Here is a 138,873-nt window from a genome sequence, read left to right as displayed (position 1 = left end):
GTTTTAGCCCGGGTTCAGATCGGCGAGTGATTGCTACGTGTGCCGATAATACGTCAACATTGCGCAAACATCGTCTTTGTCCATCGATCTCAACGTCGGAATAAAAACAATGGCGACGCGTTTAATTTAAAAATATAATGAACAAAAATACATGTCTAATAATAGGCTGAACTCTATAAGTGGGACAGTTTGGTCTATGGATTGGCTGAAGCCGAATACAACACCCATATCATTGAGTGAGATTTGCGTTAAAGCATGCCATGGTTAAACCTACCAGACCCCACACTACAAAAATATATGCGCGTAAATAAGTAACACCGCTAAACAATTTGATCGACACCCTGCTGTTTTGTTAATGACATTCAGCTTGTCTGAGAAAAGTTTGGCGTTGTTTCGGGCACGGTTACGGGTTATACCGGTTCACCCTAGTTGCGCTTATTTGTTCAACGTGAATTAAAAGCTCTTGTAATCTGTTTCTTCTTTGCTCATTTTTCATCGTGGCAAACTGGCAAGGACCCAAACATCACTGACGTGGGTGACGTACACACATATTTCTGAACAATGGAAAATGCTAATCTATTATGTGTTTTTCTTTGTTTTGTTTTTTGTCGTTGTTGCGGGGAGGGCCGAAATTATCACTGTGTCTTTTCATTATAATGACAGAACAAACTCTGGACTTCGGCAAACGTGCGATCTGGTGTATATACAGCGCATCAATGCATTTTTGTGAAGTAAATTAATAAAACCGGTAATATTGAGCATTAACAAATTCTAACATTGTGCTTAGTCCGCCCAACCCACTGTGGCAGTGTTCTCAGTCCCAGTCAGCAATAATTCTCGTGCTTGGTATCCGCTGTTGGAATCAAAGACAAATACGTCTTTAATAATTTGCAATTTATGCAATTGCCGTCACAAGCACCATGGATGTTAAGTATATGTTTGAGTTATTTCAATTCAATCTAGTGATTTTTATCTATTTCGTTGAATACCACGTGGCCTACATATATCATTCTCGCAATTTTCTAGATTTGTTTTCACACATTTTTATTACGGCCTGTAGCCATGGTTATAGCCAGAAGAAGAAGAAAAAGTGTCTGTCTAAATTCTTTACTGAAATGCAAGATAGTACTCTGTAGCAATAGTCTATTTTTTTGAAAATCGAAAATTTCAATCAAAAGTTGACAGTTTGTAGAGATTTAGCCTGTCAAATCAAATTTCGCACCTGTCTATAACGGTAGGTTGACAGGTGTCTGCCTAAAAGCCTGTCTGTAGTAGCTAGAACTTGTGCCCATTTGGTCAACTAACAACTAACCAACACGTTATACAATTATTAACAATAGACAAATGTTGCAAGATATTCGGCGTTTCAGAAAACTGCACAGAGACAATTTTGAAAACAAACATTTTACTAGGAAAAATTATCATCATGAAAAATGGTGAAGTTTGTTACAATTTTCATCTCATTTAAGGTAGTACGGTACTCGTTTGATTTTTTTTACATGTGCGCATATTTTAGCGCATATATCAGTGACAATATTCCGTTTCAAAATGTGTCTACAAACAAAAGTACAATTAATCGTTTTAGCATTAGTCAATAGTGTCACGGTGTAAGGCCTGCTTATTGTGTGTGAACTTGTTTGGTTCAGTGTCAATATGTTGCTGTTGTTATTCTTGCCATAGAAAACAATGGTGAAATGTCCAGATACATACAAAATATCATGCCACAGTATTTTCACTACTTTTTGAACATTCATTTACTCAGAATCTAGAACGATGACCCTGTGATTGTAATCTATTTTCTCCATCATTGTAACATGATTTATCAGTATGTAAAAAATAAACACAAAGTTTTCACCTTTGTGTAGCGTTATACCTTAACCCCCTGGAGGCTTCATCCAGTGATGTCATAGACGGTGTCATAATGGGTAATGATAGTAGAAGACTTGTTGACCTGTCTTGGGGTCTTTTAACATGTAATGAATGACATACTTACAACTCAAAGACCATACTTTTTACGTTTTTAAATGTGTTACTAGTATATAGCATGACAGTTACTATTGACATATTTTTATTCTATAATTCTTATATTTTAATTTTTTTTTAAATATTTATTTATACATTTTATTCTTATTCATTTACTATTACTTACTTACACTTTTACAATCCAAACACTGAATTTCACTGGCGTCTATTTTGAAACCAGGGCGAACAGAGCAATGACTTCATGTACTACATGCTTATTTATCGGTTAGAATTCAATAACTGCGCGGCGCTTCATACGTCACACACTAACCGTCACATGATCATGGATTATTAACCTTAAAAGGTCTAGGAATGAATCACTGTTACATGCGTGTTTTACTCTCCCCTTTATTACAACGTTCAACTACACCCCTCGGTGGCACCTCGGCCTCTTCCCCAACTCGCACAGTCATGATGAAATCTGCGATTTTACAAGTACGCATATTTAATATTGTGTTATGTAGCAAATCATCAATTATAGATGTTCTAGTCGTTCAATCACAGACCTTAGAAAGAAAGGGTCTATAATTTAATAGCATTTCCTAGACACAGAGCGACAGAATCCAAATTCAGGGCATATTTTTTTTTGTCAAGGTGCAAAACATAATACAAGCCCAATAAAAAAAGTGTAGTCTGTTTTATCGTGTTCAACTATTTCACAGCTCTCGTGAATTGGGGGTGTTAATGCCTTTACTAGATTTCAAGTTCATGAACACGTCTCTAAAACAGTGAACTTTTTTGCAATGATAGTCTGGGATTTCCGCAATCTCCCACGCAGTGTTATATTACTTTCGGGCCGCAAGGATTTCTGGGAAGGAGCTTGGGATCCAAAATGACAGTTTGCGCGCCAATGATTGACTGGCATGCGGCAGTCACTCACATTTGACGTCATTTTTGCTATTTTTATCGAATCTGAAGTCGCTATTTACGGCGGGATACAACTTGTGTTGACGTCACGTTATACCAATAAACGTGAGCCTACGCATGATGTGGTTGCAGTCGGACGGAGTGCAACCTTAAAAGAAATCGACGCAATTTATCATAGAACAGATAATTATGCATATATTCAATAAGGGTGAAAATTGCATTCCAATCACTTACTAGTAACCACTGCTGGAGTGATATTATATGGTGTATAGGGGTTTCCTTGACAAGAGTCCCACGTTTGTTTTTAAGGGGTTGACCATTTGAAAATCTGAGATAGATTAGAGGCGATCTGCAGAGAGAAAATTATTCATGAAAACTATATATTTATAATATATCTCTGTCTCTAGCCTGACATGTAGGCGTGAGTGGCGCCCTCGTCGGCCCAACGGCATCAGACCCAACTGTGTTGGGTTTGGAGCACCGCGGAGGGTGCAACTCACGCGACCTTGTCAGGCTACTATGTCCCTTGCATATAAAGTTGCCGTTCCTGTTTCTTATACTGCCCTCAGCGGCATTTTTTAGTATACACAGGTACGCCACAGTAGTGAAGTGGCTAGAGGTCTGAACCGAGATAAAAAAAAATACGAGCCGGGAATTCAAATTTACCAATCACTCCTTGAAACAAATTTTCGAGAAAAACCCACCTCTTAAAATAGTTTAAACACAGCTTTGATTCCTGAAAAATTCAAAAAAGAACCCTTGAAAATATCAAAACATTTTAAAACATAATTTAAAGACCCCTTGGGTTCCCCGTATACCCGTTGGTAGGTTTCTCCTAAAGCCCCACCCATTCCGGGAACATGACAGAATTCCAGTCCGTTTCAGTGAAAAGAGTATTTGTGTCTCATGATAAACACGGTCGCACAGAGGGAACTAATAAGGAACACTATGCATTTTGCTCTAGTTCGGATGTCTAATGAATACCAATATCTCAGCAGTACCGCGCAGACAGAAACGTCGCGTATTCTTAATATTTTGAGGAATTGATTTAAGAAAATACCATTATTAATTAATTGTTAACTAATATAAATAGGATGTTGTTATAATACCTAACTACCTTACTATACTATTTAAAAGACAGGAATGATTGATATTTTAAAAACATTTTTACTTCCTATGAGAAGTAGTGGCAGAAACAATATTTCTAGTGCCGGGTTGGGCATGTTTAAATATTTGTTTAAAACAGAATTTTCTGTCACGTTAGTAAAAACAAGTATGAAGTATAGAACATGCTAGACATCCTAAACTTGACAATGATCGTATTTTAATCAGATTTAATTTGCATAATATATTTATATGTGCACATGTACTAGTCGTTTTGCCCTTACATGTAGTAGTTTGTTTTGAATATGTTATATTCCCTCTAATTCAAACCTTTCTTACTGACTAATAGAAATCCATTCTTCGGGTCTGAATGAAAAGATGGTAAACAAAGGGTGTAATATCCCCCCCCCCCCCGCAATTTCTAGTTGCCGGCCCCTTACTTTTGGGACACGTGCACGCGTCTGTATTCAAAATGTTTTTCTATTGAAACGCCACAGACGCCGTGCCTCGAATTAGATGTGGGACCCACGCGATGTTTACAGCACATGTAAACAACACCACACGGGAGCACGACGCTCGACGACTGCCAGTGCCGCATTTTAATATCAGCACATTTTGTGTGTGTTTTTTTCAACATTTTGTTGCATTTCCTTTTTCTTTTTCTTTTTACCTCATAGTTGGATTGTAGTTTTCACAAATACATTCACAGATAGATGCAATGTACATCCAACAATGACGTATTTCGAACTTTAATAGTTACACAAAAAGCAGAACATGACTTGATGACGTCAATGGTGAACTTTGACACAATTCAAAATAAATGCAACAAATGTGGCTAAGCTTGATTGAACAAGTTTGTCTTTGTCAAAACGCAGTTCCTCGCCTGAAATTGTAGATGTTTGCCTGGGATACTTTGTATCCGGTACAAAACTGCTGATCAATTCCAGACTTAAAAGATGTAATAAGGATGCTGAGAAGTGTTGGTTATCACTGCATGTTCATGAACAAATATGACGTAATCCCAAACTACAAATTTTCTTTTGCAGCGTGGCAGACGATGATATTCGTTCGATGAAAAACGAAAAGTACTATTACAGTGTGTACGACTTTTATTGTACGTACCAAAAACAAATCAGTGAAAACGTGTAATTGAAAATGAGCACATATTGCTTGAACTGTGATCGTTCGTTTATGGCAAAAATGTAGATGTGAACGGCATTGTTTACATCTCATTGTGACGTCACGAACGCGCTTCGTCGCTAGATGGTGCTATTTCCGGATGTATATTACACGTGCTTGTTATCATGCCAGATTAACCACGCATGCTTCTTTCGATCGAAGAATCAGGTCATTTTTTTACATGAACCGTCCCACCCTATATTGATTCCGGAACTCTTGCCCCACGTTTGATAAATAAGTTTTAAGTTAATCATATACTCGTGAACATCTGTCACAACAAATTAAAATCATAGACCCGAAATCATCTGCGGAGGTGACATTCTGAAATTCTACATTCTTGAACGCGCCACAGCCCTCGCGCCACGCGCGGCTAAATTTCGTGGAAACAAACAAGTATTTTACACGCGTTCTACATGTCGCGTGAGACTCGCATCGAACACGACGCGTCGCGGAGACCACAGTGCCCTTCAACGACATTTCCTTCCCATACATAGTTCTTATGACCTTTTAAAATGAACTACATATAAACAAATATGTTATAAATGTTTGTTAGGCAAAACTATATCTATATTTATCCGAGGCTGAAATCCTATTCGTCTCGACTAATGCGACGCTTTTATAATTATCAAAAAAAGTCTTCTCGAGATTCAAAGAAAAAAATCTTTGGGTTACAATATATCTCAAAAACGCGTTAAAACACTAACAAGTGGACAGGATATATACAGTATATATATCAATGCGTGGGCGTGGTGTTTACTTACCGACCGGCCCGGACGTAGATAAAATATTCTATATAGATAATATAATAATAAGATAATAATAAAGTTGAGAAATTGTAATTTAATAAATATACAGTATTGTAGCCACAGGTACCATCAGATGGCGAGACAACCCAAAGCATGCTAAAAAGACGACGGGAATACATTTTGGTATTTTTAGCATTTATTAATTATGGTTCTAATTTTATCTTGATAGGAACACAAAAGTTGGGTAAAACAAACACGCTGTTTTAATAGCAAGCATATGAGTTGGATAAAACATTGTAAAACGTAAATGCGCACGCCCAGGATAAATCATACCATTTTAAAACACTATACACAAAAATATACAAAGTTATCAACATTGCGTCTCCATAGATGAATGAATGTTTCAATGCATCAACAAAAGGATGATAATGAAGGAATTGATTTAACTGAGTTGTAATTATAACAGAATATGTACATGCGTTGATTATAATTACTTATTACCGAATAATTAATAGAAAGCAATTAAAATCTATACATAGGCGTCAAGACAACCGTACTTATAATTAATTTATATACCCAACTGTTTTAATTTAAAACCAGTCTCATTGGAATCCAAATGAGACGACGACTAGGTAGGCGCCTCCCTCCACTGCACGAAGCGCTCTGGCGTTAATACAACTGTTTATGACGATTCAAGAATTGTTTTTTAATTTAAAAAGCTGCTGGGACAGATGGTCCCGTCTGGTTATATTGAATAAATATCAAGGACTATGATCACCTACTACCATTTATATATGATTTGTGATTAGGTCGACACTTCACCTCTACTCCATGATCTACTATTAATCCGACATCAAATCAGTGACGAATTACCATTTGAGTTTATATAACATAGCTTTGTAGACTCCAGCGTATACAGAAAAGTTTAAAGGGGCACCTTCCAGTTAAGATTAATTTTACAACAAATTTACTTTCTGGATTAAAATAACAATGGATAACAAAAGATAGATTAACATTGTAAACAACATAAACAATAGTGTCCCATGATTCTTTGGTGCAATCCAAGGGATTGAGCGGTTCCCCTTTAACGATACTGGGAGAATGAAACAGAAAAATCATAGGGAAATGGAATAAAAAAACAACGTAAATTTAGCCTGATATTTAAAAAAAGGCTACATGAAATATCAAATTGAAAAGTTGAGGTGTTCATGACGGTTGATAATATAAGCATGTTAAACTCTGCAAATGTGTGTGAATATAGAGTATGTGCAATCCTTATTGTTTTATAGAAAAAATGAAAATTCTTTGCAGTCAGTGAAGGAGCAAAATTATTAGATGTTAGAATATTTTGCTTACACTGGCTAAAATAATTAATATGAAAATTAGCTACCAAATATGCATGGGGGTCGTCACGGTATTTTACCTTTCAGTAAAACTAGAGATACACTGTCCCCCCCCCCCACATAGTCGAAGCCAACAAAAATAAATAATATAATATTTGTAGTTTTATTTCATTGACGGTGGACGATATTTAAAGCGGGAGGGTGGTCACCTGCGCACGCGCGGGAATTGAGTCCCAAGCGACAATAACACTAAAACGCAAAGGCTCGTGGGTGGAAGCTTGTTTGTAAACAATGACATGTTATGGCTATCTGACGCATGCGCAGGTGACGACTCCCCCGCTTTAAGAAGCAGGTACGCCTGGCGACGAGCTATGGCAGATGCGTCAGTTACGTGTAAATAGTTCATTTTTTGGTTGTTATCATTAATGTTATTATTATAATTATTATTTGTTACCTAATTATTACCTAATAAGAAAATTTGGATAAAATGAAATAACAGAACAGCGTTGCGGAAATGGAAATCACATAGCGTAAACGATATACTCTGGGGTTCGAAAAATGAGCAGGACTTGGAATCATAAAAAAAAATAACTCATGTATATGTAGATTTCAACAATGATATGACTTTTGACCACAGGGGCTTTCATGATAAAGCATTCATAATTATTCTGCTAATAATAACAATAATTGTTAATAGCTTTTATACTGAACTGTTTAACGGGAGTAATGTTCTATATTTAGTGCATTAGTGTATAGGAATTGGCCGGATGGGCCCAATCTGTTATTATAAATAGTTTCCGACTGTCTCACTGACTGGTTTTATAAGAATGTTCATTGGCTTGATGACGCAGTCGGCGATGAAATGTACGTCGCATTGAAGCCATATTGGACATACCGCTGCGAAGACTATGGCGCTTCATATATGAAATGTATAGAATATATTGGGTGTTCCATTCCTAGACCCCCCCCCCTCATGTATAATCACCTAGGCATCAACAGCTTTTAAACAAAGGAAATGCCTCATGGTGAACAGCAGACTAGTACATATCTAATGCATGTATCTGTATGCTGCAGTGCATATTTGCAAACTATTACATTTTTGAAACGTCTCTTTTTTTGTTTCATGTTAATATTTGCTTAGGAAATTCCCGTGAATCACGGATTTTTTTCTCAGAAGTAACCGATTCTAGCTTTTCGATCTGACTGTGTTTTTGATTTTTTAGCTGTTATATTACATTCTTTGGAATTGTGTATCGGAATTTGTGTGATCCCCCTACTTCTGGAGATTAAGCCGCCACAATTTTCAGGCTCAATTTTACTTACGTGTCCATGATCGTGTGGCCATACTCAAAATCAGAGCCCCCTATGTGACCTTTCTTACGCAATTTGAGGCGCATTGATGGCGTAATTTGTGATTCGTCAGAAGGTTAGTTGAAAATCAGTTTCTGTACAAATGCAATAAAACGTTCCTTAGTACGTATTTTCCCGCAGATGAACAGCTAATCTATTCTCAAATATAAACCATTTATATCTTACTGTATATTTACAAGTATAAGATTTTACGAGGACTTATTTCGTGAAAAAGCTGGGGACTGTCTACAAGAAAGCAACGAAACAGAAAAATGTAATTATTCATAAACTTGAACGAGATGGCGTACCCCGTAACTAATTGTGAAATCGCTTCCAAGTGTTTAAAAATTAAATCCGTTGTCTTTACTTCATCATGTAGCATTAGGTTGAGAAAATGTACGATGGAATGTTTACCTACAAGTGGATTATTGAAAAAGAACCAGACATTAAAACGCGGCAGTCGTCGCGCTGCGCATGTGCGACATTTGTGTTGATAAACATTGATTTACCCACAATCCAATGCGCTCTTCTTATGAAAATCACGAGTATGAGGTTTTACCTGGGCGCGACATGCACTAATTACCGTCGGTGACTCGTTCGATATCTTTCAACTACCTAAAAATACCTAATTAAAGCTTCGTAACGTCTCAGTTTATACTTGTGGATCTGCGCACCAGTCAAAGTCGCCATCTTTGTTTATACGAGACCCATATATCTAACATATGCGTGGCGCGACGACTACTGCCCTTTAAGCTCCAAATGGACTCGCACAGTATATTTCGGAAGATCCGTAATTACAGGCTACACAAGAATATTAAAAAAATAAAATAATTCGCTATACTCTCCATAGTTTTGCATTTTATGTGTCTTGAATTATGACTGAGAGAAGCTGAATGAAATTACAAACTATGTAGTGTGTTTGACACCTCATGTATGAACTATACCTTATAATAGTATATAACAACTCAAAATAATATTTTACATCACATATTTTTAGCTAAAATATGATGATAAGAAATTAAACATTACTTACTGGATCTTAATATTATTATAATTTTACGGATTGAAAAGAACATGATTGGTCAGAGCAAACGACATAATTTTGCCAATATTGAAAATGGAAATTAATTTTATCCTGTCGATATGAACTATTGTTAGTTGTCTTCGTCCTCTGTGCCAAAAGAACTCTAGTAGGCGAATTCAAATACCTCACTGAGCCGTGTTATAGGGTGATTATAAATTTTAAAGTGGGGGAAATATACGATCAAACCATTGCATGGATAGAAAAATGAAACACGAACGGTGTGAATGGATAGATGCAAATTATTAGATTGGATGAGAGCGAGATTGGAACATAATAAATCTATTTCTAATGCGAATGTTTATTGATTTTTTATTTGTTCCACTATTTTTCAAGGTATATGATGTGGTCGGAGAGACCGCTTTCGAAACAACGACATCACGGGGCAATCTATTGGGCACGTTCTTTTATATCAAAGAAAAAAAGTGTTTAAAGATGTTATTTTTTGTTTCAGTTTATTACTCATCTGTTTTGAAGTGTCCATGTTCACAATATTGGGTTTTGTTCTACAGTTTCACAAAAGGTTCGAATTTCAGTAAATACATTTACTGACAGCTGCAGATAAGTCGAAGACTTGATTAGTTAAAAACACGCATGATTGTAAATATTCTTTATGCTAAATATACATTTTTTGAAACGTTATACAGTAGCTTATTATTGTGCATATTTATTAATAAATATTTACTTGATTATGTGATTTTTATTGTATGTTACGATTGCAGTGCAAAGCGCTTGGTCGCGAAAAGTGTAATTTGATATATTTTGCTCATACACACTTTCCAAAATGTTTTTGGGTGCTAATACTCCGCGAAAGTGTAATGATAATAATGTGTGTAATCATATTATCAGTGGAAACATATTTTTTGTCTCTGATACAAGCACTTTCTAAAATTTAGATTGTGTTTCGTGTGAAAGTAATTTTCAAAGCCAGTGTCTAGTGAAATCACTTGATATTTCACACTTCTCAATATGTGTTTTGACGCAATCAAAAATATTGATTATGAGTGTTTTTCACTATTATACAAATTTATAAAAACATTAAACGTTTTAACCCAAGAAAGTAAAACGCTTTTAAATTTTTAAACAGTAGTGTTGTAATCAGTCATCGGCGAAGACCTCTCCCATCCAGATTATAGTATGTAAATATTAAATTGAACTATTTTTATAATCAAAATACACTTTGATTTTATTCTCGAGATTATATTACTAGTTTTGTTAAATTATTCACATACGACTTCGACTATAATTTGTACAGTATTCGATATTGTTTTATACCGACCTGTACCGTTACTTTATAGTTCATTACAATATCATCTAATTTTCATCATATATATTCGAGCATATTATATTTTATACTTTCCTGTACAATTCGTTAATTTTATCGCTATTTTGTATCACTTATATTCGACAATGATTTATACTTACCTACATATGACCTATTATTGTATTTAAACAGTGACTGTTAACTGATTTTTGTTATCAGTCGATAATAAAAGATTCAAATGTAATACAACTCGTTTGCAATTTTAAGGAAAACACTTCAATGCGTTTAATTATAAAGCACTTAAAGTCACGGTGATTTTAAAGTGAGGACACACATGTGTCATATTTTAAAATACTTGGATGTACAGTGTACAAATGCTTTCTTGGCAATGTTGACATTTGTTGTGAAGATGCAACGGGAGGGTTTCTATTACATTTATTTATTTATTTATTTATTTATTTATTTATTTATTTATTTATTTATTTATTTATTTATTTATTTATTTATTTATTTATTTATTTATTTATTTATTTATTTATTTATTTATTTATTTATTTATTTATTTATTTATTTATTTATTTATTTATTTATTTATTTATTTATTTATTTATTTATTTATTTATTTATTTATTTATTTATTTATTTATTTATTTATTTATTTATTTATTTATTTATTTATTTATTTATTTATTTATTTATTTATTTATTTATTTATTTATTTATTTATTTATTTATTTATTTATTTATTTATTTATTTATTTATTTATTTATTTATTTATTTATTTATTTATTTATTTATTTATTTATTTATTTATTTATTTATTTATTTATTTATTTATTTATTTATTTATTTATTTATTTATTTATTTATTTATTTATTTATTTATTTATTTAATAGTAATACTATTGTTAATTTCAAGAAACAGATTTGAGCAAATGTTGTATTTAATATATATTGGTTGAGTCAATTCAGAAAAATCCCGCTGACATATTTCCTGTTTTTGTAACAAGAAAGATAGAAACAATGAATAATACATATTACAACCTACCTACGCGTGTATGCCTGTTTATCATACTCGTAATAGCTGTTACAAAGATTTAACCTTTCCTTCACTCCTTGTGTAATCAAGGTCATATTTTTTATCATCAGTGAATAAAACCGGTATGGAATAAAAATGAACTAACCATTTTTCATTACATCTCCGCATTTCAATTTGTCTATATATCGGCTTCATGAGTTACCAAACGCATTTTCTCCAAGGACGATATGGTCATTAAATGTAATGCGTTTACATTGTTTTCTTGTCATTGGCAGCATTAAGATAACAAATTGTAAAGCAAAAGATCATTAAAATTGCATTTCCACTTTGAATGATTTGTAGAAAACCTCTCACCGACCCCTGTATTAAGCATCTTAGGGGCTTTGAATCCGAATCTGAATCCTGAAGTAGAATTTACAAGTAAACTGAAATACTTGCAAATGACCTCAAGTTCCTTACAAAACTGATAATTATGTTTTCATTTTGGTGATTAAACACCACGACCATCAGTGTAGACTAGCTTAATGGAAGGTGCAACTTTAAAGGGCGGCAGTCGTCGTGTCGCGTCCTGTTCGATGTGGGACTCATAGCGACGTATACAACGCGTGTAAACTACGTTGTTTGTTTACATGAAGCACGCGCTGCGCAGCGACCACCACTCTTTATGCTGGTGTTGATTTCCTTACTCTTGGGCGTACACCATATGCTTCAAGATATGACAACAAATGTACGTCACATCCTACGCGTTGTAAAGGACACGTCTGAAACGTATAGTTTGTAAACACACAATTCAAATGCACCGCATGGCGATTCCAACGCTGTTTTTAAGAACTTGTGACAAATGATAATAGTTGTTGGCTCGTTGAACAACATCTACGACGTATCGACAACAACAAGGGACTGCCAAAGGCGACGTCGGATTAGTTCAGTTAGTTTCTTATAACACGGAAACACTGCATCGTACTTCTGCTTTAAAAGGAAAACATTTTTTTTTTTGGCTTCAAGCCAACGCTCTGAAATAAACATCTCGTAAAATGATGATTTAATAGTATGTTTGCTGGGAATCAATAACGTGATCTCACATTCACTTCCTGGTTCCCAAGGATAAACCGGTTTATTATAGTCGCACGTTCGAATGTAAATAACATTGATGAAGGCAGTATTTTTACTGCTTAGTTATCTTTTTCAGCACGACCAATCGATATGTAAAAACGTTCGATGCAAGCATTTCGTATATTTTTGGGGTAGATGTATGACACCCCTCTGTGATAGAGAGAATGTGTATATAGAGAAGTTAAAACGCCACAATCGTGTCACCACGCCGTCTTTGATGGGCCCCACACGACGTGTCTGGGCGTGTAAAGTATTATATTGTTTATGTATAATTTAACAAAAATCAATATACATTAAGTATACGTTGAAGGCACGCTTATACTTATAAAACTATGTAACCATCCTTCGTGTCGTCGATGATTGGATTCACTCAATGGGTACAATACAATCTTGCATACATTATAGCGTCACGTGACGCCTAGGTTCAGTCGACGTCATTTTGCACTGGCTCATAAGATATGCAACTGACGTTTGAGTTTATAAATAATGTATGAAATACATGTCTTAACTGACTTCAGTGTAATAGGACGCCTCTACTTAGAACATTTGATGGATATTTCAATGATAACATGTGTGTACGTTGCCGTGCCAATAGTATGTTAATGATTATGACTGTGAGATGCCGTATTCAGACTGTGAAATAGTTTATTTATTTATTTGTTTATTTTTATTTATTTTTATTTATTTTTATTTATTGAAATTTTACTAATTTACTTGATTATTTTGTTATTATTGTTTTATATATTTTGTTACGTATTTGTGATTCTGTATTTTTTAGCGATTATAAAAACTCTTATCAAAACTGACAGAAAATAAATTAAAATAAAATAAAGTAAAAGAAAATATATAATAAAAATAAATAATTAAATGCAAATTTAAAAAAAGCCCAAACTAGGATCTTATTTTAATCAGAATGTGGGATAGGGTATTCAGAATGGAATAGTGTATTCAGACTATGAGGTATTTTTTAGACAGTGGGATAGTATATTCAGACAGTCAGATAGTGTATTTAGATTACGAGGTAGTGTATTCAGACAGTGAGATATATATAAGATAATATTTGGTAATCGTAGTCCTAAATAACTATTAAAAATAGCTAGACGTTTCGAGCAATGGCTAGCTATTTTTAATAGTTATTTTGGACTACGATTACCAAATATTATCTTCTATATATCATATTTATCAGTCCGAGCAGCGTTTATTAATTTTCAGACAGTCAGATAGTGTATTCAGACTGGGATAGTGTATTCAGACTATGAGGTATTTTTTAGACAGTAGGATAGTATATTCAGAAAATGAGATATTGTATTCAGACTGGGATATTATATTCAGACTGTATTCAGACAGTAAGGGTGGTATTATCAGACAGACAGACAGTCAGTCAGATAGTGTATTTAGATTACGAGGTAGTGTATTCAGACAGTGATATAGTGTATGCAGACTATGAGATAGTGTATTTAGACCGTCAGATAGTGTTTTCAGACCATCAGATAGTGTATTCAGACTATGAGATAGTGGATTCAGACAGTAAGATAGTGTAATCAGACTGGGATATTATATTCAGACTGGTATTATCAGAAAGACAGACAGTCAGTCAGATAGTGTATTTAGATTACGAGGTAGTGTATTCAGACAGTGAGATAGTGTATTCACACTGTGAGATAGTGTATTCAGACAGTCAGATAGAGTATTCACACTGTGTGATAGTGTATTTAGATTACGATATAGTGTATTCAGACCATGAGGTATTTTTTTGGCCAGTAGGATAGTATGCTCAGACAGTGAGATAGTGTATTCAGACAATGAGATAGTGCATTCAGACTGGGATATTATATTCAGGCTGTATTCAGACAGTAAGTGTGGTGTTATCAGACAGACAGACAGACAGTCAGTCAGTCAGATAGTGCATTTAGATTACGAGATAGTGTATTCAGACAGTGAGATAGTGTATTCAGACTATGAGATAGTGTATTCAGACTGTGATAAAGTGTATTTAGATAGACACACAGACAGACAGACAAACAAACAGACAGTCAAATGATGTATCCAGACTGCGAGATAGTGTATTTAGGAAGTGAGATAGTGTATTTAGGAAGTGAGATAGTGTATTTAGGAAGTGAGATAGTGTATTAAACAATTGTTTACGTGTATTTCGACTATGACCATTCTCTAAGCATGTGTTGTCAAATTGCTCAATATATTGTATATTTTTTTAGTTTTTGTAATAATGCATATAGCGTTGCTCAATTATGACACTTTAGTGGTATAATTTTAGTTTGATGCAGCCATTTACAGTCCTACTACACCGTCTATGATGCAGCATCCCTGCTTACATTATCTTTATGACTTTGCATAACTATTCAGTATCAAGGCATTACGTTGTTGACTTAAACCCGAGTACAAGGACTCATCCGGGAAATAAAGTCCGACCCAAGGTAAAATATTCTCGGCCAATCAGAATGTTCCATTGCATTACTTTATTACTTTCTATGTAATGTATTTTTCGCATCTGTCGCGTTTTCTGGAATTAATTCTCCTCGTTCTCATGAATTGTCATATGAATTTTATATACCTTTACTCTCATAAGACTGTTATGTAGTTCCCCTGATCTTTCAAAAAATGTAACAGTGACTAAGTTTTACTGCGCCAAGAACAAACCACATGGGATGAATTCGAACGCACAGCTCTCATAACGGTCTACCTGACAGAAATGCTGTACATTGACCTATCAGGAACACGATGGCGGTTATTGGCTTTATGGGTTATATTGTAGATTTTACAAGTTATATCATACATATTCATAAGTTGATCATAATGTAGATGTTTTGTATAGGGTACTGCCACAATTTCAGCATGTACATTTTATGAGGGGGGGGGGTGAGTGGAGGGGGGGGGGGCTTAAGAAACTCTTTCCTGTTATATGAGAATACTGTAATGATGACGAATTTGGAGAGGTCAACGTACTTGTACATGGTACTGCATTCACACATTGCGTAAAGTGCGCAGATTTTTATAGCATATGCCATATGAAAATAGGGGTGTGGTTTTATTTCCCATTAAGAATTTCGTGCAGATTTGTCGACAGATCTCACTAAAAGACTTCAAAATATTAGAAATTTTCTTCAATATATGTCTATAGTTGGTTCGAGACGGTTTTACCCAAATAAAGACCACGAAATTCGTAATAGATGAACGGTCACGTACCTATTTTCAAATGGAATATGTATGTGTGCGTGGGCGTTGAAGTTCGTCAATTTCTGATAAAATTTGCATACTAAGAATCATAATGATCAATTTATGAATATTCAAATTGTAACTCCAAAATTCATATAGTCCAAAGGCCAATGAACGGAATCGTGTTCCATATACCTCAATAGGCAGCGTCTCTGTCGCATATCTAAAACTTCGTCAGTGTTTCATATTTGATGCCTCGTGATTGATCGAGAAGCACCAGTTTCCGGGTTTTCATGTCAAATGACATGGTTCCTCGCTACGCATTATCAAGCAGAACCAAACAAGCAGTGTTACTCAATTCACACACGTCACAGCTGTAAACACAAACTTTCACCTACACTCTGTATATGATCAAATCATTCACGGGGCTTCATTTTCGCTGCCAGCAAAATGCGTTATATTAAAGAGGGGGAGTCGTCGCCTGCGCATGCGTCAGATGGCCATAGCGTGTCGTAGTTTACAAACAAGCGTCTACCCATGAGCCTTTGCGTTTTTAGCGTGTGTTGTCATCGTCAGTTGGGACTCAATTCCCGCGAGTGCGCAGGTGACGACCCTCCCGCTTTAAAACCTACTCTAATTCTATAATATAATGTATTAATACCTCAATAAATCAATGCATTTGAACCCTATCTAAAATCACTGCAGCATCAAGTTCATTGAAAAATATTTCCCTTATATTACACACATAGACACACACACTGTATTTGGTTGTGATTCATGTTTTTGCAGGTATGTTTGTTTGTTCGTTGATTATATTTATACCTTTCTAATTATACACATGTAAATAATTATGTTTACATTTAGTGAACTAGTTTCCATATAAGGTTAACGACTCTACCCAAGTTGTATTTCTGGTTGTGCAACCCAACTGAAGCTATTGACCGGGGATATTGACCGCTAGTACCTCACAATTTTAACTTGATAGGTTATATTGACCATGGACATTTATTAGTATGTATGTATGTATACATGCGAGGCTCTTCTCAAATTACAAGAAATTTGCACCACGATGGCACAATATCATGTTGATGACAGTCTGATTTAGAATTCCCCTAAAAAGTGATATTTTCTCGCGAAATATAATGTCCATATTTGGATTTGTAAGGCAGGGGAGGACCAGCATATTTAGTAGGCGTGTGAATGAAAATAAGAACTCGAGGTATATGCAGGTTGCAGCATTGGACAGATTATGTTATTAGTATACCACATACCCGCAATTTAAACCTAGTAGTAAATCCGACATATATTTAATACTACACAGGCGAGGTCGTGGTGTAACATATATATGTGTCCGAAAGGTTTAGCATTGTAAACGACTGTGAAACCAAAAAACAGTATATTTTATTAGTGATATGTCGAAAGCATGTTTTTCTGTTTTTTTGTTTTTATTTTCACTTTTCTTTTCCACGGAACAATATTATATGTAATAAAGTATACAATTTATCATTATTTACAAATATTTATTTTGTACAGCAACTATTTATATATCATACTACGCTGTGCACATGTGCCGTACTGTACTGCTTACCACTCTCCACAAGTGCTCTTCATAAGCAAACCTTTTGTCTCACCTGTAGATTCAATGCTACATCTGAATTTATTCAATATTTTAATGGAGGATGTGCAGAATGGCGGGATACACGCGTTGGGGAGCTCCAGAACTGTCACTCCGGCCTGCCAACTTATGCATACTACATTTCACGTTTCTTTTGTATTCTGTGTCTGTTCCCACCCATTGTTTCATATCCAGACGGTAGTTTTAATAAAATAAGTACAGGCAAATTACGAACAATCGAACTCAAAATGGCCGACAGAATGATAGAAAATGATTGAAAAATGGAAACGGGTTCTTTCATTCCCCATTGCTCATGATGACAGTTAAAGCGAGAGGGTCGTCACCTGCGCACGCATGGGAGTCCCAACCGACGATAACAACACGTGCTTGAAACAAAAAGGCTCATTGGTGGACGCTTGTTTGTAAACAATGACACGATATGGCCATCTGACGCATGCGCGAATGACGACACCCCCGCTTTAATTTATGTACAGGCAATTTACAGATATGAACACACAAGACGCGACCATGGCAAAGCGCCTGACCACTGTAAGCAGACGCTACCCCCCCCCCCTCTTCTGGCTAGCTTGTAATGAACGCGAACGCACGTTGACTGGATGAGCCAAATCTATGACGTCACATATACAACCACACATATATATAAAGCCAATATTCACGGCGAATTAAACCCATCAGTCAAGATGGCACTCGTTCACGCCATTGCTGCTAAAAGTGGCAGCAATGACGCAATCCTTGGGTACGTAATCTAATATATGTGATTATTTCAATATTCAATGTAAAACGTAAATCTGATCACATTTGGTACTTTGCAAAATGAATATCACTTAACAAGAATAATATTTTTTTCCAGTAACGGTTTATAACTTAGACCCCATGCCCTCGAAATATGTCAACACTGCTTTTCGCAATACGTCAAGTTATTTCTGTCATTACCCGCGAATAACCTCTAAAAAATATTTCAATTGTAGCAGATGGTTATACGTATAGAACAGTTGTTAATATTATGTTACTAAATAACACACTATCAACACGTTGGATTTGCTGAAAAACGGATTTTAGGGTTGTTTTTATTTTATTTTATTCACACCGATGACCAATTGCGTGGATGCATTACGTATGTGTAATCACCGCCCATTAAAAACGAAAGGTGCTTTTTGTCTATTGGAAACATTAACTTCCTACAAAGGTCCAAGATCCGAAATGTCTGTTTCACTTTTAAATTACATATTTGCAATCAAATCAATGTGATATCACAAGATTCCATTTCAATAACCCTGTCATCGTATGTATGTTATCATACCCATTTACACATTTTCTTCTTGAATTGACTTCAGGAACTAGGTACATGCATAGAAAACATACTGAGAATGACGTATTACCCGCTTACACTGCGATGATTGAGGGTATCACATTTCATAGGCACCAGTGTGAAAACACACACAGTAATTAATACAAGCACACTTGCTGTAAGGAAGACGTAGGCGTTTGCTGGTGCCCTGTCTTGATTGGCATGTACGTGTTCAGACATAGACTCTTATTCTTATTGCGGATGTGTATGTAATCCGCACACGCAGCACTGCCCAACGTATTTACTATTATACACAATGCTAGCCTCAGAATGACCTGATGCATTTCCAATTGACTAAACATGCAATCTGTATCAGCATAATCCGTTGTGTATACTATTTTATGGTTCAACTAAAGGACACTACAATACACTTCAATTACACGTCTGGATATAAGACAGAATTGTCCCCGATCCGTGTGCAGAAATTTATTCTGCGTGGTTTTTGTAACAAACAAAATTTACATGTTCATCTAGTCACTGTGCTGTGTACGGGAGGGGGGGGGGTTAAACCGTGGGCACCCAACCCTGAAAATGAAGCGCAAATTTTACTCCTAAACAGATTTATTATACCCTAAAAATTGTTCACGTCAACAAAAACAGTTAGTTAGATATTTGAATGCGACTTTTTGTACCCCTAAGCGCCTAACCTGCCAGTCTAAAATGCTTACTTCAATTTAAACGTTTTTCCAAGGTTGTGTAACCGACGTTCAGTTGAGTGGTCCCCAGGTCACTGTTCGTACACATTCTCTACACGCTATTTCAAGCTGTCGTTTTGGGGCAGTGGGTTATAAAGTAATGGGGGTAGCATCTGCTTACATTTACTGTAGTTATGACTTCGAATCCTGTGTTCCATGTTTCTATGTTTGTAGCGCCAGTAATTTAGTTTTTCTAAGCAGATCCAATTTTGAAGATTAATGCTTGGTCAAATGAGCGAGCCTTGTTAACACACCCGCCAAGCAGGGTCATTACTGCACTAGATACTTTTGCTTTTTGGCAAATGATAACCCCCTTCCCCATAGCTTACGACTCCATTTCTGAACTGAATGCCTGCGACCATTAACAGTTTAAACATATTTTCTAACCAGGGCCGAAATACAGCTATGCCTCACCCAATACCAATATAGGAGAAAGTTTTCCAGTCATGTCAGAATGTAAATGTCACTAATACCAACAATAACATTGGGCGTGGGCTATTACTTTCTAGCTTAATACCATTATTACTGCACAAAACTATTGTCATGACCAAACACAGAAACATCGAATACTACTCATAAAATTATAGCCAATTGATTCATATAAATCCTGGCCTCCACTGATTGATGATGTAAATTCCGGGGAAGATATAAGTTCAAACTATGACATTTTATTGAACAACAGTTTATTAGCAACAGAGTTCAGCATTCACGGAATTATACAGAGCCATTTGAATTTCATAAATAACACAGCTGCAATTTTGATGACTAATATCTTTGATGCTTTCAGAGGCAATGTAACTAATTTCCCCAGCTGGAACTATTTAAATATGATAACCAATGATATATGGCGAGTGCCTAATATGCAGCATGATGTACTCACTCTTCTCAAAGCACCTGGCATCACGTGTTCCATGTATTCCTCTAGGTCTATATATATATATATATATATGCTTCGAACTGGCGAGAAAACGCCATAATAATCACGTCCAGCATGACTTCCCACAGTCACCGGGCATCACCCAACGAGGATTCTTCATATTACCCAAGCTTATTCCACACTAGAACACGGCCAATTGATTTCACAGTGCATAATGAGTGGCTGTGGGTAGGGTTGTGAGGTAGTAAGAAGACGTCTACATGAATACGGACTAGTTACCATACATTAATGAAGTAACAATTTAGCAAGTTTTTGGTATCTTTTCTGCAGCCCTCTCATGGGTTCAGTTACATTACATTCCCTATTTTTGTATAGAAGGTCTATTTTTATGAGGATTCTAATGGTAGTTAAAAGCCTGTCGGTAGTAAATGATCTAAGTGTCACAGCTGATGTACATTAATGAAGTAATACTGTGCATTTAGCAAGTTTCAGGAAGTCTTTTCTGAAGTCTTCTCATACAGCAGAGTAACCATGCATCTACACAGCTCGTCGATCTGGGAATTGTTATAGTTGCAAGATGTATAATAAGGTGAAATAATGGTCATTTTTGGTAGCCTTGTTGAGACCTCCTAACGTTTTTAAAAGGGCATGACAAATCCTAGTAATACAGCTAAAACAAGTACATACCAAGAGAAAAAAACGAGTATGGTCTTAATTATAATATATGTCAAACAAAACAAGAATCAGGTCACCATTCTTCTATTTGTACAGTCAAAGATTTCCGCCATACCAAGGATGTAGGTGGAAGTCGCATGTTTGTGCAGCCTCTTATTTTTTTCACCTTGGAGAGGTGATTGGTCCACTTGTGACTGTGTCAGAAGTAAACCTGAATTTCAGATTGTTACTGAATATCTCCTGCTCCAAGACGAGGCGAGTAAAACGTCTTGACCAGTCAGTGAGAGATGCAGCATGTTATACTATAAAACTAATGATAGTGACCAAGTAGGGTGTTACAAGTCTAGGCATATGTAGAGTGCTATAAAATGTTAAACCTATTGTAAAGTACTGAATCACATCATCTTCAGATAAGTTTCTACACTGGATAATGTTCAAGATGGTGTTGATAGATATGATATGATGTTGCCCACCATTTGATTCATTTCATTCATCTTTGAAATAAAAAAACATTAAAGCGCGGTAGTCGTCGCGCCACACATGCGCGAGATATATGGGTCTCATATAAACAAAGATGGCGACTTTTACTGTTGCGAAGATCAGCGAGTACAAACTGAGACGATTCCAAGCTTTAATTAGGTAATTTTAGGTGATTGGAAGGTATTGAAGGAGTCACCGCCGGTAGTCAGTGCAAGTCGCGCCCAGGTCAAACCTCATACTTGTGATTTCCACTTGAAGAGCACATTGGATTGTGGGAAAAGCAATGTTTATCAACACAAATGTCGCACATGCACAGCGCGACGACTATCGCGCTTTAAATTCTCAGAAAAAATATTGCAACTAGGCTGCTGGACAACATAACATAATAAATTATAAAGAGTTCTGTAAAAAAATATAAATTGTTATATATACCACTGGGCTGGGAATATCCAGTGGTGTTTGTGTGTGTGTGCATTGTTCACTTTTGTGGTCAGGATATCGGGAGTGGAATTCTTCGAGTCGGGGAAACTCACTTAGCAGGGGAGGAAGCCAAAATACATTCCACATCATTTGTGGGTTCCTGCTAACACACAAATGATACAGTCCATACTTATTTCAATTTGACTTACTAAATTAGAATTATACTTGTTTGGAGATGGAAAAACTGGGAAAGTGTCAACAGCTCTTTTTTGTGAAGAAATGTCTGTCTGCTGATATAAGGCGAGACACCTCTCTGACTGCCAAGGGGAAACACCTGCCTGACTGCCAAGAGCCTACACCCCAAGTTTTGTGATTTCCCCATAGTGATTTTAGTAGGGACAAGCTAGCTTGGTGAGATTATATACTAAAAAACCTTCAAGCAACATCAAATCTTGGTGTTTCCTGTCTCTGTGCATAGATTGGTAGGCGTAGTTTGGTGGTGATGCAGTTAAGTTGGTCGACTCCTGGTGTAAGCTTCCACAGCAACACAAACAGGTGCAGACAGGTCATGGAGCACAAACACACAACTTCCCCTTAAGTTGGTTCAACAAAACGTGAAGCACAAAGCAGATTGTATAGACTCTAGCACCTGCACCATAATATGAACACCTGGTGTAGTCCAATCTACCAATCAGTGGCCTCCATACAGAGTTTCATTTCAATCAGATCTCATGTCGCATGCACCTACTTGTTGGTATCATCCAATGAGTGGTCTCAAATGACTCACCATGCCAGAATATGTTACGTATATTAAACACATTCTTGACAATTCACACAAGCTTTTTCTGGGGCCCTTGGATACTTACAGAGGTTTGGGGAATTAGTGGTACCTCTGCACTACCACTGATCTCTTTTTCTGTTCTGGGCCCATTACTGCCTAAGAAATACCATCTGCAAGCTCATACTAAATGCAAGTTGCAGAAATGTGATGGTAATGGCAAGCATAGTCAGGATAGTGTACTGTTTGAGATCTTAGACATTTTTCACTGGCCAATCCTGAGCCAGCTTTTTCCACAAGTTAAGGGTGCAAAAGCTTTAAGTGATGATCCACAAAAAATGCATGAAGGGTTTAGTTGAACCACTATCGCTTAACATACACATACCATGTGGCACTATGGACAAATCAGATCACTGAAAGAAGACTGTCTCATTGACAATAAACCTTAACACGTGTCTGGGCGCATTGGTATGATAGTGGAGCCATGTGGTGTAATCATTTGATAATCCTGTATAGTGGATACGAGTCTGGCCACACAATATCTGTCACACTTGATATGAAAAACAGGTTGAAATGGAAGCCAAAAACTGAACTCTAATGCATGGGATTCTGTTTTGTCTTGTATGGTGTCATGCAACAGCTTTGAAAAAAGTACTTTACAGTTTGGTTGGCGAGCAATGAGGAAACACAAGGAGTCATACATTTTGCTCTGGCTGGTCACAGCAAAGTGTGCTGTGCCATTGGATCAGAAGCCAATCCATTTAAAACCCACTACATGTATATGGGTGGTGTAATTGAGGCTATGACAGAGAAGAAAATGTGTCATCTATAAGGTTGGAACATACCAGATCTATAATTAAACAAATTTTATTCATATTTATATTGTGACGTTAAATGCGGGGGGGGGGGCCTTTATGGGGCTACATCGTATTCGGGATCGAGGAGCTTGTCTTTAATACCGGTCTAATAGTCTTTGTCTTTGGTAGCGTGCTTATCTTATAAGTCTCCTCCCTCTCAGCTCATCCGCTGTCACAGGGTGGGGATCGTTTGGTGAATGTATATCATCAAAACTGAGACTGTGCAGAGAAAGAAATATACCAGTAACGATTATAACAAATCAACACAATGTCTCAACTTAAATACCCTAGCTAATTTATGGCCATGCAAATAATAAAATGTACATAACGAAATGATTGGTTATCTTGAAATAGCCTACAAATCAGTGTACAGAGGATGCCAATTTTGGTAGTGGAATAAACCACCCTTAATCCAAGCTCTACCAATTTAAAGTGGGAGACTCGGGTCAATGATGTCATATCTATTTTCATTGCCAACAACACTGGGCTCAGCACATTCCAAGGTATTTCACAATCACCATGTCACTGTCTGAGACATACCATTATGCCACAGGGAGAGACAGGATGTATCTCAACTTCTGCTGACAACACAATCCAGTGACTGTATCAGCAGTTTTTAAAAATAAACATGTGCAATGGGTTGTTGCAAAGTATCCAAACATGTACAATTTATCACAATATCAATATATATTATGATAGTACTTGAGAGTGCAATGACACAGGAAGAAAACTACATTTTCCCTGATCACCTGTGAACATTGTATGAACTGTATCCAAGATGACGCATTGCAAAAATAGTAATGACATTTTTAAGATATTTTAGTGAATCAAAATAAAATGAATCAAAACTACTACAAAACTGAGCTTGAAAAGAGGCAAATGATTGTGTGCAAAGATATTCAAACCAAAACTATTTCATAAAGACATTTGCATTGAACCATGACTTGAGGTGGGGACTTATTTTAATAAAGCAGCAAGCTGAGGTTTCCTCCAAATAAACTACCACTGATTATAGTTCTCTCTTACTGGGAATGGAATGAGTTGCAGCTGTGGAACACAACTGGCACATTAAGAGATAGCTCTAAATGTGCCTATAGTAAACATCACCATATGCAAATCAATGGTGCCTGCCAACTCAAATATTTACTGGAAGGAATGACTCTTGCAGGCTGGAGCTGGACAGTTAAGAAACAAACAGTTAGAATTTAAAGACACACCCATAAATTGATGTTCACCCAAAAGAAAGTAGTTCGGTTCTGGCCATTAAAGACACACATATTTACACACATAACTAAAAGACACAACAGTCTGATAGGAAACAAATTCAAACCTACAATGTAAACAAAAAGTAGAAGTCTTATCCAGCTGATAACCCAATGGGGTTATATTTGAACTGAGCACACATCTTCACTATGTCGGGTGGCATGTACTTTTAGCTAATTTAGCTAAACGAAACAGGTATTAATTTGTTAAATAATCCATTTGTTATGTAATCATTGCAAGCAATAGTAAATATATCAGTCTGTGACTGATTAATTGAATTATTATGGAATTATAGGGCAACAGAACACCGTTAAATACGTACAACTAATCTCACTGTCCCTAATATGGTAGTTTTAAAGATTCTCCCAGTCAATGGGATATAGATTTGCCACTTCATCTTCTATACCAGGGTAGGTAACACATGTGAAGAGATTGTAAAAAGGGAAGATACAAGCGTGCAGTTCCCACCATACTCTTTAGTTAACAGCTTGTCTTCAAAGACCTCAATGCTACTATTCAGTACAACATTCTCACAGGATTTGACACCTGGCATCACTTGGCTATATGCCTTGGGATTCATATATAATAGTCTCTCGCTGACACATGGGGGCATTTGTCAGTCATTTATTTTGCTTAAGTGAAGATGTAAATTCATTAATGAGGAAGATGAATATATCAATTGTGAAAACGGTTTTCCAGCAAGGCCACTAACACACTCATGGCCAGGCATCTTATACTCAACTAAACACACTTATCCAAGGCACAAATTAACTGACAAATGCTGCATTGACACATTGCTCAACACAGTGGCATTGTTTTAAGGGGTATTTGCACTCAGACCACATTCACTCCAGATATTTGCTGTGTCACATGGAACAGTCTAAAAAGTTTCAAATCAGGAACATTGGCACATTAAACACATTTGTCCAAGACTGTTTGGAGACCATCATGACTTTCAACAAGGGTCATTATTGCTTTGAAGATATTCACCAATATGGCCCATTCACATGACAGGCAGGATAACCTTCTAAACTTGGCTTTCAGACTGGTCCATAACTGTGCTGAACGCATTGATCCAAGACTGTGGACTTTGTTGCACACAAGAGTTTTAGTATATTAATTCCAATCTTAGCCATATACTGCTGCTATAAAATAGCCTTCACGGATAAAGTAGCCCAACTGTGGACACTGAACACAATTACCAAAAATTGTTGTCGTGTCAGGTGCGAGAGCCTTCCAATCAGGGTCATTCGTGTACTGTGTACATTAACCCAAAACCATTGCTGTGTCAGGTAAAAGAGGAAAGCCTTTAAAGTGCCCAACCAGAGCCATTACTGCTAGAAACAATCAAACCAATTTTATGTCTTGCAGGCAATCCTTTGAATACTACCACTGTTTCAATCAGTCAAAGAAACCAATTCAGCTTCAAATCAGGGCCATTGATGTACTGAATACTACTGCATAACTTCTGATCTTCCTTCCAAGTCATTATTGCATCCAATACATTCAACAAATCCTGTCACTGTGTCCGATGGCAGAGCTATCCAGCCTTTCAATCTGACTATTAGGGTTGTACAAACCTGTTTGTTTACCTACCAGAAAATCAGTGGAAATAATAAATTTCATTTATTACTTTTTAGGCTTAATTACAGATTACAACCCCAATTGAAACTACTAGAGAATATACCCGGATCCAAAAGAAACACCCTAGGGTAGCATTCTCTAAGAAAAAGGCCTCGGCTAAGGGGTCACCCCCAGGGTGATCACGCACCCAAGGCCTGTCAGTTCCAATTCTCACAAATGTTCTGCTGCACCACCACGGCCGCTCGGAAGCTTGGAGGGACATGGAAATAATAAATTTCATTTATTACTCGTTAGGTAGAGTAGCACGCTCACCTGTGGTGGGGGAAGCTCAGACAGAAAAGGTAAAAAAACTGAGAGAAATCTAAAACTATTCACTAACAAGGAGCCAATAAAATAGGGCCACAACAATTTTAATACATAAAACAGTGTATTGTTGGGGTTTGGTAGTGCAGACCAAAGCCAGCCGCGTCAAGCAAAAGGAGGCTGGTCTTGGCTGAAGACACCATTGAGTTAACCCTTCCATGCATGGGATCCCTTGGTGGTGTGGGCTGGGTCAACGAAAACTGTCTGACCTGTCACCACTGGTCCCAACCTGTGGGGACCCTCCTCCAGCATTTAGATGTCTCTCAGGTAATAGTTAATCAAGACATTCTGAGATCTCCAGAACCCTGCTCAGAGCAACTGCTTGAATGAGGCAACAGACATCAAAGCCAAAGAGGTGTGCCCTTACCTGGCGACGTTCCAAACGGGTAATTTAAGAAGCCGTAAAATAATATGCTTCCACAGCCGTATTAGCAATCCGAAATGGTGATATTTGAGGGAGGGTGGCATTGCTTGCCCTCCCATAACAGACAAACAAGCATTTCTCACTGCCCCAAAACACCTTGGTGCGATCAAAGTACCAGCTCAAAGCTCGGACAGGACAGGACATAAAATTCGTTTCTGACAATCTTCCAAGCCCACTAAGTTAGTGAGGCATGGGACGACGATCGGTTTGGGATTGATTCTTGGCAAGAAAGCCCATCTGAGTCTTCAAAATAACTAGTGAGTTCATGAAGGAGGCAAAAGGACAGTGCCTCTATTTCTGAACGCTGCCTACTTGACGCCAGAGCCAAAAGAAAAACTGTTTTCATAAAGACATCTCCACCGATCCATAGGCACGAAAGGGGCGTGTCGTAACGCTACTTGAACCAACAAGTCCCAGTCTGGAGGATTTGTTAGCCTTGTGGCGTACGGCCTCTTCGAGCGGAAAGACAGTTGTGCATAATTGAACTCGAGGCCAATTTCAGTCCACCAGACAAAACTGGAAACAAAACCGACCGATATCATCAAGAAGATGATCAATCTCTTTTCCGTTACACCAATCGATGTAGAGTCTCCAACTGGCCGGGCTCATACAAAAATCTAGTGCTGTCCGATTGTGCCGAAAGCGAGGAACTTGGAAAACTCTGCCAAAAAGCCTTACGCTTGCATGTATTTGTCGACAGCCTCCACGCATGAATATGAAACGTGGGCCGTCTGGCTGGGACAACAGATCCGGCAACTCCCATGGGGACTCGACTAGAAGGTCCAGCAACATAGGACCAGACCTTCCTGGCCAATTGAGCACCACCAGTGTCAGAAAGCAGGTGGACTCGAGTCGCAGTTTCTCCAACACTTGGTACCTAGTTGGAAGGGTGGAAATGCGTAAGCATTCCAGACATCCAAGAATACCTGTGGCAAATGCGCTTGTCTCCGGGAGCGGCAGCACACACGTCGGAATTCCGATGATTGGCAAGCAGATCTATCCAGGTCCGTCCCAGCGATGAAGAAAGGCAATCCGCCACTCACTGGGTGATCTTCCACTCAGCATTCTAAAACCGAATATACGTCTCAAGAGGATGTCCGCCATAGCCATAGCTCCACTCAGTTCCAGGCACCAAAGGAGAATCTCCTCCGCTTGCTCCAAAAACATGGGGAAACACGTCCCCTCTCTAACTATACAACACTATTGAGGTTTTGTCTGTTCGAAGCAAGATTCTGTGGTGGTGTGCAACCTGACAAGGAACTGAAGTCATACTGCCAATAAGAGGCATCAGTTCGCGCATAGAAGCCGATCTGTCGACCGGAGTTGGTCGATGAGTTGACCTCCACAACTGAGTTGTACCGAGGCTTAGAGGGGTGACAAGTCTTTGTTCCGTTTCGAACTGCATATCCAGAAAAAAATAGGTTGTGGGATGGTATGGGGTTGGACTTGATAATATTATTAAAAAAGCCCAACTCGTGGAAAAGCGGTTGCGTTAATTGCATGTGCTCCTCTAATACCTCCCTGTCTTGTTTGTGCCTTAACCAGTTGCCGAGGTATGGGTTAAGATAAACCGACGACTGGTGGAGCAGCTGGGTCACCTGTCTAAACACACCTTGGTGAAGACATACAGAAAATGATTGAGTGATTCAAACACGATCAGCCACCTGCGGACTAGGATGCCACCCCCCAAACTCTGGGGAACGAGGAAGATGTGGGAATAGAACCCTTTAAATGGGGTTCTCCACTAGGCGTACCACCCTTCTCTCCAGAAGGCTGGCTACTTCCTGCTGGGTCGTCTCTGCCTTGACCTTGTCCCTCGGTAGAAAACCAGAGGGGGGTGAGGCGTCAGAGGAGGAGGAGACTGGAGAGGGCTTTGATACCTCTGAGACTCTACTGCGAGTGTCCAGGGGTCAGAAACTCTCCTGTGCCAAGCTGGTGTGTGCTGCTGAGACGCGTTCCGACAGGGAGGAGCAATCAGGAGTTGTCCAAACTCCAGCCTCTAACGGAGGAGGATGAAGACGAGGGAGCTAAGCTCGAGGCCTCCAGAAATGGGGAACCTTAAGTCGTACCACCATCCATGTCCAGGCTGCCGGTGGCTCCCGGAAGTGCCAGAACATCCACCACCAGAGCCACGTTCTTGGACCTCTTTTGACACTTCCCGCTACTGGTCTTCTTCTGCCCCTTAGAAGGAGACCACAAGCACTTTAGCCGGCCACCAATGACCCAGCCACGCACCCAAGCCCTCTTCACAGGTGATCAAAGTCATCTCCTGCTAGAGTAGGGTAGGCGCACTGACTCAGTACTGTGCCTTGCTCAACCGAAACCGCTCCTTGCCAAGAGGGCAGTATGGACTTGCAGGATGTCACACATAGCGACTCTGCGCAGCCCAAAACTGGTCCAACTGCTCAAGGATTGTGGTTTGTTGCTTAGCACTCAGGTGGTCAGAGACGCTCTAACCAAGGAGATCCATTCTACAAAGATGATGAGTTTATGTTCTGCCCGCATTGCCAGATGCACTTACAGACTCTGGTGCCAGTCAAATGACCATGCAACATGGCCTTCCCGATCGCGCGTAACCCGCCTTAACAAAGTACCGGGATCAGGGAGGGGAGCCCATGAAGAAGGCTGTGGCACCGCACGAGTAACCGAAATCAGGAACCCATTGGGAGGCAATCCAGGATCAGTCTTCTCGTCCTCGTCTCTCAAAGGGTACCAATCACCCCCTCCACACCAACACTGGAGCACCGCCTCCCAGAGTAACAAGTAGGAGCACTCTGCGCGGCCTGGTAAAGCAAAGGTAACAAAGCCTGCTCTGACCGTGCCTAAGGGGCAGGGAAAAAAATGACAGAGGATGCTTAGGCTGCCCCCTTACAGAGATGCAATGTTAAGTATTGGTCTTGCCGCCTCTTTCTATAACCTTTGACCTCGTAACTAAGACTAATTACTTGGGGCTATGATAGTGGAATCTTCCACTTTTAATTGAGCCAATCACAGTTATGTATTCTATTTTGAAAACATTATGCAAATACTCCAAGCTACCAGATTTTTGGAGGGAGTACCGTTAAAATCCTATTATAAACCGCGGTTTATATTACAATGTATCAAATAAAAAATTGGGATCAACAGCTCAAGTTCGGGGTGCGGTTTATATTAGGGACATATTGCAATCACTAAATGGGCGTGGTCATTTTTTTCCCACATCACTCGCACAAAACAAACAATACACCGTACAATCTTTTGAATATAAGCGTAACTCCAATTTAGATGTCCGGGAAGAGTGATAAGCCTCACGTCACAAAAAAACTGTTCACATGAAAAAAAAATAATACTCCGTATATTTAATGTAATATGCATTTTTTTTTATTTTCTTCGTAACGGAAAGTGTATTCTGACAGGAGTTTCAAATAAAAACAAACATTAATGCATTGCTTTATAGTAGAAAATGATCATGGTACGGCACTAAAATAGTACGGTACCGTGGCTACGGTAACGCAATCCGGCCATACTTCGGCTCACAAGTGAATAACTTACTTGTTTTCGAACTGTTAAAATTATTGATTATTACTCAGTAGTGATTATAACAAAACACGAAAATTAAATTCGTTGAATTGTTATCAAATGCAAAATTCAACTTAGTTTCACCGTAAGCGAATTATTTCGGTCACATGTAAACGATCGATGCGACATCCGCCATGTAGTTTGAATGCACACGAGACATTACTTGACCGGGTAGGTCAAGTCCCTAATTAACCAATCAAAATGCTGGATGGTGCCCACGTGTTCAAATTACCTTAGTTCATTTAAATATGTTAATGACAGGTCACCGACTTCATGGTGAACGAAACCTGGAAGCGATTTACCGATAATGTAGTGCGATCTTTTGGCTTGGATTTCCATGGAAAAACGACGTGACTTTTTTTTTTAAATCAAGAAATTAGTTGTTTCCGAAAGATAAACTGAGCATTGAAAAAGAATTTAACAGTTTTTCTGTGAGAACAGCTCATTGTCGAAAACTTGCGACACGGACGTATTCACAAGGAGTATTGACACAAGTTGTCACAAGACAAAAGCAGTTCCACTGCGTGTTTGACATCCTAAACACTACTGAACAATAAAGAGATGTGCTTATTTTAGGCACATTGTCGAAACAAATGAATAGGATTAGGAACAATGTACCAACTCGTTGAAACAAAGTCGGTCACGGTCTTGTTGAATTGGGGGTGCGGTTAGTAATAGGTACTTTTCATGTTTTCAATTTTTGTTGAGAACTCTTTAACACTGAAACCGAAATCGGGGGTGCGGTTACTATTAGGTATGCGGTTTATAATAGGATTTTAACGGTAGCTCTGGTTTTGACTCCAATGTACTCCGAGTCCTGTTTGCGACTATAACAAAAATGACAACACATATGTTTGGGTCCCAAATTTGCAGCTCTAAGTGGCAAGATGAATGTATCTAATGTGCCGAATTTAGTCGGCAGGATCTTAGTCTCAATGATTAAAGCATAATGCAATCGAAGAAAAGACATGAAAAGTGATTGTGAAAAGCGAGAAAATTCACCACGCCAAAAATAGAAATCAAGGCGAATATAAATTGAGCTGTCGATTCAACAAAAACAGGTAAAAATGGGGTCCATAATAATGGAAAGCCTTCACTGTAATAATGTTGATTGTCGGAGTTGATCACCACTAGATTTCTAGAGAGGCCCAGTCTTTTTGTCCGAAAATATCGTAGCTGGAAAATAACTCAACTTTTGGCCAGTGGAACAAAAAGAGGCCTTTTTCTTAGAGAATGCTACCCTAGGGTGTTTCTTTTGGACCCAGGTATAATCTTTAGTAGATCCATTTGGGGGTGTAATCTGTAATTTATTATTTACTCGGATTTTCTGGTAGGTGATGTAGTAAACTGGTGGACTGAGTAATATCATCAATGACCATTGCTTTATCCAGGTCATAAGTAAACTGTACAGATTCACCAGCAACTGTTGCTGTCTTATAGGAGAGTCGTTTAACAATCCAATCTTGCGAATTGGTGCACTGAACAAAATCACAACCATAGACCATTGTTGTATATGGCAGGATAACCTGAACGTCTTCACAGGCATTCGTTCACTGCACACACACACACACCAACGACCATTGCTGTGTCAGAGAGTAGAGCTTACTTAACTTAATTTATCATCCAGAGCTAGCCACTGGTACAATAAACACATTCCACTACTGCGTCAGGTGGAAGAGCCTTCTAAGATTCCATCTAGCATTATTAAGCTGCACTGAACAGGCTAAGGATTCCTAGATATATATGGCCAAAACTGTGAATAACATTTTAACACATTGACATACTTCCACTTTATATTTTGTAAGTTGTTTTATTGCAATCACAAGCAATATGTTTACAATGATGACAGACAATGACAGTCATTTTAGTCTCGCATAATTTTTCTACAATCTAGAGAGGGTGAAATTGTTAAACTAAAACATTTGGGAGAATAATGTCCTTTTGAATGGGAATTACTACAGACAGCATGGAATTAGTATTTGTAATACTACATCACCACATTGAACCAATTGTATTTATTCAATGTTCCATTTCTCTGTCACCACTTCCACAGTTTTTACAATCCCTTGTCCTAGAACTTGAAAGTCCTCAAGAACTGCATTAACATCAACCTTGAGTTTTGTTTCTTGTTGTCCTGTTTTCGGTACTCTGCATTGCACATTTGTTACCTGGATTTAAACAAAACAAAAATTAATATGTTAAGAATTAAAAAGAATTAGTAACTAGTTTTATTAACATTTCGACTTTTTACCCTTGAAACACCAAAGTCAACTTTTCACAAAATGAATCTGCATGAAAATTTTTCCATAATTTTTCTAATATTTTGATGAATTCCTGAATCAACAGAAATTTATGTTCATTTTGTCTAAAATTAATAATCATAATAGTGAAGTACACTAAAAAATGCAAAGTGTTTTTGCCGGAAATATTTTAATGATCCGGCACGTAATAATCAGTTACACTTTTTGTGTTTTTCACCAAATAATTTATGATGTGTTTTGATGAGTTCTGCATCAAAATTGAAACTGCATATTTGTGTCACTTTTTGTTGGCTTCTTCTGACAAATTTGTCTCAATGTGATGAAATTAAATGAAAACACACCTTGAATGGTTTGGGTTCGAAAGCTGATGACTTCCAGGCAACAGCAATGAAGTCACCACCATATACATCATGGAAAAACATAGCCATATCACCAAAGGAGTCCTGGAACAGAAAAAACATAGTGAAACTATCAATACCTTGACATGTTGAGATACTGTTATTTTGTTTTCTGTGCCTTTAGGTTTGGTTTATACATCATATTCAGTACATCAAAGACAAAAAAATGATATCAGGGTTCTACCAAGCAGACATTGCCAAGTACATTTGAATAGGCAAGTTTAACGTAGCAAAAAAAAAATGGTTACACATTATTAAATATGAAATTCAGAAACATTAAAAGGCGATGGTTATCTGTTACGCATTTTACGCACGTTTGTACGCTGTTATCGAACATGACATACCGCAATGATCATCTCTTTTAACTCGCGTAATAAATTTTATAAAACTAAGTCTCAAAGCTGACAACCAACCAGCAAGACATTGAACAGCCACCAACCTAAATCACGGCAGCAATTTTTATTTGGCATGACATGTTGCAGAGGGTATGTGTATTAGTAGCGCATATGCTAACATACATGACAGAGGTGTGTCTATGGTTGAGCATGTGTGTCTAAGTTGTTCGTTGCTAGTGAGAGGAAACTTTATCTCCAGGTATGATTTTACAGTTTTCTAAGCAAAACTTTGTATACGGTAATATCAGTGGCACTGTATTTCCATGCTATAATGTTAGGTTAGATTTGCTTATAAAATAAATTTTAACATAGAATTGTGTGGATTTTTTGCACCAATCAGTTTGGAGTTTTATAAAATTCAATCAATCAAGTATACAGTCATAATCGGCAACTGATTGTGATATAAATAATATTACGATATCATGGAAATAATGTCTTGTCTCATTAGCAACACACAACATGTTGAACAATAGACATCAAATTATCTCTGGTTAACTAGCCTTGATGACATTGAGGTCATAACTTGCAAGGGCGCCTCATGAAAAGAGTGTACATTATGCAATTTTAAATTCGCCCTGGTCCATAAAACGGCAGCTTGGGTTTAAAAAAAAATAAAATGGGACCAAGAAATCGTCCAGGGCAATTTTCGGCATTTTTTTAATCTTTCCTGATGCCTAAAAGAGAATATAATTTAAGTTTTACCGTAGTCATTGACGCCTATTCAAGAGTATGTTGTTTATTGTGACAAGCATGAATTGATAAGCTTCATTTCGACAATTAGCTGTAAACAATGTTAAATTATTCTTCAAATGCTCAGTTTATCTTTTGAAAACAACTAATTTTTTTATTCAACAAGCAGCCTATCGGCTGAGATAGCTTCGCTGTTAGCAATGCACATTTCAATTAAAAAACTGAAGACATCATTAGAAAATGAACAATATGAATAGTATCAAAGCAATCGGACTTACAGTTTTTAACAAGAAGTCGAAAATATCACTTTTTACCAAAAATTACAAAAATATTCACCAAAATAAATTAATTAGAGAATTGAAGATATCATATCAAAATGAACAAATCTGAGAGAGGTCCACATGTAGTACCTATATATGTAATATCAAAGCAATCAGACTTACAGTTTTCAACAAGAAGTCGAAAATATCACTTTTTACCAAAAATGACAAAAATATTCACCAAAATTAGAGAACTGAAGATATCATCACAAAATGAACAAATCTGAGAAAGGTCTACATGTAGTATCTATATATGTAATATCAAAGCAATTGAACTATTGGTTTTTAACAAGAAGTCGAAAATATCACTTTTTACCAAAAATTACAAAAATATTCACCAAAATTAGAGAATTGAAGATATCATCACAAAATGAACAAATCTGAGAGAGGTCCACATGTAGTACCTATATATGTAATATCAAAGCAATCAGACTTACAGTTTTCAACAAGAAGTCGAAAATATCACTTTTTACCAAAAATGACAAAAATATTCACCAAAATTAGAGAACTGAAGATATCATCACAAAATGAACAAATCTGAGAAAGGTCTACATGTAGTATCTATATATGTAATATCAAAGCAATTGAACTATTGGTTTTTAACAAGAAGTCGAAAATATCACTTTTTACCAAAAATTACAAAAATATTCACCAAAATTAGAGAATTGAAGGTATCATCACAAAATGAACAAATCTGAGAGAGGTCCACATGTAGTACCTATATATGTAATATCAAAGCAATCGAACTTGCAGTTTTTAACAAGAAGTTGAAAATATCACTTTTTACCAAAAATGACAAAAATATTCACCAAAATTAGAGAATTGAAGATATCATCACGAAATGAACAAATCTGAGAGAGGTCCACATTTAGTACCTATATATGTAGTATCAAAGCAATTGGACTTGCGGTTTTTAACAAGAAGTCGAAAATATCACTTTTTACCAAAAATGACAAAAATATTCACCAAAATTAGAGAATTAAAGATATCATTACAAAATGAACAAATCTGAGAGAGGTCCACATGTAGTACCTATATATGTAATATCAAAGCAATTGCACTTGCGGTTTTTAACAAGAAGTCGAAAATATCACTTTTTACCAAAAATGACAAAAATATTCACCAAAATTAGAAAATTGAAGATATCAACATGAAATGAACAAACCTAAGAGAGGTCTACCCAAGGTACATATACACCAAGTATCAAAGCATTCAGGCTTGTAGTTTTCAAGAAGAAGTCGAAAAAGTAAAACATTGACACGGACGACGACGGACAATCACTCATATGATAAGCTCCGCTCGACAAAGTCGACAGCAGAGCTAAAAAAGCTATGGTAATTGGAACATGTTAGTATCATCCATCGTTTTCATTGGTTAATTAGCGATTTGACCTATCAGGTCAAAGAACACCGTCCTAGATCAAAACATGCTGGACTGATCAATACCATCGGGCGTTTAATATGAAACTAAGTTGAAATTTATTTGCATTTCATAACAATTCAACAAATTCATGTTTTGTATGTTATTTTAATCATTACTAGGTAATAATCAACAATTGTGAAACGCAGCATGACCGGATTGCACTACCGTGATCATTTGCTATTGCACTGAAGTTGTGTTCGTTTTTATTTGAAATTTCTTTTATAATTCAAATTTCGTTACTAATAAAATAAAAAAATAATTATATTTGGCAAATATATTATATTTGATTTTTTTTTTGGAGAAAGATGACACTGGGAGACATTGTAATGAAATTTCAAGCGGTTTACTTTAATTCGGCAAGAAAAAAATGTATCAAATTTTAGATTAGCTTCTACAATAATTTCTTTCGTATTGCGTGGTCCAATTGCCGGTGTTGAAAGTCAGCGTAGGTGGATTTTTCAATAACAATAGAAATCCCCAACAAATATTTAATTATCATTTTTTTAAATTTTGAAACCCAGCCATGAAATCGCCCCAGGGTGATTTTATGGATGGGCCAATTTATGGCAGAATCCGATATGACCAAAGATCAGATTGTAGCAGTAAATAATTTGACAAAAAGTGGAAAATGTAATAAAACATTGTTTCCGTCAAAATTGAATACCTGCAGTTCCTGTAGATATTTCTCTGCAGGGTCAAAGTTCACAACCGGGAGTATTTTTCTGTTATCTTCTCCTTTTTGTGATTTTTCAATTACATTTCCTCTGACATAGTCAATTGCGTGATCACATTTAGATAGATACTTGGACTTCAGATGAATAATGACATCATAAACTCCCACTGGTGGTCGGAAAATTTGCTGGAAATAAAAGTATAAAGACATAACATATTGAAAGGTTTGTTAGCTGATTAAAAAACTAGCAGCCTCTCGGCTGAAATAGCTCTGCTGTTATCAATGCACATTTCAATTAAAGAACTGAAGATATCATCAGAAAATGAACAATATGTATAGTATCAAAGCAATCAGACTTGTGGTTTTTAACAAGAAGTTGAAAATATCACTTTTTACCAAAAATATTCATCAAAATTAGAGAATTGAAGATATCATCATGAAATGAACAAATCTGAGAGAGGTCCCCACATGTAGTACCTATATATGTATTATCAAAGCAATCAAACTTGCTTATTTTAACAAGAAGTCAAAAATATCACTTTTTACCAAAAATGACAAAAATATTCATCAAAATTAGAGAATTAAAGATATCATCATGAAATGAACAAATCCGAGAGAGGTCCACATATAGTACCTATATATGTAATATCGAAGTAATCGGACTTGCGGTTTTTTACAAGAAGTCAAAAATATCACTTTTTACCAAAAATATTCACCAAAAATAAAATTTGAGATTTTGACATAAAATGAACAAATCTGAGAAAGAACCATCCAAGGTACTTGCATATCAAATTTGAAAACATTCTGACTAGCAGTTGCGAAGAAAAAGTTGAAATTGTAAAGTTGACTACGTCGGCGACGGACAATCAGTAATATGAGCAGCTCCGCTGTGTCGACTCTGTCCATAGCGGAGCTAAAAACAAAAAAGTGCGAAATTGTAATTTTCTATAATTATGTCTGTCAATTTTGGACCAAACTGAGATAATTTTCTTATTAGCTACAGATTTTATCAAAATTTAAAACAATCAGTCTATCGGCTGAGATAGCTCCACTGATTAGCAATGCGCATTTCAATTAAAGAATTGATGATGATATCATTAGAAATGAACAAATCTGAGAGAGGTCCACCTGAGATACCTATATGTATAATATCAAAGCAATCAGACTTGAGGTTTTTAACAAGAAGTCGAAAATATCACTTTTTACCAAAAATGACAAAAATATTTATCCAAATTGGACAATTAAAGATATCATTACAAAATGAAAAAAATGTGAGAGAGGTCCACATGTAGTACCTAATATACATTGTATATGTAATATAAAAGCAATTGCACTTGCGGTTTTTAACAAGAAGTCAAAAATATCACTTTTTACCAAAAATATTCACCAAAATTAGAGAATTGAAGATATCACCATGAAATGAACAAATCTAAGAGAGGTCTGTCCAAAGTACATATACACCAAGTATCAAATAAAGGCATATATCAGGCATGAAGTTTTCAAGAAGAAGTCGACAAAATCAACAGCAGAGCTAAAATCAAAGAAAGCTCAGAAAGAACTCCTGTGTGCTGAAGGTACCAGATTAGAGGCATGAAGTACAAATAAGGAATACTGTACTTATTAGTATATTAGAAGCACATCCACAGTACGCACATGTGTTTCTAATAGAACAAATGATTAGGGTGGTTCCAAGCAGTTATGGTTTAACAATTATAAATATTTAATGAAATAATAACCATATATGAGGACTTAATATTTTAACAAGGTAGTATATCTTGTCAGACCGCAAAATTATAGCATAAGTTGCATGTCCCCATCTGCAACAAATACATGTAGTACATTGCAGTTAATATGCATATTAAAAAACACACTGAAACTAGAAACAGGTAATTAACATGCATGGATTTCAACCCTGAAGTAATCAGCTCTGTGGATTATCTAAAAGCACCTAATGTACCTAGTTTTATTAAAATGTTATCTATGGAACTCAAGATATCTGTGGAGCATCTAGAAATTGGTGAATTTATGCAAATTAGGTAATTAGTAAGCACAAAATTTAACCCTAAACTGAACATGTATATGGGTTATTCCTAAGTATCTACATATGTATGTACCAAGTTTCATTGAATATGTTGAGTGGTTGAGGCATTGGGGGAAAAAGTTGAATATTGGCTAATTTATATGCAAATTAGGTCATTTATAAATATGGATTTCAACCACAAACTATCCAGGATTGCAAATTATCCAAGAGAATCTATAAATCATGTTTCATGAAAATCTGTACTTGAGAAAAGTTAGAATGCTTAAAATTGGCTAATTATTATGCAATCTAGGTAATTAATATGCACAGTATTTCAACCTAAAACTAATAAGGTCTGCTCATTATCCCAGAGCATCCATGTATCAAGCTTCATTGAAATCTGATAATTTGTACATGCACTATAAACTACAAAGACTCCCATTGTGTGCTTTGCACACAGTAGTCAAACAATATACTGGTACATAGGTTTCATTTTGAAAAGACAAGGAAACAAAACAAACTCAACTTTGAAGTAAACCAATGTAACCAAATTTATATATTCCTGTTACACTGTTCAACAACTATCCCAGAGTGCAGTTTTCTGAAAGTTTTCTGCTTTTGTTTTGTTGCCAGACGATGAAAATGCCATGATGTCCACCAAAGAATAGAGGAAAATTCATATTGTACAAAACTAATGATTGCATTCTCAAAAATGTTCAACCAGGTCACAAAAGTATGTGTTTTTAAAGAGATCTGTGTCCTTTCTGTATTTTTGATCACAAAGCCAGTTAATGTAGTGAGCAAATTTTTTGACACAATAAGCTGCCAAGTAAATAGGTCACTAAATTGATATGGAGGAAAGACTTTCCAAACAACCAAATCTCCAATTATTAACCAATTACAATCATTCATTTATGGAAAGTGCCTTCCATTTTCTGGGATTAAATAACTGATGTCATGTATCAGATTTTGTCCAAGGCAGTGAATACAGTGATTATTGAACACGTTATGTTTGAACATCCCAATTCTTTACAACTGCAGTCTGCTATTTCAAGCAAATCAACTTGAATAGTTGAATGGTGGTCCGCTAATATCTATTCAGCTTACAGGGCCTGTGGACAGAACACGTCAATATGATTTGCTTGGAAAACGGGTGTGTTCAATTCAATCTTTTATTGGATTGAACACAAAACATAACTGAAAGTTCACCAAAACACAAAGTTTACTTAACAACAAGTCATTGAAAATGACATAGTCCCCGTAAAATTTTTGAAAGTTGTCTTTATGCTCGTCATATTAGAGTGGAGGGGTTGTCGCGAGCGTGCCCTTGAAACTGGAGTTCCAGGTTGTTTATTTACATCGAAACACATGTTCCGTGTAGTAGTAATATGGCCAAAAATAAAAACAGCCGTTATTCAGCCATCTTTGATCTGATTATGAAACACACTGATATGTATGATGTATGTGCCAAATACGAATAAAAATGGTACATAAATTGTGGAAATATAGTAGTAAGGCCAATGCACGGACGGACGGAGACCGAATTATAAGTCCCCGTTTTCGGACTTCGTCCGAACGCGAACTAAAAATAGCCTGAAAATCCAGAAACAAATTGTCAGCAGAAATATTCTTATTATACATACGCGAAACTCGTATGCTGGTAATAAGACAATTTGATACTGATACCATTTATGGTCAAATGATGCCCACATTGCGCAGGCGTATTAACGAAAACTGTCTTATTTGAACATGATCCGCAACATGTCACTGACACAGTTTCATAAACTGGCTTCTTATACTCAGAAACGAAGGCTATACATGTAGAAACCTGAATAATCATATTCGAGCTCATTAGAACACAACCCTATGGCAGTGAAATCACTGCAACGCTTACTCTACAAACAACAGGTGTGCAAGAGAAGTTGAGGTGTGAAATTACAATTATTTTGACCTTTATCAGTTTAAAATGACTTGGTAATTAGAAATTACAATGATGGCAACAATTAACAGCTCACATACCACCCCACCTCCAATCGCTGAAGACAATTCACCCCTCATCATTGCAGACGATTAATGCAATTAACTGAAATCAATGGATTTTAAATTGCTAAGGGACCACCCTTTTGATATCCTGAGGGGCAGGAAAATTTTGTGAAAAAAAAAATTCTGTGACAATGCTTGAAAAAAAAATATCCTCTACTATATGCATGTAAAAATTAGAGACAAGGTCTGCTGAAAAAAAAAATAATACCATATCAGATAGGTGGGAAAAGTGAGCTTCATTTTAATCTTCCTGACCCACCCGAAATATCAAATGGTCCGCCCCTAACCAGATTTCTGATCCTTTGACTCAAGTGGTTTCCTGTTTGGAAGGACACAACTATATACTGTTGACCTTTCAACTTTTTATGACCTCTTGCCGGACAAACATTGCTTAGAATGATGACAAGGTATTGAATCAGGGTTATTTACAGTTCACCAGACAGCAGTATCTACTTAATTTTATTACTTCCGATCCAAGGAGATTGGATCGTGACAATCTAAACAAGTACTTCTGACACATGTTTCACCTACAATCCCAGGGAAATCTACCCTAAGATCTTTATCTGTAAATTAAATTAAATTGGTAAATAAAAAACAAAAGTTTCCATGAAATCTATGAAATCCTTTATTTTCACTGAGAATTTTTGCCTTTTCATTGAAGGGATGGTCCAGTGAAAATAAAATCTAGCGAATATACCTTTTCCTATATTCAACATTCAACTCATCAAAAATAAGTGAAAATAAACTTCCTACAAAACAGCCAAAAAATGTTTTCAGTGAAAATTTATTCCAGCTAAAATAAAGCATTATACAGTATAATGAATAAAATAAGTTGCTATTTTTTTCTACATATCTAAATATCAATTTTCACAAGTTTTAAATTTCACTATTTTGGAATATGGAAAGCACAATGTGAAAGCAATCCATCAACAGAATTAAAGATAATAATACTAACTATAAATTAAAAAAACAAAAAAGAATAGGCAAAAATTTGGTTAATTGTACATTTATTGTTTGTGGTCTGTAGAGAATCAAGCATCATTAGAATCTGTTAAGTGGTTCAAGAGATATTGGTAGAACAGCTATAAAATGACTTAATTATGTAAATAAGATAATTAATAAGCACTGATTTCATTGTTGAACTAAAACCACTTGTCTATGTAGTAAATTTCATGCAGCCTACTTGTGCAAAACCTGAAAATAACAAATTCTTGCGAAAAATTTCTATTTTATTACCTTATAATCCTGTTGTTGCTCGTAACAGTCGGACATCTGCTGTTCCAATAACTGGAGTGACTCCCTTGCCAAGAGGATCAAACGTTGTAAAACCTGATAAGAAATTTGTTTTTAATAATAAAATAAAGATTTTGAAATAAACATTACGAGGACACCCCTCCAGGTTTATTGGTTGAATGCCCGCGAATGACCAAATCTAAAAGTCACCGAGTCAACAGGAAGTAAAGGTATGAGGAATGCAGGGCATAAAAGAGTTCTCATTGTATATGGAACTTTATTCATTAAAATTGTTTCAGAAATGAATATAAATGAATTCATTTAGTTTTTAGAGAATTTGAAATTAGAACTTTACTACATTTATGCATTCTTAAACAAGAAGCATGAATTACTGTGGAATACTTTATTTTCGCTGGAATTAATTTTCACTGAAAAGGTTTTTTGGGCGTTTTGCTTGGAATTTATTTTCACTGATTTTTGATGAGTTTAATGTGAATCATAGGAAAAAAAGTATATTCGCTGGATTTTATTTTCACGGAATCATCCCTTCAGTGAAAATAGCGAAAATAAATTCCAAGCGAAAATAAAGTATTCTACAGTATATAATAAAAAACAATCTTCCTGGTTTTAGTGGTGAATGAAATTACATAACATTTGGCAATAATCAGTTTGCAGCTAATTTAAACATGTATTTTTGATATTAAAGTCATGGTTTATCCAAGTTACCAAGATCTATTTTTGGTAATTAAGTTGCAGCTAATCCATACAATGCATGCTCGATAATTCATTGAAAAGCTAATATATCCAGCTATATAATCAGCTACTTCATTAAATCAAGATGTAGCTAATCCAGCTAATATATGTTCATAGATTCAATGATGTAGCTATTCCCCCCAATATATGTTCATAGTTTCAATGAGTAGCTAATCCAGCTAATATATGTTCATAGATTCAATGAGTAGCTAATCCAGCTAATATATGTTCATAGCTTCAATGAGTAGCTAATCCAGCTAATATATGTTCATAGATTCAATGATGTAGCTATTCCCCTAATATATGTTCATAGCTTCAATGAGTAGCTAATCCAGCTAATATATGTTCATAGATTCAATGATGTAGCTATTCCCCCTAATATATGTTCATAGATTCAATGATGTAGCTATTCCCCCTAATATATGTTCATAGCTTCAATGAGTAGCTAATCCAGCTAATATATGTTCATAGCTTCAATGAGTAGCTAATACAGCTAATATATGTTCATAGATTCAATGATGTAGCTGTTCCCCCTAATATATGTTCATAGCTTCAATGAGTAGCTAATCCAGCTAATATATGTTCATAGCTTCAATGAGTAGCTAATCCAGCTAATATATGTTCATAGATTCAATGATGTAGCTATTCCCCCTAATATATGTTCATAGATTCAATGATGTAGCTAATCCAGCTAATATATGTTCATAGCTTCAATGAGTAGCTAATCCAGCTAATATATGTTCATAGATTCAATGATGTAGCTATTCCCCCTAATACATGTTCATAGCTTCAATGAGTAGCTAATCCAGCTAATATATGTTCATAGCTTCAATGAGTAGCTAATCCAGCTAATATATGTTCATAGCTTCAATGAGTAGCTAATCCAGCTAATATATGTTCATAGCTTCAATGATGTAGCTATTCCCCCTAATGTATGTTCATAGCTTCAATGAGTAGCTAATCCAGCTATTATATGTTCATAGCTGCAATGAGTAGCTATCCAGCTAATATATGTTCACTGATTCAATGAGTAGCTAATCCAGCTAATATATGTTCATAGATTCAATGATGTAGCTATTCCCCCTAATATATGTTCATAGTTTCAATGAGTAGGTAATCCAGCTAATATATGTTCATAGCTTCAATGAGTAGCTAATCCAGCTAATATATGTTCATAGCTTCAATGAGTAGCTAATCCAGCTAATATATGTTCATAGCTTCAATGAGTAGCTAATCCAGCTAATATATGTTCATAGATTCAATGATGTAGCTAATCCAGCTAATATATGTTCATATATTCAATGATGTAGCTATTCCCCCTAATATACGAGTCCCATATTGAAAAGGACGCGACACGACGATAACCGCCCTTTAAGTGTTGCTATTTCAAATTGTACACTAGTATAAATTTTACCTGAGTTGAGGGGTCTGGTGTTGTCCACGGCGACGACAATTTATACAGCGGTGTGCTGATAAACATAGCAGGATGCTGGGATCTGTCGCACTTGAACTTCTCAAGAATGTCATCATGATCTCCAGCTAATAAAAACAAAAATACAACAAGCCATGCATGGCACAGTCCCCGTTAGTTATCAAATTTAAGATATATAGTTTTGTTTATAATAATATAGCTGGAATATAACCATGTCAGAAATATGATTTTTTAACATTAAAATGATTGACATTTGTATCTGATCGTTAAACAAGTACTTGTCCATAGATATTGCTCTGGAACAGCATTCAAAATCAGCCATTTTGAATACATGTATATATATAACATGATGTATAACGAATATATAAAATTTGAATAAAATAAGTCAAAGCATTTAAGAAAAATAAAATGACGAGCATGAGAAACCCGTAATGTCTAATGTATGTACCAAGTTTGAACAAAATCCACCCATAAATGCTTGATATTTGATAATTTTTTGGCACAAAAATGACCACCATTCGGCCATTTTGAATAGGATCGTCAAACCAATATATCTGTATAACTATGACATGATGTATAATGAATATGTAAAATTTGAAAATATTATCAGTGAAAACAAGTCGGGGATATGGGTCTAGAAGCCCATTCATTAAAACAAAATGGCCTTCAGACAGCCATTTTGAATCCGATCTGAAAAATAAATGATGTGCATCAGGAACCTGTAATGTCTAATATATGTACCAAGTTTGAATGAAATCCATGATAGTTGATGATTGTTTATCACAATAAAGGCCACCATTTGGCCATTTTGAATAGGATCGTCAAACCAATATATCTGTCTATCTATGACATGATGTATAATGAATATTTAAAATTTGAACATAATCAGTGAAAGCAAGTCAGAGATATGGCAGGAGAACCACCAGTCAGCCATTTTGAATCTTATCTGAAAAACAAAATTATTTGCATCAAGGTCCCATAATGTCTAATGTATATACCAAGTTTGAACAAAATCCAACTGTAAACAGCCGAGAAATGCTTGATTTTGATGATTTTTAGCACAAAAATGGCTGCCATCTTGAATCAGATCGTGAAACAAATTAACGTGCATATGTATAATATCATGTGTGATGTATGTGTGAAGTTTGATTGTGATTGGTCCAGGCATTTCTAAGATACAGGTTTGGACGCACGCACACGGAGGTCAAAACACAAGTCCCCGTTTTCGGACTGCGTCCGAACGGGAACTAAATATACGAATAATAAATATAATTGATTGGCTAGCCAACTCTACTATATAACAACCAGCCAATCGAAAAAATATCTTGTTCCTGTCACTGGTCCAATCTTCTTGAGACTCATGCTAACCTATACTTTTTAACAGCTTTCAGGGAAATATTAATATTTTTAAACACACTAGCTCGTATTCAAAATTGAAAACAGTTAACATTAACCCAAAATTCTTTGACTAGCTAAAGTTTTCAATTATTTAAATTGACATTAATGGTGGGAATCATGTAAAAGTCAAAAACTGTGTGCAGATGAGAATATCTGAAATTCAATATCAGCAGTTACTGCAAGAAATAAAATCATTACAAAATCACACAAGACAAGCAGATGTCATGCTATCATGAAGGTTGTTTGGTACTTAAAAAATGACACATTTTAAAGTATTTTTCCAAAACATCTTCATCTATTTTGAATCAAATGAACACAATATCCTGTCTTACTACAAATCAAACAAAACAAAGACTTTCCTAATTTTCCATCAATTTCAATGTTATTTTTTACCCAAACAGGTAACATGTATTTTTGCTGAAATGATTTTATATCAATAGAAAGTTGACATTTTTGTTAAAAGAAAAAAATGTGAATATTTTTCAGTCAAGGAGGTTTGCGTCGAATTAAAGATTATACATCATGTTCATTACACTTTCATAATTATAAGTTCATACCGCCAGAATACCAAAAATTAAAATACGGGCTTACCAAATATGGAGAAAATAAACAAAATTGTCATTTTTACACTGCTAAAAATTCTCACATGAATATTATGAAAAAGTCATATATAACTATTTATATGCAATCATTTTAAAAAATTTTCCATATAATTTTGTGAATTTTGAGGGTGATTTTCCATTATATACATTAGAAGGTTATATCCCATAATGCATTGCACAAATGTGCAGTGTCATGCTCAGTAGCGCAAAATTTGAATTCAGTTCAACCTGCCTTAAGTGGTTGGCATCAATAGGCAATTCATTAAAATGCAAAATGATAGCCAGTGCAAACCATGGTTCATGGTCATATCTTGCAACATATTATTACAACAAGGGTTTTACTGTGATCAACGCTAAGATGTACTTCAATCTAGTCAAATTACACATGAACCAGACGAACATGAATACTGTTAAATCCTTTATTTTTTGCTCCAAATTTATTTTCGTTAAAGGAATGATTCAGTGGAAATAAAATTCAGCGAATACACTTTTTTTCCTATATTTTACATTCAACTTGTCAAAAAATCAGTGAAAATAAACTCCATACAAAACAGCGAAAATTTATTCTTGCTAAAATAAAGTATTTTACAGTACTCAAAAATCACTTCAAATAAAAAAAACGTACAAGTGCAGTCAGGAGAAAATTGTACAAACCTTTGTAATTGTCACTGATATTAACAATAAGTGGATTATTGATCCAATCGTGGTTGGCAAGGAGATGCAGAAAACGAAGAAATCCAACAACTGGTGATCTGCAAGAAAAAATAATCAGTGAGAGTACTTAAGAGATATAGTCTCTAACATGACCTTAATTTGACCGTGATGATATACGACTATGACGAAAGGTCGAGTACCGTAGCATGGTTGAAATAAAGTAGGTCATACAGTCAGATTTATATTTTGGAATGCATGGGTTTGTATAGAAAAAAACTGCAAGAGGGAGCACTGCAATTCAAAGGCGCCACCAAGTGGAGGAGATGGGGTTCTTCAACCAGAGTTTTTGATAATTCTAAGTTAAAATGGAGCATTCTATGGCTTCCTTGGGGCCAAAATTACTATCAGACAGATCACAGTTAAAGATCCCTGGTCAATCAGAATTTAATAGTTGCCAGAGGATCTGCTCCCCTGGGTAAGAGGCCACATGGCCATGGCATGAGGACGTTGCGCCCCTGTTCCCTTGTTTAAAAAATTATCTGGGCATGGAAAAATATAGTATTCGAAGTGTCAATGACAATATTGATTATTAAACATTTCAGAAAATAAGTTTGTTGCTTGGTGGGAGCATCACAAAATACACCAACATTTTGGTTATTTGAGTATTTGTATATATACCAATAATTCTGTACTTCACTCCATGAGAGAAACAAAGAGACAGAGCCCTCTGGTGATAATATATATAGAATCTTTCTTTTTTTCAAAGAATTTCACTCAAAGTAAGAAAGAGAAATAAAAATAAATTAAAAGTGCTGAATAATTGTTATTCTCACCACTGTATTAGCGAGATACAGATTTTGGCCTCTGGATTCATCAAAATAAAATGGCCACCAGTCAGCCAATTTGAATCCGATATGTAAACCAGAATGATGTTCCATATATAAATTTATATACAAGTTTGAACAAAATCTGTTCATACAAGACTCAGATCCAGAATTACAGAAATGTAAGTATTATGCAAATGATTCAATTATGCATGCAGGAAAATTAAGTCATAACCATATTACAATCTCATATGATTTCAATTGATATTATATCTACAGTCGATAAACTTCTCGATTTCAGCAGAGCCTTGCAATAAGGCATGAATGAGCTTGGCTTTGTTATATGTTATATTATAAGGATGAAGTAGTTGATTAATCAGTTGAAGGATAATTGTGAGCTAGTTGAGTGGTCCACAAAAGAAAATAGTATATCAAGTATCAAAGCAATTGGAGTGTCAAAAATATTTGCTAAAACTAGAGAATTAAAGATATCGTTACAAAATGAACAAGTTTGACAGGGGTCCACCCAAAGTACCTACATACCAAGTATCAAAGCAATTGAGCAGGTACTTTTCAAGAAGAAGTCAACACATTTTTACCGAAAATGACAAAAATATTTGCCAAAAACAAAGAAATGAAGACATCGGCATGAAATGAACAAATCTGACATCTGAGGTCCACCCAAGATACCTACCGGTACATACCAAGTATCAAAGCAATTGAGCTTGTAGTTTTCAAAAAGAAGTTAAAAATAGAATTGTTGACACGTGACGAGAGGAAAGGTGATGACAATTGACAATCATCTACATAAACAGCCGCACTCTGTCATTTTTTATGACAGCAGAGCTGGAAAAACGCCACTAATACACTGGAGGTGACACGTACCCTGGTACTGTGAAAGGGGCAGAGTTCAGAAACAGGTGTGCAACAAGTAATTCTATCGCCTCTTCCTTCAAATACGAGTATAATAGATGCGATGACACCCAGCGTTTGGCGAGTCTCACTGTACCACTGAAGGTCGGATTTGACTGATGAATACTGAAAAGAAGATACAAGAGCAGGTGAGATTTTTTATGTTATTTTTTACAAATTATATAACCGGTATAGTTCAGTACCAAATAGACATAATTAACATACCTATTTGCTTGAGGACTTTGTCAACATTTAAAAAACAATTATGAATAAAATGATGTGGGTTTTATTCTGTGAAATGTGACAAAGTATCCTCCAAACAAGATACATTTCTTACAATTGTTGTTAAAATGTTGATGAGAAAAAGGCTGCTTATGTTAATGGTGTAAGTGACTAGCAGGCTACTTAGGTTAGAGGAAAAAGTTACCAAAAGTCTGTGGGAAGTGGCCAAAGGGCTGCCTCGGTTAGTGTAGGAAGTGGCCAAAAAGCTTCCTAGGTTAGTGGGGGAAGCGACCAACAGGCTGCTTAGGTTAGTGGGGTAAGCGACCAACAGGCTGCTTAGGTTAGTGGGGGAAGCGACCAACAGGCTGCTTAGGCTAGTGGGGGAAGCGACCAACAGGCTGCTTAGGTTAGTGGGGGAAGCGACCAACAGGCTGCTTATGTTAGTGGGGGAAGCGACCAACAGGCTGCTTATGTTAGTGGGGGAAGCGACCAACAGGCTGCTTAGGTTAGTGGTGGAAGCGACCAACAGGCTGCTTAGGTTAGTGGTGGAAGCGACCAACAGGCTGCTTAGGTTAGTGGTGGAAGCGACCAACAGGCTGCTTAGGTTAGTGGGGGAAGCGACCAACAGGCTGCTTAGGTTAGTGGAATAAGTGACCAACAGGCTGCTTAGGTTAGTGGGGGAAGCGACCAACAGGCTGCTTAGGTTAGTGGGGGAAGCGACCAACAGGCTGCTTAGGTTAGTGGGGGAAGCGACCAACAGGCTGCTTAGGTTAGTGGGGGAAGCGACCAACAGGTGTTTCGGTTGGTAATGGAAGTGATTGAAAGACTACTTAGGTCATTGAAGAAAATGAGCAACCGATTGCTAAGGTAAGTGAAGAAAGTGACCAATAGACTGCTTAGGTTTGTTAAATGTGGAAAATATTACAGAAATCAGAATAATGCTAGTAATGAGAAATTTCCACCAGCAATAGAATCAAAGGTTGTCATAGTAACATTACTTACCTATGTAAAGCCGATGTCAATTTAGGAAGAGATATGGTTTCTTTTTCCAACTCTAAAGACTGAGTGGTGTCCCTTAACTGCAACAAACCTTGGGGAGTTGTTTCTTGTTTCAATAATACAACCTCCCTAGGATAAGCAACATGAATGCGGAAAACAAAACCATCCTGTTTGAGAAAAGAAAACAAAATTACCGTTTAGCATAAAAACAAAAGGATCAGATGTGACACATATGTTGAGGGCGTCCTTTATGGTAGAAAGTGAGGCATTTTACATACAAAATAGTTTAATTTCAAAATATCACTCGTATGATCCATTACTATCATCTATTTTAGTATCAATATTAATATATATCTGTGAGAAACATCATTCGCTGTACAAAGCCAACAGTTTTTACGTAAGAAATATCATTATATGCACATACAATTGTTTTCTATGGGGCATGAAGAAAAAAAACTTCCCCCTCCTGGTGGTGAACATTGGTATGTAAAATATACAGCAAACCACTGAAACTGGCAGTTCAAAGGTCATGTGATCAACACCAAATGAAATAGACATGTTTATATATTAAGAATTATACACAATACATCGACCTTAACGGAAATAGTCACTGAGATTGCAGTGAAAGCAAGTATTGTTTTGGCCCTCAAATAGTGTTTCATTCTCTATATGAAACATAAATTTAACATAAAAATAAAAATACCGGTAAACATATCACCCATGAATTGAACAGAATTTTTTTTTTTAAATATTCTATTTTTTGGTTTAAAATTTCAATTAAATACAATCACTGACAGCTTGTTAACATTTGCCCTCAAATATCGGCGGGATATGACAAAATAAAATGTTTTTATGTTTTTAATAATCAATATACTCACCACAAAAGCATCAACAAATTTATCAGTGGCTGCTGTGACGACTTTATATTCTTTGTGTAGCATCTGAGATAACCTTATATGGAATGCTGCTTTGATGCGCTGAATCGCTAATAGATCGTCTGGCCACTTACCACTGCGCTCCATGGTACAAATCACTAGGACATAATTAGGAGATGGTTTATCAGCTTTTAGTCTATCATCAATATCATGTGAAATTGGGTACCGTATTGATTCTATTAGAAGTGCATCTCTAATAGAAGCACATGCAAACTACAAGTTGTATTTATTGAATGCTGGTTCATTTAAATATGGACTTATTTTGCCATTTACGTAAGCACATATGCAACTAATAAATGGAATTCATTACAATACTTCCATGCACACATTATTATTATTAATGAAGACTATTCTATGCAAAATTTCCAAATCCAAAACAGTGATGTGGGAAATTCATTAATGTTAATGACATTTTTTGTATCATCAAGTATTTAATCTGGGGTGATGCTAACAATATATTTTTGCAACCAAAATTTGAAGTGAACACAATTTATGGTAATGCACTTCTGGAAAATTCTCACCAGACACACAAACAGATGGAAGAGACTTGTGAGGTTTTTTGACAGTGGTCATCTTGCAGCAAGTGTCTGAAATTTGTGTGCACAAATAACGTATACTTTGATATACATGACGTGGCACAAAGACCACCCCTTGTTAATTTTCTCACTATTACTAGTGACCAACTAACCCATATCGCATTGATGCAGCTTTTATTGTCTTAGGCACCAATCGTTTTAACATTTTTTTGTTTTTGTTTAAATCTTACCCTTTAACACAGGAACCCATTGGCTGGGTGTATGGGGTAATGGACACTGGATATATCCCTGCAGTCGTAGCCCTCTACTGGCAGGTTTGTGTAGAACATTGGGCGGGAAAACCTGGAAGGATATAAAATCCAAAATATCAACTGTGATTACAGTTTATCTACAATAATAAGTCAAAATAATATTAGGCAAATATAATAAAGGTCCAGTTAGTGTACTGTTTTTTTGACAAAAAGATACATTTTAATTATGCTGAGTATTTGCTGGGTACTAATCTGGTGGTGCTTTTTGAAATCATGGAAATGGGATTTTATTTATCACATGCTTATCTCTACAAACCAAAAAATGTAACACATTCTCATAAAAAGTTATTTTTCATTTGAGTGTCTTCTAGCACTGTATGTGTGCAGGCTTGCATCCGATTTTTTCGAGTGGTTGAATAATAATTCTGAAACTATGAACTTGGCAACAATTTGTTTATTATTGGACTGTAGAAACCAGGAAGTTCCAGAAAACTTGTTTGGCATAGAATGGAAAAATATTGATAGTATACATCTAGTTTCCGTGGTGATAATCTTATTTATAACTCAGACCATTGTGCAAAGAGTACAATTGCAGAGGCTCTACGAAGGCACGCATGAGAGATAGAAATTTATCATCCTTCGGTTAATCCACTACTCAAGGGGGATACGCAAGTTTTGTAACATGTGCTGAGAACACGTTAGCAGATAGGACTAACAGTTGTTATTGTCACTGTCCAATAGGGTGCCAGACTCCATAATAGGGATGCCTGTTAGTGTGCTTATTAGGCGGAATGTACTCTCATTTACAGTTCTAAGTCAGCAGTTGTTTGGAGTATTGAACCCACATCCTCCCTGATGTAAGGCACCACGGCCACCATTCGGTGGAAATATATACATATTGAATATTCACTTACCTGGGCATATCTGAATACAGGTGAAGTTCCCTGTATAGATGCTATACTCAGCGGCAAGTCTTTGAGTCCTCTTAGTTTTTTATTCAATGAATCAAAAGCATGTATGACAGCTAAATTTTCTTCATCTCCCGTTCCTGATAGCTCCTTCCGAGACTTTTTTGCAGGTTTATGCTTTTCATCTTGTGGTTGTCGTAGCAATGAATCAAGATGGCCGCCGAGGTAGGTGATGCAACCTGGGGGTATCCCAGCATGCCTTGCCAAAAAGAAAAGTTCCTCCATTCAATACTGTCTTGTTGGAATTACACTTCTAGTGGGTGTCAACGTTTTAATTTTTGAAATTGAAATAACAAACAAAGCTCCTTTGAATATTATAATTTTGCAGAATAATAGATCCACTGCTTTCTTGGAAACAAAATGGACACCATTCGGACAATCATGGTGTTGACGCCTCTTGTGGTCACGCCCACTCTGGGCAAATCTATATAACAGCAGGGGACGATCGTCATACTTTAGGAGCTAATCAGCCACAGTTAGATGATATTTTACTTTCAAATATACCAGGAAAAATGTTTTTTTAGCAGTTGGCTAATGTTACCCCGACGGATCATTTAGATGTGAAAGTTTGTCATTTTATTCCTGATTTGTAGGGAACTGTTTATCAATGTGTCTCTTTATTTAGTTTCAAGCATTGTTCAAGATGGCTACCCCCCTATAGTAAATATCGGTGGATTAATCGCATTTATGATATTATCGCTTTACGCCAGCTGACTGTGGAAATTTTCAGGCTTACCAGGGAAACTACTTTTACATTATCACACTTCGTAACAAAGTAAATAATTCAGGGAAATCTAGACATGCACCTACCAGGCGACATAAAAGCATTCTATGTCCCCTAATGCAACTTAGACTCGCCCAGAGTGGATGCGGCCATGAGTTAGCGCCAACTGTTTAGTCAAACCCCAAGCAGTTTGCAAATTGGCAGCCCCAATACTTATGAGACTTGCTGTAAACAAATTCATGTGCAAATATCCAATATGACATGTGATATTTGAACTTGATCAGTGTGAGCAGTGTGTGATAAGGCTTGATAGACGGGACACATCCAGAGGTCAAAGCAGTCAAAATTAAAGACTCACAATTTAAGTAGGTGTACAATAATCTGGTTGCAGACAAGTCTTTTATCTGCCATTGTCATGCATGGCCACACGACAGCCTCACAAATACTAGCATCCTGGAATCGACGCAACTCAGCTTTATTACCCCAGAATTGCCTGAAATCAGCAGCCTGTGCAAAAGGAAACGAAATAACAAATATTGGAAACTACAACATATTAATATTCATGCAATAAATTTTAATGGCAATTAACTTTTCTAAAAATAAACTTATTTTTTTTTCAAAATTTTTATTGAGAACTGTAACTATTCAGAAATAATGTCTATTTGGTCCAAAATTAAAGAAGAAATTACAGAAAATACAGTTATGGCCAAAAAAATAAAAAAATATTACTAGTATCTCAATTTTCAAATCAGTTTTAACATTCACGCATAAAATATTTTTTAGTTTATAAATTCAGCTTCATGCAACTACTATACTTTTTAAATCAATTTCGAGAATATTTCAGTTTCACAATGACTAATCTACCTATCAACAGAACAGCACCCTCTATAGTCTGATGTGACTTACTTCTTGTGAGTCTGCCGGGGGTCCCATGTCAAGTACTCTCATGCTGTATTCAGGGTCAAGTAAGAGGCCAAAGGTCAAATGGGTCAAATCTTTCCAATGAGGAGGCTTTTCATTCACAGACCACTTTAAAAAAAAACAGTATTAGTGTATTTGTAAATCTTGGTTGCATCATTGCATGTACCGGTAGTACGTATAATTCACTATATTGACTTTTTGAGTACTGTAAAATACTTTATTTTTGCTGGAATTAATTTTCGCTGAAAAAAATTTGAGTGTTTTGTATGGAATTCATTTCCACTGATTTTTGACGAGTTGAATGTAAAATATAGAAAAAAAGGTATATTCGCTGGATTTTACTTTCACTGAATCATGCCTTCAGCAAAAATATCGAAAATTACCGGTAACTCCAAGCGAAAATAAAGTATTCTACAGTAGCATACACAATTACGCAATAGACAAATTTTAAGTTCCACTATTACCTAGAAACATGCAAGCTCTGGCGTAAATACATTTCAATTTTGTCTACATAGGGGGCGTTGATTTCACCATGTAAACTGTTCAATAATTCATCAGAACGTGGGAATCCAGCGCAAAAATCGTGCGAACTTAAAATCAACCCTTCCATTCTTGCATGAAAACCGACTGATGGTGTTGTAACTTGAAGCTGGTCTATTGTCATTAATAGAGTAAATACCAATAAATTGTCGATAGAAAATTTGGAGGTTTTAGGTAAACACGATATGTTGTTCGATTAGGTCATTAACGCTGCAGGTTTGTTAGAAGTTTATGAATGATATCGATTGTCGACAGCTAACGATTATCCAAAGTTTTACAAATTAATCACTGCATATTTCCAAGAGTTCACATTCAAACGTTTACTTGCAACCACTTGTTATGTGAAACAGGTATTTAGAAGATTATTTTAGCTGTTCATAACAGAACATTGACAAAACTACTGACAATTATTTGTACAAAAATACCATGTGACGCAGAAACTTGCAAATGATCATCAAGGCTTTCCAGGGATAAGACAATCAGCTTTATGTATTTAATATCGAAGAAATCTACGTTACCTCTTTGTGTGGCGGTTGGTGCATACCAAAGAGCTTAATTCGTTTACCCGTTCCTTTCTCCAATATCTCCACAATAGAAGGGAGGACAGCAGTTACAAAGTCGCCACCATGATCAGAAACGGAGTCTTCCACGTCAAATTGCTTGCAGCAGGACTGCAAATGGGACAGCTTACTGACACTGAAACAAAGAAAGCAAATTATTAATAGTCATAGACATCTATAGAGCAGTTATTGTATTTTTTCAACTTCAGAGTTGTACTTCACAAGTTGCACTCACAGATCATTCCTAAAACCTGTAGTATTTGACGCACTAAACTTGCAAAAATTGCAAGAAATATATGTTGAATTTTCCTACAACTTTCAAATGTTCAATTGTTCCAGTTTCACATTTGACTCTGTGTTTGAAATTTAACTGCGAATGCTTTTTGAATAGTGAACATGAATTCATTAAAATTCAGAACAATAATAAATAGTCTCACTGTCTTATCCAACCAAATACGACACCCTAAAAAAGCTTTATGTCATAAAAAAAAAACCTGCCCTAGTTTGAATTTTTTGTATCATTGGAAAAATAATCTTCATTCATTCATAAAACTCCGTAGGACTGGTTGCAAATAAAGTGCATTTAATTATTAAAGCAATCTAAATAGACATTAAACCTGATCACCAGAAATATTCACACCATTATGTCTTGCATTTGTACCAAATCTGAACAAAATGGGTTAATTGTTAAATAATTGTGCATAGCAAGAACTTTGAATTATTAAATGAAAGTATTAAATAAAATTAAATTAGATTAAATTATTAACTGAGTTTCGTTATGTTTACATACAAGTGACAAAGCATACTTGGATTATTTTAATACTACATGTACTATTATTATTATACACAATATATGAAATATATTTATTGTAACAAAGCGTACAACAGATGGAGGTAATATCAGAATCACCTTCAATGGTGCATCTAATGATGGCCTACCCCTAGATCAAATAAGTCACAAAACACCATTACAGGCATTGACGCTGCAGGTCAGCGTCTTCTCTATGCTGATCTAATGCATATCGCGGAAGAAGCGAGGGGAGTTTCGAAGTCAATCGCCTTCAAATATAATTAATCATTTCAGTGATTATTTAAAAAAAATGATAAATGAAACTTTGTAGAAATAAACTGGACTCAAAATTGCGTAAATTTGCAATCAGTTTACGCTGCTAGTGTCTGGTTCGGAAGGCGTTGTACGCGTGATTATATTGTGTTTAAGGACGTTATGTTTCAAGCTAGTTGAAATGTAAAATTACAAACGTCAGAAACAAATTTGATTATCATTATTATGTTGTTTTTAAGATTTAATTATGTATGACATTAATATTTCACTCACTAAACAATATTTCACTAAAATATGTAATTAAACGGCAACTTTGAAAAAAAGTATCAAGTTCCGTGTATAAACACTGGTGTAAAACAGCGCCGGAGAGCTATTTTAGCCAAAATCAGCTAATAAGGCGTCATATGATACAGGTCTGTGCTGGGACAGCGCTTCCTGTGACAACACAACGCCATTACAGGTTTTAGAGATTTCTTCTATAAGGTCTAACATTACACTAGAATTGAAAAGCCAAGTGAAATACTTACTGAAATATATGATCAAACTTTCTAGTGAACGGCACTTTTGTCATAAAAAGTGCTTGGAAGCTATCAACAGCAGAAATGGATTCCATGTATTTTAGTGACAGTTCAGCTTCATGTTTCACCTGTGTGAAGTGAATAACAGGATGTGAGACTAACATCATCAAACTGCTTTATAGAACTGCTTGTAAGCTGCAATTAGATGTATATCACCTTTCAGATAAGTTGGTGCAGCACGTCATACATCTACTACTGTAAAATCTGTATTAAAAGCCGCGGCTTCTATTAAAATGGTGCAATGCAACATAGGAGATGCGGCTTCTATTAGAGCATCTACAAATAGGAGAAATGATGAATTTTTTATTCTAAATTATTCAAAAAGAATGGGTGCGACTTCTATTAGGGATACGGCTTCTCATACAGATTTTACAGTATTCCTATGTTCACCTTCTGTTGAAGAAATATTACGGTAAAAACATTAATATAAATAAAATCTGCTGAATTAAATCCACAAGAACATGTAGAATAACAGAACTCATTGTTTCTATGCTCAACGCCCAATGAAATTGCACCAAACCAGAAAAAAAAATTGAATGCCAGTAACAATAAATGCATTTAAAGTAATAAACTTTGTACAAAGTCATCTTTTGTCACGTCCATTTTGAAACAATTTCGAGCAATGGCAACTATGCAATAAATGATCATGTAAAACAGAGGCAGATATAGAATCACATAGAATCGGAAGATTTGAATAATTTTGTCTATTTTTTTTTTACATAGAACAAATCAGGTAAAATCAAAATCCGGATCTGCCCTCGTGATAACTTGGATTTATGAAATGAATGTACTAATTTCAATATGTTCTGAATACGCTCTATCCCATGGAACAACGTTTACTACAGTTCATCAATATCAACAGGATTTAGATTTTCTGAGAAAATCAATTGTGTTATGTTAATTATTGCTACAGTGTACACAGCACATACAAGAAATGAGTCCAATCTGTACAAAGCTTTTTTTAATAAATTAAATTTTTAAATAAATGACATCATACCTGCAAATATGCAAGTCTAGAAACATCTGCACACAAGTTAACATATCCAGATGTGTCAATGAATATTACGTCATAGTGCTTGTGATAGTCAGCTGTGATTGGTTCATCATCTTCATGTTTGCATAGACTAATACCTCTTCTTGTCCAATCGGAATTAGCTGTAGAGATGGAAAAAGATTACATAAATACAAAGAGAGGCAGCCAAATTTTTCTGCATTTTTTTTCTTTATATTCTTCAATATTTCTGGAAATAAACCCAAATTTTGGAGACAACAGGCAAAGTTTGTGTAAATTTTCAGCTTTTACTCAAAAAATTCAGTCATTTTTGTTTCAATCTTCTTTAGGAAAATGCAGACTATAGTATTTTGTGAATTTGTGATCAAAAGAGGGAACTGGTGGTGAAAAGGTTACGCTTTATTTTCAATAGATAGAAGAAAAGCGACTACCCTTTGCTTAGTACAAAACTATGAAAATAAAAATATCCGTGGAAGGCTTGAACTTTGAGTTGAGATGGCACACATTTTCAAGATTAAATAGATACAATTGCCTCCATGTACAAAGTATAAGCAGTGTGTGATAGCAATTAATTTTGTAAAAGTGTCTTGAGCATTCAACAACAATATCAATGGTCCAAATAAATTTGATTTGCAGTGAGAAGACATTAAAAGTGGTCAGAAACTATTTATTTCTGATAGATGTGAGTGAAAGCAGTAGAAATATGATTTGCACATTGGGATAATAAGAAATGCTCATATTTTAGAGGCATTTCTTGATTGTGTCAAAGGGGGGGGGGGGTCATTATGCAGAAACAAGTTTTTAACGCATGATGTAGACATCAAGTCATGTGACCTAATACCGAACAAACCAATCACTGCACATTAAAAGTAGTATTATAATAAATTCATGTAATGTACTACTGTAGAATACTTTATTTTAGCTGGAATTAATTTTTGCATTTTGGGTGTTTTGTATAGAATTTATTTAAATTAAATGAATTAAATTATAAGGTATAGTTTCTGAATCTTATTCTCACTGAAATATCCCTTCAGCAAAAATAAATTCTGAGCAAAAATAAAGTATTTTACAGTAAACCATATTGATCTTCATGATATCAAATATGCCATTTTGTTGTATGACATATTGATGTGTGTTAATTCATTTATTATCACAAAGTTAATTTTGGTTCAGTGTTGCATTGGATTTAAAAAGATGAAAAACACAAGCTATGTTAGTTATCAAATTTAAGATATATAGTTTTGTTTATAGTAATATAGCTGGAATATAACCATGTCAGGAACATGATTATTTAACATTAAAATGATTGACATTTGTATCTGATCGTCAAACAAGTACTTGTCCATATTGAGAGATATTGCTCTGGAAAAGCATTAATTAAAACAAAATCAGCCATTTTGAATCCATGTACCGGTATATATCTATAACATGATGTATAATGAATATATAAAATTTGAACATAATCAGCCAAAGCATGTCAGAGATATGGGTCTAGAAGCCCAATCATTAAAACAAAATGGCCACCAGTCAGCCATTTTGAATCTGATCTGAAAAATAAAATGATGTGCATCAGGAACCCGTAATGTCTAATGTATGTACCAAGTTTGAACGAAATCCATTCATAAACGCCAGAAATGCTTGATATTTGATGATTTTTTTAGCACAAAAAAACAATATATCTGTATATCTATGGCATGATGTATAATGAATATTTAAAATTTGAACATAATCAGTCAAAGCAAGTCAGGTAATGTCTAATGTATATACCAAGTTTGAACAAAATCCATGAGTAAACAGCCGAAAAATGCTTGATTTTGATGATTTGTTAGCACAAAAATGGCCACCATTCGGCCATTTTGAATAAGATTGTCAAACTAATATATCTGTATATCCATAACATGATGTATAATGAATATTTAAGATTTGAACATAATCAGTCAAAGAAAGTCAGAGATATGGCACGAGAACCACATTCATTAAAACAACATGGCCGCCAGTCGGCCATTTTGAATCTTATCTGAAAAACAAAATTATTCGCATCTAGACCCTATAATGTCTAATGTATATACTAAGTTTGAACAAAATCCATCTGTAAAAACCGGAGAAATGCTTGATTTTGATGATTTTTAGCACAAAAATGGCCGCTATTCGGCCATCTTGAATCAGATCATGAAACAAATTGATGTGCATATGTATAATACCATATATGACGTATGTGTGAAGTTTGATTATGATTGGTCCAGGCATTTCTGAGATACAGGTCCAGACGCATGGAAGCATGGACGCACAAAGGTCAAATCATAAGTCCCCGTTTTCTGACTGCATCCGAACGGGGACTAAAAAGACGATTTTTATTTTGAATATGTCTTACCTACCCAAGAAATATAATGTGTTTCTCAAAACTTGATAACTGCTCATTAGTTTATTCAATCTCTTCAAAGACAATAAATATGAAACCAACATTGACATTATGAAACCTGTAAATCCACCAACTCCCTGGAAAAACAAAACACAGACACAAATATTGAAATATTCAATAGTTTAAAATTTGAGAGTATGTGTAGGATACATGTCTGATGTGTAACATGGTTTACATCCAGAGACTGCCCTTTAAGAGTTTGCTACCATTAAAACTTATCGCCAGATTTTCGTGACTTTTACCAGATGGCTTTATTTTATTCTGTTTCTCACAAAGTTCTGGTAAAAAAATAAGGTCACAAACTACTGTTAATTTTCACTGGGTTTAAATTTCACTGATTTAGCATTTCTGGCATATTCAGTGGGGTTTAAATTCACGTGTTTTCTTATTTTCTATGTGTTCTATGCTAAATTTTACATATTCACTGGGTTTTTATTTAGCGCTTTTTCCAGTCAGCGAAATAAGCAAAATTAAAACCCAGTGAATGATTAACCATTTTTACAGTACTTTATGCACAAAATAAGTGTCAAACAGCAAAATGACTATTTGAGTAATTTACCATTGGTAACATTATTCTGTCACTACTCAACCCACATATGTTGTGCATTCATGGCTGTCCCATATTATTGGCAAGTTCTGACTAATATTATTATTTTTTTTAAATAATGCTTTATCATGAATTCCTATGGAAAAGGTTCTAAAAGATCAATTTTTGATCTAACAAATTAATTCGTACTGGGTAACAACAAAAAGTATATGACTCCTGTCTAAATAAACAATTATGCGGTGCATTTTTATACTGTTCAATTAACGTTTTTCTATTTTCTGGTTCGTCTTACATACATTGCAAGTACTGAATTTTATACGCAGTTCATTCAACAACAATAAACATAAACATTGCTAGCAGTTGGAGCTAGTACTTTTGCATCATACAAAATGTTACTACGACCTAGTACAACACATAATTTAGTGATTTATTTTGAATTTCCTAACTGAAGTGAATCTCTAAAAACTGACCTATCATTATGTGAATACTGTGGAATACTTTATTTTCGCTGGAATTAATTTTCGCTGAAAAGGCTTTTTGGGCGTTTTGTATGGAATTTATTTTCACTGATTTTTGATGAGTTTAATGTGAAATATAGGAAAAAAAGTATATTCGCTGGATTTTATTTTCACGGAATCATTTCTTAAGTGAAAATAGCGAAAATAAATTCCAAGCGAAAATAAAGTATTCTACAGTATTTGCTGTTGTCTGAACCCTCCCTATGCACATGCTTATTATTAAATGATTATTAAAATCATAACTATTTCTGAAATACAGACATGATGATCACCTGGTACAATCATTTTCAAAAAGACATGAACATGCATTTTAATGGAGATTTTAAAAATGTTACCCACAAAACAATCACATTACATTAAAATTGAAAAAAAGTAAAACATAGATCTGTCAAATTTATTCAAAATACTTCAAATTATTCATAAATTTGTTGGCACGTATATACATGTAATTGTGAATTAACATAGTATAAAAGTTACCTTATTTAGTTGTCGCTGATGAAGCCACACTTTTAGCAAGACGATACCTTCCCTCATTCCAGTAAAGTCTTCCATCTCACTGAAAAGATGACGAAGATGCTGCTCCATAAATAGATCTATAGCTATTGAGTTGTTGTAATGAGGTGTTGGTGTATCTATAGAGAATAAAGAATGTCATAAAAAAAAATCTGAAATCAGAATTCTACAGATGCTTAAAGTACTGATTTTTGCTAATTTTAATGTGGATTATTGATGCATTGTATACTGAACAAGAGGAATGCTTCAAACTTGACTGATTTGGACAAACTTTCAAAACCAAAAATTTATCAATACATTGTGTATTTGTTTTAACAAAAATTAATATACTGACTAACTAGCACCAATATAGTAGTTTTGTTAGTCCTAGCAATTCATACACATGTGAATTGGTTTCTATAGCCATGGTCGCTAGAGGCAAAAAATATATCATTTTAAACTGAATATTTATTCAACCATGAAAAAAAATGTTTTATTTGCATTTATTACAAAAACTAAAAATAGTTCTGGTTGGTGGTCACATGACTTACTTGGCTCTCCTTGCCTTCCTGTAAACCAATCGACTCTCACATTGTTCCTATCTGGGTGGCAAATACTGAGTTTACAAAATGATTCCGGTAGACATGTATGCACTCTTATGACATAGGATTTGCCGATTTTTCCTGATGAAAAAAGTAAAGATCAAAAAAATATTTAAATAAATAAATATTTCAGCTATACATGTAATATATCATATTAAGATTATTGAATAAAATTAAAAGCATGGTAAAATGAATATCTAACCAAGTAATATTTTTTAATTCAGTCAGTGATTAACACATCGCCAGCCGAAAGCCTTTACTGATGATACGAATGTTACATATAACGTCAGCAGGCGATGGATTAGGGACAATCGTGAGCATTCAACTTACTAAACAGGAGCGACAAATTAATCACAAATTTTTTGTTCAAAAGCATTAGACAAACTAATAAAATGATTACTTGCCTGATGGTTTAAGTATCAGAATAGGTTTAAAATAATCTCCATTCATGTATGAATATTTAATATTCTCAAGATAATCCACATTTTTTAACTGATGTGCAATGCAGGCGAGATAGAGAGCTCTCTTTCTGTGGTATACAAAATTTAAATAATCTTTTCTCTGAAGGCAAACCTAGAAAAAAGAAAGTTTGGAATTTATTTGTGTTTGTAATTTATGGTTAAATGAATTTTTCGCAAATGAAACGAACACATGATAATATTTTATGCAAATTTATGATGAAAGCAAGCATAGCACTCAACAAAATGTTTGCATCTATGGGTGTAGAATAGAATAGAATAGAATAGAATTCTTTATTAATACCGTAAAGATAATGTGACATTGCTTTTTTGGTTAATGAGTTAATAAAGTTTTTACATAGTTGAGCGGACATAAAACTATCCGTGAATAGTAAGACAATTTACAATATGTAAGAATATGGCATGTTGTTTATTTATGCTGGTAATGTATTCCTTATGTTGTAACACTGTTCGATGTACTTTATGGTTACTTTGATTAGTGAAGTGTTCTTATTACTCATTATTTGTATGAATTTAGTATTGTTTGTCATATCTTGGAATCCATATATACAGGATTTGGCTGTTGATTGAATATAGAATGTCTCTGTTGTTTGCATATAAGGTGCATTCTGTTGTGAAATGTTGTTCATCTTCAATTTTGAAACAATTTAATACATTACCTTGGGTATTTGTAGAACAATATCTACATGCATGTTAGGCTTAGTACATGTCTCAAGAAGGTAACTACCAATAACCTTGACTGCAGCTGGCTTTTCAAAAAAAAACATTCCCTTTCCATTGCACGGTTCCTGAATTATAGGCACCTCTATTCCGTCTGGTAACCATGACTGGTCGGTAAGCTGAAAACATTGTATAGTCATGATGTATAGCATTGAATTTTTTAACAAGTTTGATGTTTTGGATGTGTCCAATTTGCTGTGGTCAGTGTCAGAATCAGTTTGCTATCAAGTTTCAATCAAACACACAACTTCATTCAATGAAGAAAAACAAGCAGCCAGTTGGCTGAGATAGCTCCGCTGTTAGCAATGCATATTTCAATTAAAGAACTGAAGATATTATTAGAAAATGAACAATATGTATAGTATCAAAGCAACCGGACTTGATGTTTTCAACAAGAATTCAAAAATATCACTTTTTATCAAAAATGACAAAAATATTCACTAAAATTAGATAATTGAAGATATCACCACAAAACGAACAAATCTGAAAGAGGTCCACATGTAGTACCTATATATGTGATATCAAAGCAATTGGACTTGCGGTTTTTAACAAGAAATCGAAAAATTCACTTTTTACCAAAAATGACAAAAATATTCACCAAAATTAGAGAATTGAAGATATCATTACAAAATGAACAAATCTAACAGAGGTCCACATGTAGTACCTATATATGTAATATCAAAGCAATTGGACTTGCGGTTTTTAACAAGAAATCGAAAAATTCACTTTTTACCAAAGATGACAAAAATATTCACCAAAATTAGAGAATTGAAGATATCATTACAAAATGAACAAATCTAACAGAGGTCCACATGTAGTACCTATATACAAAAATGTATGTGACATCAAAGCAATTAGACTTGTGGTTTTGAACAAGAAGTCGAAAATATCACCAAAAATTACAAAAATATTCATCAAAATTAGAGAATTGAAGATATCATCATGAAATGAACAAATCTGAGAGAGGTCCACATATAGTACCTAGATATGTATTATCAAAGCAATCAGACTAGCAGTTTTCAAGGAGAAGTCGAAAATATAATTTTCATCAAAATTAGAGAATAAAAGATATCATCACGAAATGAACAAATCTGAGAGAGGTCCACCCAAGGTACCTTCATACTAAGTATCAAAGCATTTGGGCTAGCAGTTTTCAAGAAGAAGTCAAAAATAGCATTTTTGACCAAAAATGACAAAAATATTCGCTATAAATAAGACAATTTAACATTTAACGAAATGAACAAATCTAAGAGAGAACCACACAAGGTACCTTCCTAAAAAGTTTCACAGCTATACAGTTTGTGGTTTTTAAGAAGAATTCAAAAATGTAAAGATGACGTCAGCGACGACGGACGCCGACGGACAATCAGTAATACTGTAAGCTTCGCTCGACTTCGCATGAGTAACCCAATATACATGATTATCATACAAAGTTTGATTGAAATCGCCCTATTCAGCTCTGAGAAACCCTGTGATTTTAGGATATTAAACAAAATGGCCGGCATTTCGACAAATTTAATCAAATCTCAAAACAAAACATGGTGTTGTGTTATCTTGAAGTATAGTAGTTATGTACACACTTTGAAATGAATCAGGCCATATCAGGACAAAATGGCTGCCAGTTAGCCATATTTAATTGAATCATAACGAAAATGCATACATTGTCTGTATGTCAAGTTTGAGCGAGATCAGTCAAAGGATGTCCGAGAAATGGCTCCGGACGGACGCACAGATGCACGAACAGACCCCAAATTAATAGTCCCCGTTTTCGGACTTCGACCCAATTGCATTATTTTATGCTGGTTCATTTAAATACGACTTAATTTAATGACAGACATATGTGATTTACATTAGAGCATGTGCTACTAATAGACAAATTACAGTAGAGAGAGAAGACCTCCTAACATACATCATATTGTTTGCCTGATGGCAGCTTATCAAGTGTTCCATACAAAGAATGCAACACTTTCTCCAGGGAACTGTTTTTCTTGCTCTTCGGCGTAACTTCTGCTATAAGTTCTGATATTTGCATACGAAATAAACTTGATTCGTATAAAGCCGACGTCTCTTTCAGTGTTGTTAGTTCTACATTTGTTGGTGGCTTATACAATTCAGCTTTCGACAATTTAGATCGCTTTGTCGGTGGTACGGTCTCCACATGACCTTTTTCGATCTGGTCGCCATCATCAGAATCCTGCAAACAATTTTGAAAACATGTAAAATAAATAATATAATAATAATACAGTTTTACTACACTGTAATGAAATTACAAATTCATTACAAATTACAAATTGGGTGAAAGTAATAAAAGCTAAGGTAAAAAAGGGAAGTAAATGTGTGTATTACAATAACTAACTTTCAAGTTATCAGTTTTCGACAGAATAGACCATGATATTGATATATCCTACAGGTACATGTGTGCGCTTCACCGACCACAACCACCAGTGTGCCCTCGAAGCTATAGACTATGATATCATTATGATTATTTAATTTTATTTTATTTGTGGAACGCCTTCTGTGACTTCCTGTATTTAGAATAATCCACATCGACTGCTAATGTAGTAAATACATTGTATCTATCTTTCTTCGAGTCGGTGTGCTGTTATGTCTAGACGCATGTTTATTTTGGCCTGTTTAATTAAACATACAAACGCTGTCAGGACCCAATTGTCGAGCTGCGTCGATTTTCGCTGTATTTCGGTATGTACCAAGTTTTATTGAAATGTGATTAGAACCAAAAAATTATAAATTATTATGCTAATTATGGAAATAATAGACTTTAACCCAAAACTAATCAGGTTTGCATATTGACCTAGAGCATCTATGTACCAAGTTTCATCAAATTGAATAATTAGTACTGTAGATATCACTGTGAAAGCTTAAAATTGATTTAATTATGCAAATTAGGTAATTAATATGTATAGATTTTAACCCCAAATTAATCAGGTCTTTCTATTGTCTTAGAGCATTTATGTACCAAATGTTATTGAGATGTGATGATTAGTATTTGAGTATTTGAGATATCAGTTGAAAGTTTAAAATTGGTTAGTTATGCAAATTAGATAATTATTTACCCCAAAACTAAATCAGGTCTCTGCATAGTCCTACAGAATCTATGTCCCAAGTTTCATTGAAATGTGACGATTCATACTTGATATATCAGTGGAAAAACTGATCCAAAACAATGTTCAAAGTTTCATTGGAATGTGATGATTACTACTTGAGATATCAAAATTATTTAATTATGCAAATTAGGTAATTAATATGTACTGATATTACCCTAAAAACTATCAGGTCTGTGTAGTGTCCTATGACATCTATGTACCAAGTTTCATTGAAATATGATGATTAGTACTTAAGATATCAGTGGAAAAGCTGAAAATTGACTTATTATGCAAATTAAATAATTAATATGCAGTTCTGAGCATCTATGTACCAAGTTTCATCAAAATTTAACGACTGGTTCTTTAGATATCAGTGGAGCAGTCATGAAACAGCTAAAAATTAACTAATTATCATGCAAATTAGGTAATTACTATGCATAGATTTTTACCAAAGCCTAATCAAATCTGCGCATTGGCCCAGAGCATCTATGTACCAAGTTTCATCAAAATTTGATTAGTGGTTCTTGGGATAAGGGTGGAACAAAAAAAGTGACATACAAACAGAGTAGCTGCAAAGACTCCCCTTTGTGCTTCGCACACGGGAGTCAAAAATAGCTAATCACCTCTTTCGAAAACCATCAAGCAGTTTTCAACTGAAATCGATGTCAACACATCGCGCTACGACATCACTTTACTTCCGCAATGTAATTTTTATGATCACTATCATTTGGAAAACTTAGGGTTCTACCGGCATTATCATGCGGCATTCTGATTGGTTAATGACGTTCTTGACCCATCGGGTGAAAGAACACATGCTGGTCAAATAACATGTCACAAACATCATGACGGGTCTGTGTTTTTTTTTATTTGTTCTTTCATTACTGTGAATATATATGTTTTTGGAGTAAATAAGATCGTGAACATATTCCTGGTTGAAATGTTTCAAATGCGTTTTATTTAATAGACATTAATATTAGAACAATAATTTATTTGTTTCTGTTTCTAGTCTGCAGCATTCACATTTCGAATATATTTTATTTTTTAAATTCAAAATCTTCTAAATTGTGAAATATAATGTCTTAATTCCAAAAATATTTGCACTGCGACCGAATTAATATTCATTTCTAATTAATATTCATATAGCTCATTAATATTCATGACCGACCAGCACTCCAGTTGGGCTGGCGAGATCCCTGTGTCAATGGATCAATGTTTAATTCAGTGTGGGTTCTTACAAGAAGTTATGCAATATTCTTGAACAACTTTTGTAATTCTTAGAAGTTTTCGAAATTTTTTTTCATTTTTGTATGGTGCTTTAGTGTGTAACCTGTGGAACCTTATTCAAATCAATATCCATTGGGAACTAAAAACCGGATAATTGTGTGTGGAGGTAGAAGTCTACTCAATAATATACCCAAAATTTATTCACTTTTTTAAAATTTATTCACTTTTTTAAAATTTATTCACTTTTTTAAAATTTATTCACTTTGCATTAAATTGTACTCCTGATTAATATATTGATTTTAAAATGTTGAGGGTCACTAGATTAATTTTGAGAAAAAGATGGCTGAAATTTATGGCGGTCATTTTGTTAGTATTATAACGCTTTTACCATTGGATCCAATTATTTGGAAGCATATTTATGAAACAACTACCCCAGGGACAGGGTTCATGTCATATACACATGTACCGGTACACATGAGCGATAGTGAGATGAGAGTTAGTTATTGCTAGTGCATAAAAACTTCGTTTTAAAGGTAATTTTGAGACACTGAAATAAGATTAAAACACCAAAATACCATGATCAGATGTCATACACCATCTGAAACGCTCTATTTGTTGAGTACCGTGGTTAAAAGAAATGGAAACTAGCATACGTCGATTTCGGTGTTGCACGGTTTATTTTTGTGGAGTTTAATTGTAGATACGGTAGGTGAACTGTTTTAATAAAATACATGCTGACTTTGAAATTTACTTTTTCTCGACCTACCTCTGACGTTTCTGATGAAGCCCTATTGTCTTCTTGTACGGGCCTTTTCATATTACTATTTTGCCTGCGTATTTACGATGTATATATTCAATATTTATACACGTGCGAAACATTCAATTCATGGGCGCGGACATCTTGAAAATGCAGAAGAAACCATGCGAGACTTCAACGTGACTTCACGCATTGTTTACTTCCGGGTTGCAGACAGCTGTCCTCACTCGCCGTGCTGATGGCCTGTTCTTTGTTTTGTTTTTGTTTGTTTTTTCGCGCTCAAGACAAGGTTTCTTTTCGACATACAATTCGATAAAGTTGATTTAAATATAATATTCTGAAGGTAAGTCGTATTATTCGTACAGTTCGTCGTCCCCTGCTCAATATAATGCCGATTTTGGATGTAAATGTTATTGACTGAAACCATTCTTTAGCTTAGTTGAAACACAAATTGTACGAGGCCTGTGGATCATTTCCCAAAATCGAGAGACGTTTTCCCCATCATTATGAATTAAAGGTGACCTTTCGTTTTCTAAGATGCAGACTCCCTGCATGTGCATAGCACGGGGTTCCAGACGGGGTCTCGGCAACTTATGAGAACAGTAAGGGGTCGCCCATTTACAAAATGGGGTGGTCTGGGAGATTTTGAGAAAAAAGTGTCTTGGATGAAAGCTTTCCACAAAGACTGCATATTGGGAGAACATGGATAATAAATTATCACCAGACATGTGTGAATAAAATATTTGCAAAATTCCTCAAGCCCCCCCCCCCCTCCGAATTCAAATAGGAATCCTATTCCTACCAACCAACATGATCTCAGAACAGCCAATGTGTCATACATTGTATAACTGCCATTCGAGTTAATAAATATTTAGGTTCATAAATAATCCCAGCACAACAAAGGCATTCATCTCCTTTTTATAAATATTTATAAATTTCTCAATTCAAGATAACACTGGAACATTTTACATTTTCGAGGGACATTGTGATTGTTGCTTGGCTGCTTGGATTCAACTGTAATTGAAATATTTATAAAAATGAAGGCAATGCTTTTGTTGTTGTTACATGGCTTTGTTGACTTCAGTGTAAATATCATACTTTTTTTTAAAATTTTTGTACAATACAAAAGTGTTAGAAACATAGACATTGGTGCCCCATGATTCCATAGTACAATCCCAGGATCATAATGATCATAATAACTCAGTGCATATTTATTGTTATAGTCACAGCTGACACTTATCACAAGAAAATCAATCAATTATATAATAACGATGTAATTGTTGAGTGAAACTTCAGTTTAAATTTGATTTGTAGATAAATGCAGGAGTTTAAAAGTTGTCCAAATTGTTTTAATTTTTTTTTGCAGGTTTTAGGAATGTTTTTATCGAATATCATATGCTGGTACATTACTACACTTACAACAGCCATGGTATGTTGAATGACCTCATCATGACTGAAACAGATTTTGAAAACTGCCTTCAGAACATGTTAGTCGTAAGGCAACCAATTGTCATTCCAAGATGGAACAGTGAACAAGACTGATTTCTTGATTGGTATCGTCACAGAAATCAATTTATAAAGAAATTATGGACTTCATGCAAAACTCTCAAGTCATGGCACACATTCCAGTGACAACACGTTCACAGGTCACTGCTAAGACCCAATCAAATAATTCTAATGAGTTGTCGCAAGTCACGGTGCTACAGCCGACAGCACAGAATGCTACTACTCTGCAACCAAATATGATGTTTTGCCAACAAGCCAATAGCATTGCACCAACCAGTATCTTGCTTCCAAATATGGTAATGTGTCCATCAACGAATCAGATTGTCAGTTCAAATCAACAGGTGCCGAATATGGCAATCCCGTTTATAGTGTCAAATTCCACAAGGCAACTAGCACCACAATCGACTTTTAGTAGCGCTGTCAGTCAACAGACATCGTACGTGGTCATAAACTCTTCTAGTTTACAGTCTGCATCAGCAGTTGCCATGGCAGCTAACAATGTCTCCAGTATTCCTCAGTCAATGAATAATGCAGTAAGCTTAGCCAATCACATTCCACAAAATCAACCGACTAATATAACTGTCAGATTACCAGTGACCAGTCTAGTCAGTGCTGCACAAACTTCAAATACAGTTGTATACTCTTTGACCAATCAGATTTCAAGATCACAAAACCAACATGGCCCTAATATACCCATTTCGGTTCCAGTCGGTAATCCACCCACTACTTGTACACAACAACAACAACTAAATATTGCCGTGCCTTCTTCAGCCAATCAGATTGTGAGTTCAAGGAATCAGTCGGTATCACAATCAGCTATTAACGCGGTCGCTTCTCAAAAAGTGACAAATATATCAGGCTATTCATCGACCAATAACAATGTGGGATCTCGGAATCAACAGCCAAATATGGCAATGTGCTCCACACTTCTCAAATCTCTAAATGAAGATGGTTACCATGGCGATATTGAAGGTGATTCAGCCAGTCCTGACTGGGAAGTTGCATCAGTTTTGTTCCCAGGTATGTGAGTACCCATCCTAACTCATAGTAAACAATGCATCAAGTAAATACTTAATGTTACATCGTCTCTGATAAATAAAGAAGGTTCTTGTAGGAATTATTCATATCAATTTAGATCCTATTATCAGTTGGATTTCATTCTATTTGCAATCAGTGTTCCTCTCATATTTTCTAACTACAACATTTCTCAGAACAGAAGTTGTTAGTTGCTTTAATCGCTGCTTTATGGAAGATATGTGACACTTCCCCTTTTATTTGTTTCACAGACGGGAGATTGAAGTCACCGACGCCATCTTTGAAAAGAGTTTGTAGCAGTACGTCATCTTCCTCTAAATCTTCTTATTCTCCATTAAAAGTGAGTATCATTATGCAAGGATTTTTCTAGAAAACCAATTTAAGAGGGAGCACATCTTTGTTGCCATTGGTAACACTCTATATTTGTTATCTGCTAATCTTAATTTACTGACTGTAGATTGAGGGCGCTGTGCCCTTGTTCCCCTGCCTGGAACCCCTAATTATGATGATGTTATATTTGCATACAGTCTCTTGTTTGTTTTTTGGCATTTTTTCAATGTGATGAAGTTCAAAATAAGGGTTTTTATGTTGATGCAATTTTTGTTTGTCTTGTGTCTCATGCTCCCTTTACATTGTAGGTTATTTTTCACTTTTTTTTTTTTCATATTTTCTGTTTTCTCTGATCAGATCAGTCATGACAAATACAAATTTGTTATTTATTTTTTGGTTAATCTGTGAAAATAAATTTTTGCAAAATCAAACTCTTGAGTTCAGAGATGAGTTATGATTCGTCAGATAGAGCTTTATCTGATATTTTTTCTCCATTATAAATTTTGACAATCAAGTTAGTATTCGTTGTAATAAAACTTTCTTGGTGCAATTATCCTTTAGCAACCAACCACGTTTACAAACAAACAAAGAGGAAACAAACAGACGATAACTCCATGTCTTTTCCAAGGTAAGGACATTATAAGCTCATCCAAAGAGCTTTTTAGCTCCGCTATCAACACAGCAGAGCTGTTCATATTACTGATTGTCCATCGTCGTCAACTTTACAATTTCAACTTCTTCTTCAAAACCGCAAGTCAGAATGTTTTCAAATTTGATATGCAAGTAACTTGGATGGTTCTTGTGCATTTCATGTCAAAATCTCAAATTCTCTATTTTTGGTGAATATTTTTGTAATTTTTAATAAAAAGTGATATTTTCGACTACTTGTTGAAAACCGTAAGTCTGATTGCTTTGCTATTATATATATATAGGTACTACAGGTAAACCTCTCTCAGATTTGTTCATTTGATGATGATATCTTCAAATTTTAATGATTATTTTTTACTTTTTTAGTAAAAAGTGATATTTTCGACTTCTTGTTGAAAACTGTATACATATTGTTCATTTTCTATTGAAATGTGCCTTGCTGATTACTAGCGTTGAATATTATACATATAAAAGTCCTGAGAAGTTCACTTACTCTGACATTTTATTTACAGAGCTCACTCCTCATGAATTAGCAGCACAAGGCGAGTTAACATTCCTCAGTGATCGAATCCTGGCTGGCGTAAATGTCAATATTCAAGACGAAAATGGACATACGCCACTGATGTGGGCATGCGCACAGAACCAAACATCGGTTGTGGAATTTTTATTGGAAAAAGGTGCCGATGCATCTATTGAGAGTGTGGAAAAAGAAACTGCACTGGCGTTTGCATGTAGCCAGGGAAACGTTGAGATTGTGAAGTTATTGCTGCAGTCGGGTGTCGATGTTAATTCGTATGATATGGTAAGGAGAGAAACATGCATCCCATTGTTGACTAGTTCTTCCATTAATTATGTAATGTGATATAAATTATTTGTAAAGATGTTCTTAGACTCGAAGAAATAAACAATGAATCACTGAAAAGCCATGGCAAAGTAATACAGTTGTGCTTGATTTCCTTAATACGCTGAGTGACATTTTATATTTTCATCTGCTCAAGATTTGTCATAATCACTATTAGATAATTGTGCCAACAAATGGGGTTCCTTTTTTGAGCCAAATCGAGAATTCATTGCGGAAAATATAGCATTTTTTTGCACAGCAGTCTGAAAAGCGGGTTCTAGATGTAACCGGTATATTGCATGGTAGTTATTAATATGCTCGTCATTTTAATCTCCTGTGTCTGCAAAGCAAGATAATGAATTTGGTGTTTCTGTCTGTGTGTCTGTGAACCCTGATTTGTGCATCTCATTGATGTATTATAATAATGAGTGATGTTGTTTTACATCAGAACGGAGGTACTCCATTGCTGTATGCTGTGTACAACAACCACCCAAAGTGTGTTCATTTCTTACTGAGATCTGGAGCTGACTTAACGGATGAAACCGAGACAGGATGCTCACCGCTTAATGTAGCAATGCTGTTAGGACATCAGACTGGTAAGTTGGTGATATTTAATTCCTGTTACACATTCATGTACCGTGGTAGTTGTTATTACCCTGCTGCACATGGATTTGCTGGAACGGAGGCTTAAAACTTTGGTTTTGTGCATGTTTGTTCATGCGTGCATCCTCGTTCATACATTGTATCTTGGAAATGAATGAAGTGGTACAAATGTGCTAAAATAATATGTATAAAGTATTGCATATTTCAAAGTATTTATGGTCAAAAAAGGTCTCCCGATTCACTACGTTCAATTACCCACCATAGACTCCGGTCAGTCAAAATGACTATTTTGAACTGTAGGCATTAATCAGCGATTCTGCCGGTGACGGAGAGATAGAATCTAGGTCAGGGGAAGCCCCATGACCCCAAGATTTTCTTTCCTTTACGTCACGAACCACGTGACCAAGCCCATATGGCAGCGCCATAGACGGCTATACAATCACTCTACTTTTTTTTAGTTTTAGTGGCTCTGCTGGATCGCCTGCCTTTTTTCCTGTCCGGGTTTCTAGCTTGGGTTGTTGCCGCTGCACGGCATCCGACATTGTAGCTGGTATTTGTGTGTAGTATTTTTCACAACAAAGAAAGTAAAACCTGACGCCACTACGTAACCACTTGTTGGTTTCGCGGCGACACCTTTTACAACTGTATTTTGTTTTTCCCTCATGCATGTCGTCTTTTATTTACAATGTATTTAGCAATATATAGATGTAATGACAGCACTAGGACTTGCTGCTGTTTTCTTTTTGGTCTCCTCGTGTTTTGAGTCGACTGTGCAGTGGTTATATTCAGAATTTACCAGCATAGAACCCGCATCCGAGATACTTTGTCGTAGCTGCGTGCGGGGTTCGGGGTTCTGAGGCCTGAGATTTTCTTTCAGAGCCATCAAAATCGCTGAGACTGACCGCGTCACAGCAAGGTCGCGCGTCCAGTAAACAAATCGGTTAAAGTGAGTTGCGTGTTTGGCATGAGTGGAAAGTCCGCACTCTCGGCTACCGGTTGTACCGGGACGTCGAGTAGGAGGCCCGATGGTGGAGGTACCGATATTTTTCTCGGTCTCCCCCCACTGATCAGAGGGCATCCTCGTGTTTTTTCAGGTGGTGGTTTACCCGATTTTACCGGCTGCAGCGAGGCTGTGCCCCTGGAGGCTTTCCTCCTATGGGCCCGTTGCGGGTTCCTTTGTGGACCCTTCCTCGCGCAGCGCCGGGTTTGCCTCTGAGTTGAGCACTGTCGAAGAACTGTCGAAGGACTGTCGGGGCAATTGCGTCCCTGGCAGACCGGGTAGATCAGACTCAGTCGGAGCGAGCTGTCTCCACTGTGTTTGCATTCAAACACGTCTTTTCCGGGGAACCCCCGTTCCCACCCGCGGCTCTCCCACTATTTTTGGGTGAGGCCGAGGCTCAGGCTAATTGCACCAGGACTCGGGCAGGGCTTTCAGGGCAGCGCACACGTTGACCTCCCCTACTTTCAGACAGCTAGGGTTTGTCACGCGGTAACGGTACAACGGTAACAAATTTATCCTTGTGTCCGGTCTCTGCTGTGGGTTTTGACTCCCTTCTTACTTAACCACAAGCGTCCCCAGAGGGAACCGACCCTGTCATGAGACACACAGTCGAACACGCTCCCTCTCACATATTTAAAGTAAAATGAAACGCAGTTCGCTCGTGTCGGATACAGCCGGTACTCCGGGTGGTCCCTCAGAGTCTTCCATTCGTAACTCGGTGAGCCACGCTTTTGGGGTGATGCGAAGTATCATTGATCCCAGTGATACGATGTAAATACCCCCACCCTTGATCCTAAGGCGACCACCTATAGTTGCTTCAATGCTTATGGGATCACGGGTGTTGAGATCCAAAGCAACCCCGTCGGCACGTCTCTCCCTGTCCGTCAGAGTGCGGAGTGGGCCGCAGAGCACCCAAAAGGTGTTGATGGGTGGACGTTGGTCAGCCGCAGAGGATGTAACCCTTAAGGCCCCGGGTGGGGAAAACATTAAAACACTTCCCCGCTGGACCAAACGCTACCCGGTCGGTGTGGTTTCTGGATCAGACCCCATAGCGTGGGATGAGACCAAAGCGCCCCCAACCGGATTCCAAGGCTCCTTTCCCAGACCCCGGTACCACATATTTGTCAAACCGTGTTCGGCGAGTGGCCAGGTCACAACTTAGTGACTTCTTCAGGCCTTGGGGAACTCACCTCATGGGGGAAGGGAGCACCCCCCCCCTCACAAATGCCGAACCCATGGCCACATATCCCTGTCGTACACAGATTGCGCCGGTGTAGTCCGGTTTGGAGACAGCGGGTGACCGATCCCTGGATCTTTCCAGGTGGTGACATCCTGTTACAGGATACCGCTGAAATCTCCATTTCCCCCCGTCAGTGTCTCCCCTGTTGGGCACTGCCAGGGGACTCAATCAGACAGGAAGTAGCAGTTTGCTAGGGAAAAGGCGCCATACACAGGGTACATCAGCCGGAACTAAGTCCAGGCTTCTACCCAAATGTGTTTGTAGTACCAAATCTACAAGTGGCGGGCGTCCAGTTCTGGACCTAGGCAGACTGAATCAGTATGTGCACCTCGATCGGTTCCACATGGAGACACCATTCAGGGTTCTTCTCTCCATCCACCGTTTTGACTGGCTAGCCCCACTAGACTGCAAATACCGATGCACCCCGGAACACCAAGCTCCCGACGTATGTAACACTCCTGCTGACTCCAGGAGCCTGGGCCAGAGTCGCTTTGCTAACTCCGTGGACCCACTTTAGTTGTGTACGCCTTTCCTCCCTTCCCGCTAGAAAACTTTGACAGGTGCACACCTGCATATTATCATTGGTCGCACCCAATTGGCCAAGCAAGGCCTAGTTTCCACTTCTGTCGGAAATGCTAGTTGAAACACCAGCAGTGCTTCCGTACTTATCGGACCTGCCGTCCCAACTACCAACAAGCCCAGCAGGTATCACTTACACGCATAGAGGCTCTCAGTCGACCCGCACATACGAAAGCCTTATCTGAGCGGGCTGCCAACGTCCTGATCAGGGCGAACAGGGATTCCACCAACGCGGCCTACATTTCTAGGCTGCGAGCATACACTGATTGGTGTAGCGGAAGGGAGATTGATACATACCATCCCTCTATTGGCCAGGTAGCAGGCTCCTTCGTCCACCTGTTTGACAAAGTGGGTTTGTCCTACGCAGCGATCGTTGGCTACAGGTCGGCCTTGTCCCCCACCACTCAAAACGTATGGGAACAAGACTAGCCGATTGTCCTATTATTAGGAGACTATTTACTGCTTTCCAGACGCCAAGACCCCTTACAAGGGAGCCGCCCAACTGGGACTTGTCGGCTGTGTTGTCTGCTCTAAGCAGAGCACCCTTTGACCTCTCCGATCGGCACCACTCAAATTTTTGATGTGGAAAATAGTCTTCCTACTGGCCATCGCCTCAGGTAGGCGTCGGCCAGAGCTGGGGGCATTGTCTTTCTCAGATGATGTACCACCGTTATGGACAATCAAGTTGTGCTAAAGACACGAATCAGGTTTCTCGCCTAGAACCAAATCCCAGGACACGATCCTCACCCGATCGTCATCCCCCGACTGTCAAATTTTGTCTGCCCGGAGGGTCAGGAGGAATTGCTTCTCTACCCGGTTCGAGCACGGAGTTGCCACAAAACCGTACTAAGAATTTGGAACGGGGTGCCAGGCACATATCTTTGTGTTATGGCCCAGGCAGGCAGGATAGGCCGGCCTCCCCAACTTCCATAACCAGGTGGTTTACTGCGACTGTATTAGAGGTCTATAATACTTTGACTTCCTCAACACAGAGCTGGCAGAGACACCAAGTACAAGCGCATGAGGTCTGTGCGATTGCTAACTCGCTAGTGCTAGCGTCAGCCCCCCCCCCCCCCTCGAGCACACATGGAGGGCAAGCTTCTGGAAAATGCAAAACGTCTTTATCAACTACAATGTACCATCTAAGAGACATTGAATTCATTGAAAAGGGTCTCTCTAGGTTGGGTCTCGTCGTAGCGGGTCAGTCTTGGTTTGCTGACCCAGCCCGAACGACCGCTAGGGTCCCTGCGCATAGGCAATAAGTCAGTCTCTGCATTTTATGCGGACAGATTTCTCTACCATCTCCCTGGAAGCTCCCAGGTCCCGCTTTGTGGTCTAGCTTTCTTGGGCACACCGAACCATGTCACCGTAGCAGCATTTTGGCTTCTTGCTCTGGGGACAGCACAGGCAAGACACCACCCTTTTGTGTGGTCTTAACTAGGGTGGTGAGTGATTTTTCAGTGTTTCATCCCGGACTGGGAAAAGACTTTTCATCATTTTTCTGTTTGCTCGGAAAACCCGCCACCTATCGGCGCCTGACTCTGCCTACAGTTCAAAATAGTCATTTTGACTGACCGGAGTCTACGGTGGGTAATTGAACTATGTGAATAGGCGGGTTCGGAGAACCCTCGCCTAATTTTGGACATTTTTAATCAAAAAAATGCTAAAAATGTGTGCCATGTCATAACTCTGAAACGTTTTGAAAGACTTTTATGAAATTTTTTACAAAATTCTGTCACCCAAAATGGCACAGATGCACATTAACTTGTTTTTTCCTGGTCTGTGCATGTTGAATATGATTTTGGTGTCAAAAAATCAAATTTTATGTATCTAAAATATAAGGTATAATGAAAGTGCTTTTGCATTTTTTATTATCTCAAGACAAATATCATCTGGTAAATTAGACTTGAGATCACAATCTTCAAAAAGTCTTTTCACTTTTAAAGAAAGGACATTTAAGAATAAAATGCTTCTCATCATCAAGAGAATTTATGTTACATCTTTTACATGTTCTGCCATCTAACAAGATTTTTGGTTTGTTCCTCCTCCCTAGTTCAATCTCTAGATTGTGATCACTGAGTCTAAATTTGCTTAACAATTTTCCGAGGTTGAAATTACTTATAGTATGTCCTGTCTTGCTTCTGCCACAGTCACTCAATTAAACACTTTTCTTGCAGTACAACATACAATAGAAAATTACTTACTTCGATTGCTGGACTCGTCACCAGATTCTACTAGATGATAGTTTCCATGGATACTATGTTGGACTCATCACACAATTTTACTAGATGATGGTTTCCACGGATACCCTGTTGGACTAATCACCCACATCCAGTAGATGCTGGTTTCCATGGATAAATATAAACTTCAAAAATATCCAAGATTTTGAACAAATTTTAAGATATTTAATCAAAATATCAGTATTTTTCTATATTTCAAAGTACTTTGCTTACTTTTTTTAAATCACCATGTTTTTAAAATATGTCCAAGCTATAAAATTATAATATTTGGTTTATATATTCAAGATGAAATATAACTATTTGTGGGAAATTTATGTAATTACTTTTATTCTATAAAATGAATATAATGTTCTGGACTGAAGGTTACACATCTTGGTACTTTGCATAAGCCTATAGGTCATACATCCTGGTACTTTGCATATACCGATAGGTCATACATCCTGGTACTTTGCATATACCGATAGGTCATACATCCTGGTACTTTGCATATACCGATAGGTCATACATCCTGGTACTTTGCATATACCTATAGGTCATACATCCTGGTACTTTGCATAAACCTATAGGTCATACATCCTGGTACTTTGCATATACCTATAGGTCATACATCCTGGTACTTTGCATATACCTATAGGTCATACATCCTGGTACTTTGCATAAACCTATAGGTCATACATTCTTATTTTTGATTTTAAAATGGCACACATTTGTTTTCTCATAATTTATTTCGGGATGGGCTTCTGTTATAGCAAATATGATAAGTGTTTTGTTCTCAGACGTACATTTGATATTTAGAGGATTACTATCATTTACACCATTTTAATCTGTGCATAGAAATTTCAGCAATTTTCATTTTTGAACATGAACAATTTTCAGGGAATTTATATTTTTGATATTACCCACTTTATCCATAATAGACCATATTCCAATCGTTCCAAGATCCAGTGTAGTGTTTTGTAGTGGCGTCAAAACATTACATGGGATTCGTAAAATGTAGTTTTTTTGTATTTTTACGCTTAATAATGTGCTATACACATTTAATGTTGGTCAATTTTGATGAAGTAAGGGTATCTCAAAACCATATCCAATCCCAAAAGGTGGGCATTTTGACATCGAACTACAAGGAAAAAAATCAATTGGTTTTCGACGATCTGCATTACGCGAAATCTCATATTGAGCAGAAAATTATCTGTTTACAACCAGAATGGCATGTTGATTGTATTACATGTAGATTTTTTCTGTGTTTTTTTTTAAATAACATTATCTATACTATGCAATTCAGCAGAATAGATTGCTGGATTGCAGTCATAGACGTACTTGAAGCCAGTGAGTGTTGAATGTAGTGGCTCCAGACCCTCTTGGGATGCATTCAACCACAGGTTTTCTATGTACTTTGATTCTGTGTTGCCACGGTAACGCTGATGAACTTGATTTTGTCTGGATGTAGATACATAAATCTTGTAAGTTTTAATATTGAAGAATTACATGTTAGCACTGCCATGATATTAGAATAGACATCGTATTCATCAGAACATGTTTTAGCTGATTTGTTTTAAAATACACAATGTACTAATTTTTTATGAAATTTGTTGAGAATAATTTGATGTTTTAAAATCAGCAAATTTTGCACTTTATATAGTTTATATTTTTGCCAAATACACAAAATGAACCTGTATAACAAATTTGTATAATTTTCAAAAATGTGGGATTTTTTTTCCATTTCATCTAAAATTGACAAAGAAATTATCACAAAATACATAGAAATGTGTAAAATGTTGTGCCAAAATTTTGGCATAAAAAAAGTCATCATGCAGTGATTGTTCGAATTTTACTGAATATGTCGCATAAGACCAATGTCGAACATGGAGCTTAGTGACAGCTACAGTGTTTCTATATTTACACTCCATAGATAATATCTACTAATAGATCTACGTAACCACTTGTATTTTCAGATTTCATCCGGACCACAATTTCATATTTATAAAGCTCATTAAACATAAAATATAACTACTGTGTAGTACTTATCAAATTATTCAGATACCATACAGCACTCAAGTGACTGTTAGACAACTTTTCAACATATAGGTCGAAATAGGTGTACAAAGAATGTGCACTAGATGGTGCAATATCAAGAAAACCAATGCATTTCACATGAGAATCCTTATTCTATATATGCATCATTTAAGGCCAAAAAAAAAAAACTTATGTTGCCCTCAAGTCTGAAAATTGAAAAATTGGGTCGGTCGGTCATTTTTTTTTTTTCATAGACCCTGGGGATCAAACAACGGTCCAGGATCGTAAATTTTTAGAGGAAACACTTTTTACTGCTTAAAATGGTGAGTTTTTAATATTTGGGTCTATTGAAAGAAAAAAAACGCAATCCGATATTTTGCTCAGGCGCTGAGGGCAACAAAACAATTTTTTGTTTGGCCTAATGACAGTGCATAGGGCTAGACCCTCAATCGGATTAGAATTAGAATATTTTGACATCTGTGCATATTATATGTCACAGAGTACTGGTTGGGCTGAAATACAATTTCAAATTGTACCAAATAAACACCCCTGTGAACTGGCTTCTTTGATCTTTCGAAACCCAAGGCAGTTGCTTACTCTTCTGAAAGAAAAACTCTTCACAATGAATTTAACAAAATATTTACTAATTTACATGAGATAGACAAAACAGAAAAATTCAAAACAATTATCAAGGTATCAGATAAACATTAACTGAAAACACTAATCCAATACATTGATAATGCAAACTTGAAAAGAAGCATTTAGTAACTTTCTTTGTTTTTGATACTTTTATAATAATTAATGTGTGTTCATGTTTATTAATTTAACCTTAATACTCAGAGCCCAAAAAGATAGTAATTTATTTACGATGATAATAAAGTGTCATTGTATTGTAATGGATATGCGACATAAGGAACAAGTACACACTACACGCACTTTACCCCACACAGGTAAGGAGTGGGCAGGAAATACCTGCCCATTACAAAGGGTGGTAAATTACGTTACATTATTACAAGGAAAGGCCTAAATCGGAAATGTAAATAATTGTCTAACATAGAAGCTTGCATGCATGCATAAAACTACGAGACAGACACACGTAACAGACAAACGGACGCAAATAATACTGGCGATGTGACACGGCCCTAGTATCTGTCTAATATTCGTAACTTGTAGGAGAGCTGTCTGGGTGGATTCCTTTGCACCACAGAACACATCAGTGGTCAGCTACATAAATTGTAAGGAGCATCCAGTTCAAAACCCAAATCCAGAACGTCATTCACTGGCGAGTTTCCCCACTCGTTAACTGCAGTAGGCCGGTGTTCTGAATTAACCAATAGGGTTATCTTTATAATGCACAGTCCGCGAATCACAATACACGAATGCGTAATTAGTGGTCACGTGAACATTGACATAATTAAACCAGATCGGACATCCACATCATTTGATCACATATGAACGTTCAGATCGGGTTCTATCCAAGTTCTTTTCTCCAGTACTGACAAGAAGAAACATCTTACCACTCTATATTTAACACTTATCTATCGCCCAAAACAACATTGTCTATCTACATTTCCGATTTAGGCTTTTCCTCGTAATAATATAACGTAAATTGTTATCATTTGTTTTTTCTTTATGCTTTTTAATTCTTTACTTTTTTATGTAGTTATTTTTCTTTTACTAATATCTGATTTGTAATCCTTTTCATTCCCTCCGGGGCATTTTGTGTGTTAATAAATAAATATCGTCATAAAATAAACACAAAACACTGCCATCGGGACATGCAACATAAACATGATTTACGTAAAATGCTTGACAGTCGTGACAACATATACAAGGAAAATTAGGTGTTTCCTTTAAATTCGTGACGTATATAATTTTTCATCCTATGTCACTGAGAAATAAATTGGATACCGAGAAATTGCCATGCCTTAGAAATCAAGGTTAAATGAATCCCGTAAAATCATAGACCCTCCAATCCTGTTACATATATATCAATAGAACTCTGGTTCTTTTTCATTTTTATTTTTTCCCCGAACTTATTGAACATCTAATTTTCTATTAACTTTATTCTTACTCTTATCAAATATAACATCTGTGAAAATAAACAAAATTACATAATAATTATTACTTTTTTATTATACCTTTCTACCAAATATTTCAACAGAAAACAATTAATTGTCATACTTTCTTAAAACGAGATCGGTCTTCAAAATTGCCTAGTTAGTCTATCTACCTATACAAAGGAGTTATCTTCTGAATGAGGAAAGTGAACCCACAATCAAATCGAAGATCGAACCAGGATGGCACTCAAGATCAAAACACAGGTAGAAAACAAATGTGCTTCTTTTGTGCATCTTTGAAATCCGAAAGATGAATACCACTTGACCATGATATGCTCATCTTGAAAGGTGGCAATCGTCGCGCCGCGTCCTGTTCGATATGGGACTCATAGCGACGTATACAACGCGTGTAAAATACATTGTTTATTTACATGAAATTCGAACACGCGCTGCGCGACGACCACCGCGCTTTAAATGATAAAAGAAAAACACTAGATGAAGTTCGCACAACAACTTGAAAATTACCAATTTCGCGACCTTTTTGGCAAATGACAAATTTATTTTTCTAACGAGTAAATGAATGTTAACGTAAACATTGTACCTGCTAAATAAAAGACAGCAACACCTCAATTTGTAGATATATTTTATAGTGTTTACTCCGTTTTTTGTTTGTATTTTATTTTATATTGTGCTGTATTCTGTTTTTTCGTATATAGTAAACATTTTGATTCCTCCAGGGGATTTTATGTGTTATCAATAAACTTGGACAGTCTCTGCGCTGGGTTCCCGGTGTGACGTCACGATGTATTAATGAATATGCAAGTAGTTGTGTACTTTCTGAAGCACAGTGGCCTCAGATTCGTGAAGCATCAAATCGGGAAAATCAGGGGAAAAATTATTGGGACAGAAAAATGAACTATAGAGGGCGTTTGGGGGAAACTCGCATCTTTTCCATATGATATAGTCATCTGTGCTAACATAAACTGTAAACCACTCCTGTTTTCAAGCAACGCGTTAGTTTTTCAAATTGTATGCTAGTATTGTTCGACTTTAATTTCACTGCGAAGATTGTTTGGAAGATTTTTTCCAGACTTTTAACTGTTTTTGGCCGTGAGCTTCTAACTGTAGGAACCATATTATTGAGTTTAATTGTAGTTTATAAACTTTAATACAGCAAATACCAAAACTTAAATGTCAGATTTCATTTTAAGGATTTAATTAAGCATTATTCTATTCTCTTCTATTCATAGATATAGTTAAGTGTATCCGATGTCTACTCATTCATTTATTCCAATTTATGTTTTATTTTCCATATCATAGTGGAAAACACGTGCATCTAACATCCTTTCGAAACCAGTTACTTATTGTAACGCTGTCCAAACTCCCAAAACGTGTTCAAATTCATATATCCGTCTATTTCGAAAAGTAGGACCAGGCATTTTTCAGCCACTTTGACTTTGAAACACATCTCCCGGGGTTTCATTCAGAGTACGCCCTCTATGTGTGACCCAATTTCTTTCTGGTCGTGTCTGCACATGCGTAAAAAGCAAATCAAGCAATATGGCCGAATCGAACTGCCATGAATACATCTTGCTGTATAAACATCAAAATATCGTTTTTGTTGTTGTGGACCTTGCTTGTAAAATAATTCGCAATTGAACAGCATCGGTTACGCGAACGTGTTTTGTACTGAATCCGACAATTATCATTGAATTATTGTCACACTGACCTTTTGTTGATTGGAGCGGCGTGACCAGTTTGTCGTATGTGCTTTTTCAAAGATGGCGTCGCTGAACGAGCAGAGTTTTGAACGTAAGCTACAGAATGTCAACACGACCCAAGATAGCATCCAGACGCTCTCACTGTGGTGCATACACCATAAAAGCCAACATAAAAAGATAGTTAATCTGTGGATGAAAGTATTGAAAAAATGTAAGTAACTTTTTATTATTAATTAACTAGTCTTTAATAAAGTACACATTGCTTATAAATGGGACATTTTGTTGCAATTCAAAATAGATGTCACAACCAATATTAATACCAGGTATTATTTACATATCATTTGATATGTCGATTTGTATTTACTGGTTCATAATAATTTTAGCCTCATAAAAATTAAAACAAATTATCAGGGATGAGTGAGTAAATAAAAAATATTCACCTCAAAGAGAGGGAAGGATGAAACAAACCATGGTTCATAATCATACTGTGGTAATACTTTAATTAAATTCATTTCTTGAATACAGTTGTACAGATAGCAAAAAAAATGTCACAATATGGAATTACTAAACATCTCCCGGTTTCTAACCATTTTTAACCACTTACAGGCCGGTATTCCGCGCCTGGGAGGTATCGGTTGGTGTTTAGTACGCTCCTCACAATAAAGTAATAGGATTAAAACTTGCAAGGTTTTGTGCATGTTCAAATCTTGTGTAATTTATAGTGACATTTCTATACAGATTGCATATGATTGTGGTTTGTCCTGGATTTGCAGCGTGTAAAAGATAGGCAACTATAATTATATTTAATCAGCTACTGCTCAATCAAACACTGACATGGGATCCTTCTGTGGGAAAAAAATGAGTGGATGCAATGTTATTATCTTAGTTTTTGGTTCTTTGGTTGCTATACATATAAATACCATGACAAAAAGGGAAGTTGATTGACATTGATGCACTTCAAGTCAGCAGGAATATGCAGTTTTAGGCAGATATTTAACTTTACCTTCACTTTTGTGATGAATATGTTATTTTGTATGGTATCCAGGTTTCTTTTTAAGTTTACAGAGAGAGTATTTTTTTATTGGCACACACAAAATAAAGCAGTTACATGTACACTGTATTCATACTGTGGAATACTTTATTTTCACTGGAATTAATTTTCGCTTAAAAGGCTTTTTGGGCGTTTTGCTTGGAATTTATTTTCACTGATTTTTGATGAGGTTAATGTGAAATATAGAAAAAAAAGTACATTCGCTGGATTTTATTTTCACGGAATTATCCTTTCAGCGAAAAAAGCGAAAATGAATTCCAAGCGAAAATAAAGTATTCTACAGTAATATCCAAGTATCGGTGCATACATTGTAAGATTTTTGTAGGACGCCATACATGTCTATTCAAGTGAGGCAAACAAGCTCACGGCTGGTCATATAATCGACTCCAAATATTATTTTTTAGTTATCGCTGCTATACATATTGCTTGCATTCTATTTTGTATGTCCACTCATTTTTATACAGGATGACCGACCCATGATGGTTTTTGAGTTGGCATTGGTGATCGAATGTAAATATTGAATTATATATAGCCAGAATTATTCTTCTCTTTCTCTTCAGCCAAATCTGCACACAGACTGTGTCTGTTTTATCTCTGCAATGATGTGGTTCAGAATAGCAGAAGAAGGGGAGCGCCTATATTTCTTGAGACCTTCAAGGATGTACTTGAAGAAGCAGCCTCATTGGCAAGGTAAGTTGCAACAATGATTATTTATCTTGTGTGCACAAGTTTCTGATTCATCATCTGTTTCAACCAAGTCCCCAAAAATGTCACAGCGTAATTATCAGGCAATAAACAAAGAACTAAATGTCACGGATGTTTAACAGGAAACTTTCACTTGAAAAACGGCTGACTGGCTAAATAAACAAACAAAACAATGACTGACACATAAGATGATTCTTAAGGGACCGTTAGATATGCCAGAAACACATGGCCAACAACAATTTATCACATTGACCGACAATGTAGAGTGCTTGGTATGACCTTTGTCCTCAGTACACATCATGAAACGTAACAATATAATCATTAAATTAGCAGCTATCAAATTCTATTTTGTTTGTTTATCAAAAACCTTAGTTTCGAAATGAATTTTTTTTTATTCATTTTCCCACCCATTCCTATATGTCAATGCATATATACAACTCAATTAATTAAAAATAATTAATAGGAATTTTAGAAAATTGAATGTGTCACTAAAGACACACAGTCGCTATCACAAGGAAATGCATGTGCTAAACAAATCATGCTGTATAACTCAAAGTTGATTGTAAGTTTGTTTTTACACAAAGCGATTTCATTTATTTGTAAAAATAATTGAAGAACATCAATATAGTACTTGCATTGTTCATTTGCAATTGGTATTCAAATAAATGAAACTAGATGTATTTAATATTTTCTTTTGATTTTTTGGCATTGTTATGGCAATTAGAAATGCTAATCATATGCAAATTAGCAATTGTTCTTTGAGTTTAATTTGTGGAGAATCCTTCACTGTCATACATGTTTAGGCATGATCCTTGCATGGAAAAAAAGGCAAAAGAATTGAGACCTTAATTCCTTTATCAACGCATGGCTCATGGGGAGATGCTTGTTTGTAAACAACATCACACTATGCACAGGTGATGACTCCCTCGCTGTAAACCTATAGTTAATGCTGAATTTAAAATAGTTGCCAGAGAAACTGTTAGTGTTGAATTTATGCGAGTGTAACAGCATAAACACTGCTGTCTGGATCATGATGGCTAACAATAAATTGTTTTTCCTACCAAATTACAGTTGTTTTAAATGCGCGATGTTCGAATTTCATGTAAATAAACCATACAGTGGAACCTCGATTATCCGAACCAAGTGGGCGGGGGCAAATTAGTTCGGATAATTGATTGTCCGGATAATTGATTCGAACCATGAAATAAACACATACGCAGAAAATAAACACAATTTCATTGCTTGCTGTATTTATTTACACACCAATCGTCATCAATACAACACCTTTCTGATCAAACGTGTTCCCGAAAAACCCTGTATGCAAAAAGTACGTACGTCATGAGAGTCCAATCAGTTCATGTATTGCCGAGTAGGATTCTTAAAAAATACATCAAGGCGTTGTTGTTTCAGTTGGCAATTTCTCTGTAGCTTTGCCATTGAACGAAGTTAACTTGATAGGTTCCGCGGTATTTTGAGCTTCGTACCAGTCCATGAAAAGCTGTAACCCAATGACGGCATCGGCAACTGAGATCGGGGGTTCGGCTGGTGCTAAATTCTCCTTTTCTGCGATGTCTTCCTCAATGGCTGTCTCTTGTGTTGTATTTGTCACAATGTCGATTATTTCCTCTTCGGAAAATGTCTCTGAACTGATGTTGTTGTCACTACTGATCTATTCATCGATCTCAGTTGCGTTCAATTCGCCAAGTTCGAGCTCATGGCAACTTTCCACGATGTCTGTGTTGACTAAGTCACCATTAGTAATGACGTCACTGCTACGATCGTTACCAACGTGAAGACTGTTGAACCAACACCCCTTAATGGTCGAAGGTTTTATTTGATCCCAACCGTCGGCGATCATAAACAATGCGTCTTTCACTGTGAAAGTTTTGATGATTTCCTGCAAGTTTTTGTCTTCATTAGCATCATCAACAATGGCATGCAACATGTTACGGCGATAAATTTTCTTCATTGTGGCAATGATACCCTGATCTAGCGGTTGCAGTTTTGACATGGTGTTTGGCAGCAGAAATAAACATTTAATGTTGCTATCCGAAGATTCCACTTGGCTTCCTTTCTGACTGTGTGAACCGGCATTGTCAACAAGCAACATCGCACGCTGAGAAACCCCTACGCTGGCTAAGTGAGACCGCACAGCAGGTACAAACTCTTCTTGAAAAAAGCTGATAGGTCATTCATGCTTTGCTTTGTGATTTGTATTTCATGGGAAATGAGTTCACATCACAATTCTTGAAACAGCGTGGTTTTGCATAGCAACCGATGCACAGAAGTGGCAATTTGTGCGTTCCTGTAGCATTGACACATGGGAAAATTGTGATACGATCTTTCTGAACTTTGTGACCGGAAGCTTGTTTCTCGTCAACCGCAGCAAGTGTTTTGTCTGACAATGCCCTCCAAAACAACCCACTCTCATCGGCGTTGTACAACTGTTCTAGCTCATAGTTTTCTTCTTGCAAAATTACTTGTAATTTTTGACGATATTCATCAACAACAGTGTCATCAACTGACATTTGTTCACCTTGTACGCTGAGTTGTCGGATACGATGTCGGTCATTGAAATGTTGTAACCACCCAGCGGAGATGGTGTGATCGGATAAGACCGTGTCATCATTGGCATGGATACGCTGATAAAGACACATGGCCTTTTGTTGTAACATGGGGCCCCGAAAATGGGAACACCCTCACACGTTGTTATACGAACCATAAAAAGACAGCTTGGTCGAGTTGTTTGTCTTTTGCTGGTTTCATTGACTTTCTTTTCAACACATTAGCAGTGTCACTGTGATCAATAAATTTTTCGATGGTATGTCTTGCTTTCTTTATGTCGGAAAAAGTTGATTTACCGATGTTCAACTCTTGAGCTTTCTCTCCAAGATCTAACCGCTGCAAAATTTCTTTTTTCTGCTCGATGTTCAAAGGCGTACGCTTTCTCTTAAATGATGACATGTTAGCAAATGCTTATGATTATCCCAGGTATGTTCGTTTGTACTGTTCACTAGGGAATCGAGTTCAAATGTGGAGAACACTCTGATTTTGCATGGTTTTTATTCATATCTGATCAATGGGGCGTTTATCGGGGAAATGATCGGCAAAGCTATCGCTCGTCTGCGAGTAACAAAAACGGACGCAAGTGTGAATTTCTCTCATTGTTTTTTTGTCAACACCTCTTACAAATTGTCAACACCTTTAATAAAAGAACTTAACTTTAGTCTCAACAGCTGTTTAGTTGTCAACTATGTGCAAATATGCAATCACATTTGGAATATTTTCTTAAAATTATGAACATTTCGTTGGGACCACGGAAGTTTGTTCGCTATAAGTCTCATATCATCAAACAGGACGTCCTTTAAACAAGGATTTTTGTAACATATTATGCTGAGAATACCAGTAATGTAGGAATTCCTCATAGCATAATTTTCTTATATTAACCAAACTCCTGAAAAATTTGCAAATACAAGCATTCTGAAGATATTTCCATACAACTGTACAATTTGTTATTTGCTTTCTCAGAATTTCCATAAAGATTCCACAACTACTCGGATGCTTCAAATGCAATTTTTGATTTACAAATGTATGTGTTCCTTCAACCAGGGAAGTGTATTTTCAGTATACAAGGCTTAAATGTACATATGTCTCTTTATTGCTTTCAGGGACCCAGCCATCCGACCGAACATTCTGCGCATATTTACTATATGGGAAGAGCGGAGTGTCTTTGATAGTGAATTTGTTGAGAAGTTGCATGCTTCTGTGGGTGAGTCTACTATTCATTATCAGAATTAATAGATTTAATTAATAATTTAAGGTTTTCAATTTTGAAATATCACATGTGGCTCTCTGCTGAGACGTTCCTGGATGACCTAACAGTCAGATTATTTACGTTATTAAATATCTATGATGAACTTGTAACACCTAATACAGGGGTCTTGTCTCAAATTTAGCTCAGGAGATTTTTAGCTCTGCTGTCAATGCAGTCGTCCTCTGTCAGATTTGTTAAATTTGTGTCAAAATATGCAAATTTGGATTTTTAGTGAATATTTTTGTAATTTTTGGTAAAAAATGTTATTTTTGACAACTAGTCTGTCAACCACAATGCCACTTTACTGATTCTTGTTCCATGATAATGAAGACAGGGGAGTTATTTCGACCGTCAGGTCGCTTGTGTCATAATGGCGTTTTGTCACATTTGCCATATTTTGTTTGTAAAACAGTAAATGAAATGATTGACCAAGGATTTTTTTTTAAAAATACTAGCAATTTGCTGAAGTTTGGGTAAAATCTGAATTGCTCATAATGCATTGGATGAACACTAAATTAGTAAAACATACAACTGTCAGTGTCAGTCAGTTGCAATGTGTTGAAACACATCCCACTAAAAAGAAAGTGAATCGATTTTAATTGAGATAACTTAAAAAATAATACATTTTTAGTTGAAATTGATTTGTTCATTACTTAAATTTAAGATTACACCTCTACAGAGATAAACCTTTTGGCCCTTCCAATCTAACATCTAATATAGAAGTAATGGAACTTTCATATTTTGAATACATGGTTTCTTTGAGTTTTCTGTTTTAAAGGGAAAAATAACATTCAACAACATTTGAGTAGTTATTCCTAATAACTGGAATACATGTGAAAGTTGTTTTCATGTGTTTTATCAAAAGCGGTCAAAGTATAGTAATCATTCTTTTAATAACATGCAGGGTTTCCATTATGATTTAGAGTAAGAGAAAAAATTATAAAATTATGGGGAGAAACTGTCATTCTCTAATTGAATTTATTTCAAAGAAGCCGAAAAAGTCGCCTGACAGATTGGCTCGTTATGGACATCTAATTAAAAGCTATGGTATCTGTGTTAATTATGCGTGAATTCTGTCTATGCATTCTCATCGTATGGTTTTAGAGTACGCTAACCATTTCACTTGTTTTATTTTGCAGTGAGTTCAAAGGTCAGAATGCAGAAAGTTAGCACACGATTTTTAGCTGATTTCAGAGTAAGTCTATCTGTCGTGTGTTAGACAATTCGAATATACAGTCTAGTGAGATGCGCGTCATTTGGTTGTCGGTTGTCATGACAACATACGTGTTTGATATGGATCCCATATGACGCATACAACACATATAAAGTATGTTTATTTACACAAAATGTGAGTATTTACTGCACATAGAGCAACACCATGTTTTCTTTCTCCGATATTAATAATTTCTTTATTGTTTGCAGCCGCAGACAGTTACAGAAGGAATTGAGAAGTTTCATCGAATGGAAAGTGAACTTGAACTAAAACAAAAGCAGCTTACAAACTTAAAAGTTGATGTAACAGATACAGAGGCTCTGAGACAGCTGAAAGGTAAGCTGCATATTTATTGAACTTTTTAGCTCCGCTGTCAACTTTATCATATGAGTGATTGTCCGTCGTCCGTGTCAATGTTTTACTTTTTCGACTTCTTCTTGAAAACTACAAGCCTGAATGCTTTGATACTTGGTGTATATGTACCTTGGGTAGACCTCTCTTAGGTTTGTTCATTTCATGTTGATATCTTTAATTCTCTAATTTTGGTGAATATTTTTGTCATTTTTGGTAAAAAGTGATATTTTCGACTTCTTGTTAAAACCCACAAGTTCGATTGCATTTATATTACATATATAGGTACTACATGTGGACCTCTCTCAGATTTGTTGATTTTGTAATGATATCTTTAATTCTCTAATTTTGGTGAATATTTTTGTAATTTTTGGTAAAAAGTGATATTTTTGAATTCTTGTTGAAAACAGCAAGTCCCATTGCTTGATACTATACATATCGTTCATTTTCTAATGATATCTTCTGTTCTTTAATTGAAATGTGCATTGCTAACAGCGGAGCTATCTCAGCCGAGAGGCTGCTTGTTTAATGTACCGGATTTAGACATCAGGGAAAAAGTGAAAGGGCTTAATTTGGTTCTAAAATAGGCATCATGAACTGCTGAAGGTTTACAGTAAAACAAAAAAAACTTGGTATTCCCATTTCATAAAAAAACTATCAGGATTGGTAATATGTATTAGTTTTGATTTTGTTGGTAACGAAAAATATAGTCTGGAAATAGTTAATAGCACATATTATATTTGTATTCCCATCATGCAGTATTTCATAAGCGATTAACCTACTTGTTTCTGAGGTGTTGCAAGCGCCGATTATTACTCAATCGGGATTATATTAATGTGCGAAAAATCAATTTGCAAGTTTATTATGAAATGCGTGTAAAATTCAACTTAGTTTCATTGTAAGCAAATGCTTTCAGCCACACACAAGCGATCGATCGATGAGATACAAAATCTGCCATCTTCGACCTGTTAGGTCCAGTCGATTAATAACAAATCAGAATGCTGGATGGTGCAAGCAAAACATATCCAAAGTAATCGGGAACTTTGGAGATTAAACACATTTTATTTACAGCTCATTGTTGAAACAGATATTCTACATTAAAGAATTATTCGCATTTTAGCGTTCATAATAATGAAATTAGCAAAAGTAATTTTTTATAATTCAACTATTTCTAAAATGAAATAAACATGAGTAATTAAAAATTGAATAGTCCGTGTACTAATTTCGAAAAATCATTCAGAAAAGTGATTTATTTTATACAAGCCTTCTTTTCATGGTGAACGTTTTATTCTTTTTAGATCGTAATGACGGAAAGCGGTTTTCGCAGAATTTTGAAGATGGAGCCATTAAATTAGAAGAATATGTTCGGTCATTGGAAACAGAGATCGCAGAACGTCATAAACTAATAGAAATATTAGAACAGAGTGAAATATTTTATGAAGCCCAATTTAGTGAAGCAAAGATCGTATCAAACGTAAGTTTATTTAATTCTGCCCAAAATTGCAACAAAGTTGATTCTTGTTTTCACAAAATAAGCTTGTTTAATTTTTCCTATAATTTTTTCTCACATAAGAGTCATATTCAAATGGAAATTATCTATATTCGTTCCAAAATTATCTCAGAAATTTTATAAAAATGCATAAAAAATATGCAAAAATGAAGGTGTTTAAAGTTTATTTTTTAAGGTAAATACCATTTTATGATATTTTTTTATCTGAAATATTATTGTTACATATCTGCATGCTTATTTTTGTTTCACGCCCAGGCTTACAAGAATTTTGGTACAAGAGTATCAAATTTGAAAAGAAGATTAGATGAACTGAAGAAATTTCTACCAGATCCAAGCAGTCCTATTCCTTCACCCACAATAGACGCACCTTCACCAGGTAAAGGAACGTTTATAACCATGTTAAGTACAGGGATAAACAAACACCAAAGACACCAAAAAAATTGTTTAGTTTTCACTATTTTTCTCAGTATGTCAATTCACCAAAATTTGAACTTTTGTCACTATGCACAAACTTTAATTTAAATAATTTTTTTTCATGACCTGAAATCATTAGTAAATTATGTCTTGTCATAAAAAAAAATAAAAAACCTTTGGATGCAAAAATTAACCAAAAATTTCACAAAATATTTTTTGTAATATTTTCTATAAAAAACAAAACATCTATCTTATTTCTATTTATTTGGTCCAAAATGAACAATGAAATGTAGAACAATATGTACAAATTTTGGCAATAAAAATTAAGGTGTTCAGAAGGTTAAGCAAATGTGAAAAGTTCTGATTGGAAAAATCATGCTGTTCAGCTGTTGAAATTATGTTGTATGATGTGCATGTTAATCAGCAATCTTTCAATATGCCTGATGTTTATCTGTTTTCTCCTCTCACAAGGTGCTACACCTCCAACTCCACCATATGACCCGAGTCTTGACAATTTTGGTATGGAAGATATGGATATGTCAGACTCGGATGATGATAAGCCTGTCGCAAAAATTATTGGTGAGTTTGATTATTAATTAAAAAACAACAATATAACATGCTATTCAACTTCTGTAAAGTTTATTTTAGCTGGAATTAATTTTTGTAAATGCAGGAAAAAAGGTATATTCTGAGGATATTATTAGTCCCTGTTCAGATGCAGTTCGAAAAATAGGGACTTGACGGATTGACCTCTGTGTGTCTGTTCTTCTGTGTATCCGTGCGTACTTTTGAACCTATATCGTAGACATTCCTGGACCGATTACATTCAAACTTCTCACATACATCATACATAATATGCACATCAATTTGTTCCACGATTTGATTCGAGATGGCCGAATGGCGACCATTTTGTTTTAATGAATGCAGTTCTTGTGCCATATCACTGATATGCTTTGACTGTTTATGTTCAAATTTTATATACTAGTATTCATTATACATCATGACATAGATATACAGATATATTGGTTTTGACTATGATTCAAAATGGCCAAATAGCGGCCATTTTTGTGCTAAAAAATCATCAAAAATCTAGCATTTCTGGCATTTCAGAACCATTTAGCATTTATGGATGGATTTTGTTCAAACTTGGTACATACATTAAACATTATGGGTTACTGATGCACATCATTTTGTTTTAATGAAAACGTTTCTAGAGCCATATCTCTGACAAGCTTTGACAGATTATGTTAAAATTTTCTATATTCATTATACATCATGTTATAGATGTATAGATGTCATAAAAATGGTCGACCGTACTCGTTTGACTATCAGATACAAGATGTCGATCATTTTAATGTTAAAAATCATCATAATAAAGCATCATCTTCTGGACTCGTAGCTGGACACGTAGCTGTGACATGTTTATGTTCCAACTATATTACTATAAACAAAACTATATACCGTACTTCCCCGAGTATAAGCCCAGGGGCCTGAACATGTAAAATTGGTAAAACCTTGGGTTGGCTTATACTCGAGGACCAACTCAAAAAAAGATAATTTTTTGGTGAGTTTAAAATTATAACCATCTTCACAACCACGAAAAATGATCCAAATTACATTTTTCGTTAACAGCGCTGGTCTCGGAGAAATAATACGTCTTTTTGAGAGAAAAAATGCAAAATGAGTCGTCATTGACTTCCACAACACTTTTTACAATGAAGAAACAAACATGTTCATGTTACAATGCGGTTTACATACTGGATGAATTTACAGTGAAAAATGGGCAGGGTCTGTGGGAAAACAGTCGAAGGCAAGATCTTTATCATTATCTTCGTTGTGAAATGTTTGTGATTGTACGCAAACTCCCGATACAAAGCAATTTCCGCCATGGTGTTTTTCATCATCATTTGACTCAAGCAACTTCCTTTGACCTAAAAGTCGCGTCTTTCGTTAACCAATCAAAATGCTGTATCGTTACAGACAAAGTTTTCCGATTATTGACGAAGTAATTTTCTCAAAGCATTGCGGAAGTGAATTACCGCAATGTTAAAATATGATTTTTTTTCCCTAAAAGCTGTTGATTCGCAATTTTCGAAAGTCGTGTCGACGAATAGTTTGCTCGTTCATACCACACCCCATTCACGATAGTCTCAATGGACACGATTATTGGGAAAAGTAAAACGATGTTCAATGACCAGGTTTCATGACTTGACGATCACATTTTGGCGTTTCGAAAACTACTACTTAAAAGAAATATGGATTACTTCAGTATTGCAACATTGGGGTTCATCCTGAGTAAATAACAGGAAAGAAAAGGTGTGAATCTTGTTCTGTACGTTCGCCCATCATGTACCAGTTAAAACACCCTGGGCGTATACTCGGGGATGCCCTCAACTCGTTAAGTGTAAAAAAAACAGGGGTTGGCTTAAACTCAGGAAGGGGCTTATGCTCAGGGAAGTACAGTATATTAAATTTGATAATTAACATAATTTGATGACTGTGCCATGCATGGCTTATTTTCTATGAACCACCCCTTCAAGCGAAAATAAAGTGTTTTACAGTATTTTGTACTCATTGTTTTAATCAGTCGGCTTAATTGTTTATCTGTAGTTATAGAGTAGGGACAGAGAGAGGAGCTACGCTATAATACTTTGGGGTGGGGTAGGGGCACTGAATGGTTTCTGTTTTCATTTCATCTTTGCAATTGACAATCAATAATGTGCTGTTGCAGCTGCAGAACCGATCAAACCCACTGCCAGTGCTGCAAGAACTTTGACCAAACCACGTCCTTCAGCAGCTGACACTAAACCTGTGAGTAAAACTGGATATGGACCAATACCTACAGTTACAGGTAAGTCACTTTGGGTCATTCATCTTAACATCTTTAAGACAATTGTTTGCATATGCATGACAATTCAATAAAATTTGATTTTCATTGCAGCTCCGTTCTGTCAGCGGAGCTGTTCATATAGGTGATTGTCTGTTGTTGTCTACCCGTTGTCCGTCATTAATTGCATTTACGACGACTTCTTGAAAACTACCTGCTCAATTTGTGCATTGCTTGACTTGGCTACTACAATGTCCTTGTATGACAACGGAGCTATTTCAAAAACGAAGAAATTGACAGTTTTGGCAGGAAAAGTTGTAGAGTTTACCGTAGTTGTTCGGGTAAGCACCCAGGGTCTTGAACATGGAAAATTGCCAAAAAATAGGGGTGGGCATATGTCTGGACATCCCCTGCTGAAAAAACGAAAATTCACACAAATTTACCACATGCAGATTGAACTGCAGCAGGGAATGGCAAATGAAAAAAATACATCGGAAATAAATGAACAATATGCAACATTAGATGTATAACAAAAATAATTTATTGCTTATATTGTGACAAATAATAAAAATCAACAGTGAGTTAGGATTTCCCCACCACAAACATGCCCAATACGCGTGAGCTTAAATTAAACTAAAATGTCAGGGGTTAAACTGCATAAAATTATTTCCCGTTTCGACAAATACCGGATTAACAGTCATACACAAACAATAATAATTTACTAATTTACACAGAAAAAATTACGAAAGTTCATAATTGTTTTAAAAAAATTCTCAGATCTGCCTTGCACGTCAAAGTCAAAACCCACAAAGTCCATGTCTGCGTCACTGTCGCCATCCGACAAAATCCCTACAGCTTCATCCTGAAGTTTGTCGATGTCGTCGCACACAATTTAGACTTTAGCTTGGTATGTCTAATCACAATAAAGAGACAATAAAATGGGGTCACGTGCAAACGACTCTGCTCTATCATCTTTGATATTTAAGCATATGCTTTACTGATTGGAATGACATCACTACTAGTGTTTCATCATAGAGGTCAAGTCATTAGCGTGGCATTGCAAAATTGCTGGCCCCAGTTATGGAATTGCAAGCTACTACCAAATATTTTATAAAGCCAAAACAACATCCTTTCAACCACTCTCCCAGCTACGGGTTGCTACAATATTGCAACATTGGTTTCATTGTCGATGACGCTAAAGCCGAACGAGTGCGTCACTTGTTTCGTGGCTCTCGATACTGTAATATTTTCTTGAATCGTTTCTAAGGAAACATAAACCAAATGGCCACAACATATTTCAAAAAGAGAACTGCCATTTCTGCTTTTAATATACATATTGTAGACTTGCTGACTGTTGTGATTCTGATAAAAAAAATCTTGAAACATAAATGTAAATTACATAAACAGTGATTATTTCGTGTTCACCCCTCGTTTTATGCAATTGTCATTTATATTTCAAGGCTTTTTATCAGACTGCAAGGAAGTCAACTGTTAATACAACAAACAAACAAACAAAAAAGACCCTCTGGGGGTATTCCCAGACATGACCTCAATTTCTTTATTGTATCAATATTTGGGGGTAGCAATTGCCTGGCCATGGGCGCTTACCCTGACAACTACAGTAATTACCTGCATTACTGTAAACTGATTTTATTTCACTAGAGACAGTGAAAATCGCAAAATGTCAAAGTGTCAGTAGTGACTTTCACAAAATGCCATAAAATTATACAGTCGATTTAGACTATGTATATACATTAAAATGCCAGACAATGCAATTGATGATGCTCTTTTTTTTTCAGGTGTGACGTTTTCATCGTTTATGTCTGGTGGTCTGCCTTCCACTGTGTTGCCAACATCAGCTGAATCTACACCTGTCCACACCATGTCCACAGTACAGGCGTCTAATATCGTAGCGTACTCGCCTTCATCTAATACCTCAGCGCCATCACCTGTAGGCTCTCCTGTTGATCTTCTGCTCTCACCTAAGCCGAACACGAAGACAAATCCGATCGTACCAGCCGCTGGGTCAAACGTGAACACTGTGGATAGCAAGAACTACAGTTCGTCACTTAGCCTGGGTTCTGGAATGTTAGATTTGGATTCCCGGTTGCAACAGGTCATGCAGAATGCGCCCAGTTTACCACAGTCTCTGTTTCATTCTCCAACACGCTCCGGTCAGAGCCCAAGTATTTCAACTCCGCCTTCTCAGAGAACCATGATCCAAACACAGTCTTGGGGGGATTCACCAATATCAGTGACGAGACACCTGCCAGCACTGTCAAGTCCAGCTACATCAACAAGTGGAGGACTAACACCATCTCAGATCTTAGGACTGGTTCAGGCCAATACACAACAACCTGGCAAAACTGAGCCTGGTAAAACAACACCTTCTGGAACTCCGCTTAGAGATGAGGGAGGAACGCCTGTTCAGGATGAAGACACAAAAGTACCCTCACAGTCGAATCCCATAGATTTTCTCTCACAACTGATCACATCAACAAGAAATGCACAAGGGGGGAATACGAGTTCTAATTTCCTTAGTGGGTTAGCCGCTCTCACAGAAACCATGAAAAGTGCAATGAGAAAACAACAATTGGGGGGCTCAAAATCAAATTGGCCTGAAACTGAGGGTGGTTTTCCTCCACTGGGACTCGATCCAAATAATCCACTGTCTGAATCCATAGCATCTATTGCGACACATAGCCTTACATCTACCGCAGCCTCCATTATGACATCAGCTTCAACACATGTACTGACAACTCCACCGACAAACATACTGACATCACAACCACCACAGACTCTGAAATCACCCGCGTCAATGTATACCCAAGCAGTTCCAACATCATTTCCGCCTCCAGTAGTATCACCTGTTCAATTGTTTTCTCCTACTAGCATGTTTCCTGAACCAATATCGGCAATGCAAACTCCTCTTGGACAGATGCCAGTTGTGGTATCCACTGTTCTTACATCAACGAGTACAGCATCAACTGCAGCATCAATTGACAGCATCACACAAAACCCTGTGGCTTCTGATCACCATTCTGGAATGGAAAATTCACACGATGTTCAAAGCATTATACCGGTGTCATCGATAAACCAATCAGTATCTGCCGCAGTCAGCATGTCTGAAAACATTACAACGAATTACCCCACGACTGCCCAACATGAAAGCTTTGATACACTAGCTGTGTCGGTTTCTCAACCGTCAACAGAGGAACAGCCTGAGCCTCAAATAGAAACAATGGAAAACAGTATCCCTGTAGTTGAGCCAACATCTCCAATACCTGTACTTGGAGGTAGCCGTGGTGGTTTTGCCGCGCCAGCAGAGCAGCCTACAGATGCTGTAGGATTAGAAGCATCGAGTCAGATAAAAATACAAGAGACTTCTCTTGGAGGTGGTGATACAAACTCAACATTGTCAGCTGACACAGAAGGTAACCCGATTCCATCGTATTCTGTTAGCGCAGTCCCAAGTTTAACATCAGTGTATGGCACACCTCAAATGAGCTCTAGTCTTGGCAAGCAGGATTATGGACAGAGTAATCAGATACAACCTGCAAGCTTCAGCGCCCAGAGTTTTACTCCTGTTCAACCGATTGAGCGACTTGACAGGACATACGATAACAGACAATCGATTAATGTTGTGCAGCAAAATGCCCTGGATCCAACAGAATATGCCCGACTGTATGGTAGATCATTTAACCAAAATAGTAACTTTCCTCAGCGTGATTACGACCCGTATAGGCGAGGGGCTGCAATAAGTACGCTGGATCGCAGTAGACAATACTCGGCATCTTGGAGGGGGGATTCCAGGTATGCGAGACATGATCCGTACTACGACTTTGATTATCGGTACCATCCACAGGGAGGTCCTAGAAGGATGCGACCGTACAGATATTAAAGTTAGATTCAGTACCAAAAAAGTTTTATATATTAAGAGACGCATTCATGGTTGTCAACTTTGTTGGTTAACGTACTCTGGATAGTTTAATAGTTTTAAATTTTAATCATGTGTATTTCACAGCGATGTAAATATTTGATAGCGTACTATGTGCAAATTCGCATTGTAGTAAATTCTAGAGTTGTTCTCTCAGTCAAAAATAAACACATTTCCCCTGTATATCTTCTCCATCCTGAAACTTGGAGGTTTAAAACTTTCCTTCAAGTTTTTTTCTTATTTTTCCATAAGCAGAATTGCATTTTATTGTTTCTTTCCACCTTTCAGCAATAGCTTATATTGTGTTTTTTTTGTAAAAAAAAAAAAGTTGCGTGAAGTTTTTGAAAGCTACCAGAGATATGGACATTTTTAGAAATAATCTTGTGTTAACGGCACAGGCTCCGTGCAAGTTTTCGTCTTGCTTGCTGTGACTGGATTTTCATCAATACAAATGTAAGGAACATTATTAAGACATGTACTTTTGATAGAATCTGATGACGATAAGAATGAAAAACTTTTCTAGAGTCCAACCCATGCTTTGTATCAACATTCCATACGCATGTATTAACTCGCACATGTTTTCACCATCCTTCTCTAGTTTCTCAGTTAAGAAAGGATGTCCCAGAATGCATTTGGATCAGTCTCATGACTCCATGTCTATTATTTTATTAATAAATCAGTGTTATCAATTGTTTTCAATTGTAAAGCAACTACAATCTGAGTTTGTTCATCCTCCCCCGCTGTTCTTTGTTATTTCTGTATTGAATTATTATGTTGAGCAATCATGATTTATTTCATTCTAGTTTCTATGTTTTTTTGCGGTAGTTATTAAACATCTGTGTAATACTGCCCTCAACTAAAGAACATTGATATTATTAGACATTTTGTGCACCGATGATGTATGTTGATTATGTAGTTTGGGACAAAGTATACGTGTCGGTTATAATGCCATCACTTGGTTTTATATTGGATCAATACGTGGAAGCACTTAGATGCAATATTATTCCTCTATAAATAATTTAATGTTTCTGTTAGTGTAATGCTGCCCTCTATCAGTCATTGCTCTGTTGACTGCCCTCTCTAGGTGAGTATTTTGTTTATCTGAGTGTTTTTAGTGATGCCCTCTATGGGAGAATATTGTTTAGCTGACCATTTGTATACCGGTAATTCACTTGACGTTTGTTGTCATACTGCCCTTTGCTCTGTATTGTTTACTTTGCTTAATTCAGTCCTTTATGAATGCTGCTGTAATATCCTCCGAGTGGAAAGTACCTGACCTATTGGTATAATGCTGCCCTCTATCAACAAGTAAATACATAAAGCTGCCCTCTATAGCATTTACCAGTTAGTATAATGCTGCCACTATTGGGATTGTTTACCTGATTCACTGTGACCATGTTGCCTCTATCAAGAACTGTATAACCCATTGGTGTAATGCTGTCCTCTATCGACAAGTATTGACATAAAGCTGCTCTTTGTCGGCGAGGATCTCGTACCACCAATTTGCCCATCAGTGCATTGACACGTAGATCGCCGCAAACCTGAATAGCGCCACCTGTGTTGACACATTGCCATCAGTGTTAAAATCGTATGGTTGTTAGCCAATGGGCTGTTTTCGCTGCTTTTTATCTGAAATTTGATGTGTGATGGCGTACGTCGATCACATTTTTTGTGTTTTCGTTGACATCAGTTTTGTAAGAGTCTCAGCTGGCTAATGCGTTTTTTTTTTTTCTGGCCAGGGTTTCATTATATACTTGCAAATTAAAATAATGTTGATCTTTGTAACCCGTTTAACTGGACTTATGGACTACTTTCATAGAAGTCTAAGATACAGCATTTTGCATGCTTGTGCACACGATTACCAGAGATTTTGTACAACATGAAACTTGCACTAGTACCATTGCAGTTGTAAGATTCCGTTTTCCCCGAATGTCATCTGACTGACATGTTTTAATTGACGCCATTACATAGGCAGTCAGCTTGCTTGTACTCTAGTCTACTTCCCGGGAAAATGGTTTAATGCTGCACTCTTTCGGGTTTGAACAGAATTAAATGGCTATTATTACCTAACCTGGTCCTCCCTACTACTCGAATAAAGTATTAATCAAAAAGGCAAATATTTTGTGGGACTGAACCATGCAGGACATGGTATATATATCTATATCGTATATTTCATAGACAGGGGATTACAATTTGGTTGCTTAAACATCTTCATTCTGTAAATCGAATGATGGGATTGAATTGGATGATTATCGACTAACATCTTATTATCGTCTTATGTATACCGGCGACACTGTTATTATATCTGATAGTGTTTCGGGTTTACAGTTGTTACTTGCCAGATTCCAATTTTATTGTTATATGTGGAAAATGTTTGTAAACACCATTAAACTGAAATTATTATCTTCAATAGAGATATTGTTGACTGTGATGACGATAACTTGGATTTTAAATTATTTGGAAATCAAATTGATATTGTAAATTATACATATCTAGGTGTTGTCTTTGCCGAAAATGGTTCATTTAACTTGGCATGCGCAATTTTGGCCAGAAAAACTCCAAAGAAAGCGTACGTGGTCAGGAAAGAAATTGGTAACGAGATTTTTCCAAAATTAGCCGAAAATTAAACCAATTTTTAACTATGGAGCGCCAGTTATAGGAAATCGGTATTGTAAACCAGTTAAAGTGGTGTAAATATATATTAGGTGTGAAGCAAAATACAGCAATGCAGTTATGGGTGAACTCGGACGATACCCACTAACCTAGTATTGGCAGAAATATAATCCTTATTAAATTTTGGAAACGTATTCTGAAAATGTCATCTAATCGACTCGTTTACAAAGCCTATAGAGAGTCTGAAAAATTGGCACAGATAGGAAAGCCATCTTTTGCTTCAGCTATTAAGAAATTATTAATTAAACACAATATGCATACTATTTGGGAGAATAGGTTTATCTCCCAAATTACCGATGAAACAACGTTGTTAGTTGGAAAGAAAGAGAGAGATTGTTATTGCAAAAGTTGGAAAGATGCTTTATTTGACTATGTTCGTAGATCCCCAAACAGTAGAAATAAGTTACGAACGTTTCGTCAATTTAAAACAAATATTTTTTATGAGAATTATTTGGATATCGTTCGTGTTCCCCTGTACAGACAAGCTTTAACTAAACTCCGGTGCTCTAATCATAAGTTACACATTGAGACCGGTAGATATTATGGAACTCCAGTGGAAAATAGAACCTGCCAAATATGTATAGATGCTGTTGAAGATGAAACTCATTTTCTGGTAGTTTGTCCAGCATATAACCATATTCGGAAACCAATTTTTGATCGAATTAACTGCGTTGAACCACAATTTGAGCTCCTTTTGCCTATCGGTAAACTTATATCACAGTCCATCTACTCTATAGAGGGACTGTGCTTATTTATATTTTTTCTCGGGATAACCATGAAATCATCCAAAGTATTTTTTATTTTATTGAGGCGATTAACGTCACGCTTGTAACTTTCTTTTTATATGCATTGTAACCTGTTCCCCCAGGTTAGTGGGGTATATTTCTTTAGAGAAATGGAAATAAAATAATAATATATATCTATATCACTGGTAACAGTTTTGTAGTGGAGTCTTTATACCTAAATGTTAATAGTAAACTAAATTAGTCTGGAAATTATCTTTTTTTCGTGTTTTATTGATCTTTCCACGGCATCAGTTTGGAGGGATGGTCTGTTATATAAACTATTGAAACTAGGGTTATGTGGTAACTTCTTCAATACTGAATATAGTGTCAAATTTTAAAAGGGGTTTACTCCATTTTTTCACTTCTCACAGGCGTGTCAAACAGGGCTGTATTAAATTTTATATTTTCTTTCATGAATGGCGCTATGAATGTTCAGGGAAGACACAAATAAACAGGAGTCAATTTGACAGTACGACCATTTACATTTGCAGAGAAAATGCGTTTCAAAAACGATAATGAATCATAATATGTTTGTAAAAATATGAATCCATTCAGTTCATGTCTAGAATTGTTTACAAAGCAAAACGTTCCCGATTATGAACTACTAGTACATTCATAAGGAAAATTTCTAAACAAAGTAATTCATACTTTTTGACTGTGGTGGCGCAACAGTTGATCAATCTTTCACCGACGTTCTTGACGAATTTTGTGTGTCCACTGCGTCTTCTTTAAAAAACGAAACATTGCATTAGGTTTAAAATTTAAACTAAATACGTTTTTAGTAAAATTATATTTTATAATTTGCTACTTCATATTACGAACTCTGGTATGATAAGGTCAAGAATTATTTCAAAATGGCCGCGCACGTAATTTGTAGTCGGGCGGCATGGTTCACAAGGAAAATACCGATTTCCGCCTCGGTCTTCAAAGGTTTGTAATCACAATTTTTCTCGGTACATATAGGGAAAGGTGCAAAATACCAACAAGAAGCAATGTAACCAGTAACACTGTCAGAAATGCTCTTTGTATAGCCCCGAATACGTCTGGTGTAGTTGCCACCATCCCGACATATCCCAAGTTAATACTGGTAATGAATACACCTCTAGATAGATCCCAAAATAGATAATTTCATGGGAGGGGCAGGGTTAGACTTAGCCCTGAGTACAGTCCTGTAGGTTGGCCTCCTAACGCTGATCATTTGGCCCCCACGGTCGTGAGAAGTCGTATAGAACAGGAAATTTGTATGTGTTTGTATGATGGCCAAAAAGATGTACATCGTATTTTGATGAAGGCCAGATACTAACAAATTGCTTCAGGGGGGGGGGGGCTGAATTTCAAGTTTAATTAGCTTTTTTGGTGACATTCCATTGAATACGAGTTGGGGAGGTCGTTTTTAAACAAGTACGAACATTTCTTATCTTTGTAAACACAGAAATGAAAGATGTATGTATTCAACATGAGAATTATTTTCACCTTTAATTTGTTATTCAGTCTCGGATATGTATGATTTTTCTATTAGAGCAATTATCACTATCACTTTTATTTTGTTTTTTACTCTGTTCCAACAACACCACAATCATCCAATATGCTGCCTGGGTGGTTATAAATTAAGTAATTTCTTACATTATTTCGAGTCAAATAAAATATTCTATTCTATGTATATACCGGTAAGTGCTAATACTGTGTTGTGATCAAATTCACACATAATGTGAAATGTATCAGCTATTAATGTTGAATTCTAATGTTTTTACTGATTTGAATTTACCTTTCCAGTTCAGAATATCCGCACTCTACTGTCTGATGCCTACTACTGCAATGAAACCTGGCAATACAGAAATGTGCTTCCCTGCTCTATAGGTGAGTGTTGGGCAAATCCTTCCTTACTTACTAAGATTTGTAAGTATTGTGATTTAAAGTTTGAATGCAGCTCTAGTGCCATATCTTTGTCATGCTTTGACTGATTATGTTTAAATTTTATTCATTATAACATGTATTCAAAATGGCTGATTTTGTTTTAATTAATGATGTTCCAGAGCAATATCTCTCAATACTCGTTTGACGATCAGACACAAATGTCAATCATTTTAATGTTAAACAATCATCATAATCATATTCCTGACATGTTTATGTTCCAGCTATATTACTATAAACAAAACCATATATCTTAAATTCGATAACTAACGGGGACTGTGCCATGCGTAGCTTGTTTTCCTCACATGTATACTTGAAATATGGTATTTCAAAAAATTACAAATCTCACCATTGCAATATTATTTAAATGCTTAATATTATGTATATTTAGTGTATAATGTGGCATTTAATGTGACAACCTATGCAAATAATACCCATCAAGTGACCAAACAAGTCTGATGTGGTATGGTTTTAGCACAGGTATGATTTCTCCATTGTAATCGTCACTGGGCTGATGTAATGTTTTTCTTTTCAGGTGAGCTGACCCAAAAAATTGAAGGAAAATTCACATCCAAAGAAGCACACAAACATCCAGTAGCATCAGTGGATATTGACACTGTAAGTTTCCTTAATTTATGTAAAATAAATCATAATCATACTGTTGATAACTTTTGGTAATTCATAAGTGATAATGCAGCACTATTTCGTGTGCATAACAAGTGTCCTCACAGACAGCGTGTACAAGGAACTGTAGCACTATTCTGTCCTTGGTTGTCCTTGATACTGTTCTCGGGGCTGACATCTGTGATAGTTGTTGAGACTCCCTTGAACAGTGAAACAAACTACCCCAAAATATGCAACATATATAAACTTTGGTTTCTCAGGATTACTTCCAAGTTGAGTTTGTGCTGTTTAATTGATTTTAGCTGTTTTCACTGGCTCTTTGACCAGTGTTAGTGGTCAATCAGATGGCTGTAAATATAATTTAACTGTTTTTGTACGGAGTTTATTTTCATTGAATTTTGATGACTTGAATGTGAAATATCGGGAAAAAGGGTATATTTGATGGATTTTATCCTCACTTGAATCATCCCTTCAGTTAAAATAATTTCAAAGCGAAAATAAAATATTTTATATTAAATCATTTGTATTTACAGTATATTAATCACATTGAAAACATCGATCAGTTGAATCAAGCCAAAGATTTTTTATACAAGTAAGTTACCATGGTGACATAACACTGTGTGATGGTATTAAAACAATATCACATTGTTGCATATCAAGTGTGTGAAATATTATATATGGGTTCGGGATATTGCTATGCAAAAGCACGAGGTAAGGCAGGGGAGGATGTGTGTGTAAAAGTTTGCTAAAGATTGATATTTTGTGTGTTATTAGTACCGGTATATATATGTGCATGTGGTATTTAATTGGTTCCTGTTCGTTCGTGGGTCATGGGTAATCTCTTAGTTTAAAGGGCAGGGAGCCATAGGTGATTGAAATTAAAGTTTTTAATATTTCTTTTTTTTTTCACACTTGCAAACTTTCTTTGGGCCGGGGTTGGAATGTTGTGTCTGTGTTTGAGGAGTATTACATATACCGGTACAGATTTTATTTGTCATGCAAAAAAGAGTGGAATAATTACATTAGAGTATTGCATATTACTGTAAAATGACTAATTTTCACTAGGTGTAAATTTCGCTGATTTACTATTTCAGGCATATTCATTGGGTTTTAAATTCACGGTTTTATGATTTAGATAATGTGTTCTATGCTAAATTTTACATATTCATTGGGTTTTAATTTAGTGCATTTTCAAGTCAGCAAAATAAGCAAAATTAAAACCCATTAAATAATTAACCCCTTCACAGTATGTCGTGAGCCTGTTCATAATACTTCAATCATGGCAACTAAATCTGGTCGCTTTGAACAACAGACACTTTTTTGCCGATTAATGTTTTTTTGCTTGGTTTCAGGTATAGACGTTCTCCAGTAGCATTTTATTTCAAATCATACACAGCCAATACGTGGGTTAGAGCATGTTTACAGTTAGATGCACTGGATGAAGCCATTACTACAGTACAGGATAAGGTAATGTATATTTTGAGTTGAATGCGTTATATGATTGTGTAAGATGAAGTTAGAATTTGCAATACATTTTTCTGTGATGTTAAGTGGTGAAAGTTGCGCCATTCACAGCCTCCATATGGTTTGTAGTTAATCGTGATTATGGCTTACCCTAGAACACACACATGTACGTGAAATCTGATGACTGGATCTGGTATATGCTAATTTATATAAATTAGATAAATAGTATGCATGGTTTTTAACACTGAACCAAGTTATCCAGAACAAGTTTATTTCCGGCTCTATTCTTCATAAGTGGTGTTGGCTAATTTATACAAATCAGATATTAATTGTTATCTTCGAATTACAATTTTAAATTAATTTTTTTTGTGGCTAACCCCAGAGCAACTATGTACCAAGTTTCATTGAAATCTGAGGAGAAGTACAACTCAAAAATGGCAAACACACAAACAGATAGCAAAAAATAAATTTTAACACAAATTTATACATTTATACAAGATGGTTGCCATTTTACTCCCACAATGCAACATTTCCTGAAATTTGTGACATCTGTTCTACTTAATTTTGATGTAACAAATGGTGGGGCGGAAGGGAGGCGAAAGCTTGCTTCTTACTGGATGATGGGCCTCAATAAAAAAATAAATAAATAAATAAGGTTTTACAAGTGATATACCGTCAATTTTCACTGCTAGAAATGTTTGCAATTTTAAAATTTTATAGAATTCGTGAAGACTAAATTTCGTAAAAGTCCTTGACACCAGAGAAATTTTCACTGCTACAAAATTTCCTGATTATCACCGACTCATGAAATTTGCAGTAATTTTTCTCTTGCCAGATTAAAGCGCTATAGATTGTGAAGTGGATGTTAGATTAGTATGAAATAAAATACTTCCAATTTGAAGCACGGATTGTAATAATGAATATTTTTATTTTTTAGGTTCATTACGGTTTATTTCCTGATAACTACACATTTAATTTACTTCTCGACTCCTATCTTAGAAATGAAGATTATCAAAGTAAGTTTGTGTATGAAAGTTTGAAATGGTGCGACATAATTAATATTCATATACCGGTAGCAGTAGCAGCAGTATTTTTTGTCAAAATATGTCTATATTGAAAGTGACAATAGCTCTGATTTTAAACATCTTTGTTTTGTATGAATATACCCACATAAAGACGATCTCACTGAAATATCGTTTTAGACACAATTGCATGGCCATTGCTTAGGGTACCCAAGGCTAATTTTTATATGAAATGCGATGTGCAAAATAAGGGTTGAGTAGTAGTTTTTTGCTAAAATCAGTCACACGAGGGGAACCATAGAAAATTGTGATGTATGACACACATTTTTATGGGAAATAACACATAAAATCTTGTGAGCGGCCATTAGAGGGAGAGCTTTCAAGATGGCAACATACTTGGCATTTTGCCCAGGATTCCAATAAAGATGTTCTATTTTATTATAATCCTTGAGGATTTCAATAGATGGCGCCTTCTTGAGATCTGAACGCAACCCGTTTCCTACTTACAAGTTATTATTTAATGTACAACATCGATATATAGCGTATATGTTATGTTTTCAGTGTCCACATTGGACGTTACAAATTGACACTAATGGAAAAGGAATGTTAACATTTATCCTTTTAGTATTGACTTACCGTACATGTCTGAAAGTCGTATAACATGGTATCATATTTCATGTACAATGCATTTCCTACACACATATACACATTGCAATGACTGTTGATTTATCCTAGTCCTGAAAAATTATTGCATTTCCTCTGTTAGTAACACATGCATTCACGTAAACGACAGGAATGTCTGTGATCAAAAAGAAGTCAGATTTTAATGATCAGTAAAGTGCAATTTTTGTTGTATGTGTGTATTCCAGATGTAATTCTAATAGAGTAAGATGGTGCATGTATATAAATGATTCCGTCCGGTGGCCAAACAAGTAATCGTTGAATCTTGAACAAATTTGGTACATTGTATGTATACCTGAACTAGTGTTAATGGCATTACTTGATAGGAGTCACTTGATTTTTGTGTGACATATTGCAAATGTAATGATACCAACAGTAAAGATAATGTAGTAGTCGTGATGTAAGACAGTTAATAAAGTATATTAATATTTCAGATGCTGCCAAAGTTGCCATGGAAATGATGACACAGGAAGTTTTATCGCCAACACAGAGACTGTCACAACTATTAGCGCTGTATGCTTGTCATCAGTATATGAAATCTCATGCAACAATGGAGGTAGTAGTCACAACAAGGCTTTCCAATAAATGTTAAACTTTTCAAAATTTAATTTGCGATGACTCATTTTTATGTGATAAAGAATGACAGCAACCTGTTTATAATATACAGGGAAATGAAAGTACTGTAATTACAATCATTTTCACTGGTTTTTAATTTCACTGTTTTGATATTTTTAGCATATTCTTTTGGTTTTCATAGATTTTCTAGTAAAATAATTATTTTTATTGTTATTTTACATGTTTTACATGTACACGTTCATTTATCAGTGAAAATAGCAAAATTTAAGTGAATAATTAGTAAATAAGTTTACAGTACCTACTTCAGTAATCTCAGCATATTTTTGACTAAATAAAAATAAAAGAAGATGAGGTGGTAAGATTTTTTAGATGCCCATAATCATATTTATTTTCATTTTTTTGTTATCTATTTCTTATGTTTGTATCAATGCAAATAAACAATTTAAACTGAAATTTCTATTTTGTTGCAATCTGTTACCATAGTAACAAGTCATTGAATGTGCCTTCATTGAACAATATCAACATTTAATAGCATCAAGAATGAAAAATAAAGAAAAATAATTATTTTTTTATTTTCTAGGATGACATAAACAAACAGCTTGGAATGACTCTAATTGACTGTACCCTGGGTCAGGACAGCACAATAGCTCGGACCGTTTGTCTCATTGGCCATACTATGGTAGGGGATATAGACAAGACTTGTAAAATTATCAAGACCTTTTTAAGTATGAATTCAACATCATGTGTTTTGACTGAAGCAGTAAGTGTTTGTCTTTGTTATCATTCAACCATCGGGGGGGGGGGGGGGGGGGCATTAACCCTATACCAACATAGGGTCATTTTACCATTTTACGTGTTGCTGTTACGTAATAATGACTGACCTGAGATTATACACATGCAACTTTTACTTTGGCTAGTATTTCACAAAAAACTTGACTTGGTATAAAAATAATCATTTTGGCAACTAGTAATTGCCAGGATATGTACAAATGTAGTTGTAAATCGCGGAAAAAAGATCGTGTTTCAACCTTGCTTGTCAGAGATATTGACAGTACACTGATTAGTTATGCTGTGATCACTTTTGTTCAGACTCCTGTAGTCAGTATAGGTGTTTAAATTATACCATCCAAGTTTAATTATGGTTGATTGGTATTTTATCAATCCCTTTTCATTAAAGACATGATGTATTTTGTATTGTCAACACTGATGTGTCAATCCAGGAAGGTTGAAAGTTGCGTGATCGATGTTGAATCAAGTGTTTAATCTACGTATTCTGTAACTCAATACTTGGTACATATAATATAGGGTTGATTTCTTTGATGTAATTGTTGACAGATTGACAGAGTTACAGAAACATTTCTAAAACAACAACAACAAAATGAAAGTGAAGAGGACTCTGTAATAATATATGATGTGGAAGGAGAGATTAAAACAAGAGATTCTTTGCGAGTAAGTCTGTTAGGATTCGCTTAACCATCTCAATTGGACATGAATTATATTGTTGAATGTACCGCTAACATATCTTGGGTGTTGGACATGAACTTGCAACGACACACCAGGCACCATACTTCTCAAGGTGGCAATGATAACTTTCCTGCCACATGGTGTCTATTTTCACAATAGTTTTCTGTTCAAGGCTGGACAAATATCAAGAATTGGTGAACTATAATTTGGCAATCCACACGGTACAAAGTAAAACTAATTGCATTAATTTGAGTCTTGCTCTCCAATCAATCATTCATGGTCAGATTTTACAGTCACCACAGTATTTTGACCATTTTCTCAGTACCTAATTTCACATTAGATAACCGAATTACAAAATGTTCAGCCTAAGATATTCTCAAACAAGGTACAACACAAAACATATCACTCAAATTTGGGGACAGCAGACAGTTTGTATGCTACCCCAGATGACTCGGAGCTTTGACCTCAAAGTATACCCTGAATTTCCAAACTGTAACCTTTCATCTATTCCAATATATCATGCCCACATCATTATGCAATTTTCTACTTTAATCTTTCTCCAAACTTCATTCCTATCACAATTTTAAGTCTTCACTTGATCAGAAAAAAATATTTGTCTTGCATTCATGTTTACAAATTTAGAGCTGCGATATCAAGGTTATGTTGTTCTTCTCATTGAAAAGGGCAGACTGTGACGTTTTTTGGGAGTACTTTATTGTATGCGTCAGAATACATACTTTTGTAATGGTGTTATATGTCACCTGATCACCCAAGTGTATTGATGAGTAAAAAGTAGTGCGGTTGGAGTAACTGAAAAATGGCGGAATAAACAAGAAGTTAAGGTAGAGATGCAGTTTACCTGAAAGGTATTTTAATTAGTTAATTAGGAAACCAAGATGACCTCCCTTGTCCACAAAACTATATATTTTCGGAAAGCTTATTGTATGAATTTTAAAATTTTGTTAGTATTTTTTTGTTATGGACACTGTAGTTTGAAATATGCACAAAAATGTGCTTTTTTGGTCAAAAGTGATATGAAAAAAAAATAGCTTCTAAACCATGCTTCTGTTTCCTGTCAAAATTGGATAACGGGTACATCTGTTTACTATGAAGAAAGTGCCGTCTTGAAAACTGTCTACCAGTTGTAAAAAGAAGCTGAGATAAATGCTAATTTGCATAACAATTCACTCAGTAAAAAGTTTGCTAATGCTCATAATTAAAATGGCTGTAACAGTTCCAAATTTAAATGTATTATCATTTTGTAAAAAGTTAAATATAGTGCATAATATGGAGATCCCGTCATTTCTTTTTTTTACCATGTTTCTTTTTTATTATTTATGTACAGCCTTGCTAAATCTTGCTAAGCATTCAAAAGAGAGAATGTTTGCACCTGTTATCTATATTTTAAAATCGTTTTTTGAGTATGTTCCACTATTCACAATTCTACAAAATTTTAACAGTCTATAGCCTAGACTGTTTAGATAATAAAAAGCAAAAAAAAAAAATGTCACTCCCAAGTGCCCACGAACCTGCATCTCTACCTTAAGTTTGAAAGCTCTCTGGTTTCTTTGATGTTTTGTGTGTTCCTGAGTCAACACATCACACAGACATTAATAATGTTCCCCGGATTACAGATTTTGTGAATACTGTGTTGAACGCAATCTATTTTATAATGAGAACAAATATGATTGTGTTGCTATTTTCCCTTGCTATCACTGTATTAGAACAGAATTTCTGCCTGTGTGGTTTTGCACCAACCCCACTTACAACAAATTTATCTCGCTTATGAGTTCAACAAATGACAACAAATTAAACCAGTAAACTTCTGCTTTTTGTAATAGTAAACAAACAAACAAACAAATATTAGCCATTCCACTAACAGGCACATTGTAGCTACTACACTTACAATAAATGTTTAATCTACGACACTGATTGTCATTCATTCATTCTTCATACTAGTACAAAACAAACAAGTTAACAAATTCACATCCTGCTGGATGCATACTGCCGGTATAAGTCTATTTAATATATTTCTCATGTCAATTTATTTAACAGGAGCTTGTCAGAAAACTATCAGAATTCAGTACTTCAGATGAGAAACTGAATGACATCATAGAACCATATATAACAAGTCAATTAAGTGAGCTTGAGCAAACAGATATTGATTCCTATCCTCAGTTATTGGAAGAATATTACCAAGATGCGAAAAATAGTGTGGAACGACTGAAAAATGCGAGAGAAACAAGGCTAGCCGAGATGAGAGCTAAGGAGAGAAAAATTTGGGAACTGATGATCGGCACACCAGGAAGACCATTAAGACCACCGGTAATGACCGAGAGGGACAAACAGATTATTACTAAACAAGAAAAATATATTTATGTAGATTGAGACACAGTTATTTAAATGTTGTACACTTCATCAAGTTCTCACAAAATTCATTCTACTGCAGAAAAAAGGAGCACTGCAACATGTGCCATTTCTTATTTCAATATTAAAACCATGAAATGCACTACTGGTATTATGCAATTTAAGTTCTATTCTTTTCTCTGCTAAAGCAGTTTCTTCTACATTCATAGACCATCTTGAGTTCAAATTATGTCCAATAAGAACTACAGGTAATATAAAACTGTTGTACAATGAATAATCTGTCATTTTCGAATGTTACCTTTCACTGTGTCAACTTGTCCACCAAATTCAGCAATAATATCTTTGAGTGGATCGTTTGATGCATCAACTTCCTCCAGTATGTCCTACAAATACAAAATGTATGCTTTATTTAGCAGCGAAAAATCCATAGTATTTATACCACCTAGCAATGAATTGCTGATTCTGCTAACCTCGATTAAAGTGAGAAACAAAAGTGTCTATTGATTGGATGCTTGTCAACATGATACTGTGACCCCAGTATAGGTCACATGACTAGGGATAACTTGTATTACCATTCAACTCTGTAAAAAGCAAATTCCCACCAATTTTTAGCTCCGCTGTCGACTTTGTCGAGCGGAGCTTATCATATGAGTGATTGTCCGTCGTCCGTCATCGTCCGTGTCAATGTTTTACTTTTTCGACTTCTTCTTGAAAACTACAAGCCTGAATGCTTTGATACTTGGTGTATATGTACATTGGGTAGACCTCTCTCAGATTTGTTCATTTCATGATGATATCTTCAATTCTCTAATTTGGGTGAATATTTTTGTCATTTTTGGTAAAAAGTGATATTTTCGACTTCTTGTTAAAAACCGCAAGTCCAATTGCTTTGATATTACATATATAGGTACTATATGTGGACTTCTCTCAGATTTGTTCATTTTGTAATGATATCTTCAATTCTCTAATTTTGGTAAATATCTTTGTCATTTTTGGTAAAAAGTGATATTTTCGACTTATTTTTAAAAACCACAATCATTTATAGTGAAAAATGGTATTTTTGTTGAAAACAGCAAGTCCCATTGCATTGATACTATGCATATTGTTCATTTTCTAATGATATCTTCTGTTCTTTAATTGAAATGTGCAGTGCTAACAGCAGAGCCATCTCAGCCGAGAGGCTGCTTGTTATTTATTTATTTACTTATTGACTCTTACACAATCTCCTGAGGGAAAGAAAATGGTCACAAAGTACAAGGAAAAAAATATATATAAAAACAATATACTAAATAACAAATACAATCACTAAATTACTAAATAATACAAAATCTCTAAAATACTAACTACCGGATTCGGCTGATACCCCGCCCATCCTAAACCCCGCCCATGGGCGATGTTTCAAATAGTGGGCGATGTTTTTGTCCACACATTGCCTGACTGAACCAACAAACATTTTTACAGACCCCAATTTTCCCGTCCGACATCTTGTATCGAGCGCGCTATTTCAAATATGACTCTAAAATAATTCACTGTGAAGCCGAAAAGCATTTAAAACTTCAATAAAACCAATGCTGTAAACGAATTATTGTTGCGTATTATTACACTCGAATAAAGTCTACCCTTGAAAAGAATGTTATTTACGAAGTTTAAAATATCCAAGCCTTCCTGGTTCGAGCCTCTTGGTTGTTATCAGTAATGTTTAATCTTTGTCTGTATTGCATTCCAGACAAAATGTCGGTAAACAAGAAATGGGCGAACTAAAATGTCTCCTGCGTTTCACATGCGACATGATTATTAAAAAACACAGAGTTAAGCGATCATGTACGTTCTATAAAGCTAACCTTGTACACATAATCTTGTACTGACGTGTTTTTTCTCCAAAAAAGACGTTCTCTTTCAGTTAACCCCGAGTTAGCTCTTCGCGTTCATGGTATTTGTGAGAGTTGAAAGAACGTCATGTACGTTCTATAAGGCTAACCTTGTACACATAATCTTGTACTGACGTGTTTTTTCTCCGAAAAAGACGTTCTCTTTCAGTTAACCCCCAGTTAGCTCTTCGCGTTCATGGTATTTGTGAGAGTTGAAAGATTTTTTGAACACATAACAAGTAACTATATTGATTTGCGTCAAGCTGGGTGGCCCGAATTTAAATGTCAGTGCGTGAACTCAAACGCGTGGTTATTAGAGTTCAGTCGAAATGTACGTGAATATTGCGATCGAAGTGCGCTGTCCAGAGTTTATTATATTATATTATTGTAAAATTTAACATGACTCATGGTATGGTTTATATTACATGTTCACTTCATTTCGAATAAAAAAATCACCATTGGTGAATCACAAGTATTTAAAATATTTTCTCGACTTTCCGTAGATACCCGACTACTATCATTTTTAATGATTTAAATGCGCCAATGTTTATGTTTGCGTAATTATTACGAATGCAACGCATTATCAAGTCGGTAATATTGAAATATTCACAGACCCAATACCCCGGGTCAGTGCCCTAACATTAGTAAAAATTAACTTGAGTTTGCGTAATTATCATGAAAGCAATACATATATAAATATTCAGAGCTGGTACAATATTGTAAACAAATTTGCGTAATTAGAAAAGCAGTGCACTAAGTAAACGACGTCGATATATTCAAAGCCAGTACAGAGTTGCATACAAGTTGCGTAATTACAGTACCGTCGGATATAATAAAAAATTTACTGGATCGACGCGCGGACCGCAAAAGAAAAAGGTTGCTAAGGTAACGCGCCAGTTCAGCGCGTGACTTGGGGTCAAACTTCGGTCAACACACCCTTGATGCCAGCATCACCGCGCAGCAAGTTTCGCAAAGAAGTACTTCAAGTTCAATTGCGTCCCAAAATTATGTCGCTAATCACTCAGTTGTCGCAGCGTGTGTTGTGACATGTCCATGATGCACCCCGTTTCGACTTTGACTTGCTTTTCCTTCTTAGTGCATGTAAAATTCGACCTCTCACCAATGTATTAAAACACTTTGAATTTATACTTTGCATGATTATATTTGGTCAACGCGAAACATTATTTTTTCTAGACCATTTCTATCAACGCAGGGTTATTTTTTTAGACAAGACGGGCCTCGTAATATCTGCCAAACGGGCGATCTTTTGGTCCACATTTTTCTAAAAAAAATCGAATCCTCCATAAGATCGCCCTGGGCGGGGTATCAGCCGAATCTGGTAATATAAAATTACTAAATTGACAGCAGGCATTAAGATGTCAAGTAAGACCCTGCTTCCTGACTTTGAAGCTTTTACTTATGAACTGTGCTACTGGTATAATAGCGTTTTCGTTCTGTAACAATTCCATGAATTTTTTCTCTGCAGGTTTATTTTCAAATGCTGGGATCATATCCTTAGCTTTATTGAACAGTTTGGTACGCAACTCATTATATTTGTTGCATTCCAGCAGAAAATGCATTTCATCCTCAATTGGACCTTTGTTACACATGTCACAAACCCTGTTGTTTAATGGGTCCTGGCAAAATCTGCATTGACAATATCCGTCAACCAAACAGTTACTCTGACAGTTACTTCATACTATCCCAGAGAGTGCAGCAGTACTGTAGTGATTCTGGAATGGTCAGTTCACCACAAAGCTGGGAGAATGGTTTGAGCTGCACAGAGTACTCGAATATGATTAAATACTGGGGGTGGACAGTTATGTTCTCCGCTTACATCATTTAGCTTTATCAATGGTTATTTGAGATGGTGGTGTTTAATTGCAATTGATGCATGAAGGCAGGTTAATTGTAAGAGTTGCATGTATTTAGAATAATTAAGAGTGTCACAGATTGCTTTCTGACCATTTTTGGTCAATGATTAGTTTTAGGGACTGTTACAGTTAATGTAATTATAATTTGTTTCATAAGAGTACAATATGTTGGAATACGGGATTTATTCATTTGATCATTATTCAGAATGTGTATGCTTAGTGTCTGAGGGAGTTACTTCCTCGGCTCTTGACAGTGATATATTGACATGATTTATTTGTACACTCACGAGATGATAGGGCTAGCGAGATTAACTTGGATTAGTGGACGACTGACATAAGATTTTCTACCAGAACTGGCAGATGCAAAGGTATTCAGTAAAGCGGATCTAAAAGATAGTCTCTTATAGATTGAGTTGTCTGAGATATTTGAACCGATAAAACGATTACCACATACAGATACTGAGTGGAACTGGACTTCAAAATGAAGCTTTTGACAAAATGAAGAAAGCAGTTTTCAAAGCAGCTGTACTCAAATTCTTCAATTCTAATGACCCTACTGAAGGAAAAAGCGACGCATTATCTAAAGGTTTAGTATTTATATTGACTCGGGATGACCAACCACTTGCTGATCTGTTAATCTCTCGTCTGAGTTTATATATGTATTAGTGGCAATTGGGAAAAAATGATACAATGTCACTACCGTTATTACTCAGGGGAAAAAACAGGTTCGTATATCCATAGACCTTAGAATGAGAGGGACAGGCAACTACAGTGTTTCTTTTGTTTTAACCTGGGTTATAATCCTCCAAATAATCTCACAATCTTATTAACGAATAAACAACCATCTGTTTATTTTTACTGTCGGCAGCACTCGTGAAATCGCGCAAAACGCGTGAGTTTCCCTGGGCGACTACTGAAGCGACGGTCATGAATATGCTAATTGTATGTTAATGAGTTTTCCACTTCGTGTCACACGTTTCCAAATAGTTTAGAAAATTCAGATTTTCAACTTTTTTAAAGCCAGTAATCAAATTAAAATACCCAAATTATTTAGTAAACCCAATAATTTGAACAACAGATGTTTTTATTTTGAGAAATCGGGCGAAAATACAGCGATCTAAAACAGACCGGGTCAGCCATTTCCGGTGTAAGCTGCTGACTTTCACGGTTTCAAACAGTTTAGAAAATTCGTAATTTCGACTTTTGTATAGCAAGTTATCAAAATAAAATACCCTAATTACTTCGAAAATGGCATGACTCAAGTAAAAAATGCAACAATTTGAACAATAGATGTTTTATTTTTGAGAAATCGGGCGAAAATAAAGCAATCAAAAAAGATCGGGTCAGCCATTTTCGTTGTCGGATGATTGTCACACGTTTACAAGCAGTTTGGGAAATTCAGAATTTCGGCTTTTGTAACGAAAGTCATCAAATTAAAACACCCTAATTACTTCGAAAATTGTACGACTCAAGTAAAAAATGCAATAATTTGAACAACAGATGTTTTATTTTTGACAAGTCGGGCGAAAATACAGCGATCTAAAACAGACCCGGTCAGCATGAGCCATTTCCGATGTAAGCTGCTGACTTTCACGGTTTCAAACAGTTTAGAAAATTCGTAATTTTGACTTTTGTATAGCAAGTCATCAAAATAAAATACCTTAATTACTTCGAAAATGGCAGGACTCAGGTAAAAACCGCAAAAAATTGGAACAATAGACGTTTTATTTTTGAGAAATGGGGCGAAAATACAGCGATCTAAAAACAATCTGGTCGAGTCTTGTCCGTCCAGACGGCCTTTCAGACAGTTCGGAAATTTCAGAATTACGATTTTAAAATATAGACTAGCAAAACTAAAATACGCGAGTGTCATTGAAAATAGTATGATTTAAGTGAAAATACGACAATGCAAACAACAATTGTTTTTATTTTCCCGAAAACGGGCGAAAATGTGCCAGTCGCAGGATAAGTATTAGTCAACCATTTGTCACCGCACATAAAATCAGCCGAGTAGTTAATTTATATTGATGAAAAAAAAACGAATTCTAACTCTACATATAATAAGTGTCACCTAATAACCAGTACAAAAAAATGGATCTTGTATTGAAATTAAAAATTCAATGTAATGAGCACAAGCACCGAAAGACGTGTTGCAAACTGCGCGGCCGATTGATTGTGAGTGACGGCATACGACTTCCTTAGCTTGATCAATTGTTTATAACTGTAGTAACCCACGTTGCACGCCGGATGTCGTGAAATCCTTTGTTTTATAATCTAGTTGCCTATCCCTCTCTTTCTAAGGTCTATGATATATCTATATATTGAAACGTTTGAACCAATATGGTAACCATATATTTAAAAAAAAAAAACGTTGATGAAACATTGATTCAAATCATGCAAACGTATTCCCCGTTACGTAGACGGATGTTTTTATTTTAATACAATTGTGAAATATCACAAATTTTATCATGTTCTTCCACACGGAATGAGCACTCTCAAGCCCTGCCACGAGATGCACCTTTCTTATGAGCCGCGTTCTCTGACGACGTAGACATTCACTGCGTCGATATTGAACGTGATAAAAAAAATGTTTTATTTCAGAGATTTGTTGTACTATAACGACTGGTCTTACCTTCAGACATTAAACCCAATATCAAAAGGTGTTGTGCTTCTCGTTCACAAAACGTGAGGGAGACTTGCAATTGGCAAATTTTACTGATTCTGAAAACTGACCATTCTTTGGTGACCTGGATTCCCTTATTCACATTTTTATTGAATGTCCAGCGATTTGCGTCCTCTGTCGCTTCATTTCTTGCATTTCAACTTTTTTTTACAACCTGTTCTTTGAAGAAAAAAAATACAAATCCATTGACGTAGCCGAAGGCCACTCCCGCGCAACGCAAGCTGCCTAAATCCGCGTATGGAATTTGACAGGCGATCTTAACCTCTTGCCGTGAGAACCAGTGTGACTGCCGTGCCGACGGGGTTCTAAGTTGTTATAGTGTTGGCATGTAAACTGATCCAGTACAGACACATAAGTTTTATTTATTTTACCCGTGAATAAAAAATATCTATATAACGACTGCACAATTAGACATGCATTTGTTTAGACCATCCTCGTCATTTGACGTCACATGAATGCTTCGTCGCTGGTGAAGGGCGCGACGTGTGATTATTCGCAAATACCTTATACAAACAACGTTACAACAAATGTATGTCTATTTTCTCTTGTGATGTGCATACACTGTCAAGTTACTTCATACTGAGTAACTGACAAGGAATAGTATTTTTTAAATACAAAAAATGACAAGGCATAGTATATAATTATAAAGATGACTTGAATATCTTTTTATGTACGCACAATTTGAATAAATGAATATGTGAAAATATTGCGTTGTGCGGTCAGTTTTTAGTAAACTCACTGAAAGCGATGTATGGGTTTATGCTTAAATGTATCTGTCAACAATCAAAACGAAAACGTGCACGAAAGCTTAGTGTGAACAAAGAAACAAGTAGCCCGGCTAAATTAGGTATTAGTGAGAAATATCAATTACTCATTGAAATATATTTGTACATGTTTTTCTCATTGTTAGAATTATAGAGGTTGTGATATATTTTTATTGTCTAAGTGGATTTACCAGTATTATATCAATACTGCTGTTTTTGGAAATGAAAACGTAAAACTCTCCACAAATGAACAGAACAAATACTGTTAGTCATTGGAGGCTGTTACCGGGGTTGTTATTAAACACACTTACAAAGAGACATACTTCATATGATGTTGAAATACTATTGTAACAAATAGTTGTGCCATTAAAATCATTCATCATCTCTGACAACCATGATTCCACCATGATGGTACACTTAAAATGGCTCCGTTCCGGGTGCGCATATGTCTACCGCTCATTGCGTCGATTTTTATCTGTGGTTTGTTGTTGTTTGACACCAGAGAATCTAGAGTTTATTATACAATGATTCCATCATTGAACAAGGAGATTTACAAAATGGTAGATGATGTTGACCCGTCCGCTGGACAAATATTGGCTTTTCACAGTAATGGTATACGCGTTCAGAGTATCTCAAAAGAGGTAATAGAAACGTTGACAGAAAATAACAAGGTAATTACACAAGATAATTGTAATATTGGAGGATAGAAAGGATATTAATTAATTAGTCAATCAACTAACTAAATACTCGTAACCAACTAACTAACTAGAGTGTTAGGTAGTGTATTTGTTACTTTGTGTGTGTATGTATAATATAACCTCTATTGAAACATATTTGCATGAAAACATGCCACGAAAAGGAATTACTTCGAGCTGTAGTCAGTAAATCTGGTTTGGGTGCGCGGACTATGCATAAATTTAAAGTAATTTGTTGATTATATTCAGGAATGAGAAATATTGTCCATATACTATATAATTTTACTCCCACTGTAGTCTGAATTGTGCAGTAAATAAAAATGTATTTCAAATTCTTTGTAGAGGCGTAGATTCGCTATTATACACCTCCACACAATCTGATTAAAATAAGATCCTGGTTGGCTTAATTCTTTTTTTATAATTACTATACTTATTATTTATTTTAATAATTTTTTGACGTTACAATTATTTTGCTGCAAGAATGGTTTTGTTCGTGAAAGCCACCGGGAGATTAAATTCAAAGTACTGTATACATATATGCACTAGTATTTGAGTACCTCTTGTGTGTTCTACGCTCAAGTCAACTATATCTGCATTTAGCGAATAGAATAATTGGGGAATTTGTGGGGAATATCATTAGGCCAACTACATGAAACTCGCATTTAAATTATAAATGCTCACTAATGTTTACCGTCACTACAAGATAGCAATACTATCGATAATAGCAGATAAAAATGCTAAACATTTTCTCTTGCATGGACTGCAAATATACAAATGATTGTGTCTATCGTGGCATCCGCTTCCAGATGTCTCTTTCCACAGCTAAACTAACATGGAAAATGTTTCACAATGAAGCATGAGTCATGTTAAGATAATTGCTTTAGTGGTCCCTTTTTTTAGCTCCGCTGTCGACAAAGTCGAGCGGAGCTTATAGTATTACAGATTGTCCGTTGGTGTCCGCCGTCGCCATCGTCGCCGCCGCCGTCGTCAACTTTACATTTTCGACTTCTTCTTAAAAACCACAAACTGTATAGCTGTGAAACTTTCTACCTTGGGTGGTTCTCTCTCAGATTTGTTCATTTCGTCTGGATATGGTCAATTGTCTTATTTATAGCGAATATTTTTGTCATTTTTGGTCAAAATGCTATTTTCGATTTCTTCTTGAAAACCGCTAACCCAAATACTTGGATACTTGGTATGTAGGTACCTTGGGTGGACCTCTCTCAGATTTGTTCATTTCGTGATAATATCTTTAGTTCTCTAATGTTGATGAATATTTTTGTAATTTTCGGTAAAAAATATATATTTTCGACTTCTCCTTGAAAACTGCTAGTCTGACTGCTTTGATATTGTACATGTAGGTACATCAGGTGGACCTCATCAATTCTCTAATTTTGATGAATATTTTTGGCATTTTTGGTAAAAAGTGATATTTTCGACTTCTTGTTAAAAACCGCAAGTCCAATTGCTTTGATATTACATATCTAGGTACTACATGTGGACCTCTCTCAGATTTGTTAATTTCGTGATAATATCTTTAATTCTCTAAATTTCATGAATATTTTTGTCATTTTTGGTAAAAAGTGATATTTTCGACTTCTTGTTAAAAACCGCAGGCCCAATTGCTTTGATATTACATATATAGGTACTACAGGTAGACCTCTCTCAGATTTGTTCATTTCGAGATGATTTTCTTCTTCAATTATCTAATTTTGATGAATATATTTGATAAAAAGTTATATTTTCGATTTTTTATTGAAAACAACAAGTCCGATTGCATATTGTTCATTTTCTGATGATATCTTCAGTTCTTTAATTGACATGTGCATTGATAACAGTGGAACTATCTCAGCCGACAGGCTGCTTGTTGTTACATTTTTGTATATTATATAATGATTACAGTCATTTGAAACAAAATACTATTTATTTTCTTATTGTTTCCATAGAAACAGAGTCAGCCGAGTTCTTTACGTCGGTACGTATTACCAGTCCACGCAGATAACAATGGCCCAAACTGGCAATACCACTCGTTCAGGGCAGCCATGGAGTATGCCACTCAAGAAAATCGAACGTTGGTGGAAATGTGGTTCAAGGCTCATTACTCAGACAAACGTGGCAGGAAATTTGTTAATGAGACTTTTGATATTGATAAAATAAATGAATTAGTTGAATTAATCTCAGTTGAAGAGTTTCGTCACGTGTGTAATAGAACTGTGGATTGCATAATTATGACTCCGTTTAGTGTGCCGGAGTCGATGGAAGTCTACATCGAGGATTATGAAAAATGGAGTAAAAGTTTCACTTTGGAGTATGACATTGAACTTCCTGATAGTGATAGTATTCCAAGAACACCAGAAGCACAGAAAGAAAGTCTTGAACTGGCGCATTCTTGTGAATGTCTCGCGTCTTTCGAGCCTTACAGACTCACAAAGCTTGAAACCCCGCCAGAAATTTCCATGATGGTCGACAGGCATCTAATGAGAACTGCGCAAGTCCGTAAACTGGCAGACGACATCTCACGAGTTGTTTTTGACGGCAAACCATTTATAAGTATGCATTGGAGAAACAGAACTGGAGAAGAGTAAGATAAATACCGCTTTCTATATCTCTCATACTAATCTGACCACATAGTTGAATTTGATTGACAATTGGTTACGTGAAAGAGTGTTGTACAGTGTGAAACAAATTGATTAACCCCGAAGATTGGCCATCAGCACGTGTAGTTGAATTCTTAAAAAGTAGAAAGACGCCACATAATTAGGTAGCTGGGACCTCTAAGCCAAAGGTTAAAATAATGACGCGATGTTGCAAACTTGAACTCCATTATTGATGCGACCAAATAAGTGTAAATATAGCGGTCATGAATAAATTACTTGACAGTTTAGTGTTTTTGGTAGTAAGGCAAATACAATTCGTGAATGGGCATAACAAGTTGAGTAAAAATGTAGTGATTATTCTGGACATTAGTTATTATGTACGACCCTTAGATTAATCCACAGATTGGATTATTAGGAGATTATATACCTTTTGGATTTACTTACAGTTGTGAGTCTATCAAACGCTTGAATGTTGGTATACGGGATTTATTCATTTGATCATTATTCAGAATGTGTATGCTTAGTGTCTGAGGGAGTTACTTCCTCGGCTCTTGACAGTGATATATTGACATGATTTATTTGTACACTCACGAGATGATAGGGCTAGCGAGATTAACTTGGATTAGTGGACGACTGACATAATCGCTCTGAGTTGGTCAACGAAAAGTAAGTTTGGGGAAATCAAAGATTTGTTGGGACGATTAAAGAAATGGAGGATACACCATTACAGCAGAGCTCACGTTACTGACAATGTGAAGAAGCGATTGACTGCTACATGGCAGGTAGCAAAACCAGCTACAACAACAAAACAAAAATACTGAGATCACCGTCAGTCCGTGGAAGATAATGAGGATAATAACCACTTCATTGAAGCAGATAAATATATGGTGTGGGTATATGTTTCCTATGCACTGCCAACTGATCGTGTGTTTCACTAGATGAAGGAAACTTTATTTTGGCGTTTTATTCACAATGGGTAATTAACTAAATTTGCAAGTGACCGTTGAGTATGACATGACTTATCAACTGAGTGTTATAAACCCAGATTGTTAATGGCCATTAGTTGGTCATTATTTAGATGTGATGGAACAATTATTTGGTGTATAATAAAAAGTAAAATTCAGTCTGTAATCTACATCTAGCGCTAAGATCAATGATGCATTGTGTGACATTAGTAGAAACAATTACTTTGAAGTTTTAGATGCCTGATGATGAGGATATGGCAATTCAGCCTTATACCCAAATTGATAGTAGGATAACAATACCGACCTGTACTGATATGGCTAACTAACGTCAAGCTGGAGGTGATTCATTACAGCTAGGCACTAAAGTTAGTAAGAAGAAGACATTACTAGAATTAAAATTGGATCCGATAACACTAAAAAGAGGATATTTGCATTCTTATAATAATTACATCAGCCATGGGCTATCCTCGCAATCCTTATGAAAAAGAGACATCGCTCTACAAGGTTTTTACTTGGACTAGGCAAGTTGAATGAGGTAACAACTAGAAACGCATATCCACCACCAAGGTTTGATGCATCTTTTAGCAGTTTGTCTGGTGCTCAATGTTTTTCAATATGGATATGGCATCAAGATTTTTGCAGGTGGAAATTAACCTGGATGTGTTATTAAAGTCAATTTTGCGGCTGTACCAATCGAATGGTCTTCATTCACCCTGTACACTTGAGTGAATGATGGACACTGTGTGATTTACAATCCTGTATTCTATCTATAGTGTTTGGAAGTAACATGTGTCAAGAATTGTTATATTGGAAGAAATATTTCAGTGACTGAGAACAGCAGGACTGAAGTCTAAGTGCACGTAACATTTGCATTTGACAAGTGTCAAAATATATTAGGACATGTGTTATTATATAGTGGAGTGAGTACTGATCTTAGCAACATGAAAGCCATGAAAGAGTGGCGAACACCCGTTCCATTCTGGCATATGCACAGATGCAAGTGGTAAGGGGATTGGAGCTGTACTGTTGCAATTGCAAGACGATTAAACACATTATTGTGCATGACAAGACACTCAGTAAAACTACAGTATTATTTTACTGGCATTAAGTGTTATTTACCAAATATTTCAGACATTACCTATGTGGTCGTCAGTTTGTAGTAAAAATGGACCACGCCACTTTGAAGTGGCTCTTATTGTTTAAATAACCATTTGTTCCGACCATGAGGTGTATATTGTGAAGATTGAACACCGACCTGGCAGACTGAAGTCAAGAAATGTTTGTTGTTCGAAACAAGTATAACATGTTTAGGACATGTGTTGTCTTGTGATCAGTTTAGGTGACAAAATTTATACTGGAGGACATCCACCACAGCCAAGTGTTTAATCAGAATATTTCACAATTAACAATCATCAGAAAACTTAGAATCAATTGATTGTGAAAGACGAAATATTATGTTTATATAAACAAGATGACGGGAAAATATGTGTTACATTTAAGAAAACTTCACAACGCCCAGGAGTTACCAAAAACCATTGGATGAGTTTAAGAAACATTTTGCTAGGTGAGGATAACCGAAGATGAACAGTGGATTGAAACAATACCTAAGAGCCTTATAGCAGTGTAATATTGAACTACCTATGAAGAAAATTACATTGAATGTATTGGGTTCATTCAAGAACACACAGAAGGAACAAGTTAGTATTGCTGATTGACGACTATACTAAACAAATATTTCAAGAGATGATAAATTATTGGACATATGGATTACACGCACCACTGCATTCCACGCCATTAGTGATGAAAACATTGAAAGATTCAACACAACTTCAGTTAAATGAAAACTAGTCACTATGCAAAGAACTCGTGAATTTCTTAATGATGGGACTGCCAGTCATGGTATCAGTCATGTACTGGTCATGGAATTATACAGAGTAACATCATCATTAGTACATTTGGAAACTAGCTGGAAAAGGTGGTTAGGCAGTTTGTCTGGAAAATGAACACAATGACCATGTCATCCAAAAATACTAGGCAAGTTGTTGGTCCCACAGTTGATAATTGCAAAGCTGGTGACAGTCTTATACAAGTTCAAACGAATTTCAAGGTAAAACCATGAATGCTTTTCTTTGACAGACCAAAGGTATATAGAGAACCCATCCCGATGAGCCTCCTACCCCGAAGTATGAAGTTATCAAGGATTCAACACACAATGAAAATCACATGTGATGAGGGAGCTGACCAAGTGAAAATGGGCCTCATTGAAAAATGAAGAGGAGAGATGCCCAAATTGCAAAGTCGAAGGCACGCCACGGAGTTATTGAAACACAATTGGGTTGATAGGGATGACTAAAGAATACAATAAGCTTTTTAAATTATTATATGAAAGCGAAGGACATGAGTGCGTTTTCTACCGCCGCCTGCAAAAATGACTGCATTGTTATCACCGGAACCAGTGTTGGATCTCCTCGAGAAATCGACAAGAATAGCATTCCCTGATGTGGGAGAAGTAGCAAGACATATGAGATAGATAGAAAAATCCCAGTGGACAGAAGGGGCATATAATCAGCAATGTCTCTAAAGCCAATAATTCTGGAGGAACAGCTTGTTCCCAGGGGACAATGGTTATAGAAATTGGCCATGAACAACGTGTTGACTGTTTTGTTGTTGATTGTAGGAAAGACAGTGAGACACGTGCCGTGAACTACTAGTAATTCTTAGGAAATAGCTAGACTACCAATTGTGCGATGAGTGGCGAGAAAGGATATTTCTTTGTATTATGGTTATGATTTTCGATCATTCCACTTTTTTGATTATGCTTGTGTGATTTTTTTGTGCGGCATAATTTTTTTTTATTTTTTTTTATTTTATTGGTGTTTTTTTGTTTTAGTCTTGAATTGATGTTTTACTTCTTTCTGTTATGTTGATGAAGAAGGGACGAAAGAGCTAGGATAGAAAATAAATTGAAAACATTTGAAATTTATGTTATTTCAGTGCAATGTGTTTGAACGGTGAATGATACCAGATCGTGTAGAAAAGCAGTGTTACTGTTACAACTATTACAGTATTACAAATTTTAGCTGAAATATACATTCGTTATCATCAAAGGCATTCGTTTATTCTTTCGTTACTACATTGGATTATCGACTTTTACTTAGAATAATTAGATTGTGCTCATTAGACCTTGTCAATCGTATATTTGGCATGGACTTCTATTATGTTTGGTACTTAATGTTTCCTAACTATTTTCGATTTATATTTAAGCTGTTATTTGCATCACGACTGCAACCAGACAACATACGATCACGTTGAGATTACGGCTAGCCGTCTAGCTACAGAAGTTAAAACGCTGATGTCAGAAAGGAACATATCTTCTCTTTACGTTACACTCCCGACATTTGCTAGAGTAAGTTTGAATAGTAATAACAATAATAAATAAAATATGTTATCAAATATTTTTGGTAATACTCCTATTGGGCAGTCTTTTGTTTTCGACGCGTTTACGTGATCTTGGGATTAGGGTTGATATGGTGTTTGTTGCTAGTTTACCAATTTGACATCGACATTTTCTGACATTAGCTAAAATGTAGAGTGATAATCATGGATATTGGATATCAGATTTACCTGGTTTCAGTTTTAGAATATAGAATGCGTGGATTGTTTCTCATATGTCGATATGCATGTATCAGGTTAGAAGCGGCAACCACTGCAGAGGGAAAAACTTCTCGTTACCCTCTCCATGATACATTTGGTCATTAGACCTAAAGAATACAGAGTTGTGATGAAAATCAAATAAACGACTGACCACAAGAACAGAACAAAAAAAGTGTATTTTAGAAAACCTGTGCATCGTTTTTAACATTTGGAATTCGACACTTTACCCTAATCCCAAGTTCATTGATGCATTATACAATAGAATAAACGAATGGCCACAATGTGGCACGGATTGGCATAGCCTTGTTTTTTAGTGACACCTGTGCACGCGCGGGAACAACGTATGCTAAAAACGCAAAGGCTCAAGGATAGACGCTTGTTTGTAAACAATGACACGCCATGGCCATATGACGCATGCGCAGGTGACGACTCTCCCGCTTTAAAACTGCCTAACGTCGTATATAATTGGTTTATTTAGATATGTATTTATTTCGCAATACGGTTGTCTAATGTGTTCAGAGAACATGTAAGGTGGGGCTAGGAGTAAATTTGCCGGTCAGGTAGATGTAGATGTTTTATTGTAACTGAACTATGACCTAATTGCATGAATATTTACTGGTTGCTATTGCGTATATGCGTGTTGGTAGTGTCGGTCGCCGTGTAAGCGTGGTTTCGATGTGTATTGTCAAAATAAGCGAATACATGCTACAAAAGCACGTTATTATTTAATCAATATAATAAAAAGCATTGAGATAGTAAACTATGGTGAAATTAAAAAAAAAATAATATGTCACACTTCACAGGGAATGATAACAATTTTAAAAGAAGCAAATGTTTCTAACGTTGTCACAAGAGAAGATTTAACTGACACGTCCTTCCCAGTCGAAATACCTGATAAATTAAGGCTGGACAATTATCATACAGCGCTTCTTGAGCAAGAGATATGTATAAGTAAGTATACAATTCATGACGTCATAGGCATTTTCATCGGGGAATATTGACAAATATAAATATTCTTACGTACGCGATTGAGTGGCATTAAAGGGCGGCAGTCGTCGCGCCGCGTCCTGTTCGATATGGGACTCATAGCGACGTATACAACGCGTGTAAAATACATTGTTTATTTACGTGAAATTCCAACACGCGCTGCGCGACGACCACCGCGCTTTAAGTATTTCCGAGTTGTGAAAATACGTGATAAAGTGGGAAGCATGTAAACAATCTCAGTGCGTAGCAACTGGAACATGTGTTTGGTTCTTTAGAAAATAAACGTGCTGTTATAGTAATATATAGTATATACAGTATATGTATGTTATTATTTTGTACATTATTTGGTATAAATTAATTATTACATGTACTAAGTTTTGTTTGTCGTTCGTTCGTTTATTTGTTCGTGTTCCGTTTGTCAGAATGTTGTGAAAATTGGTATATAAACTGCATAAAACATTGAATTTGACTTCAACGGGCTACAGATTATCTGTTTACTGGCGCAATCGCCCACCTCATTCACAATCTTTAAATGGTTGTACTTATTTCATTAATTCCAGTATTAGTGTAGCCTGACATGTAGGCGTGAGTGGCGCCCTCGCCGGCCGAGTGGCATCAGACACCACTGGGTTTTGGAGCAACGCGGAGGGCGCAACTCACGCGACCTTGTCAGGCTATAATTAGCGTAAAAGCAGAAATATGTTGATTGTATTCACAGAGTCAGATGTGTTCTTGTGGCACATGTCAACATTTTCCCGTATGGTACATTATGCGAGAATCGTGCAAGGCACAGAGACTATCAAGCTTAGTGAATTGCTCACATGGCGATACCCGGATGTTGCCTTACGACGGAAGTAGATATTAGGATGGACAGTTCCTAATTCGTGAGGGCGACTATAAGAAGAAGGGCATGTACCGGCAACTGGAATTTATGTTGAAAGAGTGTAAGCTGTAATCCCTTCACGAAAGTACCAGTGTTCTTTTTATGTATATAGTATGTACTATTTATTTGTTAACATTTTTAATTATTTCAATTTGTATATTAACTTATTTATTTTATGTTATTCTGTTGGCATTACTTCAAGTTGAAAACCAGTTTAATAATCTTTTTAGGGGTTACGATAGTTCAAGGAACTATCTTCATGCTCCCACTAGAGCTTTAAACAATATGCATAACATATTTTTATTATTATTATTATTATTATTATTATTATTATTATTATTATTATTATTATTATTATTATTATTATTATTGTTATTATTATTATTATTATTTGTGATATGTAATATTAATTATTGTGACATGGCCATGATTGGTCACTCATATGTGTACATAATTTATAGATGATGAACTTCAGTATAAGAGAGATACTTTCCGAAGCAGTAAACGGTGGTATTGATATTTGTAGTGCTGTTCTAAAAAAAACGCTCAAATGGGTAAAGGGTGTGTTATGCTATGTTTGATCTTAATTATTCTCGACTTTTTAGCAATGGCCACGAATGGTCACGGATTTAATGTATGTACTTTGAATGTTTAATATTTTATTACCCATGAAATGTGACTTAATTAATTATACTGATTAATAATGTGTGTTATTCATGAAAGGCAATTTTATATACTTGTGGGGAGATTCATTTGAATGATTTATCGATCTTTATTCATAACTATATGTTCTTTTCGTATTTCAATTGTTGCATGTGACATGAGAAACAAGCACACCAATAATTTGACAATATTTGTTTCGAACGTCAGAGTAAACACCATATTTGTAATTGGCCAATGAGAACGCCTCCCGCTCTAAAACTTGTTACTTGACGCGATCAGTTGTTTACGAATTTAAAATATCTGTCTGTATGTTATTGACGAATAAACGAGATTGAGTTCTAGTTGAGATGACGTGTCCGTTTCAGTTTTCACCACCGTGACTGAGGAGATCGAACCAACCCTTTCCTCCACAATATTCTTTATTTTTTAATAATACTCACAACGCAGAAAATACCTACTTTAAATTTCTTCAATTCAAAGTTCCGGATATAATCGCAAAAACGCATGTAAATCAATTAATCTAGTATATTTTGGAGGGAGAGGCAATGCGCGGGGCACTCCGTCACGTCGCCCTGACTTGTGAGAGTGGGACAAAATGTAGAATTTTGACACTTCTACTCCCATTTGAAGGCAGAATACAACCGAAAAATAAAAATAGTGCAATTTCCATTAATTTCAAAGAAAATGACAATTCGTGTTAAAAGAATGAAGAGACGCCGTAATGTACAAAATGATACTAGTACATCTATATATTTTGTTTGATGACATTGGGTTAAAACAATCATATATAGGTCTTATAATTACTTGCTGATTGCAAGAAATATTACAAAATTGACGTTATTTTTAGTGTTTTTGACATTATTCATTATCAGTGTCTATACAAACCGCTGAATATGTAATTTGTGCGTATATTACTAAAAAAAAATAGACAGGCAATTAACAAAACTATGAATTCAAGCCCAATAAATACAAATGTGTTAATTTTCATATTTGCCTAATTTACATAAATTATTATGGTCTATTATCGTATTGAGTGAAGGTTGCCGAAATCTGGCTATAGTGTACATGAAAACTAGCTTCAAAATATGCACCCGAATCTCAGACGACTGGCAAACCGTACCATAATCCAGGGGCCCCGACCTGGAACCATAAAACTACGACCATACCCGTGATGAATACAACCGAACTCGGCCAGATTTCAACTCGGCCAAGAAAAAAATGCACAACTCGGCCAGTTGTGAATGTCGAGGTGTAAACTGGTCATTGGTCAACAATTGTCACCTTCTTTCACGTCTGTTGCCGTGGCGGCATTTTATTTCCAGATGTTATATGCTACACAACACACCCAGTGACGCATCCGTTTCACTGACTGTTTTTGACTAACTCCCGTGACTGTTTTATTGTCGATTTCAACAACGCAAGTTTACATACACACACAAACGCTACTGGTTCTCCGACGTGTTCAAGTTGTTGATTTCAACATTGGCTGAACATTGTCGATTTCAGTGACGCAAATTTTCTTTTCAAAGAAAAAACACAGGCATTACATCGGAATCACAGACATCACATCGGCGACCGTCTGGCTACGCTGTGTAACAACACAACACACAAAAAAAGAAACGCTCCTGTTTCCCGACTGTTGTCGATTTCAGTGACGCAAGTTTTCAAAGAAAAAGCTCTGCTATGTAAAAACACTAAAACTAATGTTTCAATTTGTAGCAGTTTTGTACGGCGCAACATTTTATTGTGTGATTCTTAATGCATCCTTTATTTTTCAGATCCATTACAAAATATTGTGAAGATTTACGAGTTGCATTTAATAAATCACTTCTGTTATAGATAAACTCTATGTTACGGTAAAATAAACTACTAGTATATATAATAATGGACTATGTTTGAGTACGATTCACATGCGTCTTGACTCGTGTCGCCGTGATAATAAACCATTTGACAAGGCTACAAGTGTTATTCACAATCAGCCCTAACCCATGGTGTGTTTAAATGAACTAATGCAGTAGTGTTTTAGATCGATTCACGGATGGCTTTGTAGTGGGTAGTTGTTTATTAAACAAGATTTATGCAAGATTTACTCACCAAAGGTTCTTTATTTTTAACTTGTCACTGTGCTTGGCAAACAGGAAAAGGCTACAATGCTTCATGCGCGGAACCAAGCTATGTATACATTGCATATATATTTAAAAACACAACGCGGTTACTACCAGATTATTACATCATCTATACCATTTTTCTCACCCAGTGTGATTACACTCACACATATATATTGTCTGTAGCTGGGGGAGCAGTATATATGAATGAAAATAAAAATAATAAGAACATTATAACGGTTAATCGCTGGAAAAAAACATGGATTTAATAAGATACCTCCAAGGAATAACAAAAACATTTTGGCAAAGCGTCCCGGTTTTATTGGAACGTTCACAGCCATGGCTGCGCCCTCTAGCGGCTGATAGCCATAATCATAATTCTTTGCCAAATTCTGCTAGGAATGAAAACACCTTTACACGACTTGTTACTTTCAAAAAAATAGTTTTATTTGGGAAAAGTACAGACCAATTTGAACACTGCAATTGGTAAATAAATACAAATACACCGTTCTTGTAAGATACGAGTTATTGGTAAATAAATGCAAATACATCGTTCTTGTAAGATACGAGTTATTGGTAAATAAATGTAAATACATCTTTCTTGTGAGATACGAGTTATTGGTAAATAAATGCAAATACATCGTTCTTGTAAGATACGAGTTATTGGTAAATAAATGCAAATACACCGTTCTTGTAAGGTACGAGTTATTGGTAAATAAATGTAAATACATCTTTCTTGTGAGATACGAGTTATTGGTAAATAAATGTAAATACATCTTTCTTGTGAGATACGAGTTATTGGTAAATAAATGCAAATACACCGTTCTTGTAAGGTACGAGTTATTGGTGAATAAGAGCAAATACATCGTTCTTGTAAGATTCGAGTTATTCGTAAATAAATGCAAATACATCGTTCTTGTAAGATTTGAGTTATTGGTAAATAAGTGCAATTACGCCGCGCTTATAAGGTACAAGTTGTTGTACATAGGGGAAATTCTATTTTAGTTGTTGAAAGTCACGGGACAACCTTTTGATAACTACACGTGGTCACACCTTTTACCGACTTGTTAAAGAAGAGCTCCCCTGTCGTATGCCACCAGTCACATTAAAACAAAGGAAAGCTTCCAACATTAATCGCGCCTCGCACGAGGTGTTTGTTTATTCATCCATGTCTGTCGATTACAAGTTAGTATGCCCAGCTGATCAGTTTCACTTGGTCAAAGGTCAGATACGTGTGCATGGCGTTCCATTTTCGCTGCAGTATCGCCATGGAAATATCTATGGACCTTTTGCCCACGAGATAACAAACCTCAAGGAACCCCAGCAGACGATGATCGCCGCCGAGTAGCCGTACCGGATTCCCATAAACATGGTTTTAGATATCAGTTTGACGTCGGCAGTTGCCACAGGAACTGTCGTGGTAGCAGCGGCATTTATGCGAAAGTCGTACCCGTATTGGCGACGCGATGCTTTAGGATTGATTAAGCTGCTGTCAGTAGCGAAACCATTCCGAAACCACATCAAACGCAATCGTTTCATGTCGGATTTATTCGAACAAGCAAAGAAACGCAACCCCGAGAAAGCTTGTCTGGTGTTTCAAGACAGGACGTACAGCTATGAAGAGATTGACCGACTTTCAAACAAGTTCGCAAACTTCGCCAGGAACCAAGTGAAAACTGGCGACACCATGGCACACTTTATGTACAACGAGCCAGCGTTTATCTGGACATGGCTTGGTTGTGCTAAACTTGGCGTTAAATCTGCTTTTATTAACTACAATTTACGCGACAAATCTCTCGTTCATTGCATAAATATTAGTAAAGCCAACATTCTGGTTATTGGAGAAGGTAAGATCTTGGTTTATTGTTGTCGTTTACCAGAATCAGTACTGGACTTTAGTTGATTACAATACACCAGGTTTCATTGAGGCGTGCATTTTTTTTATATAAAATATTTATAAATATTTACAAAATTCAAATTGCGATGAACGAATCACTGTAATTTCAAGCATTTTAAACAAATTTGATGGGATGTATCTTTTGTCTTTGTGGCATTAATTCAACCAATGACTGAAGACACCATGCAAAGGCCCATGGGAAATAGTTTTCTTTTATTAAATATTATTAAATGTTTAAATTTCAATTGCAAGTTGACAACAAGACCAACTAAACCACAACATGTTTAGAGATGCATGGCAGTCCAGAAAAGGGCATAAACTGGTGTTTGTTATAAATGTTTTATAAATATACATTTTTAATATAATCAAAATGGATGCTAGAATTCAAATTGACCAATCCAGAAATAGTATTGGAACATTATCGTTAGTTCTAATTAATATTCTTGAGTTAGTTCAACATTATCCAATAACCAAGGCAATTCAAGGGTATGCTTTGAATGCCTCACAAAGGGCTTCCAGGTGAATGTTTTAATATATATTTTATAAATTTCCATAAAAAAAACATTCATACCTTCATGAAATTCTTTGTGCATGACCACAAACCCATTCACTGATTATTAGATTTTGGTGTATATAAATTAGGTACTGTAAAACATGTCTTTTTCGCAAATTTAGCGAGAGAACTGATTCGCTAATTCAAGATGTCGCTAATGACTTTATTATCAATTCAAAATGGCAGCCAAACAAAGAAATCAACAATGACAAGAGAGATTCGCTAAATCAACATTTTGCTATTACGTCATTTTACTACAATTCGCTAAAATTGCATGCCGCTTTTTCAACATGTTTTACAGTAATTTGCATAATAATTTGTCGCTTTTAGTATGTCCCTTGTGTATCCTCGTAACCTGGCACAACTGAATTCAAATTTTGTACATGTTGTAGATCAATGTCTTAATGGTAGTCTCTAATGTATGTGCATTCCATTTAGCTGATTTGCATAATAATTAACCCATTCGCTCCCCAATCACTTATTACAATGTGAGCCATCTACACATGTAACCCCATGTACACAAGAAACCTCAAATACCAGAGGCTATGTTACAATATTCAGGATTATTTCTCTTTGGTGAATTTTACATGTATAAGTTATGTTTCACAGCGAAATTCCCAACAAATTAGTTATCACTAGAAAGGTAATTAAATTCTCTAATTTATAATTACAATCTCATTTGCATATAGTCACATGGTCAAATATGGCTGCCACTTTTACAATGTATTATGTCAGAAAAGATATAAATATCAAATAAAAGACGAGATTTTACATTCAACTCATCAGAATTCAGGGAAAATAAAATCCATACAAAACACAAAAAAAGTCTTTTAAGAGAAAAGTTAAACGCTAAAATAAAGTATTTTATAGTATCCCACAAAAACAAGTTACATGCTTAAATGAAAGCTAATATGATGATCCATACAACTATCTTACACTCAAACCAGAGTATCAGTTACATATATGTCATAGTGAATGCTACTGCTTTTCCCATCCATATGGATACACAGCAATGACATTTTGTGCCAGAAAAATCTGGCACTGTGGTGCACGAAAAAACAATATTGTGCCAGAATTTCCCGGCATAATGATCAGAAACAGTGCATTATGGGAATAAAAGGGTTATTTTTTTTTTTTAATTTGTTTATGTTTGTAATTGTTGCACATATGCTACAATCAGAATACAATCAGACATACGTCTGTTAAATTATCACATTTTATATATACAAGGGTTAATTAATAAGACTTTTCTTAATGGATTGAAACTATTATTGCATACATATTGTATTTTTCTCTAAAAGTTTCTGCATATTAATTAGCTAATTTACATACAAAATAATTTAGCTTTTTTATTTGTATCTAAAGAACACTTTGCTCAAATGTGTTGAAACTTTGCACACCATTTACTTTTTTTCAATCAATCTATGCAGCAACATGATTAAGACCAAAGCTTATTCTAGGCAGGTCCAAACAAAGTAATAATTATCATTTTGTTCTGTCAAGGTTTTCTCAATGGATTTTAGTAATTTTCACCAGTCTAATTGAAATTTACTTTTACCGTCCAAGATGGCCACCAAGAAATCAAAATGGCAACCAAATTACTTAAAATGGGTCATGCATTTGCATAAAAATAACTTATTTATTTTAATTTGGTAATTCACAGGCTAAAGAATATGATTTGGTATCTTATAAATTGTAATTATGCGTCTTTGTTCTTTAAATTCGAATTGGTCACCATTGATATTGTAACTCAAGTTCCGATAGGATTACATGAATAATTTTTGGATCCATTCTATGGTTTTCATGGCCAGGGAAGTAATTTCTTCAATTAGATTTTAAATCAGACTTCTTAGATTTTTTGTATGAAACTTAATGGAATATTTGAAACATTTTTTTTGGAAAAACTTTAAGAATATGCTTTCATTGGCTATAGAATCCATTCATTCATGTACATTACCCTTTGTGGGTTTTCTTCAATCATTGGACGATTTACTGCCTCACATCTGTTAATGCGCTGTGATTAGTGAAGTTGTTTTCA

The 138,873-nt window shown here is 35.8% G+C and overlaps 5 protein-coding genes across 5 annotated transcripts in view; 4 read left to right on the top strand and 1 right to left on the bottom strand.

Annotated features, from left to right (window-relative positions):
* Positions 1-33,040: 33,040 nt before the first annotated feature.
* Positions 33,041-69,578, bottom strand: LOC100376806 (nucleolar protein 6). Its single transcript, XM_085506739.1, has 23 exons — positions 69,452-69,578; positions 66,267-66,551; positions 64,297-64,476; positions 63,563-63,731; positions 63,108-63,239; positions 62,542-62,696; positions 60,956-61,076; positions 58,566-58,723; positions 57,518-57,636; positions 55,886-56,063; positions 54,813-54,935; positions 54,265-54,413; positions 53,129-53,381; positions 52,194-52,305; positions 51,371-51,525; positions 50,496-50,659; positions 49,245-49,397; positions 47,536-47,633; positions 44,864-44,988; positions 42,700-42,792; positions 37,392-37,586; positions 33,844-33,945; positions 33,041-33,409 (listed from the first exon to the last, which is right to left on the bottom strand). The coding sequence occupies exons 1-23, from the start codon at positions 69,500-69,502 to the stop codon at positions 33,257-33,259; spliced, it is 3,423 nt and encodes a 1,140-aa protein (XP_085362865.1). The 5' UTR covers positions 69,503-69,578; the 3' UTR covers positions 33,041-33,256.
* Positions 69,579-71,298: 1,720 nt separating this feature from the next.
* LOC102800606 (uncharacterized) lies at positions 71,299-79,778 on the top strand. The gene is made up of 6 exons (XM_006812629.3): positions 71,299-71,968; positions 72,235-72,323; positions 72,875-72,941; positions 73,474-73,763; positions 74,251-74,398; positions 79,402-79,778. The coding sequence occupies exons 1-6, from the start codon at positions 71,299-71,301 to the stop codon at positions 79,464-79,466; spliced, it is 1,329 nt and encodes a 442-aa protein (XP_006812692.3). The 3' UTR covers positions 79,467-79,778.
* A 5,311-nt stretch (positions 79,779-85,089) lies between these two features.
* Positions 85,090-101,944, top strand: LOC100376656 (uncharacterized). Its single transcript, XM_085507013.1, has 10 exons — positions 85,090-85,469; positions 86,870-86,999; positions 90,683-90,783; positions 91,968-92,023; positions 92,251-92,377; positions 93,691-93,866; positions 94,158-94,278; positions 94,788-94,895; positions 97,048-97,167; positions 98,943-101,944. The coding sequence occupies exons 1-10, from the start codon at positions 85,319-85,321 to the stop codon at positions 101,042-101,044; spliced, it is 3,192 nt and encodes a 1,063-aa protein (XP_085363139.1). The 5' UTR covers positions 85,090-85,318; the 3' UTR covers positions 101,045-101,944.
* Positions 101,945-105,358: 3,414 nt separating this feature from the next.
* LOC100376504 (small ribosomal subunit protein mS27-like) lies at positions 105,359-114,789 on the top strand. The gene is made up of 10 exons (XM_002731684.4): positions 105,359-105,468; positions 106,312-106,395; positions 106,985-107,067; positions 107,607-107,665; positions 108,426-108,540; positions 109,475-109,553; positions 110,675-110,796; positions 111,397-111,576; positions 112,152-112,265; positions 114,336-114,789. The coding sequence occupies exons 1-10, from the start codon at positions 105,393-105,395 to the stop codon at positions 114,666-114,668; spliced, it is 1,245 nt and encodes a 414-aa protein (XP_002731730.2). The 5' UTR covers positions 105,359-105,392; the 3' UTR covers positions 114,669-114,789.
* A 20,852-nt stretch (positions 114,790-135,641) lies between these two features.
* The window catches only part of LOC100376352 (long-chain fatty acid transport protein 6-like), an 11,731-nt gene continuing 8,499 nt past the window's right edge, over positions 135,642-138,873 (top strand). The window contains exon 1 of the mRNA XM_078006230.2: positions 135,642-136,232. Coding sequence (XP_077862356.2) covers positions 135,755-136,232 — 478 coding nt within the window. The 5' untranslated portion in view covers positions 135,642-135,754. The remainder of the gene's footprint in view (positions 136,233-138,873) is intronic.

This window comes from Saccoglossus kowalevskii, chromosome 13 (assembly GCF_978046115.1).
Source record: "Saccoglossus kowalevskii chromosome 13, keSacKowa6.1, whole genome shotgun sequence".
NCBI classification, from domain to species: Eukaryota; Metazoa; Hemichordata; class Enteropneusta; family Harrimaniidae; genus Saccoglossus; species Saccoglossus kowalevskii.
The sequence above is the reverse complement of the archived record's forward strand: the minus strand, read 5'-3'. Positions and strand labels throughout refer to the sequence as shown.

Excerpts from the sequence above, each read along its gene's own strand:
- LOC100376504 (XM_002731684.4), top strand. The coding sequence starts at position 105,393 with ATGGCCGCGCACGTAATTTGTAGTCGGGCGGCATGGTTCACAAGGAAA. Across the intron at positions 105,469-106,311 it reads TTCCGCCTCGGTCTTCAAAG|TTCAGAATATCCGCACTCTA; the intron begins GTTTGTAATCAC and ends TTACCTTTCCAG. Across the intron at positions 106,396-106,984 it reads TGTGCTTCCCTGCTCTATAG|GTGAGCTGACCCAAAAAATT; the intron begins GTGAGTGTTGGG and ends TTTTCTTTTCAG.
- LOC100376656 (XM_085507013.1), top strand. The coding sequence starts at position 85,319 with ATGGCGTCGCTGAACGAGCAGAGTTTTGAACGTAAGCTACAGAATGTC. Across the intron at positions 90,784-91,967 it reads GAAGTTGCATGCTTCTGTGG|TGAGTTCAAAGGTCAGAATG; the intron begins GTGAGTCTACTA and ends TTTATTTTGCAG. Across the intron at positions 92,378-93,690 it reads GGCTCTGAGACAGCTGAAAG|ATCGTAATGACGGAAAGCGG; the intron begins GTAAGCTGCATA and ends TATTCTTTTTAG.
- LOC100376806 (XM_085506739.1), bottom strand. The coding sequence starts at position 69,502 with ATGAAAAGGCCCGTACAAGAAGACAATAGGGCTTCATCAGAAACGTCA. Across the intron at positions 57,637-58,565 it reads CTAGACTTGCATATTTGCAG|GTGAAACATGAAGCTGAACT; the intron begins GTATGATGTCAT and ends CACTTCACACAG. Across the intron at positions 33,410-33,843 it reads TCGAACCCAAACCATTCAAG|GTAACAAATGTGCAATGCAG; the intron begins GTGTGTTTTCAT and ends GTTTAAATCCAG.
- LOC102800606 (XM_006812629.3), top strand. The coding sequence starts at position 71,299 with ATGGCAATCCCGTTTATAGTGTCAAATTCCACAAGGCAACTAGCACCA. Across the intron at positions 72,942-73,473 it reads AACTCCATGTCTTTTCCAAG|AGCTCACTCCTCATGAATTA; the intron begins GTAAGGACATTA and ends TTTTATTTACAG. Across the intron at positions 74,399-79,401 it reads GCTGTTAGGACATCAGACTG|TACAACATACAATAGAAAAT; the intron begins GTAAGTTGGTGA and ends CTTTTCTTGCAG.